The following is a 144,179-nucleotide window of genomic DNA, read 5'->3' as shown; positions in this document are numbered from 1 at the left end:
GAGTGGCCACTGGGGCGCAGGAGCAGGATTTGAAGAAAAATTAAACAAATGCTTACACCTGCATAAGCTTTAAAGATGAAGACATCAAAATTGGCACAGTAATAGATATTAAGGAGAGCTTTATGCATTCCAAATTTGAATTGGATTGGGTCATTTGTTGTTTTTTTAATGATTTTTTTACAATTCCCCCCTTAAACTCATTTCCTGGTATGCAAAGGATCTAGCCACCCGGTAGCAACAACAACAACAGCGACAGCTTAGCACTGTAGGGGATAATTCGAGGGAAACAGGTGTAAGGAAGGGGTAAAATCATACTGGGAATGGCTGTTTTTAATATGTTAAATTATTTTATTGTTATGGTTTTAGGAGCGGAACAGATAAGCGGCCAGCTGCATGGGGGCATTCTGGTACATCCTGGAACTGCTTGGGGCAAGGCCGACCTTGGGTGAAAATTAACATCTCAGGGGAAGGTGTGAAAGATCTTCGAAGGGAGGGGGGAAGGAGCGAGAAAAGTATCTATAAAGAGTATGCTTTTGAAAAGGGTTTTTTTTGTCCTGAGCTGGCTGCCATCATGGCTGGGTGATGTATGAATTGCAACTTAGTTTTTAGTTTGCTTGGTCTGGGTTCTTATATGTATCTGCATGTTTTATCAGTTTTGAAATGCTAATCCTGTATATCCTATCCTTATCCTGAATAAAATTGGGCTTAACCCTCCAAACTGGGAGCTGTGTGCGTTTGTTCTGGGGATCTGTGCAAAATCCAGTGGAAAGGCCAGCTTTGCTGGGGCGTGCTTCCTTTACAACAGGTACGCGGGACGAAGCTCTGAGTAGGACTCTGCTTGTGTTTCTTTAGAACATGATGTAACTTTTGTGGTTTGTTGCCAATTCTATTCAAACTCTGCTGTACAGTGCTCCATATGGCTGGCAATTAAGAGTTTTTATCATTATTAGTAATGTGTCACGAAAAGGCCTTTTTGAAAGAACGCAATCCATGGAATAGACCCATATGCTGATTTACATTGAAATGATTCATCACGGCCTGGTTTCCAATGCATTTCCATAGGTCTACTACACTCCTACATGCTCTCATATGAAAGAAGCTGATGAAGAGAATAAATTGAATAATAAGGTAAAGATGTTATTAACACTAAGATTTTTTTTGTTGCTTTCGGTGAAATAAATCCATTAAATTTTTTACAATTCAGACATTCCTTACAAAAACAACTAAAACATAATTGCTTGAAAAGATGATACTGGTAGAGAGTTCCTAAAGAAGATATGCTATTTTATTTCACATTTAAATCAATTCAGAGTAAAATAGCTATTATTTTTCATGCTCTTTGAATATTTGTGATTTTAGGAAACAGCACAGGTACTTCATTGTACGAAGTACATATCCTAAGATTTCATATAAACTATTATAAGTGCTCATCCTTGCCATGTATTATTTTTACTCTAATCCAGCAAAGATCTTAAGCATGGGCTTAACTGCAGTATGTCCTGAAGGGGTTTTGTGATAGAGGTCATAGTGACCAGCACCTTGAATAACTGAATACTTGTTTCTTAGTTTCAAATGGGATTGTTACATCCATGTGGATGGCAGCAAGCTTGTTGATTTCACTTGGTAGTCCATCTTGTCTGAAAATGCTCACATTCATTGCAGTGGTGAAGCGGCCACTGGATGATCTTTTGGGAAGGAAAAATAGAAAATGTACATCTGAAAGAGGCACTAATCTTTTCCGACCCTTTCTTCACATGCTTGCCAAAATAATTGTGGCAAGTTCTCGGTGGTATGAGGATACCAAGTCATCTTGTCTGCCTCGTGAGGAATCTGTATAACGACCAAGTAGCAACGGTAAGACCAGACCACAGAAAAACGGACTGGTTTAAGATTGGGAAAGGAGTACAGCAGGGTTGTATACTCTCACCTTACCTATTCAACTTGTATGCAGAACACATCATGCGACATGCTGGGCTTGACGAACCCAAGGCTGGAGTTAAAATCGCAGGAAGAAACATTAACAATCTCAGATATGCAGATGACACCACTTTGATGGCTGAAAGCGAGGAGGAGCTGAGGAGCCTTATGACAAAGGTGAAAGAAGAAAGTGCAAAAGCTGGGTTGCAGTTAAACCTCAAAAAAACCCAAGATTATGGCAACCAGCTTGATTGGTAACTGGCAAATAGAGGGAGAAAACGTGGAGGCAGTGACAAACTTTGTATTTCTGGGTGCAAAGATGACTGCAGACGCTGACTGCAGCCAGGAAATCAGAAGACGTTTACTTCTTGGGAGGAGAGCAATGACAAATCTTGATAAAATATTTAAGAGCAGAGACACCACACTGACTCTGCTCAGTCCGCATAGTTAAAGCAATGGTATTCTCCGTAGTAACCTATGGCTGCAAGAGCTGGACCATAAGGAAGGCTGAGCGAAGGAAGATAGATGCTTTTGAACTGTGGTGTTGGGGAAAATTCTGAGAGTGCCTTGGACTGCAAGAAGATCAAACCAGTCCATACTCCAGGAAATAAAGCCAGACTGCCCACTTGAGGGAATGGTATTAAAGGCAAAACTGAAGTACTTTGGCCACATAATGAGAAGACAGGATACCCTGGAGAAGAGGCTGATGCTAGGGAAAATGGAAGGCAAAAGGAAGCGGGCCGACCAAGGGGAAGATGGATGGATGATTTTCTGGAGGTAACAGACTTGACCTTGGGGGAGCTAGGGGTGGCGACGGCCGACAGAAAGCTCTGGCGTGGGCTGGTCCATGAAGTCATGAAGAGTCAGAAGCAACTGAATGAATAAACAACAACAACAAATGCTTTTCTTGCAGACAGGTAGTTTCTCAGCCATAATGAGCTCCCTAAGGAGATTCACCTGGCATCTACACTATTGTAGATACATGTTTTAATCATGTATGCTATGTTTTTAATCAGTTTTTAATGTGTTTTATATTCACTGTTGTTCCCCCACCTCAATCCAAGTGGAGAAGCAGGTAAGAAATGTATTATTATTGTTGTTGTTGTTATTATTATTATTATTATTATTATTATTATTATTATTATTATTATTATTTCAGATGCCAGGTGAAGACCTTTTTATTCTCTCAAGATTTTAACAGTCTATAAATTTAATTTTAACTTCCTGTTCTAAATTTGTATTTTAAATTTGTATTTCTGCACTGCTGCTGATTTTATCCTGGTTGTGCTTTTATATTGTATTTTATATCATGTTTTTATACTGTTTGTTTTATGCTTTGAATGGTTTTAATTTTTGTGAACTGCCCAGGGAGCTTTTGCTATTGGGCGGTACAAAAATATAATAAATAAATAAATAAATAAATATGTAGGGGGAATCTACACCAGCCATTTATTGCAGGATTGTATTGGAGCCATCACTTGCAGGGCACATGATGTTCACCTGCTCCTGCAATGATCTCGGGTACACCTCACAGTTTTCCCAGAATAACCCGGACTGCTTTTGTAGTGGTTTTTCTGGCTGTCTCATGTCCATTCCAAAAAACGTTTGTGTTGTGCCCCCCTTTGCAAGGTCGTTGCTGTGCACCATGAGTTCCGGGCTCAGTGAAAAGCCAATTAGTCCTGAGGGGCATGTGCATGGGTATCGGGGGTACAGTATGTGGGAGTGGACCACCATTTCCGCCACATGTTTTGGATGGGTATCAGCATGTTTTACCGCCAACTGTATGTTTCTTTTAAAAAAAAATACAAACATATCCCTGTGCAGGAGTGCATATGCGACGGATTTCCTATCCCCCCATGTGTTGCTGTGCATCTGTGCTTGTGCGCATCTCTCACAAGTCATTAAAAAAAAACCTGCGCCCCTTAGCCATCTTGCTTGCCCACCCACTTGTACCAAAACACATGCAGAAGTGCAGTAACGGGGCACACATGCTCCTGCAACGGCACTCCAATAATTGAAAGATCAGTTGCGTGATCCTGAAAGATCTGTTGTGTGTGCCCCGTGAGTGGTGATTGCAGAAGTGGGGAACATTTAGAAGCATCCGTCTTCTGTAGTGACAGGGCTGCAGGTGTAGATTAGCCCATAGTCATAGCTCAGTAATGAATCAGAATGGCCAATATTAAAGAGTTTACATGGTTCAGTTATGGCTTTAAAATGGACAGGGTTTTTATCGCTTTTATCCACAGAGGACACTGAAGAGATTATTTGATAGAATCTCACATTGGCTCACTCAACTCAACACAAGTTAGGCTGTTTCATGACTTCTAGGCATCTCTCTTCAGAGTGGTGGTTCATATTAAAATCCAATTTAGCTTGCCAAAGTTTTTCAAGTGGGGGTGAAGATTAATCAGATGAGCAGGTAACCTCCAAATGTACTTCACTAGGAGCAATCAACTCACCTTTCCTCTCTACAACTGCCATTACTACCCCCCTCCATTCCTAGCTCAATACTAGAGGGCTCCTTGAAATGTTTATGACACGAATGGGCATCTTTTTAACCCTGAGGGCCGGATTCTCTTGCAGATTAACTTTTGGGGGCCATATTCCAGCAGTGGGTGGGACCAAAGCCACATAATTGTCCCATTTGGATCAAGTTTCTGGACTGTCTTCATAAGCAGCTCCACATAGAAAGCATAATAATAAGCTAACATGGATATAATTAGGGCATGAATGTCTGTGACAAGATCCAAACTTCTGAGGAAGGGCTATGGTTAGTGAATCAATCAAACTGGTTGAAAGTACTCCTGGTTATTCCCACCACATGAACGTCCAGAAGCAGCACTGGATACAGGAATACTCCCAAGCTGCAAATGTGCTCTTGGAGTAGAACCCCACTGAGAACAGCTTGTCAGTCTCACCCATTCAACCAGCAGTACTTCTATCTTTTCTGGATTTCACTCCAATACTAACACCACACATTGGTCTGTTCAGAGATCCAGAAGCTGTCTTAGAAGGATCTCTAACAATGTTCCTTCAGTCAAGGTCCTGAAGAATATTGTATTAACCAAAATACATTTAAAGCCCTAAACGGCTTGGGACCAGGTTATCTGAAGGAAAGCCTCCTCCCATATGTACCTGCCCGGACCCTAAGGTCATCCTCAGGGGTCCTTCTCCGTGAGTCCCTGCCAAAGGAATTGAGGCAGGTGGCTACCAGGAGGAGGGCCTTCTCTGCTGTGGCACCCCGGCTGTGGAATGAGTTCCCTAAGGAGGTTCACTTGGCACCTACATTATATGCTTTTAGATGCCAGGTGAAGACCTTTTATTCTCCCAGCATTTTAACAGTCTATAAATACATTTTAACTTGGTGTTTTAAATTTGTAATTTTGCGTTGCTGCTGTTTTTATCTGGTTGAGCTTTTATATTTATTTTATATTATGGTTTTATACTGTTGTTTTATACTTTGAATGTTTTTAATTTTTGTGAACCGCCCAGAGAGTTCTGGCTATTGGGCGTTATAGAAATGTAATAAATAAATAAATAAAATTGGAATAGACCCCACCCCCAGTTCACCACTGACCCTACCATGGACAAATGACTTCTACTACCACCACCTACCATCTCTTTAAACACATGCTAGTAGATTCTTGGATGCATAAACCAAGAGCACTTGGGATTTTGAAGAAAGTCAAAGGCATTTTCTCTGGGCCCTCACTGAAAATGATGTTATAGTTCAGTAACTTCAGATCAGATGGCAGAGTTTTACAATGTTTTTTTTTTCTTTTAAAGAAAAGACAAGTGGAGCAGTGCAAAGCAGAATTGTAATATGTTTAAACAGAATAAGAGTTTGTTTCAAGGTGAACTATAAAATAATAAAGAGGCATTAGAAATAAAAAGGAGATAAACGAATTTCTAACAAATCACCTGATCACTTTCAGCTATGAGAATTAAATGCAGAATATCTTTTTTCTATGACTGCTGGACTTGCAGAACTTCAGAACCCATGTTCCAAAGAAGCATACTTCATTGAGGCCAGGAAGCTACGTCCATGTCTGATATGAACCATCAGGAATGACATAACGACTTCTCAGGTCTATTTCCTCAGACAGACAAGCTGAAATTGCCCAAGTAACACATACAAGGCAGTTTTCCCCACAGGCTGAGAAGGCTGACATCCTGAAACTTGCGTGAGTTACTTCTTGTGCAGATTATATTACACGTGGGAACTAGAAGACAAGGAATAATCATTTCTTCTTGTTGAAATGATCTAAGAAGGAATCCTGGATAGTATATAACTTGATTTGACATAATGACCCATTGTCTGCTTAGAAAGGAAGTACAATAAGCGGCCCTTTAAATGCCACACTGCCAACAAGATAGCAGCTTTTTGTGTGTGCAAACAGTTCAGCTGTTTAACCACATGGGCAAGAAGTGATCCTGTGGGTCTTTCCATGGAAACAGCATCTGCCTGCCTGGTGGGATGCCAGTTCCATTGTTGAGACCTATGCCATTAGCCCACGTGGCTGGGCATTGGCACATTATCCCATTTGCATGGGAACTACTCCTGGAAAAGGAGGGTAGCATTTACAGGGGCCTTAAGTGTAGCTCAATCAAAGTCAAGAACATTGTACACATACAGGTACATAAATCTAAATCCATATTTTCATTAGCTCTATCTGATATGCACAGACTTGGGGGACATGACATGCCTCCCTTCCCAGATGGCCATACTTTGGTTCAAGAGAAATAGAAAATTATAATTCAGAATAGGATATCTAATACAACATATTTCCTAGTTCTACACCAAAACAGATTACTGGCTCTGTCAGGCTGACAGCTTATCTCTTGAGTAAAACAAGTCAAATACAACAACAGAATGGCTTTGAGTACAGCCAAACAGCTTCACTGCTAAACAGAGGGACAAATATTAAAATAGCATAACAATATGTCAGTTTTTGCCACACAGGTATATTCAGCCTTGTTTTTGTTGTAGAACTGCCTATATATCGAATATATAGGCTTCGTTGGTTACAGAGGTCAAGGAACAGAGCATAAGGCATTATTTTGTAACCCAATAATCTACCACATGGCTTTGTTTGCTCTCATATCTGCTCTTGATCCTGGGAAATGGGCTATGCAGAGGTGGGTAAGGAGGACAAAGGCAGTGTGCTGGCATAGAAGTATAGATGCCTTTTCCTTTCATGAACACTCAGCCTAGTGAGAAACTGTGTGAATCTCAAAAGTGCACATCCTGCATTTTTAAAGATCAGTCGTTCCCTATCAAGAGTTTTAATACCTGAAGTATTGTCTCCCTTGCGCTGCATCTGATAATCAGACAGCGCAGGTAAGCATGCATAGGATTGCAGCCTCAGTGTATGAGGCGGTTGTCATGATGAGGAACCAAACTGGAGGTGATGAAGCCTGCTGCGTGTGTCATCTCTACAGCTGACCCACAGTCCTATTAGGACAATTCTTTTCTTTTCTTTTCTTTCTTTCTTTTTCTTTTAAAAAGAAAAAGACTTTCAGATTGAAGAGTTCCTTTCCGTTTGAATACCGCAAGGTAAACTCTCAGGGGAATTCTGCTGATTAGGGTTGAACTGAAATAGGACGCCATTTTCACAAAAGCTTTTGCCTGCCATAAATCTCTCCCGCCCCCTCACCATTCCAATAATCACTCTATGGGCATGCAAACAGAGGCACACCTGTTTGCAATGCCTTCACCTTTCTGGCCAAACAGCACTTTGCAAGGAGGGCGGCATCATGCTGCAGCTTGTGTCCCTCAAAGTAGCAGTTTGCAACCATCTTGTCTGCTTAAAGAGGCAACACATCCCTGATGGTGCACAATTGTGCACATTTGGGGGGAAATACGCATGGAAATATGGATGAATTTTCATGCAAAAGGAAAAATACACACCCAAAGATCACAATTTTATTTATTTATTTATTTATTTATTACATTTCTATACTGCCCAATAGCCGGAGCTCTCTGGGCGGTTCACAAAAATTAAAACCATTCATAGTATAAAACAACAGTATAAAACCATAATATAAAATACAATATAAAAGCTCAACAAGATAAAAACAGCAGCAATGCAAAATTACAAATTTAAAACACCATGTTAAAATGTATTTATAGATTGTTAAAATGTTGGGAGAATAAAAAGGTCTTCACCTGGCGTCTAAAAGCATATAATGTAGGTGCCAAGCGAACCTCCTTAGGGAGCTCATTCCACAGCCGGGGTGCCACAGCAGAGAAGGCCCTCCTCCTGGTAGCCACCTGCCTCACTTCCTTTGGCAGGGGCTCATGGAGAAGGACCCCTGAGGATGACCTTAGGGTCCGGGCAGGTACATATGGGAGGAGGCTTTCCTTCAGATAGCCTGGCCCCAAGCCGTTTAGGGCTTTAAATGTTAATACCAGCACTTTGAATCGGGCCCGGACCTGGAGTGGCAGCCAATGAAGCTGGAAAAGGACTGGCATAATGTGATCTCGCCAGCCAGTCCCTGTTAGTAAACGGGCTGCCCTGTTTTGTACCAGCTGAAGCTTCCGGACCGTTTTCAAAGGCAGCCCCACGTATAACGCATTGCAGTAATCCAAACGAGAGGTTATCAGAGCATGGATAACTCATATGGAAGCATGAAGTATTGCCCTCAAAGTAACTTGGTTAAAATTGGGCTCATTCATAACATCACGCTTGCTAGGGCTGTACCGAATGGACAAGGACCATTTCTGAGCCACATCACATATATCCATCTCTGCTTTAAGGAGCTTTTTGAATGTTGGAAGATTCAAGGCTGCCTCCTTTGTCACTCACTGGGCACGAGATAGAACAAGCTTCGAAGTGGAATTTTGAGAAGTTTGATGAACTCAAGTTTCCTTGTACACATATCCTTACCTGTGGTATCCTGAATTTTTAAGAAACAGTTAATTTTGCTTTATTGGCCTTTCTGGGAAGACCATTGAAAAATACTAATCTACCTCTCTTAAAACAATATAAGATGTCTTAATATGAAATGTAAATACCAAATAATTAATGATAAATAATTACGAATGTAATAATGTAAACCATAGACTACCAGGAGCTCCAGGGAGCTGCTTGGGGACCATGTTGCTTTCAGTCATTGGGTCTTCTAGGCCATCCCTGCAAAGATGGAATGCCATACCTGGGATGGCTAACTATCCCTAAATATAGGAAGGCATTCTCCTTAGCAAGGTTCAATGTTCTCCCCTCCAAGCTATTAGAGGGCAGATTCAAGAAAATCCCAAAGAATATTAGATGCTGCCCTTGTAATGATGTCGAGGTGGAGTCCATCTTGCATGTACTATTTTACTGCAGTTACTATCCAGAGGCCAGGAAAGACCTAATATGTCCTATTATACAGCGTTTCCCCGGTTGCTCTCCTGAGTCGTTTATGATTTTTTTTTACTCCAGGGCACCAATAAGCCTATTACTGAGCAAGTGGCCAAATTTTTGAATCTGGCTGTTCTCATTAGAATAGTGGATGTCTGATCATTATTTTAAACCTACTGATTAGCATTTTTACAGATTTTGTATCCTTTCTTTTTGCCATCATGAATTTTTTTATTAACGTCTATGTACTTATATGCTGTAACAGTGGTCTGTTGACTGTAAATAAAGATTGATTGACAGTAGACCTGTGTTACCAAAACCTGATAGGATGAATGGACAGAATCAGTCTCTGCCAAATGTGTCCACCAGGGTTTCTTGTGCAGCATCAAGCTTGACTAGAGGGGTGAGGAGGTAGCCTTGGTCTATAGGAATTCTATTTCTCTGGTCAGACACCCTATCCAACAGCCAGCCAGTTTTGAGTGTCTATACCGAGACAGGGTAGGGATTCTGTTGGTGTACCGCCCAACCCACTATCCAATAGTCTCCTTGCCTGAGCTGCCTGTCGTGGTCTCAAGCGTGATGTTGAGGACCCCAACATTTATGGTCTTAGGGGACTTTAATATTCATGTCAAGGCTACATGGTCAGGAATTGGTCAGGATTTCATAGCTACCTTGTCAACCATAGACCTGTTTCAAGTAATATTTTGCCCAACACATGTAGCAATATCCACTTTGGACCTGTTTTTCTGTGTTGGATTGGGAGAAAATGATCTGCGCCCCCCCCCCCCAGTCCTTTGGTGTGGACAGATCATTATCTGATCAATTTTGACCTTCAAGCCACCTGTAACCAAATTTGATGTTCTGCCTGCAGAGGCTGCTGAACCTGGATGGATTTTTGAGGTCTTTGGGGGGATTTTCCTGCAGGCTTAGCTCCCAAACATCCTTGACCTAATCATAGAACTGTGTCAGCTCCTTGGTATTCTGAGGAGCTGCGGGAAATGAAATGACTGTTTTGACGATTAGAGAACAAATGGTGGAAGACCCAGAATGAATACAATTGAACACAGCTAAGAATCCATTTGCGATCTTATTCTGTGGCAGTGATGGAGGTGAAGAAATCCTACTTCTCTACCACCATTGAATCTTCTCAGTGTCATCCAGTGGAGCTCTTTCATGTGGTTAAAGGCTTCTTGGGTATAGGCCTTGAAACACAACAACTCAAACCCTCAACTGCCCACTGTGAACAATTAGCAGGCTACTGCACTATTGTGAATGGTTAAAATAGCACTACTGCACTGTTGTGAATGGGAAAAACTGACTACACATTGTGAATGGGTAAAGCAGGCTACCGTGCTATTGTGAATAGTTAAAGCATCACTACTGTGAAGTTGTGCTAAGTGGGAAAGGAAGCCTGTGTCCAAAAGCAAAAAGGAGTGAATGGAGAAAAAAATGAGGTATCCACATCCCTTGACCAGGTCACTGTCAGATCGCAGCCAGGTCAAAGAAACACCCCTAGGCATGCCCAGGTTTTAATGCTGGGGGACAGGCACACTGCAGTGGAATCACGCGGTAGCTGCATTTAAGGAAAACAACTCACTAAAATGACTTTGTGAAAATTTGCCTTTTCCAGAGGAAAGTGGTGGGGTTGCTGCAGTTTGGTGACAGAGTCATCTGTCACAAATGATTCTGATAATCGGCCATGTAGATTGGGCCCAGGAGAGAGGGAAAATGATGTTGAAGCAGCAGCAGTTGCCCCCATGGATAGCATGGCAGTGAAGAAGTACAAACATTATTGAGGAAAGGTAAAACCTATTTCGGCTCCCTTAAGAGCACATTGCATGCCGCCAAAATGTTTATTGGCGAACATTCAGCACAGTTATTGTCCCTGACGATACAATTTAGGTCGGTTGGGATCACATTCCTGTTTCCCAGTTCTCTCCCCCCCACACACATATTAGGGAAAATGGGAGAGGATGGGGAGCAAGATGTGCTCCCTATGTGCCCTCCCCTTCTATGAAACTCTGGCGATGACTGAACCCTTGGAAAAATGGGGGTGCCCTCTGTTAAGTTAGATAGCAAGAGAACAGACTATTATCAAGCAATAGCACTTTATTGCTATGTGTGACACGTCTGAAATAAAGTCTATCTACTGTTCTGTATGCCTCTGCAGCAAGAACAGCTACATGATCCCAATAGGTCCAAACCTCTGATCCACAGTGCCCACAGGCATACTTAATACCATCTCCCAGTTTAAGGTTAGTGAATGAAGAAAGGCATGTGAGCCTTTTCACAGCCAGCCCCTTCCCTTGCTTAACGGTCTCGTCTTACATGTTCCTTTTGCCATAGAGATCAACGTCCCAGACCAATGGCACATTTCTTTCCCTGCCCCTTTTCTCCCTCATCATGCTGGGAGAGGCACAGAGTTCTGGGCCTCACTGTCGAACAGGAAACTGACTTGGGTTGGTGATCTCCTGGCAGTTCCTCCCAGCACTGGCCAAGTCCCTGTCTTTACATGGTGGCTGGTGCTACCATAGATGCTGGAGGCTGCACAATGCTATTTGGCCCATTCCAGGGAGAGCGGCCACTCTTCCCAGCTTGGCCCCAGGGCTGCATCCCCACTATTATGCCTGATTTCAGACTGGAAATAACAGTGGAGATGCCACTACTTGCAGTCCAGATGTTCTGCAGTCCTGTGTTAGGACAATCAAGCCATCAGATGACTTAATTTGTGGGCTAGATTAAGGACTTCTCTTAACAAGTAATTTATAGCATGCTTGTGACTGGCCACTCATGGAAGTTTGTGGGTCGATTTCATGATGTTGTCAACAAACAGGACGTCTCCCATGGTTTCCCCTTCTTATTCTGTTTTACAAAAAACAAAAATAGGCTGGAATAAACCCTTACTGATGTGAAATCAGCTGTGTGTAAAGTTGGCATTGCACTATGAACTTGCTAAGGAAAGACTTTCCCTGCTTTCGGACGGAGAGGAGGGTAAAATGCCCCCCTGCAACAAAGGGAGACAGATGTGATTCCCCCACCCCACCCACCCTCTTTAAGTTCAATGGGGCTTACTGCCAAGTATGTGTGTCATGGGCATGTAGAGGATTCTATAAGACCACAAGTACAAGAACTTTCATTATGCTGGATTATCGTTGTGCTAGGTTTAAATCCATTGTGATTCTTCATTTTTAAAAATTCTTCTTTCTGTTAGTTTATGCTAGTAGTTCCCCATTTCTCTACCCAGAAGTAAGTCCCATTGTGTTCAATGAGGCTTAGTCCAAGTAAGCGTGCTGAGATGAAAACAGCAGATGAAAACAAGACTCTCCATCCTTCCTGCTCCTTTGCACGCATGCCAGGGATGGAGGGAGGTGCTCCCTTGACTGCATTTAAAGGATGTCTGCATTTAAAGGAGCCCTGGGAAACAGTAGGATGTTCTGGCTTGTTGGCTCTCTCCTTCCATGTAATGCCGCCCTTATTAATCACACCAAAGAACCAGGAAGCACAACAACCCTGGGTAAACAACACAATTTCCCTTAAATTAGAAATGCTCTAAGTGGCACATAGATGCAGCAAGAATAACATAGACTCACATTTTGAAAACGGTATTGATACATCATTTTTGCCTACATGAATTAAACAGAGGACACCATGTATTAATTGAACTTTTCAGCATGTGACAATGTTCAGGAAAATGTGAAGGTTAAGGTGGGTTTACTTTATCTGCAACACACACACACAGAAAGAAAGAAAGAGAGAGAGAGAGAGAGAGAGAGAGAGAGAGAGAGAGAGAGAGAGAGAGAGAGAGAGAGAGAGAGAGAGAGAGAGGTCAGTGCTTGTGATATCCTGCCATGGGGTCTGGGCAAGATGAAGTTTGTCCCTTTCCAGCCCCATGACTACACTAAGCAAACCTTGTATAGTGAAATATATGAGTTAACAGGCTACACTGCAAAAATCTTTCCCCTGAAATAGTAATCAAGCAGGACTTAAAGCAATTGATGGGTTTACTGCTTATAATACTTCCTTTGGGAGGTTCACATTTTCTTCTCCAATATACATGAACATATATTTTCACTGATATAATACTCTCACCAATGAAGTGCGCTTTCTTTCACACATACAGTAGTAAATGATAATTATATAATAATAGGGTCAAATTAATGGCTTTAATTGTTCTAAGATTTCAAAGGCAGCCAAATTTACTAGGCTGCTTGCATTTTCCTGCATGTACATTTTATTGCTGGATGAGCAAGAAGGAATTTCGTCATCTCAAATTCCAGCTGTTCATACGGTTCAGAGTTGCACTCCCAATGTTGATGACTCCCACTGAGTAACTTTGGCAAAAGAGCCACCACTGGGGCCCCTCTCCACCCTATTGCCGTAGCATATGCCCCACCATCACGTGTGCCCGCCCACCCTTTGCCATCATGGGCCCACCCACCTCACCTCACCTCACCCCACCTCACCCCACTCTTGCTGCTGACTGCCCTCTGGAGAGCTACATCAGCTCAAAAAAAGTAGCTGGTATGGCTCTTCAGAGAGCTGGCCAGGCTCAAATACCATCCTCAGAGCCAGAAATTGTGTGAGGACTGTCCCAGAAGATCACCTGTACTGCTGCGCCTCGGACACCTGAGAGCAATTGCTCATCCTCTGTTTTGCTTGAGGATCCACTGAGGATGCCCTGTTGCTTGGGAGAGCCCCACTAGCAGTGTTTGCCATGGTGGGAGAGCAAGACTAATGAGCTCTCTGGGGCAGCTGCTAGAGTCCCCAAAGGGGCAGCTAGTCCAGAGAGTCCTGACTGCTCTGCTTTATTGCTGAGACAAACGCCACAGTGGGAGAATGGCAGATGGGGCTTTCTGGAACACCCTCTGAAGGCAGTGGTGGTGGGTCCTCCTGGCAGGAGGGGAGGGTGCACATTTCACTGCTCCACCACCTGAGATGGGTGGGCATCGTAGACCTTTCATCGTAGACTGTGCATGGGCATTGGCACGAAGCCTCTTCTCTCTTGTGCTGGAACTCTCTGAGATGGTTGCTCCTCCCTAGCAGTTCCCCCTGCACCCCACTTCCCCTTGAGCAAAGCAGTGTTATAAAGCTCCATCCGACAAGTGTTTTACTGCACGCTCGGGACTGAGCACTCATGGATTGCTCTCATGACGTCGCCTGCCTCTCGCCCATCTTCCACCCCTTCTGGCCTTTGTTGTGCCGCAAAACCCGCCAGAAAAAGTCCGTTTGCTGCTCTATCCTGCCGGACTGAATGGGCCTCGTTACTTCCTGTTTTCAGGAAGCGACTTCAGAGCGACGACAGAGAAGCGACGGGAGCCGCGCATTTGACCTAGATGTAATGGGGCATATATTTTTTACCTGTGGCTGCTAAGGAAGTGTGCAGAGGCCCACAATCAACACCAGCACTTCAGTACATAGAATAGCAGAATTGGAAGGGGCCTACAAGGCCATCTAGTCCAACCCCCTGCTCAATGCAGGAATCCACCCTAAAGCATCCCTGACAGATGGTTGTCCAGCTGCCTCTTGAAGGCCTCTAGTGTGGGAGAGCCCACAACCTCCCTAGGTAACTGATTCCACCGTTGCACTGCTCTAACAGTCAGGAAGTTTTTCCTGATGTCCAGCCGGAATCTGGCTTCCTTTAACTTAAGCCCGTTATTCCGTGTCCTGCACTCTGGGAGGATTGAGAAGAGATCCTGGCCCTCCTCTGTGTGACAACCTTTTAAGTATTTGAAGACTGCTATCATGTCTCCCCTCCATCTTCTCTTCTCCTGGCTAAACATGCCCAGTTCCTTCAGTCTCTCTTCATAGGGCTTTGTTTCTAGACCTCTGATCATCCTGGTTGCCCTCCTCTGAACACGCTCCAGCTTGTCTGCATCCTTCTTGAATTATGGAGCCCAGAACTAGACACAATACTCTAGATGAGGCCTAACCAGGGCCGAATAGAGAGGAACCAGTACCTCACGTGATTTGGAAGCTATACTTCTATTAATGCAGCCCAAAATAGCATTTGCCTTTCTTGCAGCCATATCGCACTGTTGGCTCATATTCAGCTTGTGATCTACAACAATTCCAAGATCTTTCTCGTTTGTAGTATTGCTGAGCCAAGTGTCCCCCATCTTGTAACTGTGCCTTTGGTTTCTATTCCCTAAATGTAGAACTTGGCATTTATCCCTATTAAATTTCATTCTGTTGTTTTCAGCCCAGCACTCCAGCCTATCAAGATCACTTTGAAGTTTGTTTCTGTCTTCCAGGGTATTAGCTATCCCACCCAATTTGGTGTCATCTGCAAATTTGATCAGCGTTCCCTGCACCTCCTCATCCAAATCATTAATAAAAATGTTGAAGAGCACTGGGCCCAGGACTGAGCCCTGCGGCACCCCACTCGTTGCCTCTCCCCAGTTTGAGAAGGTTCCATTGATAAGTACTCTTTGAGTCCGATTCTGTAGCTAACTGTGAATCCACCTAATAGTTGTTCCATCTAGCCCACTTTTAGCTAGTTTGTTAATCAGAATGTCATGTGGTACTTTGTCAAAAGCTTTGCTAAAGTGAAGATATATGACGTCCACAGCGTTCCCACGGTCCACAAGGGAGGTTATCCTATCAAAAAATGAGATCAAATTAGTCTGACAGGATTTGTTCCTGACAAATCCATGTTGGCTTCTAGTAATCACTGCATTGATTTCAAGGTGTTTACAGATTGACTTCTTTATAATCTGCTCCAGAATTTTCCGAGGGATGGATGTCAGACTGACTGGTCTGTAGTTCCCAGGTTCCTCCTTTTTGCCCTTTTTGAAGATAGGGACAACGTTAGCCCTCCTCCAGTCGTCCGGCACCTCACCCGTCTTCCATGATTTTGCAAAGATAATAGACAAAAGTTCTGAGAGTTCTTCTGCTAGCTCCTTCATTACTCTAGGATGCAGTTCATTGGGCCCTGGAGATTTAAAATCATTCAAGGAAATTAGGTGTTCTTTGACCATTTGTTTATCAATCTCAAACTGCAATCCTGCCCCCTCAACTTCTGCTTCACTTTTTCCAGGGGGGTCATAGACCCGCTTTTGGGAGAAGACCGAGGCAAAGTAGAAATTGAGCACTTCAGCCTTTTCTTTGTCGTCTGTTATCAATTTGCCATCCTCATTAAGCAGCTGAACCACCATTTCTTTCCTCTGTCTTTTACTACTCTCGTATCTGAAGAAAGCCTTTTTATTGCTTTTAGCATCCCTCGCTAATCTCAGCTCATTCACAGCTTTAGCCTTCCTGACGCCATTTCGGCACTTCTGAGCCACATGTCTGCACTCTTCTTTTGTAGCCTGGCCTTCCTTCCACTTCCTATATGTATCCTTTTTTGTTTTCAGGTCATCTCTAAGCTTTTTGTGGAGCCACATTGGTTTCCTCTGTTGTCTTCTATCTTTTCTCCTTGTTGGAATTGTTTGTAACTGTGCCTTTAAAATTTCCTTTTTTAAATACTCCCACCCATCCTGCACTCCTTTTCTCATTCGGCTCCCTTGCCATGGGACCTTACTTATTATAGTTCTGAGTTTATTAAAATCAGCTTTCCTAAAATCCAGAGTACGTGTATGGCTACGCTCGACTTTTGTCTCCTTCATAATCAAGAATTCAAGTATGACGTGGTCACTTTCCCCCAGAGTTCCCGTAACTGCCACTTTATCCACTAAGTCATCCCTATTGGTCAATATCAAGTCCAGGATTGCTGATCCTCTAGTTCCTTCCACCACTTTCTGTAGGAGAAAGTTATCACCCATACATGTCAGGAATTTCTTGGAAGGGCCGCTTTTGGCAGTAATGGTCTCCCAACAGATATCAGGGTAATTGAAGTCCCCCATCACTACTACATCACACTTCCTTGAAACCCTGGCAATTTGTTTCTCAAAAGTTTCGTCCTCGTCTTCTCCTTGATTGGGTGGTCGGTAGTAGACTCCGATTATCATATTCTTTTTATTCCTTGTCCCATTTATTTTAATCCAGACGCTCTCGACGGGGCTCCCAGTCTCATCCGCCTGTATTTCTGTGCAGGGATAGGTATTTTTAACATATAGTGCAACTCCACCTCCCTTTCTATTTCTTCTGTTCTTTTTGAACAAGTTATATCCTTCAATTGCTATATTCCAGTCATGGGAGTCATCCCACCAAGTTTCAGTTATACCTATCAAGTCGTATTTGCCTTCATGTAATAAGAGTTCAAGTTCATTCTGTTTGTTTCCCATGCTCTGGGCATTAGTATATAGACATCGAAGACCATGTGTTTTATAGTCTGGCTTTGTTCCTATATTGTTGCAGACACTATTTTGGGACACTATTGGAGCTGTTCTCTGTACTGTGGTGCATTGGCCTTCATCCATTGTTGCCTCGAAATTTACGTCTCCCGCCCCCGTAAGATTCAGTTTAAAGCCCTCCTGATCAAGTTCTTCATGCTGTGGCTGAACTCATTCTTTCCAGCCCTTGTGAGGTGCAACCCATCCCTTGCCAGCAGTCCATGTTCCAAGTAGCGTAGCCCATAGTCCCAGAATCCAAAACTCTCACATCGGCACCACCTTCGTAGCCAGTCGTTCATCCGGAGTATTTTTCTTTCCCTTTCTAATCCTCTTCCAAGAAATATCACAAGAAATATCTGGATCATGTCTGAGACTCTGTTTTGTAAGTCTCTCATTGCACAATGCATAGACACATCCACACACTCCTTCAGTGTAGACCACACTGGCAGCTTTTACAGGAAGGGGCTAACTACTTGGGATGCAGCGTTCAATTGGTGTAATGGTTCTAAGAGCAGGAATTCCATTTTATTCTGCTCATTTGTGTACTAAAACTTTGGTGGAAGCCTTTTCACTGCAAGTGGTCTCAGGAGGATGTGGTTTACAGCAGAGGGAAAGGCTTAGCAGTTCCCAGGCCTGCCATGTCCCCCTATAATTCCCCCCAGCCACACTCCCACCCTCCACCAGCAGACCCACATTTCTACCACAGACACATATGTTCCCAACCCCCCTTCTGTTCCTATCTTTTCCACCTAGTGCACCGCACAGCTTCACTCCTCCCAACCATCTTCTCAAACACAACTGCTGAAGCCTGCCCCACCAGCCCCCTCAAACCAAGCCACGTAGACCTCCCCACCATCTCCCCCACAACTAGCTCTAGTTGCACCTATGTGCACAAAGCTGCTCCACTGAGCCCGGCTGTAATAGAATGGTTTCAGTTCACAGCTACTCACTGTGCAGGACCTGGACATGGCTGCAGGACCATGACGGTTGTTGTTTATTGCATTGATATACCGCTCCATAGCCGAAGCTCTCTGGGCGGTTTACAAAAGTTAAAAACATTAAAAACAAATATACAAAGTTTAAAAACATAAAAAGCATAATAAATAAATAAAAATTAAACTACTATGTAGATTGGACTCCAGGCCCACGAAAGCTTACACCAAGGGTGTCAAACTGCAAGGACAGAATTCAGTATATGGAATTATGTATATGGAGAACCTGATGAAATTCCGTCTTCATCACAACAGTTAAAGGTGCAGGAGCTATACTAGAGTGACCAGATTTAAAAGAGGGCAGGGCACCTGCAGCTTTAACTGTTGTGATGAAGAGGAAATTCCACCAGGTTCCCCATATATACAAATGAAACCGGCTGAAATTCCCTTTTCAATACAACTGTTAAAGATACAGGGGCCCTGTCCTCCTTTTCATATGGTCACCCTACTTTAGGTACTTCAACCTTTCAGAATGGTGAGGGGGGGGGAGAGACGAAAAGCTCAAAAGTGGTGAAAGCACTAAATGTGGGGGGGAGGAAGTGGTCATATTTGGTTGGCAGGCCTGAAGTTTGGCATGATTTTAGCTGTGCCTGTAAAATACCTACAGCCACCACTGTGTTTCCCACAGGAATGGATGAATCTGTCGATTACACTTTCTCCCCAATTTAAATTGTTTAAATCTCAAATTCTTTACATTCCATTTATGAAGAAACATGTGGATTTTGGTAACACCCAGTGCTGGCTAGGGATGATGGGAGTTGTAGTCTATCACACCTGGAGGCACCAGGTTTGGGAGACCTGCTTCAGTGGCGTGAATACAGTTGCGGCCCTCCTTTGAACTCAGGCCACAGCTAGACCTAAGGTTTATCCTGGGATCATCCAGGGTCCGCCTCTGCCTGAGCACTGGATCCCCTGTGTGTCACCTAGAGGAACAGGTTTGACCCCTGGACGATCCTGGGATAAACCTTAGGTCTAGCTATAGCCTCAGTGATGCTGCCCTGCCTTCTTCTGCTTCTTCCTGGGTGCAGATGGGCATTGCTACTTGTGGCGTTACACCCCACAAGTCAATTCCAAATGTATGTCTGCGGTTTGTAAGTCTGTGGTTTTTAGAATGTTGGCCTGAGTGGGCGGAGTTAGAATGTCTTGGGAGGGGGGAGGAGTGATATATAAGGGAATGACTGAGGGGATTGGAGAAAACTTTTCAGGGAGACTTGTTAGGTACTCTTAGAGTCTGTAGTGCTCTCTGTGTTTATGGTACTTAAGTTCTGGGAAATTTGAGAGTCAGTGTAGTGAGTGGTGTCTTTAGAGTGTGGTGTCCATGTAGTGGATGTATATTAATCAATACTGAGAATAAAGAAAGTTCAAGAGTGATTGTGTGAGAAAAAGGAAAGTGCGTATGTGAATGATTGACAGGATTGTATGAAAGGTTTCAAAAAGGTTTTTAAATGTTGTTATTTGAAACAAAGCTTATGAACTTTTAAAAATAAATTTTGATTGTTTTGTTTTTAAACTACCACAAAAAGCCCACATGTCTGTTTGGCATTTATCATCTTAAGTTTACACATATAACACCCACTCTGACAATCATTCACCTAAGCAGATATAACTCACAGCGCATTATTATATATATTAAAAATCCTTCTCCAATTTAAACCCCTTTCTCCACATAGTTTGGAGGAAGGTGGTTTTTATCCCTTGCCTCAGGCGTATTAAGCGGTGGTGCTTGGCTTGAGCAGGGAGTAGCTGCGGCCGGGTCTGTTGTTCAGAGCCTGTGTCGTGGCACTACTTTCTGCCCACAGCTCTCAAAAGGAGCGAGAAAGAAGTGCTGCAAATTAGGAAAGTGGTTTTCCTGGTGACAGACAGTTTTCGAACCCTGGAACAGGAAACCCAGATCCCTGACAGTTCTCCTCTTTCCTGCCCCAGCCCCACCACCTTGCGGCCTCTTCTGCTTTTGCTGCTTTCTTTAAGCCTTCGCTTTCCAGCTCAGCTTGAATAGCTTGTGGTTAAACTCTTAATGCAAGTGTCGCTCTGGAAAACTCTGAGTCAAGAGATGCAATTGTTTTACAACCGAAGCTGGCCTTATCTTCTGATACTCAAATGAGGAAGTGTATTTGTCTCCCTCTGATGAAATATAATATTGATGCTGCCTCCAAGAAATATAGCACAGTGCTGTTGCCTTCCTTCCCGGTTTCGCTCCTTCTGTAAACACATGCAAACATTTAGCTGACACTCTGCAATGATAGCAGCCCATACACTCCACGCTTTACCCTCGCTGCTGTTGTGCAACCATGGGCAATTTATCTCCGTCTCCCCTCTCTTAAAACACTTTTATCAAAATTGGCGGTCAAACAGCACTGAACCATGGTGGCCTCAATCTTAAATGCTGTGGTGCAGATTTTAATTTGGGAAAGATTAATGCACTCTCAAGTGTTAGTGCTACAGCCTTCTGTTATCTACGTTGATGGGTGTCAGCTAATTTCTGCAGAAGGATTGTAAAGCAAACTGTGCATGTTGATGCTGAAGGAGCCAAAGCTGCAGAATGGCCAGATAATAGAGAGGGGAATGGAACCATTTCCTCAAATTTCTTTTAAATTAGAAAATGTTTCCCCTGCCTTTCTCATGCTGAACTACTGAGTCAATTCCATTCAAGCTGATTCTTGAAGATACAGTGAATATTTCATTTAAAGGAGCAGTAAAAGTGTCAAAAGATACTTTATCAAGGTTGCTTTTAGATTGAAGATAACAAACCATCCCATAACAAATATAGGCCACCTTAAGGAGCTTTGCAATTGATAGGGGAGAAGTAAAAGTGTATACAATATCTGCTTCCTACATAACAGTCTCTTTCTAATGATGGCGGTGGTGGAGTGATTAGCACTACGGAATATGCATTATTAATCATGGAAATAGTTATCTCTTAGTAAAATAATGGCAGCAAGCAAATGTATGAATAACTCCTTTTTTGGTTCCATAATTTTCAGAATTCCTTGTTAAATTTTTTCAAAAACAGGGTAAGTAAAATTTCTTCACAGCAGCACGGGAGAGACACCAGAGGGAGACGCACAGCAAGAAGGAAATTCTATTTATATAGGCTAATTTACACAGGAAGAGGGGGGTAGATATACAATTCAGCCCATAAAATGTGCTCTAGTGAAGATTCAGGTCAAAGAGCTAATAGTGGACTCTGTGAAAAAGAGTCACTTTGCCCAATCACATTAAAGTGGCTTGATAAAATCACCTAGACCAGCCAATTATTTTCATTCTTATAATGAACTGTTTTTATAATTAAAAAAAAAGATTTATGAAGATTGTGAAGCAGGAGATGACATAATAGTGGTCCTTTTCAGCTGGTCAGAGGCAGATGAAGTGAAAGCCAGCTTGCAGATAGTTTTTTTTAATTATAAACTCTTTGTGTTGATGGGGATACTGCTATTCATCTAGCCATACCCCATGAGTGTTTTCTACCTGAAGCTTCCATGAAACCTTCCTACAAAAAGTTCCAGTAGGGAAATATTCCACGGTATCCTGGACAGTATCTGCCAGGGTGAGCTGCTCTTATAAACAAGGTTTCCTCCATGCTCTATCCCCACTGGATAGGCAAATGACAACTGCTCCTCCTTTTTTACTTGGCTTCCTTGACAGCAAGGGTGGTCATAGACATTCCTGACCATTGGCCATGCTGGCAGTGGCTTCTGCTAGTCAAAGTCCAAAACATTTGAAAATCAACCTTCTGCCCACCAATGACTTACAGCTTTTGGAAATCAACACATCCTGGGGCTGGTTCTGTCACGTGACACAGTCCTCTTCTGCTCCCATGTCACAATCTGCCTCCACAGAGAGCTTATACATCAAGTAAAACATTTGTCTTTAATCTTTTCTCTGGACCAGTAGTTCTTAAACTGTGGGCTGCAAAATGCCAGTGGCCCACAGCATTCTTTCACGTAGCCGGAAAGGAAAGGAAAGGAAAGGAAAGGAAAGGAAAGGAAAGGAAAGGAAAGGAACCTCTCATGCAAACACTGAGTCTTTACTGACTCTTGGAGGGACGCCAGCTTTCGCTGACATTTTCTTGGTAGGCCTTATAGTGGGGTGGTTTGTCGTTGCCTTCCCCAGCCATTATTACCTTTCCCCCAGCTAACTGGGTACTCATTTTACTGACCTCGGGAGGATGGGAGGCTGAGTCAACCCGAGCCGGCTGCCTGAAACCAGCTTCCGCTGGGATCGAACTCAGGCTGTGGGGAGCGTTTCAGTTGCAGGAACTGCTGCTTTACCGCTCTGCGCCACACGACACCATAATAAAAAAAAAGAGAGAGAGGAAATCGCTGAAAAGCCAAACATTTATTTGGTATTATCTCTGTGGCTTCTTGCAATGCTGAAGAGGCTTCCCTCCAAATGGCCTCCTCCGACATGGCCAGCATAATGCAAGAATCTGCCCTGAACAGCAGTACCTCGACTGATGAATGTCTTGGGGACACAGAGCTTCAGTCAGATACTATCTATTGATACATCCCCTTTCTCTGTACTTTTATTCATTTTCTTACAGCACACATTATAGCTGCATTGGACTGCAAAAGGAATGGAAATGTAAGTTGGAAGACTGTGAAGTGCTCTCGTACATGGTGGTCACAGAGCAAACAAATGCGGTTGACTTCAAACAACAAGAAAAACAGCAGGATACTTTAACTTTAATAATCACAGCTTTAGTTGAACTATATCCAGTTAACCATTTCCCCTACATGATTTGCTTACTAGATCTTTTATCGACTTAGCACACTGCTTCTAATCCTTTCCAATTCATCAATATCTTTTCTGAAATACAGCATGTATGGCACCGTGATTACTACACAAGTCCTGGACACCATCAAATTAAATCTTGAAACCTGGTTTGTTCATACTCTCTAAATGGCATTGTCCTTTTGCCCTTGCAAAGATGTATTTAGAACCATGTATATGTTTCTGAGTGAGAACGAGAGCAAGCGAAAGTGGGCAATATGGAACAAGGGTGGGGAAAATAAATAAATAAATGCACAATTAATATTATCAGGTGCTCATGGGCATCACACTGGGGACCCTTTCATGGGCGACACTGGAGATACTTGTGGATGTTGTGGTGCCTGTAAGCGCCACATTGGGGACCCCTACTCTAGGACGATGTGGTGAGCACGACGGAGACTATGCATGTGAAGTGCTTTGAAAATTACAGAAATAGCTAAGCACTGTACAAATGCTTGCCAATCCACTGAGGAGGAGCACTACTTTCACAGAAGCAGGCTTTCTCCATGCAATGAATACACAAAGGATGGGGGCCTGCCTTGATGAGGAGTTTGCTCCGGGGTGGATCCTCAGTGGCGGCAGGTTATCATCTATATGATGCAGCCACCATCGCAAAGCTATCCAGGGGCAAACCCCCGAAGCTCTGGTTTAAAAAGTCGGGGACTTACCATGACTCTTTCATGCCACAGCGGCGCAGACTCGCATCTCCTGTCTGTTGCCATTCTCTGGCTTTGCACAAGAGGCATGTCCTCCACCAGTGGCGAACCCTGATTGGTCACTGGGCTGGGCAGGAGGAGGGGCTGGTACAGCAAGCTGAACAGCTGCTGGATTGTTTCTGTGCCTCCTCAGACCTTGCGGTGCTTCCTGTAAAAAATAATAAATAATACAAAAGTTTTTAAAAAACTGATCGCAGGTCACCTCGGGACAGTGGGGAAGGGGCGGTCTGTCTCCATGTCTCCCTATAACTACAACACTGTGCAGTTTGAGAGAAAGAAAGAAAAATTGAGCACACTGGTCCTCCTCCCCTCAAAGAGCAGCACAGGCATATAGGGAACGGGAGGGGGGTGGCCCACTTCCGTGAGTCCCTATAATTGCAACACTGCGCAGCTAAAGATTAATTTTTTTAAAAAAAAAAATCAGGAATCTGGTCCTCCTAAAAGAACAGCACAGATGTATATGGGAGGGGAGGGGTGGCGGTCCACCTCCGTGCCTCCCTGTGATGCTGTTAAAGATGAAGGTTGGGGGGGGGGGAATTGAGCAGCCTGGTCCTCCCCCTTGTAAACCCTGCATTAGCTCCTTCGCATGGGGTCCTCACGAAGGAGCACAAATGCGGGGTGTGTATGTTCCAGGTTCACGGTGCCAAGGTGCTGCTGTCAAAACACCCCCTGGGTCTGGAGGGAGAGTGGGGAGCCTGGATTCAGCTCCTCTTTCCCTGAAAACCCTTGATAGTCAGGATGTTAACTAGTTCAAAAGAATTGCATATTCAGCCATGATGGCTGCTCTGTGCAATCCTCTTTGGATAGCGGTAGCGATGTATTATTGTGGCACAGTGATCAATGATCTGCAGGGTGTATCCCCCATTTGGCATTCCACCGTGGGAGGAGGGGCTCCTTAGAAATTATTAGCAATAATAAAGGAAGGAACTAATGTACAATGGGTGGAAATAGAAAGGGAACTGATGGAACTAAAGGAGGAAGAAATACAGCATATATCCCATAATAGAAAATACGTAAAACAACAAATAGAAAGAAAAAGCTGCACCATTTTAGGACTATTAAAAACATGGTATTTTAAAAAAGAGAAATTGATGCTGGGAATTTCACCATTAACTCCAATTTGGGTACATCCGGATTTCAATATAAAAAATAAAGCAGTAGATAAAAACAAATGCAAGGAAACAGGATTGACTCAGATGAAATTTTTTTATGAACAACAACTCCCTATAACATATGAAGTATGGAAGAATCAAGCACAAAATATGAAAATGCCTTGGATAGTATGGGCACAAATCAGTAGATTTATAAGTATGGGAAAGATAATAAGGCAAAGGATAAGGGACTTAATGGAATGGGAAAATTTATAGAGAACTATAAGGTAGGAGATAAAGGGTTAGTAACACAAATATACAAAATATTAATAAAGCAAGAGATTAGGGGAAATGTGACAATAAAACAGACATGGCAAAGGGATATAGAAGAGCAGATAAATGATGAAGAATGGGAGAAAATATCTGAGAGATTCCCCTTTAAAACAACATTAACAAGAATAAAAGAAGGTGCTTTAAAATTAGTCCAGAAGTGGTACTGGACACCTGTGAGGCTGGCAAAAATCAATAAGACTTTGTCATCCTCCTGTTGGAGAGGATGTGAAGATAATGGATCTCAAATTCATATGTGGTGGGAGTGTGGAAAGGTAAAGAAGTTCTGGGCTAGGGTCTTTAGAGAAATAGAAAAAAATTACTGACCAAAAAGTACATAAAATGCCAGAGTTGGCTTTATTGAATATTTTTGTCAAAGAAAATAAAAAGATAAGAGAAAAATGCTAATAGGATATATGCTGACAGCTGCAAGACAGCTAAAAGCAAAAAATTGGAAGACGGCAAGGATGCTGACAGTAGGCATGTGGAAAAGGAAAATTTGGGAAGTAGCAATTAGTGAAAAATTGACACAGAAGTTACGATTTCAAAGAGGAATAAAGCAAAGAGATAATTTTAAGAATGACTGGCAAAAATATAGAGAATATATGAAAAAAGAAAAGAATAGAACAACTTTGGCAGAAGCTTATAGGACTCTCTGGGACGCCTGAAAAAGAAGTAGGGTTATATAAAAACAAAACAAAAAAACCTACACAAAATAAAATGGAAGAGATAAAGAAAAATGATGTATCATCCTAAAAAGAAAAATAGGGGAAATCTATGTGAGACCGGCAGAGGTGGGGGAGGGAACAGAGTAGAGGGATAAAAGGTGAAGCTTGAAAAGGAAGTAATTTTGTCGAAATTTGTGGTTGGAAAAAAAGTTTACTGTATTTTGTGTGGTTGTTTATACACTGGAAACTTAATAAAAATACATATTAAAAAATAAATAAAATGTCAAAAAAAGAAAAAAAGAAAATAGGAAATGTGATCCCTCCTATCCTGATGCATCAGAATTTTCTGAGGGACAAACTGCACCTTATGTTTAATACTAGTGTGAAGTTCCATTTGGTATTTTCTTTGCTTGAAAAGAAGCACGCACGCACGCACACACACACACACACACACACACACACCAATCTGAAGAAGGACTGCAGCATGTGTGGCAGGGAGATTTATTCCTTTACTACCCCACCATGTCCTCTTTGCATATCAGCTAGTAACCCCCCTCCCACTGGTGTGAGTAGGAGGGTGTTGTTGTTTTTAAACTCTTGCTAACTGCCATGCAAGGTGGCAATTTTGTGGGGAGGTGCAGCTGGGGAGGGAGGGAGTTAAACCTCTCCTGTGGGTGCACTGCAGCCCTGATCTGGATCACCACCATTTTCACTAAAGAAAAACCCGTACGGAGTTACACAGTATATATTCATCATGAAGTGAAGTTTGGCCTTTGAATTCTGATCCCTTCCAAGGGCTTAATAAGCTAAGGCTCACATTAATATACACATTTTCTCTAATTTGACATTATAGATTGTAAGTCAATTGTAGGTTAGTTGCAAGGAAACTTAAAGGATTCTCAACAGAACTTCTTTTTGGATTCAATTGATCCAATTTCAAGCTCTAGGTAGACTTTCTCACATGCATAGTCCTGGTACATGGGTTTATTGGAAAGAGCTCCTGCTGACTCAAAGTGTTTGAAAAGTATAAACTATGAAGACTTTTATAAAATAAGGATAGAACATTTAGCTATTATAACTACATACAAGCACTTAAATGATTCTGACATTCATGGATTATTTAATATATATTTTTACACCAATCCATTTCTTCCCATGTTGTAAAACTGTATGCATGACTAGTTGCATCAAAATATGGATGGGATGCACAGCTGAATGTATGTTTACACATACCACTAAATGCAATGGAGTATGGCTAGAGAGTGTTCACAGTCAGATGTGCATTCCATTGCACGTTTGAATATGCAGGGGGTTTATACTCAGTCCTGCTAAGGAGATCTCCAATGGCAAATCTTCAATGCTTCTTTATGGAGCTCCTTAGCTGATAAAGTTCTAGTTGTTAACATCAGCATGAGCTACACCTTGCATTTTTCTGCTTTGTGGTTTAGTGTAAGATTCCCCCCCCCCCCCTTTAACTCTGAATTAATGAAATATTTTTCTATCAAATTTAAGCTATGTATGCAGTTCAAAAGATTACTGGTAATTGTCCTTTAAAGCAATTGAATGTTGGAAATCTATTTGAGCTTACAAAGGATATATTCAAGCAACTGATAATTGCTATTTTTGTAAGTTGTATCTCAATAATGTCTTGTCCATAATAAAACCGTTAACATTTGCATCTATGAGATTGCTAAAGCTGAGCATACATGTTCTTTTAAAATGTCATTCCACAAACTCTTTACATAAAAGTAAAAGGCCCGGTTTTTTATACTGGAATTACCGGGTGTAACATAATTGGGCTCCTTGAAATGAGTTCAGCATCTTTCTGAGAACAAAATCATTGAGCCTACAGACTAAATTTAACAGCCTGGTAGAAATATGCAGGTGAAGGTACAATTAATTTTAATTACTAGACTATACATTGTTAGTTGCACAGCCATGAGTAAAATTAAAGTGGCAATCACAATTAGAAAATTGCAACCTCATTGTGCAACAAATTAGTCACAAATTAAAAGTCCAGGAACTATTATACATCCTCCTTATAGCTTTATGACCATTATTGCCCTGATATGGATTTTATTTCTTTACTGTATTGTCCACCTCTTTACATCTTACCTTTGTTTAAGATCTCTGGCTTCTTCCCAAATCTTGACTATATAAAAGAAGTGATCTTATTGAGAAGGATGCTATTTCTTCTTGCAGTAGTCAGTACTCAATAGTAGAATGTGTGCATGTCGAATGAAAACAACACAGTTAAGTCAGAATAAACAAGTACAGCCTTGGGGGATGTTGAGGCTGAGATACGATTAGACAAGTTGGGGCACTTTGAGCATGGGAGGCTTGCCTATTCCAGGCAGGCTCCCAGAATGGGGCGAAGGGCAGAAGAAGTCCAGAAGTGATTCAGGGAACTTCTAGGTACAAGGATGGGCTGGGAAAGAGAGATGAGATGGCAGTGTCTTATTTTTACCTGCTTGGGGGGGGGGGGCAGAGGCCTCCCTTTCCACGTGACTGCATGCAGTCTTGCTAAAAGTAGGTACAATGGACTGCTCATTCCTTTTCCCCCTCCCACACTCTGGGCAAGCAGCCTTTGCTCTTTTTCTTTGTTGTCAGGATGGGTGCTTAAATGTCCTGGAAAACCTTTGATGGGCCTAAGCAATATCAACTACTGAGGACCACAAAAGGAAGTACTTTGTATAGGAACCTCCCATTGACCAAACAGAAGTAGGTGACTGGTACAAAGGGAGAGAACAGAGATTCACAATTAAATTGCCCACTTACTTTGCTCACACTAGAACATTCAGCACTTAGTTAGCTCTTTTAGGTCTGGCACTGAGAAGGTGATCCCATTACTGGCTAGTTCACTGCATGTGCGTTCCATTGACTGATTCCCATAGCACAGTTTGTGTCCACATGAGCAGTCTCAAATACTCCTGCATGTGAACCCATGTGGAATGAAGTCATTACAGTTATAGTCAGCTGTAACCCTTATGACTGTTATGGGTGGGGAAACTGCTTCCACAATGTGAACTGCTGCTGGGAGTTATCTGTGATTGGCCGGTGCATACTCTGTGTTTGTCCAAGTGAACATATACACAGAGATGATCAGGACTGCTTGTGTGGACATAGGCCGAAAAAAGAAAGAAATGTTGTGAAGAGCCTACGTCAGGTAAATGCAGATGTGAATAATTTTCCCCCTTTTTATCCCTGTATGACACTGTCTGTATCCATGCAATTTTTGTTTTCTGATGCTGAAATGCGCAGAGCAGATGAAATACAGAAACCTTGGGATATGGATCAGTGGCTTTGCATGAATATATGCAGTTAGTCATGAGTGTACATGGCCTCATGACAGTGCAATTAGAGTTGCCATCTTAGCTTTACTCTTTTATCTCTGGACCACCCCTCAAGTGACCTCAACAATTTGGCATTTCTGGAGAATTAATACAGATCAAGATTGATTAGTATATCATAGGTACTCTTATATATCACATATAATGTGCAAATTATTTAGTGCCATCTTAAGTTTATCCCAGATGCATCTCCCATAAACAAAAAAGTACCATGGGGTGTATTTCCAGCTATTTCCAGCTATCTTCCTTAATTCTGGCCTCATCTATACCTGAAGGCCTTCTGGGACTCGAGGAAGTGGGGAGGATCTTGGGCTTTCCAGCTTCCAGGATCATCCCCCAGGGTGCACAGCCCAGTATGACATCCCAGAAGTCAAGAGGGACGTTTCTGGCATGGCATTTTTGGTTTTTTAAGAAGGGAGAGGTTTGCGCAATTGTGCGGGCACGATCCTGCACCAAAGGTAAGTTAAAAAACACACCCTTAAAACTCAGTACCCCAACATACCAAGAGCCATCCTGGGCATGGCAAAAATGCTGCCCCCCTCCCTGAATGGGCATGGCCCCTCCCCACAGCTCCATGACCATTTAAAGAGCCCCGCTACTCATGGGGAGGAGGGAAGACCCAGGATCCTGCGCCACCCGCCCATGGTCCTCGGGGTTGTCCCGGGGCCATGGGAAAAATCAGGATAAGTGGAGTTCCAGTTATCCTAGGACAACTGAGAGGTCATCCCTGGTTGAACCCAGGATCAGCTGTACATCATTTGGATGCACAGCTGACCCCGAGATAAACGGCTGGTGTAGACATGGCCTCTCTCTCATCTGTATAGGAAATTTGCAGATACATGTGTGTGCCCACTGAATTCAACTGAGAACCTAGTTTGCTCTTTAAGTTCTCTTAAAATTCAGTAAATAATGCTTGATTTGACATTATGTTATAGCACTATGGAGTCCGCACTTCAGTGACTTTCTTTCAGTGGTGGTTCATTGTCAGGAAGAAAGCACCAGATGCATGGTGAGTAAGTAGCCGTGGAACGAACCCTTCGTGATGGACCTCAAACAGGGAAGGGGATTTAAACAGTTGAAATTGAACAAAAAGTCCCTTGAAAGCACAGCCTCCCCTCGTGTGTGTGTGTGTGTGTGTGTGTGTGTGTGTGTGTGTGTGTGTGTGTTGGCTGCAAGTGACAGTTGCTTACAGGATGAAATCCCATCTCTATTGACATGCAAGTCCTCTGGGAATTAATGATGTCTAGTGGGGTGTGGCAGGACAGGAGGAAAAAGCATGAAGGCTTGACTACTCTATTCACTTTTAAAGAAAAATTCACCGTGTGGTTTAGATTGTCATGAGATTGAGATGTCTGCTTTTTAAAAGTTGGGGAAACCAAATCAATTAAACTGAAAATACAGAAAAATAATCTGCATTGCAATTTGAAGCTGCTGCTGCGTCTTCATGCTTGCTGCTGCTATTTAGATGGTACTCTATTAAAGAACGGACACAAATAACCTAATCCAGAGCTTCATGTGTATTTATTTATCACATTTCTATACCACCCAATAGCCAAATCTCTGTGGACAATTCACAACGATTAAACACATAAAACAAAACATAGAATCATAGACTCGTAGAATCATAGAATAGTAGAGTTCGAAGGGGCCTATAAAGCCATTGAGTCCAACCCCCTGCTCAATGCAGGAATTCACCTTAAAGCATCCCTGACAGATGTTTGTCCAGCTGCCTCTTGAAGGCCTCTAGTGTGGGAGAGCCCACAACCTCCCTAGGCAACTGATTCTATTGTCATACTGCTCTAACAGTCAGGAAGTTTTTCCTGATGTCCAGCTGGAATCTGGCTTCCTGTAACTTCAGCCCGTTATTCCGTGTCCTGCACTCTGGGAGAAGAGATCCTGGCCCTCCACTGTGTGACAACCTTTCAAGTATTTGAAGAATGCTATCATGTCTCCCCTCAACATTCTCTTCTCCTGGCTAAACATGCCCAATAAAATACAATATAAAAGTTTAAAGTTTTAAAACTACAGTATGGAGCTCCTGAGCATGCAGATCACCCCATTTGCTTAAATGGAAGGGCCAGCTCCCCACATGCAAAGAACTGTATATGGGGGGATGGGGAAGACTGCACAAGACCAAGTTCTGAACATGTACTGGAGCTCCCAGACCTCCCAAGGAACAGAGGAAGCTGCCTTATACCAAGTCAGACCATTGGTCTATCTAGCTCAGCGATGGGCAACTTATGGCCCTCCAGATATTTTTGCCTACAACTTCCATCATCCACAACCAGGACAGCCAATGGTGAAGAATGTTGAGAGTCATAGGCCAAAACATCTGGACGGCCACAAGTTGCCCACCTCTGATCTAGCTCAATATTGTCTACATTGATTGGCAGTGGCTCATTGGGATTTCAGGCAAGAGTTTCTTACCTGGAGAGAACCTGGGACTTCCTGCTTTCAAAGCATATGCTCTACCACTGAGCTATAACCTTCAACAGATGAATGGACTGGGGCATTTGTTTATCTATTCTATTATGCTTTTGCACTATGTATCAATCAATTAATTAATTAATTGATTAAAAATGTTAGCTGGATAAAAAAATCCCATCTTGATTAATCCCCCCAACGTGCAAAGCCCTTGAACTCATTGGAAGGCACATGACTTTCTCCATCTACCCCCCTTCCCTCTCTGTAGTTTGTGTCTTGGCTGGGTCATTCTGACTTGGACGTTCCAGCTGCCCCCTGTACTCAAGGCTTCTATTGTGACAGGAGCGAAGGCTGGGATCAAGGGAAAGGCAGAAAGGGGGTGCTAGTGCTGCTGCTGTGCCTCCACCTAAGCCGCCTGCTCCTGGGGTCACAAGCCCATCTGGCTGGAGGGGAGAGAATCAAGCTCAGGATGGAGGGAAGAAAAGAAGAGGAAGAGTGAAGAGTGAAAAGACCAGCCCTTTACCTTTCTGCTGTTACAGTCACAGCTTCGGCCAGTGAAAAGAAAACCAGGCAAGGAAGAAGATGAAAGGCAATAACTGGTAACCCATCATGGATGATTTAACCCACCGTGGATTATTTTGTAATCTGTTGGGGATTTTTTTTTAACCCACAATAGGTTATTTCCCCAAAATAACCCACTCTGATAACCCACAGTCAGCAGTAAGGGCTATTAAGCCCACCATAGGTTATCGTGTCGTCTGTTGGGCACCATAGGTTAATTTGCTCGCCTATAGAGTCATGCGTGAAGATGGGATCATATAGCTGCTGCCACTCTTTAAACCCTTGAAGGTTTGCAAGATTGGGACCACACTTCATAGGCAGCCATCCCTAGTCGGGAGGCACCCCCATCCACCTTCAAAACCCTGCACAATTTCACCTAAGGGACGGAAGATCCAGAGTGAACCAAATAGGATGTGCTACAAATAAACCTTTGGAAAGCAAGCAAAAATAAAGTAAAACAAAAAACAAAACAAAAATGCAAAAATGCACGTGTGTTTGGCTGGTGGGGGGGAAAGAAGAACAGGGACTGCTGGGGCTTCCCTCTGCAGTCTCTCCCCTCACCTGCTGGGCGTCAGCTGACTGAGTGCTCCACCTCTCCCTAACAGGTACATCTGCAGCCTGCCAGAGGCTGCGCCTCGGCGCGCGCCTCGGCGACGCGCAGAGTGCGGCGCCGCACATAGGAGATACCATACTACTGTACCTGCAAGATCTCCAACCAGCCAACCAGCAGCAAATTGTAAAATACATTTTAATTACTTTTTAATATGTGCCTGGGGAGCTCTGGGGGATACGGGGATGCCCACATAACTGTGGTCACGGGTAGGGGGAGGTATGATGCTAGGGGAGGAACAGGCCAGATGAGGAGAAGAGGGGATAGATTCCTTACAGCTATTCCCTCTTCTGGTTCCTACCCCAACCGGATAGTTCCTGGTGGCCATATCAGCTTGCTCTCGGGTCTGGTGGTGCTGCTGCTGAACGCCAGGTCAGTCCAGAATAAAATCTCCCTCATCCATGATTTGATTGTGGATGAGGGGGCTGACCTGGTATGCATCACTGAGACCTGGGTGGGTGAACTGGGTGGGGTTGCTTTCACCCAGCTCTGCCCTCCTGGGTACTCGGTGCAGCACCAGCACAGACTCGAGGGCCGGGGAGGGGGGGTTGCCGTGGTCTATAGGAATACAATCTCCCTCTCTAGGCTTCCTGTTCAGTCGAGTGCTGGTCTGGAGTGTTTGTACTGTGTGTTGGGTACTCGAGACAGATTAGGGATTCTGCTGGTGTACCGTCCACCCCGCTGCCCAACAGTCTCCCTGCCTGAGCTGACGGAGGTTGTCTCGGACCTGGTGTTGAGGACCCCCAGGATGGTGGTTCTGGGGGATCTCAACTTCCATGCCGAGGCTGCTGTATCCGGAGCGGCTCAGGACTTCATGGCTGCCATGACAACCATGGGGCTGTCTCAACATGTCATCGGCCCAACACATGCAAAGGGACACACACTTGATCTGGTTTTCTCGACTGGACAGGAGGATGGTGATCTGGAAGTGGGGGAACTAACATCTACCCCCTTGTCATGGTCGGATCACTTCCTACTGAGGTTTAGACTCTCGGCGGCCTTTCCCCTCTGCAAGGGTGGGGGGCCTATTAAAATGGTCCACCCCCGGAGGCTAATGGACTCCGATGGATTCCAGAGGGCTCTGGGGGATTTTCCTGCTGATATGGCCGGTGCTCCTGTCGAAGCCCAGGTCGCTCTGTGGAATGCAGAGATGACTCGGGCGGTTGACACGATCGCGCCCAAGCGTCCTCTCCCTCTGAGCAGAGCCCGGTCAGCTCCTTGGTATACATCTGAGCTGAGGGCGATGAAGCAAGAGGGGAGACGGCTAGAACGCAGGTGGAGGAAAACTCGTGCTGGGTCTGATCGAACACGGGCTAGAGCTCACTATCGAGCCTACTCTGTGGCGGTGAGGGTGGCAAAGAGGCAGTTCTTTTCCACCAGCATTGCGTCTTCTCGGTGTCGTCCGGCGGAGCTTTTCCGAGTGGTTCGTGGCCTGTTACACTCTGGGCCAGGGCGTGAGATAGTTGAACCCTCGGTAGCACGCTGTGATGAGTTTGCACGGCACTTTGAAGATAAAGTCGCTCAGATTCGTCATGAATTGGACACCACACTTAATGCAGCACCACTAGTAGAGGCGTTCAGAGCGCCGTCCGGCTCAGTTTTATTGGATGAGTTTCAGTTATTGAGGCCCGAGGATGTGGACAAGGTGCTTGGCCAAGTCCGGTCGACCACCTGTGTGCTTGACCCTTGCCCCTCGTGGCTCATTACATCAAATAAGGAGGGGATCGCCGGCTGGGTCCAGGAGGTTGTAAATGCCTCCTTGAGAGAGGGAGTGGTGCCGGCCTCTTTAAAAGAGGCGGTAATTAGACCACTCCTGAAGAAGCCTAATCTGGACCCGGAAGATGTTAACAACTACAGGCCGGTGGCTAATATCCCTTTCCTGGGCAAGGTGCTTGAGCGGGTGGTTGCAGGACAACTCCAGGCACTCTTGAATGAAACGGATTATCTAGATCCATTTCAATCGGGTTTCAGGCCTGGTTTTGGAACGGAAACTGCCTTGGTCGCCCTGTGGGATGACCTCTGTCAGGAGAGAGACAGGGGGAGTGCGACCCTGTTGGTTCTCCTGGACCTCTCAGCGGCCTTCGATACCATCGACCATGGTATCCTTCTGGATAGGTTGTCTGAACTGGGAGTTGGAGGTACTGCGTTGCAGTGGTTCTGCTCCTACTTGGATGGCCGATTCCAGAAGGTGGTGCTGGGGGATTATTGCTCTGTGCCGTGGCTCCTAAGCCATGGGGTTCCGCAGGGCTCTATTTTATCCCCTATGCTGTTTAACATATACATGAAGCCGCTGGGGGAGGTTATCCGGAGATGTGGACTGAGGTGTCATCAATATGCGGATGACACCCAGCTCTACCTTTCCTTTTCATCAAACCCAGGTGAGGCAGTGACTGTTCTGAACCAGTGCCTGGGCACGGTAATGGACTGGATGAGGGCTAACAAACTGAGACTCAATCCAGACAAGACGGAGGTACTGTTAGCGGGTGGTTCATTTGTCCGGCGAGGTGATGTTTGCCCTGTCCTGGACGGGGTTGCACTCTCCCTAAAGGATCGGGTCCGTAGTTTGGGGGTGCTCTTCGATCCAGAACTGTCACTTGAGGCACAGGTGAACTCAGTGGCAAAGAGCACCTTTTATCAGCTTAGGCTGATATACCAACTGCGCCCTTATCTGGACAGTGATAGCCTAGCTACAGTTATCCATGCTCTGATAACCTCTCGTTTGGATTACTGCAATGCGTTATACGTGGGGCTGCCTTTGAAAACGGTCCGGAAGCTTCAGCTGGTACAAAACAGGGCAGCCCGTTTACTAACAGGGACTGGCTGGCGAGATCACATTATGCCAGTCCTTTTACAACTTCATTGGCTGCCAGTCCAGGTCCGGGCCCGATTCAAAGTGCTGGTATTGACATTTAAAGCCCTAAACAGTTTGGGGCCAGGTTATTTGAAGGAACGCCTCCTCCCATATGTACCTACCCGGACCTTAAGATCATCTACAGGGGCCCTTCTCCGTGAGCCCCTGCCAAAGGAAGTGAGGCAGGTGGCTACTAGGAGGAGGGCTTTCTCCGCTGTGGCACCCCGGTTGTGGAATGAGCTCCCCAGAGAGGTCCGCCTGGCGCCTACACTGTACTCCTTTCGTCGCCAGCTGAAGACCTTTTTATTCACTCAGTATTTTAACACTTAATTTTAACTTAAATTTAAATTATACTGTTTTAACTCTGTATTTTAACCTTATATCAATTTTGCTGCGTGGTTTTATCCTGGTTGTGCTTTTTATATTGTATTTTGTATTTGTATTTTTATCTTGTTGGTTGTTTTATGATGATTTTAATTTTTGTGAACCGCCCAGAGAGCTTCGGCTATTGGGCGGTATAAAAATGTAATAAATAAATAAATAAATAAATAAAAATGTCCCCCATAGCCTAAAGTACAGGTGTGAATTTGCACATGGGCTACTGTGATGTCTAAATGTGAGTCCCCTGCCAACTCCTCCCAAGTATTCCAAAAGACAGAGTCCAACATTTTCCCTTTCTTATTTCCCTGTTTCCTCTTCCTCAGAGCAGCAGGAGGAAAACAGGAAATAATAATATTTGAATATGATGCTTTATTTGAAAACTGCTTCTCAACCTTCTCGAAACTGCTTCTCAACCCTAAACGGTTTGGGGCCAGGTTATTTGAAGGAACGCCTCCTCCCATATGTACCTTAAGATCATCCACAGGGGTCCTTCTCCATGAGCCCCTGCCAAAGGAAGTGAGGCAGGTGGCTAATAGGAGGAGGGCTTTCTCCATTGTGGCACCCCGGCTGTGGAATGAGCTCCCCAGAGAGGTCCGCCTGACACCTACACTGTATTCCTTTCATCGCCAGCTGAAGACCTTTTTATTCTCTCATTATTTTAACAACTAATTTTAACTTACATTTAAATTTAACTGTTTTAATTCTGTATTTTAATCTTATATCAACTTCTGCTACATGGTTTTATTCTGGTTGTGCTTTTTACACTGTATTTGTATTTGTGTTTTTAGATTGTTGGTTGTTTTATTATGTTCTTCATGGTTTTAATTTTTGTGAACCACCCAGAGAGCTTCGGCTATTGGGCGGTATAAAAATGTAATAAATAAATAAATAAAATAAAATAAAATAAAATAAATAAACCTTTTGGCTGAGATTAAGTGTGTAATGTGTAAACTGCCCAGAGAGCTTCGGCTATGGGGTATTATAGAAATGTGATATATATATATATATATATATATATATATATATATATATATATATGATAGTTAAGAAATAGAACCTCCGTGTTCAGACACAGCGTACATCTGAATACCAGATACAATATTAAAATGCTTGGTAGGGTCTAATAACAAGTATACTTGTTCAATATTGTATTATATTTGCTTTTCTCACAGAAAATGGAATAATTTATGGAGATTTAAATTGATGCAAATTCAAGCAGTTAACCCATCAATTAAAATGTAAGATATTCATCAAGTAAATTTCCTTTCCTTTTTTGTTTTCATCAAGTGTCAACCCTAGTTTGTTCGATACCAGATATAAGAGGAAGGTCAATTCAACTGAATCCCCAGAACATTCTTGTACATCATGGCAAATCAGTCTGCAGCAGGAAATATCGCAAAATGACGGGGGGTTGAGGCATGTCTTCAAGGATCGAGAATGATAGAGTAATGGACTTTAAAGAGTGGATCAACACACTTGTGGATCTGTTAGTTTCATAGCTATAAAAATGAACTCAGAGGAGCTAACAGCCCACCAGGGACGGCTCAGCAGTTCCAGTGCAGAGGAAGGCTACGAGGACTCCTAGACCTCAGGTTCCAAACATAAGACCCTTTATGGCAGAGGCAAAAACCTTTGATTACCTGGAATGGCTTTTTAAGTTTAAAGCATTAGAGAAATTTAATACTATAAAGGGAAATGTTTGAAAAGAATTTGAGCTATATATCAGTATCCCATAGTAAAATTACAAATAAATAATTTGCTATCAAATATTTTGAAGTTGTTGAAGGGGACAAGACAAAGTGGCTTCTTTTTAGCTCTTTTAGCTCTGTGCTTACAACCATCAATAAAAATTATTGATAGACTTTTAGTTTGAGGAAGAACAGGTGAAACAGTACTTGTAGAAATGGACTCATTTCAACATACGAATACTCCAATCACTTTTGACATACAGGAATTTATCTTGGTGGTCATACTCAGAACACATATGTGCTGAGAAAGAAAGGGTGCTGCAGCAGCCGGCGTCACCCCTCGTGGGCTCCCATGTGCTGCTCGTGCTAGCCCAGGTGCTGGAGCTGGGCCTGTTTGCCGCTGCCCCAGTCACCTGCCCCCCTCTCCCCCTTCCTCTCCCACTGCCCCAATCATTTGCCCAACCCACAAGCTCCAGGTCCTGTCCTCAGCCCCAAGGTCCAGCCCTAGGTACACCACTGGGTGGCCATTTGGTTTAGCAGAGAAATTGTGGGGCTTTTTCAAATATAAACATTGAAGAGGTAACTGCGCAATTCCCTTAGGTGCTTTTATTTATTTTATTTAAAAAAAAAAAACAACCTCTGACTAGAAGTTGTCAACAATACCCAAATAGTCTAGATGGAAAAGTATATTGCATGGATATCCATGTGGTAATGTCACAATTAACTAATTAGAAGGAACCAGAGCTATAATAATTAATTTTATTGAGAATTGAACAATGTTCATTGATTATTGTAAGAATGGACTATATTCTTCAGCTACTTTGATCCATGTTTTTGATTTATTATGGATTTTCTGTTTTCTGTTCAGATAATCTGTTTGTAATTAACTGATATGAAATAAGTTTATTAGTTTGCATTCTAGGGTTTTTTGTATTATTCCCCCCAGACTTGACTTGTAATTATAGTTTTTCACTTCAAATGCCTTTTAAGTGCCAGCCTGTCATGCATTGACTGCCAAAGCCTGTAAAAACTTTCCAGAGATGCTGTGCCTTTACCTGGGAGCGTTCCCCTTGCAGCTTCAGCCTCTGTAGTTGCCCCTTAATTTTTCTGCTCCTGTTCTCATGGAGGACACTATTCTGAGCCATTGTAATCAAGGGTGTCCTTTCAATAATTCTTTTTGCCAAAGAAAAAAAGAAAAAGAGAAAATCATTAACTAACCACCAATTGAATTTTATGCCTTACATTTTAGGGGAAAATGGTACTTAGGCTTGACTCCTTCGCATATGTACTAGGAAAATGTCTTTATGAAAACAGTAGGACGGACATATTTATGAGTAAACAGGCCTACAGTTGGTCTAGAAGCCTCATCTGGCTGTGCTAATAGTTGATTGCATATATATATTTCTTGAAAAGTAAAGTATTTCCCCAATGATATGGCTTCTAGGTTTAAATACTCTTATTATATTCCTGCCCTCAAAGACTTGAGCATATGCATTTGTCCAGACTGACCAAGAAATGAGCCAGCTGACAAATTTGGAGATGTGGATGTGGGCATTTTAGCATCTCTTGGGAGTAGGTAGCGCTGCTATCTGCAGACAGAATCAATCAGCTTGTACGGTGTGATGGGGGAAAGCATTACATCCATGATAACAAAATGACACTTCAAGGGAAGAGCCTTTCCTTTTCCTGTGCATAGATAAGATGGCTTTTAAAAACTGAGCAGCCACAGAGGAGCTTCAGCCTCACCCAGGAACCATTCCAATCGTCTCGCCTAAAGATGGGGGGAAGATTTGGTGGGGAGGGAGGGAGGCAGGATGCACACTTCTTGTTATCAGAACCTGAGACAGACAATGTTATTACAAGCCAGGCAATAAGAGAATTATGGCTTGATAATAGACTTAAAGGGAACTAAAGGATAAGTCCTTATTTATCGGGGGAAATAACAAGGTATCTAGGGCTATTTTCAGTCGGACCATTTTTCTGTCCCTGACTTGCCTGACATTTGGCATTTTGCAGAAGACCTTATGGAATATAGGGACATAGGAAGTCCCTATGTTATACTGAGTGAGACCATTGGTCCATTTAGCACAGTATTGTCAATGCTGACACTGATTGGCTGGTTTCTTTCTTAGCCTTACCTGGAGATGCAGGGGACTGAACCTTCGCATGCAGTGCAGTTGCTCTGCCACTGAGCGAAGCCTCTGCCCCTCATTTCTGTAATTTTGCCATTCAGTGGTTCTGCCACATCAGTTCTCATCAACAGCTGAATTTTGTTTAGGGATGTTTTGTTTTGTTTGAGGGTTTTGTTCCCAACTGCTTTTAGGGCTTTGCTAGACCTGCCGGGATAAGCCGGCAGGGAGGCAGGGCGGCAGCGCGCTGACGTTAGCGCGCGCCGCCTCAGCTTCCAGACGCCACACGCGCAGGGACGTCGGCATCCCTGCAGCGTCCGCCATTTTTTTTTTTTTTTAGTTTAAAGGGGCCACGTGCGGCCCGAAGACTTCGGACCAGGTAAGTCCGTTTTTTTAAACGGGGGGAAGGATGGCAAGGGGGATGGCAAGGGGGGAGGGCGGGTGAGAGAGAGAGCACCGGGCACCGCCGCCCGAGCAAGCAGGCGAGCGGCGCTTGCCCGGGCAATGCCGCCCCATGCCAGGCCTTGCCCTGGCAGCGCCGCTCGCCTGCTTGCTCGGGCGGCGGTGCGCGGCGCTCTCTCTCTCACCCACCCTTCCCCCTTGCCATCCCCCCTTGCCATCCTTCCCCCTGCCCCTCTCTTCCCCCCCCTGGGCCGACGGGCACAGCGCTCATATGAGTAAGCGAGTAGCCGCAAAAAGCCACGGACCTTCCTAGACGTTTCACAGCTCCGGCCTGAGGCCGGGGCTGCGAAAAAGGCGCGCCTCAGTGCGGCCTGGGCCCGGATTCCCCTGTGCGTCATCTGGACGCACAGCAGGGAAACCGGGTCTCAAAGCGCGCTAAGGCCTCGTCTAGCAAGGCCCAAACTCTTTGCAAACTGTATATACCATGTTAGATTAACAGCAAGTCATGTTGATAGTAAATCTACCAGAACACTATTCAATGTGGTGTATACTGTTGCATTGTCATGCTGACAGAAAGCAGTGGCAGGTGGTGGGAGCAGGCACTGTGGGTGCTGGGTATCTTGTCATGCACTGCTTGAGTCCTTGCCATTCTTCCTCCACTGGCTTTATCCAATGTCCTCAGCCCTCACCAAAATAGTTGGGGTGGGCCCATTATCTAGTAGCTTCCAGCCTCAACAGAGAAGGTAGATTTCCATCTGATACAATGCATAGACTACAAAAATAATAATATTGTTTCCTACTTTAATAAAAAAAATGAGCTTACCATTCATACACTTATTTTTACCATTATGATCTGATTCCATTCCTGATCATAGGTAGCATTGCTAGGAAAGCAAGAATGGATAATTTAACACCTCTGAATTTGTATTATTCTATCAGCTTTAGGCTAGACACTAGGGGTGTGCACGGACCCCCCGCTCCGCTTCACTTGCAGATCCGCCATTTTTCGGAGCGGGTCGCTCCGCCCCGCCCCCGCTCCGCCCACTTCCGCTCCGCTCCGCTCGGAGCTCCGGATCGGATCCGGAGCTCCGTTTTTGCCCCCCCATAGGCTTGCATTGAAAGCTAAAAAAGTAAACAACTTTTTTTCCGTTGAAGTTAGAAACCTCACGTTTGGCACCATGACACCTCATGGGCGTATACACACACACGCCAAGTTTCAAGGCAATCCCATCATCCCCTGATTTTTGGCGAATTTTTGAAAATCGGGCACCCCATTCACACCCCTTGGGATAGCTCCGTCAATTTGCATGTTACAAACCTCAAACTCGGCACCAGGGCAGCTTATCCATGTGTCCACATGCACGCCAAGTTGCAAGCAAATCCCATCATCCCCTGATTTTTGGCGCGGCTCTACCCTCTAACGCACCTCCCATAACCCTAATTCACACCCCTTTAGATAGCTCCGTCAATTTGCACGTTAGAAACCTCAAACTCAGCACCATGATAGCTTATCCACGTGTCCACATGCACGCCAAGTTTCAAGGCAATCCCATCATCCCCTGATTTTTGGGGAATTTATGAAAATCGGGCACCCCATTCACACCCCTTGGGATAGCTCCGTCAATTTGCATGTTAGAAACCTCAAACTCGGCACCAGGAGAGCTTATCCATGTGTCCACATGCACGCCAAGTTGCAAGCAAATCCCATCATCCCCTGATTTTTGGCATGGCTTAACTCACCCCAAATTGTCCCATTCTACAACTACGTCAATTTGCACGTTAGAAACCTCAAACTCAGCACCATGATAGCTTATCCACGTGTCCACATGCACGCCAAGTTTCAAGGCAATCCCATCATCCCCTGATTTTTGGGGAATTTATGAAAATCGGGCACCCCATTCACACCCCTTGGGATAGCTCCGTCAATTTGCATGTTAGAAACCTCAAACTCGGCACCAGGAGAGCTTATCCATGTGTCCACATGCACGCCAAGTTGCAAGCAAATCCCATCATCCCCTGATTTTTGGCGCGGCTTAAACTTTTTAACTCACCCCAAATCAAGTCCCATTCTACAACTACGTCAATTTGCACGTTAGAAACCTATCCTTTGGTCCCATGACAGCTTACCCATGTGTCCCCATGGACACCAAGTTTCAAGGCAATCCCATCATCCCCTGATGTTAGGGGAACTTTTGAAATTTGAACACTCCAGTATGTCAGGGATTTAAAGTTGCAATTGCAGACAGCTCAATGGGGCCAGTTCCAAGGCAATCCCAACATGCCACGAGATAACCCTAAATCTTCTGGCACATTTGAAAAAGGGATTATTGAATTTGATAAAGTCTAAGTGAGCGCAGGAAGGACTTCTCCCCTTAGTCAAAGCAAGACACATACACCATCGCTGCAAGGCGGGAAGGGGAGAATTATTATTATTATTATTATTTATTTATATAGCACCATCAATGGAAAGCAGGCAGGCAGCATGCATTGTAGTGCCGCAAGGATGGCTTGAGCACTAACGCATAGCAAACCAACCCATAAGTGGGCGCAAAGTGAGGCAAAGATGGCTGGTTGTTTCTTTCTAAGCCAGCAGTTACGCCTTGAGGGGCACAGAGGAGGACGATTGGGAGCAAACCAGGCACCAGGCGGGCAGAGAGGCAGGCAGAGTAGGCGAGGAGTCAGTCCTGGCAGATGCCCCACCACAGCAGCACCCCGGGGGAGGCGGGCAGGCAGGCAGGCAGGCTGCGGGCATTTCTGGGGGCACAAGGAAGTGATGGCTGGTTTCTAAGCCAGCATTGCAGTTAGTCACGCATTGCAAACGCAAACCATCCCAGCGAGTCGGTCACCGAGGAGGACAGGCTAGCAGAGGGGCAGGCAGAGTGACATGTCATAGATCTAGTATTGGGGAGGAGTCAGTCCCGGCAGATGCCCCAACACAGTAGCACCCTGGGTGGGCATTGGAAAACGCCATCTTGTGGGTCAATACTTCCCCCACCCCATGTCCTGCAGGGTTGCCTGCCTAACCCTTGTGGGGATGGGAGATGGAGAGCTTAGAGTGGCAGTGCCAGCAGCAGCCTTCGGCTTTCCCCTGGAACCAGTCGCCTTGCCCGCCTCTTTCCCCAGCAAGATCGCCTGGTGCTGCCTATGAAGATGCATCTTCATGCTGCTGGTTCCATAATGCCCTGTCGATGAACCCCTGCTTAGGCTGAGTTTGCAGTGGCGACAGACAGCAAAGCGGGGATCCGCTCCCAACTCAAAGTGGTCCCACACGATGCTTGTCTTTCGTTTCTGTGGTGACACCACCAATTGCCCGCCTGAGCTCTCTGGTGTTGCCACAGAAACAGGGGTGTGGGATGAGACTGGGGAGAGAGCCTCGGCCTGCTGCTGCTCCTCCTCAGCCCCCACATCCTGGAGGCCCACCGCCTCCTCCTCCTCCCCCCCCTCCACTGTGCTGAGGACCTCGTCTAGGTCCATCAGCGGGCTCGTGGGCTGAAAGGAGAATGAAGGAGTTGGGGATACTCCTCCTCCTCTAATGGCACTGCTGCCACGTGCCTCTTGCAAACGGGCACTTTTCCCATTCCCACCCTCAAAAAGAGAACGCCGGGCACAAGTTGCAGAAGAGAGTGGCTCTGCCTGCTGCTTGTCCTGCTTCTGTTTTGGAGCAGTCAGCCAAGGAGTTGCCCGTTTGAGTTTCACAGGAGGAGAGGAAGCCCTGCTGGCAGACTGAGCCTTGCTGCTTTCAGCACGCCTGCTTTCTCTTTTCATGATGACTAACAAAATATTAATACTACTAATACTATGTATAAGGTACTACTAAGAATATGTATAAGAAGAATATAATATGTTTAAATGTAGGGAAATGGGACAAGAACAATAAAATATACTACTACTAATATGTATGAGAATATACTACTAAGAATATCTACAAGAATATAATAATATGTTTTAGAATATTACTAATAAATGTAGGGAAATGGGACAAGAAATGGGACAACCACTACTATAAGAAGAACAAAATATGAATACTACTACTAATATGTATGAGAATGTATACTAATAGACTACTAAGACTATGTCAAAGAATATAATAATAATATGTTTAAGAATAGGGAAATGGTGTGCGTATGCTTTCCCCAAAATGCTCAATCTGTGGCTGCCTGTTGAACTTGACAAAAGCAGCCCACTCCGTCGAAGTTACACAGAGAAGAAAAAGAGAATCCAATTTTTTTGGTATATTTGGTATATAGAAGATAGAAGGAAACACAATCAGGATTTAAGAGAGGGGAGGGGGAAAAAGAACCAACCACTACTATAAGAAGAACAAAATATGAATACTAATATAATATGTATGAGAATATATACTAATGGACTATGTGAAAGAATATAATAAAATATGTTTAAGAATATAAATGTAGGGAAATGGGACAAAAAGTGTGTGTATGCTTTCAAAAGAAAGCTTTCACAAAAGCAGAACAGTCAGGCTTTAATACAGGGAAGGGGGGGGCAACCAACCCAACCACACACTCCAAAATTCAAAAATAAAGTTTATATTAAATCAAAGTAAGGGGAAAACACAGGGCAAACTAAGCTACAAGTCAGAAAGAAGCAAACAAACACACACACGCGCCAAACTAAACCTATATTAAATTAATCTATCTCCAAAGCAGGAGCACTAGCTAAGTAAGTGTTCCCTCCACGAACGCCAACCCACAAAGAGACACAAAACAGAAAGTTCTCAGGGTGGGTCTGCCTTAGTTCCCCCTCCAACGCTGGGATTGGAGGAGGATGCTTTCTGAGGAGATGAATTCTCATCAGGATTGGGAGTTGAATGTGCCTGTCATCGCTTCCAAAAAAATAATAATAATAAAAAAAAAAAACCCAAACCCCGATTTTTTAAAAAATATTGCACGTGAACCACAGCACGCAGAAAGTTGAGAGTGGTCTCAAAATGACCCCCATCCACGACTCTCTGTGCACAAGAATTTTCAGAACGATAGCTTAAACCCCCCCCCAGTTATCCCCGATTCTTTCCCTCAATGCAATCCTATGGGCGAAAAGCCGAAACGCCGTTTGAGCCCTGCGGTTGACCCGATTTTTAAAAAAATATTGCACGTGAACCACAGCACGCAGAAAGTTGAGAGTGGTCTCAAAATGACCCCCATCCACGACTCTCTGTGCACAAGAATTTTCAGAACGATAGCTTAAACCCCCCCCCAGTTATCCCCGATTCTTTCCCTCAATGCAATCCTATGGGCGAAAAGCCGAAACGCAGTTTGAGCCCCGCGGTTGACCCGATTTTTAAAAAAATATTGCACGTGAACCACAGCACGCAGAGAGGTGAGAGTGGTCTCAAAATGACCCCCATCCACGACTCTCTGTGCACAAGAATTTCCAGAACGATAGCTTCAAAAACAACGTAGTTATGCGCGATTATTTGCCGCAATGCAATCCTATGGCGAAATGTTTTCAAGATGGCGACCGGAGCGCTCCGACTGAACTCGGAGCTCCGAAAAATGGTCGCTTCTCTTCGCCTTGCTTCTAGGGGGTCCGCGGTCCGCTCCTACTCCGCCTCTGGGTAAGGCGGAGCAGGCCAATCCGCTACTGCTTCTACGCTCCTAATCGGAGCGGAGCACATCCCTACTAGACACAGCTTTTTTTCAGAGATTTGAAGGAAGATTAGAAGAATGATTTCTGCTCATGGTGTGAACATCCATCCCACTTCTATTTCTTGTAAGGGGTTGGGATTTTTTTAGGTTCTTGTGCTGGTTCAAATACAAATTTGTTTAATGAGAGGTGACAATCCAGTTTGCACATAACAATAGCCCATGGTTTGTTGTTGAGTTAAAACTCTGGTTGTTTCCCAGAGTTCTTGGTTCACCCATCATGTCTTGGGTTGTTTACAAATGTGGAAATGAAGTGGAAGCAGCAAGTGGGTAGGAGGCAATGCGCTTGGTCATTCCTGCATGGCTCCAACCAACTATTGGTTGATTAACCCAGAGTTGGTTGTGATGTGCAAACCAGGCTGGTGGGACAAAAGAAAAACTTGTATGTGTCATGAGCCAAAAAGCCTCTCTCAAGCGACTTTCAACTCCCTGGAAAAATATATTGCCTCCATCTGTCTGCAGTCTCTAAGACACTTCAACCAATATGACACATACTCTAACACTTGCTGATAAAGGACATACTACATCTAACATTCTCCTGATGATCTTTTCTTTTGTGATTGTGATCAGGAGTGATCAGGAGTGGATGAGCAGTGAGTGAGCCTTTTCCTCCCAGCCCTTTTCCTACTCAAAGCCCACCCATGCACCCCGCCACTGCTTTTTTTTCTCGCTGGGGAAAAGATGCAAGTACTTTTATCTTTTCCCTGGTGGAGGAGGTGAAGCAGTGGGGCTGGGCGAAGTTAATAGAAAATGCTGGTGGTAAAATGGTTTAATACCTCCTTCCTGATCACCAGTCCTACACTCCCAATTGTATCCTGCTCAGCTGCTTTTCAGATTAACAGAAGTTGGAAGAATGTTATATGCATCTGTATTTAAAGTGTAGTCTCTCCCTAAGCAGTGTGAGTCTCCAGTTTGCAAATCTAAGCATGTACCCTGGGGCTTGGATCCAGACTTGCTCTTCTATGGATGGAAGGGCTGCTTCTGCTCACACGACGATCTTTGGTTTTTGTTGGCAGAACGCGGGTGGGGGTGGGGCATGGGGATCCTTTTGTTTCTGCTGCTGCTCTTTCTTCCAGGTTCCCTCTTTTTCCTGCTGTCCCTATGCCACCTCTTATGCTATTTTGGAGGATCCCCCAAACCCCCTTCCCCGGGTAGATTTGCAGAGGGCACAGGCAGAAGGAGGAAATAGGGGAAATGGCCTCTTTCCATCCCAAGCACTGGAAGCATCCCCTGAGCAGAGTTCTGCTCACAGGATCTCTGCATCCAAGCCTGCAAAAATGTAAATGGTACAGATCTGATCCTTAGGCCTTAGCTAGACGTAAGGTTCATCCCGGGATCATCCCGGGGTCATCCCTGTTCATGTAAATGACACACAGAATATCCCGGGAGCAGGCAGGGATGACCCCAGGCTGATCCCAGGATAAACCTTAGGTCTAGCTAAGGCCTTGGTTTTCAGGGTGCCTTGTGGAGCTGTAGAGAATGATTTTGACTCATGCTCTTATGTGATAGAAAACACTAAATGGTATCTGATTCCTCTATTTATATCTGAGAAAATATCACCAACAACATTTTCTTACCTTTGTAACCCAAAATATGACTATAATTTACATGCTTTATATCTTAAATTTTGTACATTTACAGAATCATATTTTTAATACTTTTTTTTATACAAAAGATTGATTTTGACAAAACAGCATAAATAAGCCCGAGATGAGGGCTGGAGCAGAAAGCACCTCTCCTGGGCCTTTTGCTGAAATGAAACTGATGCTGGTGCTTTTTCAAGAGCAAAAACATGTGTTTGAGACTCTGAAATGAGTTCTGGAGAGATCATTTCCTTTAAAGTGTTTTCAGTAAAATGCCTTCCCCGCGTTCCCTCCTTCCCTCCGCCTGCCCCCTCCCCCTCCCAATACACACAACTATTTAATTTTGCTCTGGCATGAAATAATAGAGTGCTGTGTATCTATTACAGATGTAAAGAGATTTAGGCTGCCACAGGTTTCAGTAGCACATTCAAAGCTCTAACAAAGCTGGGTATAATAGACTCTCCCTGCCATTATCCATTCAGCAAGTGTAATAAATGACTCGGCCGCAGCCTGCCATATACCACCCGGCCCAGATAACAGTTGAAAGGAGAAAATTAAATTTTGCTTTTGTTGAAACATTATGATTTATGTATTTGTAATATAGGCTGCGGTGGGCAATTGAAAAAAAGAGAGAGATTGCTGAATATACTTCATGGTTAGTGATTGTACCACAGGCTGCTTAAAATGTGTGAATGCAGCTTGTCGATGTTCTTTAATAGTAATAAAATCGTGCACATTTCCATTAACCTCTTCATTTATGCAGATTTTTACTTCAAAGGGAATGTATAGGACGGTGCTGGGGAGGCGTGACCAGTGAACTCCGCGTCCCAAAGCTATCGTAGTGTCATGGTTTATGGACGCAGGGCAAGTGGCACCTCTGTGAGCTGCAATGATGGATGTAGGTCAAAAAACCCTCTGTATATTTTTTAGTATTTTTGTATAATAATGTTCTTTAAATGGGGGCACTTTCCCCCTTGCCACATCCCCAGACCCAGTGACAAGATATTCTTATATCCATGTACTTCTAACATTTTGATCTACAAACAAAATTTCTTCCCCATCCTAGAAATATAAAGTCAGAAACAGGAGTTTCCCACTCTGTAATCTGCAATAATGCAGCAACCATGTCTTAATGCTGTAATCAGGCTTGCAGGTCTTATCGCATTGTAGAATATAATAAACTTAGTTATTCATTCAACACCGCATTTTATCATAGTTTGTCTTTTACATTATTCTCTCTCCTGTCCCTTCATTCACCCCCCACCCCAACCTAGCTTAGCTGTGCCAAGAGTCATCAAGGAAGGGGATCCTTTAGTCATAATGGGCATGCCGGAAAGTACTGTGTGTGTGTGTGTGTGTGTGTGTGTGTACACACACACACACAACTCAGCAAGGAAAATACTGATGGTGGACTTTTTTGTGTTCTGACTTTTGCTAGGAAGCTTTTGATATCAGCCTCTTTATCGCTACGCCTGTAAGTCATTTTTCAAGTAAAAATGCCAGACTTCAGTTCCAGGTTTGTTTCCAGCATAGAGGGCTTGATATTTCCCCAGTAGCCATCTATAACTGTGAGATTACGGCAGCCATTCATAACTCTTGTGAGGAGAAAAGCATAAGGGCCAAACTAAATGTCCAATTGACTTCAATGGAACATTCCCCCCCCCCCATTTCTTCTCCGCTAGGGAATTTCATGAAAAAACGGGGGATTGCGCTCCCCCTCCTGGAACAATGCAGTCCCACTCCAAATCAGGGGGCCCTACGTAAACAAAGCTAGCAAGCTCCACCATGCATGCGAGACAGAATGTTTAGCTTGGCACTAAGAGACATTCATTGCTGGAATGTTTGACTAAACTCATTTGTTCAGTCATGAGTGTGAAGAGAAGAAAAGGCAAATAAGGAGTAGCATCGAACAGTATCCCAGGGCTACCGCTAATGACACTGTGCTCACAGAAACCAGTACTTGCACTTTTCCCCACTGCTTTAGCAAGCACTAATTCAGGAGTGGGCAGCATGTGGCCCGCCACCCCCAGTGGAGGCCCCACCCCCAAATTCGGCAGCAGTAGTGTGTGTGGGAAATCAGTGGGTTTAGCACCACGGAGCACCGAAAATGTCTGATTCAGCTTGTTCTCACTGCCTCTTTATGCCATTTCCCCACAGAGTGGGAGCCAGGGGAGTCGATACGTGTGGGGGGGAGGTTGAAAATGGCCCCCAGGCTCTTCATGAAGTTGACCATCCCCGCGTTAGCTATATTGTACAATTGCTGGTTTGTGGTAGTTCAGTGCCATTAGGAGTAGTGCTGGAGCACAGTTGAAAACTACTTAGGAACTTATAGAGTCATAGAATCATAGAATAGCAGAGTTGGAAGGGGCCTACAAGGCCATCGAGTCCAACCCCCTGCTCAATGCAGGAATCCACCCTAAAGCATCCCTGACAGATGGTTGTCCAGCTGCCTCTTGAAGGCCTCTAGTGTGGGAGAGCCCACAACCTCCCTAGGTAGCTGATTCCACCGTCGCACTGCTCTAACAGTCAGGAAGTTTTTCCTGATGTCCAGCCGGAATCTGGCTTCCTTTAACTTGAGCCCGTTATTCCGTGTCCTGCACTCTGGGAGGATCGAGAAGAGATCCTGGCCCTCCTCTGTGTGACAACCTTTTAAGTATTTGAAGAGTGCTATCCTGTCTCCCCTCAATCTTCTCTTCTCCAGGCTAAACATGTCCAGTTCTTTCAGTCTCTCTTCATAGGGCTTCCTTGACAATGACACGTTGGCCCCACATACCCCCTAAACCCCAAGGTTTTGTTCCTGTGGGGTGATGCTGGTAATCCCCACACAAGGAGGGAGCGGGGGATTTCTGGTGGTCATCTGGGTACTGGAGCTACCCCCACCCCGTCTCCCTCTGCCATGATCCTGGCTTCCAGCGACCAGTCAGTCAGGGAATGCCTCCACAGCAAAGCTGCAGTGAGGTTAAACGGCGGAAGGACCATATTCGCCTGGCTCTAGCCCAAAAAAGTCAGGGTAAGTTCCCAATTTTTTTCATTTGCAGTTTTGTGGGAAAGCCCCGCAGTGGCTGAACGGTGGCTCCTGCATTATATAACTGATGCAGCAGCACCATGCAGCCACCCCAGGGCTTTAAAAGTGTACAGACAGCCCCTTATTAAGTTGAAAATGACAACCACTTTGCTCATTTTCATAAAGAATGTGGGATGTCTTTGAGTTGTGGGTTTCCTACAGTAAAATATTGTCTCTTGGCCAGCCTGACTACACACTCCGTTAGGATGAAGATTTGTGAATTGAAATGAAGATGAGGGACATTTGGCAATTCTCATTTTTAAAATATTAAGTTTTACAAAATGTGTATACATCTTCATATGAATTTTTCTAATATCTGCATTATTGTACAGAATTTGCCTAATATATAGATTTTTTTTGCCAGAGGTTTTTCTTTATATAATTCTTCCTACATCCCCCCACCCGCAACTAGCATACACATTTTTGTACACATTTTCTTTGTTTGGAGAACACTTCCAGAAAATTCTAAGAAGTGTGTGAAGGATAACTGTGTTCTGGTTCACATATTGATTCAAGAAGTGCAATTTTGCTACGTTCTTATCAAAATGCAAACTGAATGAAATTCTTCACCATCCCTGAGCATAGATGACCAGAAGCTGTGCTGCATGCCCAAACAAGACATGTGTACATGATGAAAGCATGGGGGGATACTTGCCTAAGGATGTTGGGTGCTGAGCCCAGGCCTAACTGACTCAAAGACAAGCATGTACTGTATCCAATGGAAAGTTTGGAACTTGATGCATGAACTCTAGCCCTGACCACCATCCTGGCATGTTGGAGGAAAGGATCCTGGTTAGCTGAGTAGCCAAGCATGGTATATCATCCAGCTTAGATCAAGTGTAGCATGGCTACACTTCTATTATATGCTCTGCTACTTGAGTTTTATGCTGCATTTCATTTTCTATTTCTATGGGTACAGTTGTAGTTTAACATTTTTATTGCTTGTTGTAAGCCACCTGGAGAACTTTGATATAAGGCAGCAAATGGCCTTATATCAAATAAGGCTCAGTGCTTGGCCCGTTGTTGTTTTCCTTATACATGTTGCCCTTGGGCAAGCTTATTCAATCTCATGGCCTCCAATATCATCTGTACGCCGATGATACACAACTATATCTGTCATCTCCGGAACTTTCTCCTGATGTTCACGATCGTATCTCGGCATGTCTTTCAGATATCTCAGCTTGGCTGCTTCATCGTCGTTTGAAACTTAATATGGCAAAGACTGAATTGCTTGTTTTTCCTCCTAAACCTTCTCCTCATCTCTCATTCTCTCTTACTGTCAATGATGTTACTCTTACTCCGGTCAAGGAAGCTCGTAGCCTTGGCTTTATATTTGACTCCTCGCTCTCCTTTATTCCTCATATTGAGGCAGTAGCTAAATCTTGTCGTTTCTTCCTGTATAATATTGCCAGGATTCGATCATTTTTGTCTGTCTCTTCTGCCAAGACGCTTGCTCATGCGCTGGTTATTTCACGGTTGGACTACTGCAACCTTCTTCTCTCTGGCCTTCCTTCTTCTCACATCAGTCTATTGGTTTCTGTTCACCACTCTGCCGCAAAGATCATCTTCTTGGCTCGCCGCTCTGACCATGTTACTCCGATTCTGAAATCTCTTCATTGGCTTCCAAATCACTTCAGAATCCAATATAAACTTCACCTGTTAACCTTCAAAGCTTTTCACGGTCTAGCTCCTTCCTATCTCTCCTCTCTCATCTCACACTATTGCCCCGCTCGTGCTCTTCGCTCCTCTGATGCCATGTTTCTCGCCTGCCCAAGGGCCTCTACTTCCCTTGCTCGGCTTCGTCCATTTACTTCCGCTGCCCCTTACGCCTGGAACGCTCTTCCAGAACATTTGAGAACTACAAGTTCAATCGCAGCTTTTAAAGCTCAACTAAAAACTTTCTTTTTCCTAAAGCTTTTAAAACTTGATGTTGTGCGGACTTTATACTGCTAGTTTTACCCTACCCTGTGCCTGCTTACCCTACCCTGTGCCTGTTTGCATTCTCTTCCCCTCCTTATTGTTTTACTATGATTTTATTAGATTGTAAGCCTATGCGGCAGGGCCTTGCTATTTACTGTTTTACTCTGTACAGCACCATGTACATTGATGGTGCTATATAAATAAATAATAATAATAATAATAATAAATGTGTATTGTAAATGAATACATAAATAAAATGCAATGAATCCAATTATATGACAATATACTCCATTACTCAGGCCCACGCCCACAGGACCCTAAGCACAGAAAAGGTCATGCTAAAATGAGAGGACATTGGTGATGTGGCCGTTGGTGAAAGCATGCATCCGACTTCGTAGGATAGCAGAGTTGCTGGTCTCATTCTCACGGAGATGGTAAATCTATGCCTGGGCTTTACCACATTAGGCAGCATGTAGAAGCTTACAGGATTTAATGCTACATGCAAAACAGTGTTCTCACATGGAGAACTAGCATCTCCCTGACATGCTAGTTTTCTACATGCTTGGGATTCCTTTGTTTGGAGGAACAGTCAACCCTGTGAAGCCTCACCTGTAGCCTGAAGTGGTACAAGAGAACAGAATCTTAAATTATTAATTCAACCAAGTTTTAATTGTTCTGAAGGGAAAAAGCTGTAGATACATGTGACCACAGTCATCATCTTAAAAGAGGCATTCTCTTCTGCATGTGCTTTATCTAAAATGCCACCTCCCACTTACATTCATTTAAAAAAGCATTTAACATTTATTTTCATGGATCAAAAGGTTTTTAAAATCAATTAATCTAATCAGTGAATTACCTAGAACATTATAAGCTGTCCTTATTTCTTGTAGCTTTCAAACAACATCAACAAGAACAACCACTACCCTGAAGGGAGAAAACGTCAACAGTCAAAAGGATGCCAAGATTTTATTTCTGTTTTGAACCCTTAGTACCTAAACACCATCCATCCCTCTTTATTCTACTGGGCATGAGGGGCACTGAAACACCAGTGACCACTGTATCCATGACGGGTACAGTGTAAACCTGAATTCTAATGCAACAAGCTCTTGAAAGGTAAATATGGTTTCTTCTGTATCCCCCAGCAAATGAACTTTCAAACCAACCTTTGAGAATTTCTGTAAACTGCCCAGAGAGCCCTGTCTATGGGGGTGGTATATAAGTGTAATAATTAAATAAATAAAATAAAGTGTCAAACCAGAACTTCCATCATCCCCAGCCAGCATGGGCATTGGCCATAGATGTTCTTGTTCAACACATCTCATTGTGTAAAAGGCATTACTCTGAACTTCTCCAACTCAGAAAAGGGCAACTTTGACACATTGAAGGAGCTTGTCTTAGATTATCACACAGATCCGAAAAAGATTGTGGTCCAGCAAGGAACCATTGTGAGGAATAAAAAACAGTGGCTCATCGAGTCAGGTATCCTTAAAAAAACACTCAGAGTGGTGTATGATAAAAGGGTCCTCACTGAGGACTTTAAAACCCTTCCTTGAGGATTTTAATGGATACGAGGTGGCAGCATCCCTTCTCGGCCATTCTGGCAGGACCAAGCAACTGTGGTAAAAGCTATTTTATTAAAAATTTGCTGGACAATGCACACACCCTGCTCTCGGTGATGCCTGAAAATATAGTATGGTGTTATAGCTGTTGGCAACCATTGTACAAAGAACTGCTGTGTAAATATCCTTTTATCAAGTTTGTGGAAGGAATGCCTGAAAAGCTGGATGATGATGAACTTTTGCCTGTCAATAAACCAAATTTGTTAATTATGGATGATCTTACGGACTCTGCTTCTAACAGCCATGAAATTCAGAAAGCCTTTACGCAGTACGTGCACCACAGGAACTTGAGTATTTTTTTCATTACACAGAATATTTTCTGCAAAGGAAAAAGCAACCGCACCATTAGTCTAAATGCAAAATATATGGTGCTGTTCAAAAACCCGAGGGATAAGTTACAGATTGCAACTCTGGCCCGTCAGATGTTCCCGGGAAATACCCACTATTTCATGGAAGCTTTCTACGATGCCACATTTAAACCCTACGGCTATCTGTTGGTGAATTTAAACACCACCACCCCCAAATCTTACCGGTTGAGAACGGGGATTTTCCCACCAGAGTGGCCTGTGGTCTGTACTATGAAAAAAGGTACACCTAGTTACAAAAGGAGTGGCCATTAGTGGTATGCCTTCTGTTACCGGCGATCCATCAAACTGGAAACATGTCTAATCGTGTAAAGAGAAATCTGGCCCTCTTAAAAGTTCTAATTAAGGCCACACCACGCCAGAGGAAAGCTATTGTAACCACCGCTTCAGACGATTTTATAGCGGCCCTCTCTCAAATTGCACTCAATACTTTAAAAGGCAACATACCACTGACTTCTCGCCAGGTTCGTGTCTTAAGAAAAAGACGTCGCTTTATCAAAAGCCTGGGCAACAAAAGAGTCTCTTTAAAAAAGAAGAGACAATTGGTGAAGCAGTCTGGGGGGTTCATTGCACCGCTGTTAAGTTTTGCCATTCCTCTGATAACTGGCCTTTTAAGTAGCCAATAATGGAGTATACCGAGAAGATGTATTTGGTACCCAGCCGTCAGCTGGAACAATTAAAAGGGGGGGGGCCTAAAGAAGAAAACATCAGATCTGCTACAATCTATGCCTTAGATACTGAGATGCAGGGGGTCCTTCAAAGATCTGACTTAACAGAATATGAGAAGGCTAAACGCTACGATGCTCTGCTTCAAAAATATCTAACGCATGTAAGACAAAAAGAGGCAGAGAAAGAAAAACTAAGCCTGTTTCTGACACAACACCAGCAGACCTCTGAAGAAGAACCAGTGGCTGTAAATACTGACACGATGTTTCAAGAAGTCTTGGACAGCATCCCGGCCAGATCTAAGAACAACGCCAGATTGCTATTAAACAAAATGAAGCAAAACAAAAGTGTTTCTTCATGGGATGACAAAGGAACCTTTGTGTACAAAGGGGTTGCTGTAACTGGTTTCAATATGCTGGATTTGATCAGAGGGGTTACCCAAAATCATCCACTGCCACCCAAGCGCGTCCCTAAAGGTTGGGATGTTTTTCTGCAATCCATGGCTGAGCTAAATGTTCCAACATCTGTAGTAGGCAATCCTGCCAACAGAGAAGTTTTAGAACACCTAAAAAGCTCCCCAGGAGCTGTACCCTCATCTATTCGGTCGCCGGCAACTCTTCACAAGGCTTCTGAAAAGAAAAGACAATCTAGTCCTCATACCTGGCTCAAGTTATAACACTGTAATGTTTTTGAAGATGTAAAAATAAATGTTTTAATATGTTAAAACCTATTTACTGTCTGTGTCTGTTTAATGGCTAAGAATAATCACACAAGTAAAAATCTTTTAAACTCAATTTTTATTAGAAAACATAGCTATGAAAAGCAGAACAGGACATACAGCCTTGGGTGGTCTGAAATACGCTTGAACCACAGCCGCGTACATTTTTCTTGTTTTTAATAAATTGTAAAACCATTTGGTCATTCCCTTGTAAATCGTAAGAATACAGTTCTTGGATCTGTTTAAATGTTAGTCCCTTGCATCGTTGCTGTAAGAAGAAGACACAATGATGGCCACGAACAACTGAATCTGGAGCCTGTATTTGTCGGGGCTGAAATGCGATCTCTCATGCATTTTTGGTTAAAAATTTCATGATGGTTTCAGGAAACAGCGGATGGTCTGGCAGGTGTCCGTAGGAATAAAAAAATTCTCCATTCTTGTCTTCTGTCAAGTAGATGGCTAGCTAATGCTCTCCTGGGAGTTTGTGAGGGTGGGTGTTAACCACTAACCAGTGGTTCTCAACCTTCCTAATGCCGCGACCCTTTCATACAGTTCCTCATGTTGTGGTGACCGCCAACCATAAAATTATTTTCGTTCTTCTCTACACGATCCATTGTCATGGGATGATTTGCTAATGAAAATAATACATAACAATAGCTTTAATAATGCAAAAGATGATACATGACATAGTTCAGTCAATACAGTTTCCTTAGACCATCGGAAATATGTGTTTTCCGATGGTCTTAGGCGACCCCTGTGAAAGGGTCATTCAACCCCAAAGGGGTCCCGACCCACAGGTTGAGAACCGCTGCACTAAACACACAGGACGCTGCTGTAACCGCTGTCTAGGTAGCATGTCACTGGGAAACACCCCATAGAAAGCCGTGCTGGTGTAGTGGTTTGAAGATAGGACACAAGTTAACTGTACACTGTCCATGTTACATATAGTCAAACAGGACATTTCTTCTATGGTTTATCTCTATCACATTGTCAAAAACACCATACATGATCATGTTGATTGTGTCAGCTAGGGCTCTACCGAAGCGAAATTCGGCCCTCAGGTTTCCAGTTTTAATTAAACAATAGTGGTCTCCACCTTCTTGGTCAGGTGTCAGATCAAATGCAAAAAGGGTGTAACCTCTAGCATAGTCCTCACGGTCAATTAAAAGAGCCCTATCTTTCATTTGTTTGCCAGCGGCCTGTACGAGGCTCGTGTATTCTCTAACACAGTGCCCCTCTTCGAAGGAGGGCTGGAACAGTTTTGTGGGGATCTGTTCTCCATCCAGGTAAAGGGCAGCAAAATTTGTATAAAAATGTTGAAAATTAAATGGGGTTTTATGATAATCGCCACTGTAAGAATCATTATCCACCATGCCTATAATTACCTGTTTAGGTAATTGCCCCCAAAATAGGTTTTCCTGGTTGGCGATACGACTTCCCCTTGGAACGCTAAACACTTTCATGCTCACACGATCCACAGGATATTTGGCAGTAGCTATCAACAGGGCTTCTGCATGACCCAAACGAACACCAGGTGCAACTCTCACTTTTTTAACAAAAAGCAAGGCTGACAAAATTTGTAGTTTGTAAGGGGTGTTTGCAACGTCTGACATTAAGCAGAATGCATCTTTGCTGTGGGTAAGTTTAATTTTCACATCAACCCCATTTAACAACAGCTTTTCCTGAAAAAACAGGTCGGCGTGGAGGTGTCCCAACAGTTCTATTTTCCGGCTTTGAGCAGTCAGATTTGCTCTTCTAATAAACCCGGTATTGTTGCCATCCAGATCCGCAGATTCAAGTTCCCCCAGTATATCTTTGTAAAAGAGCCCAGCAGAGAATTGTGTTGCTAGGGTATCCTCGCTGTAGTTCAACACAGCTTCAAAATAACCTCTATACGGATATGAATTATTTCATTGGCTTATTAAACGATCACCAAGTGTCACATCCAGCTGACTAAAGAGGGAGGCTATTGGATAATTCACAAGGCCTACCTCTGCAGCTGCAGCAAGGTTGATTCCATCAGGATTGACAATTTTGCAACATACATAGAGCAAGGTGTTATTTAAGTCCATATAATCTTCACCATTTCCGGCAATGAAGAAATCCAGGGGTGCCATGTCTGTAAGGGCTGACAAGGTGGTACCTCAATAAACAAACTTCTCTCAATGCTGGTCTGTGTGGGCCAATGTTGAATAGATCAAATTCAGATTTTTTTATTTATTTATCATATTTATACCCCGCTCCTCAGCCAAAAAAGGCTCTCAGAGCGGATTTAGTGCATTCTTCAGAGCCGCAGTGGATAAAAGCCATGGCGATGGCTTAAAACATATCTCTTTTAGCTGAACTAGACCGCCGCCTCTTTGATGCAGTTTGTTGTTTCTGGCGTTTCTTTCCACGCTGCGCTTTTCTTTTAACGGGTTGGGGCGGACCAACCAAGCTCACCTGTGAGGCTTTTCTTTTTAGAGACCACCTCCTTTTAATGTACATCAACCCTGTCCCATCTTGTGGAGGTGGGGTGTTCATTCTGTTCAAAACCTCTTGTGTAACATAGCCTACCACATCTTTAGCAATATTACGAGCAGCAGTTTTTGCGTGGGGTTTAATGATATCTAGGCCTCTTCTCAAAAGGGGGATTGCTTTTCAGAATAGGCTCCTGAAAATCCCGCCAAGTCCTGCGCCATACATAACCGGAGAACCATGGTATCCAGGCAGTGCATATCCAGCCTGTGCCTTATAATAATTCCTATAAACGGCTGGATCCCCATAGCTTTTCAAAATAGGCATTTTTAAAAGACAAAAGCTCTCCGGGGGCGAAAGTGCAGCTTCACCGTCACCTTACCAAAACGAAATGGTACATTTTTGTTCTGATCGTTCTTTATTTCAATGGTGATAGTGTCAATGTGATCCCTGCATACAGGCAGGTAGTGTGGTTTGTCATAACCAAGGGTTACACATTCATTGTTCTTTCCACGCACGGGTATGCAACGCAATAACGGTACATAATAGTCTCCTACTATCTGGTGCTCCACAATGTCTGTGTACACGTATAAGGTGTTAAAACCCCGGGTAATGTCTGCATGAAAAGGGAATTCTTTGACAGCCACATCAGGACTCAGTCCTAATATTTGGGCCAACTCTGTATCACATTGAAAGGTAAATTTTCCTGCAGGCTGTAGACTAACTTTTCTAGACACAGTGTCGTACTGTAGGGTCACTTTATGACCACCATGTATAAGTTTGCTCATCTTTTCAATCAACTCAGGGATATCAGCATAATAACCATTGCACAGAACTAAATGATACATACGTTCCTTGTCAGAAATTTCAAATCGTCCGAAGGTAGTTAGCGTGTCCCAGCTGTGTGGATACTGTATTTCAACTAATCCCACTTCCCACGATCCTGGGAGATCCAGAGCTCTTGCTAATTGTATAGTGTATGCTGAACTCTTGTTGTTTGGAAAAGCTGAAGCACAGGCGTTGCTGGGCAAGGTAACGTAAAACCCATGATCACCCATACTTCTTCCCTACACTTCTCTACAGGTTCACGAAGAAGCGTTCACCCAACTGTTGAACTTGCTAGGCCAACCTAACCATTTAACTAGGTGTCACTTTCTTTTGCCCCTTCCTTTTGTTGCTAAGATTTCTTCAATCCTGTATGTCCTATCCGCCTTGGCATTCACTTTCTGTAATTCTTCAGGATAGAAGGTTCCCACCACAGCATCTCCTTCATAATCTTTTAACAGGTATACAGGTCTCTTTGCTCTTTCGATGACTTCATCCACTATAAATAACTCTGTGGTAAAATTCTGTTCATAACCCTTAGCTTTTTTTTTTTTTTAATAAATGTTGACTACAATTAATAAAAAACAACAACATACTACATAAATGTTGAATAAATGTTGAATACATAATATCCTAACTATATAACATAATCAAACTTAACATATAAGTGCACCCCCCACCTCGGGATCTCATTCCTGATTCCAAAATCTCATACTTTCTTCTGCTGGTGGTTTCCCACTTCCCTTAAAAAACACAAATATTAGGAACTGTTTCCAAATTCCTTCAAAATCATTTGTTTTAGCTATACCTCTTCTCCATTTAATATTACAAGTCAATTTATCATTAATAGCTATATCCCATACTTCTTTATACCATTCTTCAATACAATAATCCCCTTGAATTTTCCAGTTCCTAGCTATAATCAATCTTGCTGCAGTCAGCAAATTCGTTATCAATTCCTTAATTTCTTTTTTACATTTTAAATCTTCAAATAGTGACGGTAATGCAACTTTTGGTGTTCGTTCTATCTTCATTCCCACTATTTCTTCAATCTCCAAAAACACCATCTTCCACAATTTTTGTACATATTTGCATTCCCACTACATATGTAAATACGTTCCTTTTTCCCCACAACCTCTCCAACAATTTGCTGAATGCTGATTATTTATCTTATTCAATCTAATCGGGGTTAGGTACCACCTCCACATAATTTTGAAATAATTCTCTTTTATTCTCACTGACATATTTCTCAACACTCTTTGTTTCCAAAGTCCCTCCCAGCTCTGTTGTCCTATTTGTACAATCAAATCTGTCTCCCATACCATTTTTCCTGAACTGTCCATCGACCCTTTCTCCAGCAGTATTTTATATATTTCACTCATTAACCCTTTTAACGCTGAACTTCCTCTCTTACATTTTTCTCTTTTAACTATTAGTTCCTCAAACTTCGTCAATTCTCTACCATCTCTATTTTCTCTTACCCACTTTTTAGTCCACTGTTCTAATTGCCTATACTCTAACCAAGTTAATTTTTTATCTTTTAAAACCTCTTCCATGTCTTCTCTTGTATTCATTTCTCTCAGCCAATCCTTTAATCTCATTTAATTTTTCTCTATTAATAATTTACTTAATCTGCCCTTCAGTTCCTCCGGGAAATTCTTTAACATTATTACCGGTGACAAAGGGGAGCTGCTCGGAAGCAGCTCCCCTTTAAATTTACTCCAAATTTCCCAGTGAGACCTCAGGAGCGGATTACCTATACTTTCAGCCCATTTTCTCCCTCCTTCCCTAAATTTTTTTTTTCTAACCTCATCTCTACATTACTTGTAGTTTTATCCTCCATCCAATCTAAATCTCCTACTCCTATAATTGCTTCTACAATATGTCTTAACCTGTTCGCTACATAATATAGGTTTATATTTGGGAGACCCATTCCTCCCTTCTTTTGACTTAAATACCATTTATTCTTATTTACCCTTGCTTTCTTATCCCCATTACAATACTTATTTATAATATTCTGCCAACTTTTTATCTCTAATTCTGAAATTTTTATTGGTAGCATCCTAAACACAAAATTAATTTTAGCTAAAATCTTCATTTTTATTAATGCTATTCTTCCAAACCAGGATAAATTCAATCTCTTATATTTTTCCAATTTTACTAAAACCTCTTTTTTTAAGTTATTTAAATTCTCCTTCTCTAAATTGTCTAAATTTTTTGTAATTTTGATTCCTAGATATCTAATCTGTTCCTTAACTCTCATTTCTATTCCCTTTCATTCCCATTCTTTTTCTTCCTTTTTAGTATAATTAAATAAAATCATCTCTGATTTGGACCAATTTATTCTTAATCCAGTAGCTTCTTCAAATTCTCTCAATTGCTGTTTAATTCTATCTTTCTTATTGGGTTCTTGATGGTTAGTAGGGTATCATCCGCAAACATATTCACTTTTGTTTTTTTTATACCACCAATTCCTTCTATCTCCCCATCATCTCTTATTGCATTCGCCAGTACTTCCATAACCATTACAAACAGGACTGGCAAGAGTGGACATCCTTGTCTTGTTCCTCTGGCTAGTCATATCTTATCGGTGAGTCCATCGTTCACCACCACTACGGCTGTATTTTGAGAGTAAAGCTGTTCTATTATAGCTTTAAACTTGTTTCCAAATCCCATTTTGTTCAAAATAATCTTTAGTGCCTGCCAGCTCACACAATCAAAAGCCTTAAAAATATCCAGTGCCAAAATTCCTGCCTTAATCTTAGATTTTTTTATTACCTGTATTGCATTTAAAACTCTTCTCACTAAATTGTGCATCTGTCTGCCCACCACAAATCCACATTGGTCTTCTCCTATATATTCAGCTATAAAGTTGTTTAACCGTTTCGCCAAAATAGTTGAAATTTTTTTAGCATCTTGATTTATTAATGAAATAGGTCTATATGAATCCGGGACAGTCCAATCTTTATCTGGTTTTGGAATTAATATTATCAATGAATGTTCCCATGATTCTGGTGTCTTCTCTCCTTCTAGTATAGCATTAAAAAGTTTCATTAATTTCGGTACTAAAAACACTTTGAAGACCTTATAATATTCCGATCCTAGACCATCTACTCCCAGTGATTTACCCACTTTCAAATTCTCAATTACCTCTTCAACTTCTCTTTGAGTTATTGCCCTTTCCATTAACTCTTTATGTTCTATTTTTATTCCCTTCTTTATATACTTTTCTATATAATCTTCCAACTTCTTTTTTTGAATATCCTTTCCCTTATACAATTCTTGATAAAATTCTTGAATTTTTTTTATTTTAGCCTTCATTGTATGACAATAATTCCCTTGTTTATCCTTCAATGTTCCTATCCCATTCCTCGCTTTTTCCTTTTGTGTGAGTCTGGCAAGCAGTCTAGAGTTTCTATTGTTATTTTCAAAATACTCTCTTTTCATATAAATTATATTTTTCTGCACTTGCTCTATATTAATATTCTCTAATTCCTTTTTCTTCGCTTGTATTTCTATTAATTTATATTTATTTTTATCCTGCCAATACTCTTTCTCCAATCTCCTAATCTCTGTTTCTAGCTTTTCCTGCTCTGCATACTGTTGTCTTCTTAAATTACAGGTTTCTCTAATACAAATCCCTCTTACTACAGCCTTCATGGTATCCCAAACCACTGACCCAGCCGTTCCACCCTTTTCATTAATTTCCCAAGATTCTGACAGTTCCCTCTGCATTTTTTCTACCACTTTATTGTATTTCAATATTTTTGTGTTCATTTTCCACCTATACGCTTCTTTATAATTCTTCTTAACTGTAAACTCTAAGGTTAACAATGCATGATCTGTTACCTTTATTACCCCCGTTTCCATTTTACAAACTTTAGTTGCAAACTCTTTTGAAACAAATATATAGTCTATCCTAGAGTATGTATGATGAACTGGGGAATAATAAGAAAAGCCAGGGTTCGCCCCATTAAGTAAATGCCAACAATCCACATAATCATTTTCTTTTACCAATTTATTCAATATAGTGATATTATTTTTCTTTTCAGCATTAGTGGGGTTTGACCTGTCCCATCTATTATCCATAACCATATTAAAATCCCCAGCTAAAATAACACACCCCTCCTTAAATTCTTCTATTTCTTTAAATAATTCTATTAAAAACTCTCTGTGTCTCTCATTGGGGGCATAAACATTGACTAATGTATAAGCTTTACCTTCCATTTGATGCTTTATCATAAGGTATCTACCATTGTTATCCTTTTTTGTAGTTTCTAATATAAATCCACTTTTTAAAAAAATCAAAGCAGCCACTCCATTTTTTTTGAAGTCCCCAATGACTTTTCATAATATACTGACCACTTTGTCCTTATCTGATTTATGTCCTCGAACCCCTGATGTGTTTCTTGCAGCATAATAATGTCAGATCCTTCTCTATTTAACATTTGTTCAATTCTCCTCCTTTTCACGACTGTCCCCAAACCTTTAACATTGAGCATTGATACTTTTATTTTCTTATCCATATTCAACCTTTTGGTACTTCTTCCAATCCCTTGTGCTCTGCAACTCAAATTCACACACATAAAAATTCAAAAACCATAAAAATCCCCTCAAACCCCTTCCCCCCTCAATCCCCCCACCCCCCCACCCCCACCTCTTCCCCCCCCCAGATCCCCGTAAGTCTAACACTCTGGCCATTACTACCCTTAAGGGGGGGAGGCAGTGCTCCACCTGGCTGGCAAGATTTCTATATTTTAACCTGTTTATGAACTGTTATCTCTTAACAAATGCATCAATTTATTGCATCCCAGATGCCCCCGCCTCACTACCACTCCCGCCTGCTTCATTCAAACTTGAATGAAGTTTGAATGAAGACTCTTCATTCAAGACTCTTCAGCAGCTCCTTCAGCAGATCCAAGGAGGTTACTCTGTGCTGCCTTGCAGCATGTGTAAATCTTAAAAATACAGGGTAACCCCAAGCATACTGTATTGCATTCTTTGCTAATATTTCTGTTATCGGCTTGACACTGCATCTACAATTAAGTGTCTGCTGGCAAAGATCATTGTATATTTGCACTGATTTGCCTTTATATTGCAGCAGAGGCATAGATCTCAATTTCTTCATAACTTGCTCTTTTTTGTAAAAATTGCCAAATTTCACCAGAATATCTTTATTGGGTCCTTTATAATTTAGTTCTCCCACTCTATGAATCCTGTCCAGATCACAGTCCTCTATTTCCAAATCAGGCATCATTTCTTTGAACCACTGTAAAATTATTTTCCTTAACTCTTCTCCTGGTGTTTGAGTGAGATGCTTAATATGAATAGAAAAACGGCGATTCTGGTCTTCTAATTGGATCAGCCTTAATTCATGGTCCTGGAATTGCACATTGGAACTTTTCAAAAACATCTTGTCTTTTCTCCAGCAAATTTACTCCTGCCTCCAAAATCTTTATACTTTTGTCATTCTGAGCAATCTTATCAGCCAACACATCCATCCGTTTATCTGCCCTCTCCGCATGCTGTTCCAGCTTCTTAAAAATAATTTCATTGTTTTCCGCTATGAAGCTTTTTATTTCAGCCATCGTGGCTGGCTTCTTGCCAGCTTTCTTCGCCATCTTGAATTCTTCCGTCTCTGTTTCTGTCTCTGTCCTGCTCCCACTGTCAGCACTAGCCAGCTCTTCTTCTGAAGACAGCTTTTCTAGGCGGGGGAGATTGTGATTGCTAGGGCGTTTCTGATGCAACCAGGTAACCTTTGCATTTTCCCCCCTGATATTCGACATAGGGCATATATCTATTTCACGTGTCCCGAATAATAATCAAAAACAGTCTCTCATTGCTTGCCCTGATGGCTTTTCTCTCTCTGAACTTCCCAATGATTAGATTTATTAGCAATAGTTCAGTCTACACAGATAAGGAGTGAGCTACACCATAAATCAAGTCAGTGATCACTGGGAAAGCTCCGGCATAACAAGCACTTTAGTTTCGATATCGCTTTCCACTCCGAACGCTGCTTTGCGAGCCCTTAAGCCGTGTTGATTTCCCCACTCCTTATATCATTTCCACTTTCATAAAAGTCAACAACACTGTCAGTACTTATTCATAGTCCTTTTACAAAATGTTCATTAGAGATTTATGCCCTTTTAAGTGAGATAATTGAGTTTTTCGGCTCAGCCATCTTAGAGCCTTATATGAAATCTTACCCTTCCATTGGCCGTCAAGCTCCGCCCCTGTTCATAACCCTTAGCAAAGACCCCCTTGCATTTAGAAATCCGTACATGGTCCCCTTCTTTGAACAAAGGGGTCTCTGCTTTTCTGTTAACGTTGTCTCCATAGACAGTTTTCCAAACTGCAAGTGAGTTAGCCTGATTAACATCCACAGGTCGCACCCTGATAGTTCTGTGAAAGCTGTGGTTATAACATTTTAGGAGGCGTGGCAACACATTGATGTAGTTGAAGGTATTATTCACTGTAAAATACCTCCACATTTTTGTTTTGAAAGTTCTAATAAACCGCTCCACCATGGCCACTTTGACATCATTATTGATGACAAAGTGGTGAACACCATGTTCTTTTAACACCTTGCTTACTGATTGATTTAGAAACTCTTTCCCTCTGTCTGTTTGCATTTTGCCTGGTTTTCTGGCATCTTGACTGAAAAGGTCATTAAAGGCCCTGGACACTTCTTTACTGGTCTTAGTTTTTAAAGCCACAGCCCAAGCATATTAAGACAAAATGTCATTCACTTTTAAAATGTACTTGTAGCCCTTGTTGTATTTAGAAAACTGTTACATATCCACTAAGTCAGCCTGCCACTGTGCATCCACACCAGACACAATCGTTTTGTTTCTTTTAAAATGGACTCTGCCAGGCCTATGCAGCGTGTAAGCGTCCTGGTCTGAAAGCCATGAGATAACCTGTTTTTTAGTCAGCTTTTCACACTGCTTTTTGGCCTCTTGAAATAGAGGAGCCACACCTCCAAAGCTCCCCACCTCTCCAGGTGTATAATATATACTCTTTAGAATTTCTTCATGCTCTGCCATGTTGCTTGTTCAGTAAGATATGGACACACACGTAAAAAGCACAATTTTTTATTGCCATCCACAAATCTTATCACTCAGGAAAGGGGCAAACGCATGAAACACAGAAAATATTTACATTCCGGGAACTCTCAATTTGCAGATTCTTAAAATTGTCAGTCAGCGTATCAACCTGTGAAAAAGCAAAAACCATTAATTAATTGGTACCACTTCTGGGCAATTACCAACACACAAGATATTAAGAAATATCTTACCAGGAGGCTACTCCTGTTCAACTTTTCCCTGTCCCCCTCTTTCAGTGATTGGTAAGTCGTCCAGGACAAGTTTGAGTAGGACCTCTTCATTTTCTCAATAGGCCGATTAGACAGTTTCCTAAGTGCACCCCCATCCACATCCTCGACGATGTTGGTGAACCCCTCAGGGCTCTCTGAAGTATCCATAGCCTCTGGGTCAGGACCTTGTTTGGCATAATCCATTTGGCCGTCATCCCATGATGCAGTTTCAAGGAAAGAAACCTGTCCTGCTGGGTGTCCAGCTAATGGTAAGCTCTCAGTTACCAGTATCATCTGGTCAGTATTCATATTTCTAGGCTGAAGATTCAAGGGTGCCAGTGGATAAAAAAATCCAGAAGGTCCAACGGATAAGGGTATACTCATTGTTGCAGCAGAACTATTATTGATAATATTCTGAGACCGTGGTGTAATTTTTCTGTCTGCTGGTGGATATGAGGAAGACCGAACAATTCCCTTCTGTCTGGGTTGAATTTTCAAGGGCACTGGTGGGAAAGAAAAAACCCCAGGTCCTGGTGTGCTCTCAGTTGCGGCATAACTATTTTTTATAACATGCTGAGAATCTGGTGGAAGTTTCATGCCGACCTGAGGATAGGATGAAGATCACATTACGCCCATCTTTCTGGGGTTAGGCCTCATCGGGGTGCTGGGGGTTTCCATGTTGTCTCCTGCTTAAAATCAGCAACTGTTCCTGATGGCTTGAAAGTCTGAAAAGCACTGCACACCCTGGTGAATCCTTTAGGGGTTCTGAAAACTCTTCCTATTGGCTGAGGGGCAGGCCATGTGATATTCCTTAGCCAACCGCTGAGAGGCTGTGGGGAGACATGCCTGGACATGTTCCACCGGTTGCCTGCAAAAAAGCATCATTTCCGGTCGCCACAGAAAAAACGTCACTTCCGGCCACGTGGCCTTTCTTTTGACAGGTAGTGCCAGCATTTCTGGGCACATGGTGTTTTGTTTTGACAGCTGGTGTCGTCAGTTCTGATCACGTGCTGTTTGTATTGACAGCTGGTGATGTCACTTCCGGTCATGTGCTGTTTGTTTTGACAGCTGGTGATGTCACTTCCGGTCACGTGCTGTTTGTTTTGACAGCTGGTGACATCACTTCCGGTCACGTGCTGTTTATTTTGGTCACGTGACCAAAATAAAGCCACATGGCTCATTTGCATAAATTTGACAGGAAGTAGGGCCCTATACTACTAAGGACAAATGAGAATGAAGAAGACTTCAAAAGACTTTCCCAACTTTATTATTTTTTCAAAGGCAAGGGGAAGCAGCACTGCATTCATTCTTCAGTTCACTGGGCAGGGAAGAACAGGGGAGAAGCCAGCAGAAGGAAGTGTGTGAGTGTGTGTGTGTGTTATTCTCAGATTCAAATCTCTGCAGGTACACATTAGTAAACAGTAGAAAGAAAGAAAGAAAGAAAGAAAGAAAGAAAGAAAGAAAGAAAGAAAAGCCAAACCCTGATCTTGGTCAGTCAAGGGTGAAGTTGACAGGAATGGCTTAACACTTAGCATTCCTTTTGGGTCCCCCCTTTGCTCCAACTTTCTGTTCCTCCTTGCAGTGTTGAAAACCCTTGGAGCAGTACTGCAAGGAGGAGTACTGGATCACCTGGAGTAGTGCTGCAAGTTTAAGACAGACTGAGTCCAAAAATGCAGGGAGGTCACAGTAAAGGGAAAATCCCATCTCAAAAGGGCTTTGTGAAAATGTGGGCTTTATGGCAAGAAAACCTGGGAGTGATACTGATTGAGGGCAATGTCATGTGTCTCACTTGTAGGTGAGGCGCAGTAGATTCCTCGTGTAGATTGGCCCAGTCACTCTTGATTCCATGCCATTTGGGCACAAAAGCACTGAGTTGTCATCATCAACATAGGACCAAGATAATACCCGGCATGAGGTTAATTCAAAACTGCTAAATAAAACAGATTAAAAAGAAAAGAAAAAAAAGGAAGGACTTAAATTTAAGTGCAGAAGTTCAGAATTCTTACTTTAGGAAAGAGAAACCAAATGCTCAGGTATAAGATGGGGGATCTTTGAGTTGTAGTCTGTCACAAGTTTAATATGTGGCTGTGAAAAAGGGAAATGCAATATTAGCTTGCATCAATACAATTTGTGAAACCCTCTTTTAAAGCCATCCAAATTGGTGGCCATCACTATGACTTGCGGTAGCGAATTCCATAGTTTGGCTATGTTGTCTGAAGAAGGCCTTCCTTTTATCTGTCCTGAATCTCCCACACATCAGTTTCATGGGATGACCCCAGATCCAGATATTATGAGAGACAGAGAAAGTCTTCCTATCCAGTTTCTCTGCACCATGCATAATTTTGTACACCCCTATCATGTCTCCCCTTCTTCCCTTTTTTCCAGGCTAAACAATCCCAGCTGTTTTAACTTTTCCACAGTAAGCCTATGTACACCAGTTGCTGGGGACCATGGTGGGAGGATGCTGTTGCACTGGTCGGCCACTGTGTGAATAGAAGCTGGACAAAATGGACCCTTGTAGTGAAGGAGTAGACACACATTGTAAGCCTATGCGGCAGGGTCTTGCTATTTACTGTTTTACTCTGTACAGCACCATGTACATTGATGGTGCTATATAAATAAATAATAATAATAAATAATAATAACACACACACACACACACACACACACTAACAGCAGGCACTGAGGGATGAAATGTAAGATAAAATATTGAAATAGAAAGATAAAGAGATTTTTTTGTATTTTTTATATAGTTTTATGGGGGAGTAGACTGGGTAACAGTAAAACACCACTCAGGGGTGAGGTGCTTTGAAGCAACTTTGATTCAACCACACTCACTGAGACAGAGAGGCTGGGATTTAAAGAAAAGTTGGAAAGATTTTTTTTTCTTAATTTCTTTTTAAATTTTGCAGTGGGGGTAATAGGGTAGAACAAGAACACACACACACACACACACACACACATATTAACGGGTGAGCAATAAAAGCAGACAGACACACGGAAGGCTACATTCCACGTACCCGTTTCCCTCAAATTATCCCCTACCACGGAAAGGTGTCATTGTTGTTGTTGCTAGCAGAATCACACCCCAGGCGGCAGCGCTCCTAAGATCCTTTGCATACCAGGAAAAGGGTTTAAGGGGGGAAATGTAAAAAATCATTAAAAAATCAACGGATGACCCAATCCGATTCAAATTTGGTATATTAAAGCTCTCAATATCTATTACTGTGCCAATTTTGATGTCTTTATCTTTAAAACTTACGCAGATGTAAGCATTTGTTTAATTTGAAGTTTAAACATATCAAATCCTGCTCCTGCGCCCCCAGTGGCCGCTCGGAAAACAACAAATGATTCGCTCCTAAACAGATAGCAAACTAGGTCGATTCTTTTGGCTTTAAAGCACAATTAAAGCAGGATGGATGGGAGTGCTTCACAGTCAAAGCAGATCATTATAAACTGGAAAATTTCAGAGACCTTTGTATGTAATCCGCAGTGATTGCACAGTATAACCCTGGTGTGATGAAGCAAAGAGAGAAAAGCAACCCAGTAAAAAACAAACAAAGGAAGCAGGAGCTCTCTGTCTCTCTCAGCAGCAAGAAATGAAGCAGACAGAGCAAGTGAGGACAGACTGAGAGCTCTCTCTCTCTTTCTCTCTGAATCTCTCCTCCTCCTCCCTTCCCAAACGCTCCACAAGGAATTAATTCCAGGGCAGAGAAAATGGGTACTTAATCGTTTGCAATTCCCTACCTCTAAGCAATACAGGGAGGAGACTGTGGCTATTGGTTAGCCACAGATGTCAATCTCAAAACTCCCTCCCCTTTCACCCCTCAGCGTCTTCCTAATATTGAAGTGTTCACTCAGCCCCCTAACTGCACTGTGAGAATGGAAGTATGTTGAACCCCCCTATTTTTGGTGCAGAGCGCACCTCCCCTAATAACTATAGCTAAGCTATCTTTGTCCAGATAAGGATATAGTTGGTATATCAGCCTAAGGTGATAAAAGGTGTTCCATAACACCAAGTCCACTTGTGCCTTTAGTGACAATACTGGAACCAAGAGCTCCACCAAACTTTGAACATGATCCTTTAGGAGGAGTGCAAGCCCCTCCATAACAAGTTGAACATGATTTACCTGGGTAGATAAACCACCCACTAATAGTATCTCCATCTTGTTGGAACTGGGTCTCATTTATTGGCCCTAATCCAATCCATTACCACGCCAAGCACTGATTCAGAACATCCACTGCGTCACCTGGATTTGATGAAAAAGAAAGACAGATTTGGGGGTCACCCACATATTGATGACACCTCAGCCCATACCTCCAGATAATTTTTCCCAGTGGTTTCATGTAGATATTAGAGCCCTGTGGAACTCCATAAATAGCTACCAAGACATAGAGCAGCAATAATCCCCCAGTACCACCTTCTGGAACCAACCATCCAAGTAGGAGTGGAACAACTGCAATCCAGAAGGATACCATGGTCAATGGTATTGAAACCTGCAAAAAGGTTCAAGAGAAACAACAAGGTTGCACTCCCTCTATGGATGTCTTGTGGACATCTGTGGGATGTCTTGGCAAAAGTCATCCCACAGGGTGACCAAAGAAGTTTCAAATTGAAAATCCAAACTGAAGCCTCATTGAAAAGGGTTTAGATAATCAGTTTCATTTAAGAGTGCCTGAAAATGTCCAGCAACCACCCACTCAAGGACCTTGCCCAGTTTTAGCCTTGAGAAGAGAAGACTGGGGGGCTGCAACCTGTTCTCTGGCATCCAACTGTATGTTACACAATAACAGGCTTAAGTTACAGGTAAGGATATACAGATTTTGTTCTGCCTGTGTTTCACAGAGTGTCAATAGGGATGTCACGGATGCCCAAATGAGTCTGGGAGTTTCTTGGACTCCCGTTCTCTCACCCCTCCCAAACCCAGCTCAGCGCTTTTCCAGACCTGTTCACTCACACCAAGCAGCCACCGATCCTCCAGGCGAACCACCATTTTAATGCAAGATGGGGGCTCTACATTTTCATATATCTAATGTTACACACAATGGCAGCCATAAAGGGACATTTCCACAACATTAGAGGCCTCTAATTTGCAGAAATGGCCCATTATGGCTGCTGTTGTGCAGCAATTAAGAGCCCCCATCTTGCATTAAAATGGCGGCTCACATGGAGGTTCACATGGAGTGACTGTGGGGGTGCTCCTGGGCAGCTCGCTCAGACCTCCAGGGGCTTGCACAGCCTGGCTTGCACAGGCAGGCAGCAGCTCTTCAAGCACCCACCATGCACAGACTCAGGTGAGTCTCTCCATCCCTAATTGTCAGGCATCTTTCGTTCCATCATCCACTCATTACTGGAATTAAAGGTGTTGTGGTTTTTTTTTTAGAGATGTACAAGAATTTCGTTCCTGATTTCAAATGCGTATTTGCACTAATGTGCATTGGCACAAGTGTCTATTAGTGCTAATGTGCATTATTGCTAATGTGAATTAACACAAGCATGCACTTGTGCTAATGCACACTTGTGCATATCCCCCTCCAAGGTAAAAACTGGTCCACCAGTTTGCGGAATCCGTGCAGCTCAGAAAAAGCTGGCCCACTGAGGGATCTGCAGAATGCGTTCATAGAAATCTGAACTCATCTGAATCTTTTGTGGATTTCTCTGACATCCCTGGTTACAGGAAGGCAGATTTTTTCCTAGCAGTCAGAGCGGTTAGACAATGGAACCAACTGCCAAGGGAGTAGAGGGAGGAGTAGAGTGGGGGGGCTGGAGGTATTCAAGCAAAGCTGGAGGTATTCTCTTCCCAAGCTCAGTTGAAACTACTGGGCAGCCATCTGTCAGGGATGCTTTAAACTGGATTACTGCATGGGGCAGGTGTTTGGACTCGATGGCCTAAATGGCCCCTTTCAACTCCATGATTCTGTGATTGTATTACTTTAAAGGTTTGAGACAGCTATTATCATTCTACCTGTAATGCCCTCTGGAAGCAACCATTCTAATTATGTTCTCTCTGTGCCGTTTATTATAACTATGGAGCTTTACGACAGTTATTCACACTCTGGTAACCTCCTGTTTGGATTATTGTAATGCATTATACATGGGTCTGCCTTTGAAAATGGCCCAGAAATTTCAGTTAGTCCAAAATAGAGCAGGCTAGACAGCTAACTGGGACTGGTCGATGCGGTCATATAATGCCAGTATTCAAAGTACTGGTTTAACCTTTACTGTGATATGTGGATGTATATACTTTTAAGAGGCCTGTAGAACAGGGGGCACCTCAGGAGGGATTGCTTTTCCCCTGTGGGTGCAACCAATGTGGATCTAGGGGTTGCAGAGGAGCTGGCATCCCCTGAGGCAGTGGTCTTGCCAGAAGGACCTCAAGGTGAGCTGGAGCTTTCGTCAGATGTAACAGCAGATGGAATCGAACAGACACGGAGTGGGCGAGAAGTGAGACTACCAGCAAAGTTTAAGGACTATGTTATGGGATAGTGGTGAAGAGCTGAGATTGACAAGTTAAGATTTAATTGAACAAAAGTTATTGTTTTTATGGAGAAGGGGGGATGTGATATGTGGATGTATATACCTTTAAGAGGCCTGTAGCTGCTAGTCTCCAGGTCCTCATCGAAGGCCTGGGCGGAGCCTCTGTTTCTGTCAGTTGGTGTTGTGGGCCTTGCTGAGGGAGTTTGGTGTCACTGTTCTAAGAAGTTTTAGTAATAAAAGAATCCAGCAATGAAAAGACTCTGATGTTATTGCCTGGTAGTCTAGAGGCAAGTGGCAGGCTGAGCAGGTAAGCTCACCCGTATGGTCCCTATGCCTGAGGGATACTACATTTACAGTCCTAAATACCTGAAGGGATGTCTCTGCCCATATTTACCTACCTGGACATTAAGATCATTGTCTGAGGCTTTCTTCCGGGTGCCCCTACCAAATGAGGCAAGGCAATTGACTACAAGAGACAGCCTTTTCAGTGGTGGCTCCCCAATTGTGGAATGCTTTTTCCAGAGAGGCTCACATGATGCTTATGTTATAGTTATGGTGCCAGGTGAAGACTTCTTTTTATTCTCCTCGGCATTTTAAGAATTGCTTTTAGTACCTTTAGTCCTCTATTCTGCTGATTTTAATTTCATTTTATGATGTTGTATTCTTTGCTGCTGTTTTTATCTTGGTTTTATTCTGTGTTATTGTTTTTTGTTTTGTTTTAATGTTTGTACTGTACGGTTTTAATGTATTGTACACTGACCAGAGAATGTCACATTTAGGTGGTTTAAAAGTGCAGTGAATAATAAATAAAAAGTTAATTTATCCAAGTTGTCCAACAAAGATGAAAGTCTATAAATCCATATTTCTGCAGTTCCCTATTCTGTGGCTCTGAGGATTTAACGGCTGCAATGGGCCTATATTCTGGAAGGTGTGGTTCATAGTGGCACTTTTAAAATGAGCCCATCTCTTAATCAGTTATTCTGCTAACGCTTCCTGAAAGATATTCTGTGAAGCTATATTCAATCTCCTTATTGACCCTGCCTGGCCCCAAATGCATGCAGACACCGGAGTACTCCTGCTTACATTTAATGCTGAAACATTTGTAAGTACTGTAAATCCTATGATCTATTGGACTAATGAAAAAGAAGGTTTATCATTGCAGTCCAGTATAAATCTGAGGATAACCTTAGTGTGTGGCCAATTTATTCCTTTAACAGGTTTATTCCTTTATCAGGTGTTTGGGGAAGGTTTCAACATAAGTAGAGCAGAGACGTAATTTGCTGCAGGGCAGATTTATTTCTTTCATAAGGTTATTATTTTAACACTCTGATAATCACTAGGAGTATGTTTTACCATTTGGTATTTGTGTGTGCAAGCGCGTGCATGTGTGTTTGTTTATTCATTCAGTGAAAAGGTTCATTTCCTTATCAGCTATTCATTTTAAGGAGTTTTATTGCATATGCAGAGTGTGTCGGGGACTGGAGTGCAGTAATTTTATTAAGAGATTTATTCTGTGTCAAATATTCACTTAGCTGGGTTCACTGTAATGCAATCATGCACTCTCTCCTGGCCAATTTTCTTTCTATCTTATTGCTTGTGATAAACAATGCCTCTCCTGCAGTGTGGCCTGCTGCCTATTCCGCCTCCAGTCAACACAAGAGACCAGCCCCTATCTTTCTCCACCTCCACTTTGCTTCTTGATTAAAATTTCTTGTGCTCTCAAGGGAATACAAACTTGCTTGTCCCTTTTATGTTTGTCTTTTTTTTTTTTTTTGAATACTGTAACAGGAATTCTTTAGTGGGCAAGGGGAAGGAGCCTCATAGGAAGCCCCTGGAGAAGCTCTAAAGAACATCCTCGAATGCCCACAGTGTCAGATCAATGAACAGCTTGGGGACTGGGAGAAGAAAGGCAACTGAGGGAGAACACAACAGGGCCCACTGGCTTGGGCAGCTCTTCGTGGTGCTCCTTGCTGTTTGCTCTTCCTTGCTCCTGGGTGTCTGTTTGATGACTGTAAGAAATGAAGGGGTTAATTGAACTCTAAGCTGCCCTTTGTGTTTTCTGTAGACCCTGCTAGAGGAAGTAGCTGACTCACACATTCCAGAGAGATGTGGAATGGCAGGGAAGGGGGATGGGATTAGGTAAAGGTATCCTGTTTAGCCCACTCCTCTCACACAGGTTGTGTAAATGTATTCCACTCTGTATCCCACTCCTCTCACACAGGTTGTGTAAATGTATTCCACTCCCCTTTTTCTTTGTGCATCCCACCCCCTTCATTCCACTCCCCTTTTTCCATTGTCAGCTGACCCTATGTGAATAAAAGTGGTGTGCAAGCTCCGATCAGGGTCCGACCCTGTTCGAGTCGCACCTCAGTATACTGATACGTGGTGTCCTCTGCAGTGTTTTTCTACGCTCGTCTTTCGTACCTAAGGTCAGGGACAAGAACCTGCCATATTTCTAACAATGACCTAGAAAGGGAATGGATAAAAATCATAGGTGAGCAGTAGAGATCCCATTCCATTTCTTGTATTTTTTAAAAAAGAGATCCTCTTATTAACCCATCCAGTTTCGCTGTCTTTCATTTCATTTGTTTATTTGTGCCCTGCTTTTCCTTCCATAAAGGAAGCCCAGAGGAGCTAGCAACACTAAAAAATGAATGCAATAATACCAAAAGACCACCAACAAAAATGCTACAGAGAAAAAGAGCACCTAAGAAAAAACACCTAAGAAAAGCCAGTGTAAAAAGAGCTAAGAAAAAACAAGTCAATTAACAAACAAGACAAAATCTGTGGGGCTGGTCCAGACCTAGGTGTGTGCAAGTGGCCTGGTGAAAGCTCCCGCTCCCCAAAGCAGTCTCTCCAGCCCCCTACTGAGGAGGGTAAGCTCTACGCAGGCAGAGGCACTTTCCGTGAGTGGAGCCCTTTGCTCAACTCGGTGCCACTTGTACCTACACTCTAGCAGCCGCTGCACTCCGAAAAACGAAACTTGCAAATTCACCACAGATTAATATGGAGGCAGGAAAAGGAGCACCACTTCCATGCCAAAGGCTAGCTGGGACTTTACAGTCACGCTTCCTCCAAGTTTTGTTTTGACATGCAGGTTTGCCAGGGTTGCTTTTATAGGCAGGTTTACTTGAGGTTTTTCTCATAGAAGAAAAACTGAGGAGAGGTGAGAGGAATGACACAATCCTTCTCCACCACCCCTGTTCTCCATGCTATTTTCACACTATTCCAGAGAAATTTGGCATTTCTTAAGTGATGGCTGATGGTTCGTTGATGAAGAGATCCGTAATGATGGGTGAGCTTTTCTGAAAGGGAGCGTGTCCATCACTACTGATCTTCCCTGCAGTGTGCAGGCACTGGAGAGCAGCGTAGAGTTAAGTTTTCACCACGTTCTCACCATTACTGTGTCTCTAAGCTAGGGAAAGCATGACTTGCCAAATTTCTGCTAGGGCTGTATCAAATGGACAAGAACAATTTCAGAACTACTTCACCCACCTTGAACTTGGCTGTTTTGTTTCAGCAATATTTGGGGAAGAGCAAAATTATTCTGTGGGGATGGGATTGGGGAGGGGAAGCGAGTCAGAGAGGCCACCATTTTGCTCTACCTTACCAGGGCACGTATCTTTATGCCAAGGAGGCTCTTAACATCACCAGCTCAGAGCCAGTAGACTTTGAGTTTAATGAGGCTCTTGGACATCATATGTATTTTCCCCCAAAGCCTTCATCTGCCAATGATTCTTTCTTTCTTTCTTTCTTTCTTTCTTTCTTTCTTTCTTTCTTTTTCTTATGATTTTTAGGGTGCCTTTAAGAGTAAAAGCCTCTCAAGGCATACAAGATTAAAAAACAAACAAACAAACATGCAATTACAAGTAGGCAATCAATATAAATATATTTATATATTGATTTATATATATATAAATAGCCAATAGCCAAAGCTTTCTGGGCAGTTCACAAAAATTAACCTACCCATACACTGTGCTCAACATCTAAGGTCCTACTCCGAGGGAAGCTCGGAGGATGGCAGCAAGGGAGAGGGCCTTTTCAGTGGTGGCCCCCCAATTATGGAATGATCTCCCCGATGAGGCTCGCCTGGCACCAACGTTGTTATCTTTTCAGCGCCAGGTCAGGACTTTTCTCTTCTCCCAGGCATTTTAACAGCATTTTAACAGCATTTAACAACATTAAGTTTATTTTTAATGGCCCCCAGAATTGTTGTTTTTAAATGGATACTGTTGTTTTTATACTGTTGTTCTTATGTTTCTGATAGTTTTTAAAATTTTATATACATTTTAATGTTCACTGTTTTTAACTGTTGTAAACCGCCCAGAGAGCTTTGGCTATGGGACGGTATATAAATTTAATAAATAAATAAATAATGCATCGGTGGCAGTGGCAGCCGCTGGATGCAAAGGTGGCGGTGGCGGAGCAGGTAAGTGGGGAAGGGGGAAGGGGAGTTACCTTCTGTGCTGCCGCCACAATATTTGCTTCCAGCAGTTTCCACTGCTGCCGATGCATAAGACAGGAAGTATACTTAATGAGTTTGATGGGTGATTGCCCCCAAAGGAGCCTTCCTCCTGCTGAGAAGGGGTGGATCCAAGGGGGAGATATTGGCTGAATGTGTCTGCTTGGAAGTAAACCATTCTCCTCCATTGCACTTCATCAAGCATGCAAGCAAGGACCAGGGCAGGGAGGAAGCCCCTGGTCATTTGCTACCCCCACATCTACGCTGTGGATGCTCAATTCGACTTGCAGGACTCCGCCCACCCAACCAACCCCAAACTAATGCGGTTCTAGGTGCCATTTGCCTCAGGGTGCAAATGTAGATACTGCTTTGGGATGAGTCAGGAGAGTCAGGAACTATGGCAGGGCTTGGGATGGTGTTGAAGGGGTTCTTTGGGACCTGAGGTGAGGCATCCCAGCAATGGGATTCCTCAGGTTGCCCCAATTCTGAGGGTATGGGGTTTGTTGAGATAGCCCAACACTCTTCCTCTGAAGAAGTCTCTCCTGGTCTTGGGTCAGTCAGGGGCAATGGTGGGCTGACTGAGGGCCAGTAAGCTGAGGCTGAATCCTGACAAGATGGTGACACTGTAGCATCCAACCTTTGGAATTTTCTCCTCTCTGCAGTATGACAGGTGCTAACCCTGATGAAAATATATCTGTTTACGCCAATGTAGATTGCCCAGCAGGCTGCCTTAAAGCTGAGGATATGATTCATCTCTTAGTTGAGTACCCAAGGTATGAAGAGGTTCACTTAGCACCTACATTATATGCTTTTAGACGCCAGGTGAAGACCTTTTTATTCTCCCAACATTTTAACAATCTATAAATACATTTTAACATGGTGTTTTAAATTTGTAATTTTGCATTGCTGCTGTTTTTATCTGGTTGAGCTTTTTTATTGTATTTTATATTATGGTTTTATACTAGGCATGTGCTCCGCTCCGATTAGAAGCACAGAAGCAGGAGCGGATTGGCCTGCTTCGCCTTGCCCAGAGGCAGAGTAGAAGCGGACCGCGGACCCCTAGAAGCAAGGCGAAGAGAAGCGCCCATTTTTTGGAGCTCCTCTTTCAGGCGGACTGCTCCGATCGCCATCTTGAAAACATTTCGCCCATAGGATTGCATTGCGGAAAAGAATCGTGGATAACTGGGTTGTTTTTGAAGCTATCGTTCTGAAAATTCTTGTGCTCAGAGAGTCGTGGATGGGGGTCATTTTGAGCCTACTCTCAACTTTCTGCATCCTGTGGTTCACGTGCAATTTTTTTTAAAAAAAATCGTGTACATTTACAATACAAACGGTAGGGTAAACCGGCTGCGGCGTGGCGGGGTTTATTTGAAGCGATGACAGGCACATTCAACTCCCAATCCTGATTAGAATTGATCACCTCATGAAGCATCCTCCAATCCCAGCGTTTGAGGGGGGGACTAAGCCAGAGTCACCCTCACAGTCAGAGCTCTCAGCGTCTTGTGGGTTTTGGCGTTCGTGGGGATAGGAGGTAGTTTTAGCTGCTGCTGTGTTTGGACTTTGGAGATAGGATTTAGCTTGGCGTGTGTTTGTTTATTTCTGACTTTTTGCTTAGTTTGCTCTGTGTTTTTCCCTTACTTTGATTTAATATAAACTTTATTTTTAAATTTTGGAGTGTGTGTTTGTTTGTTTGGTTGGTTCTCCCCCTTCCCCTCTCTTAAAGCCTGATTGTGTTTGATCTTCCTTGTTCCTTCTATCTATATACAAAAAAAACCAAAAAATACCAAAAAAAAAATATTTTTCTCTATTGCTCTGTGTTACTTGGACTGTGAGTCTGCTGTGCAACAGCCACAGATAGAGCATTTAAATCAAATCCTGTTTGGACAAAGCATACACACACTTCTTGTCCCATTTCCCTACATATAGTATTCTGGAGATTTAGGATTTAGCTTGGCGTGTGTGTGTGTGTGTGTGTGTGTGTTTGTTTGCTTATTTCTGACTTTTTGCTTAGTTTGCTCTGTGTTTTTCCCTTACTTTGATTTAATATAAACTTTATTTTTAAATTTTGGAGTGTGTGTTTGGTTGGTTGGTTGGTTCTCCCCCCCCTCCCCTCTCTTAAAGCCTGATTGTGTTTGATCTTCCTTGTTCCTTCTATCTATATACAAAAAACACCAAAAAATACCAAAAAAAATATATTTTTCTCTATTGCTCTGTGTTACTTGGACTGTGAGTCTGCTGTGCAACAGCCACAGATAGAGCATTTAATCAAATCCTGTTTGGGCAAAGCATACACACACTTCTTGTCCCATTTCCCTACATATAGTATATTCTTATACATATTATTATTAATATTAATATTATATTCTTATACATATTATTATTACTATTAGTATATTCTTATACATATTAGTATTAGTATTAGTATAATCAAAATGAGAAGAGGGAGCAGGCGCATGTCTGTGAAGGGGCATGGTGAAAGCAGTGTTCAAGGCAAGGCTCAGGCTGGCACCAGTAAGCAGGCTGCCTCTCCTGCTGTGAAAATCAAACGCGCAAGTCCTTGGCTGGCTGCTCTGCAACAGAAGCAGGACAAGCAGCAGGCAGAGGCAGTCTCTTCTGCTACTTGTGCCCGGCGTTCTCTTTTTGAGGGTGGGAATGGGAAAAGTGCCCCTTTGCAAGAGGCACGTGGCTGCAGTGCCGTTAGAGGAGGTGGAGGAGTATCCCCAACTCTTTCATTATCGTTTGAGCCCATGAGCCCGCTGCTGGACCTGTCTCCAGACCTCCTAGACGAGCAGGAAGAGGCGGTGGTCCTCCAGGATGTGGGGGCTGAGGAGGAGCAGCAGCAGGCCGAGGCTCTCTCCCCAGTCTCATCCCACACCTCTTCCGCTGCAACCCCTGTTTCTGTGGCAACACCAGAGAGCTCAGGTGGGCAATTGGTGGTGTCACCACGGAAGCGAAAGACAAGTATAGTGTGGGACCACTTTGAGTTGGGAGCGGATCCCTGCTTTGCTGTCTGTTGCCACTGCAAACTCACCCTAAGCAGGGGTTCATCTACAGGGCATTATGGAACCAGCAGCATGAAGATGCATCTTCAGAGGCAGCACCAGGGGATCTTGCTGGGGAAAGAGGTGGGCAAGGCGACTGGTTCCAGGGGACAGCCGAAGGCTGCTGCTGCTGCTGCTGCTGCTGGCACTGCCACTCTAAGCTCTCCATCTCCCATCCCCACAAGGGTTAGGCAGGCAACCCTGCAGGACATGGGGTGGGGGAAGTATGGACCCACAAGATGGCGTTTTCCAACGCCTACCCAGGGTGCTACTGTGGTGGGGCATCTGCCGGGACTGACTCCTCCCCAATACTAGATCTATGACATGTCACTCTGCCTGCCCCTCTGCTAGCCTGTCCTCCTTGGTGACCGACTCGCTGGGATGGTTTGCGTTTGCAATGCGTGACTAACTGCAGTGCTGGCTTAGAAACCAGCCATCCTTGCCTCACTTCCTTGTGCCCCCAGAAATGCCCGCAGCCTGCCTGCCTGCCTGCCTGTCTGCCCGCCTCCCCCGGGGTGCTGCTGTGGTGGGGCATCTGCCAGGACTGACTCCTCGCCTGCTCTGCCTGCCTCTCTGCCCACCTGGTGCCTGGGAGATAGGCTTTGCCGTTCGTGCCCAGCACCCTCCGGCACGCTTGCTCCCAGCCGTTCTCCTCTGTGCCCCTCAATGCGTAACTGCTGGCTTAGAAAGAAACAACCAGCCATCTTTGCCTCACTTGCTCCTTGTGCCCGCTTACGGGTTGGTTTGCTATGCGTTAGTGCTGCCTGCCTGCCTGCCTGCCTGCCTGCCTGCCTTCCCTCCCTTCTCGCCTTCCCTCCCTTCTCCCCTTCCCGCCTTGCAGGGATGGTGTATGTGTCTTGCTTTGACTCAGGGGAGAAGTCCTTCCTGTGCTCACTTAGACTTTATCAAGTTCAAAAATCCATTTTTCAAGTGTGCAGGAAGATTTAGGGTTATCTCATGGCATGTTGGGATTTCCTTTCAACTGGCCCCATTGAGCTGTCTGCATTGCAACTTTAAAATCCCTGACATACTGGAATGTCCGATTTTCAAAACTTCCCCTAACGTCAGGGGATGATGGGATTGGCTTGAAACTTGGCGTCCATGGGGACACATGGGTAATCTGTCATGGGACCAAAGGATAGGTTTCTGACGTGCAAATTGACGTAGTTGTAAAATGGGACAATTTGGGGTGAGTTAAGCCGCGCCAAAAATCAGGGGATGATGGGATTGCCTTGAGTCTGGGCGTCCATGTGGACACATGGATTAGCTTTCATGGTGCTGAGTTTGAGGTTTCTAACATGCAAAATGACAGAGCTATGGAAAGGGGTGTGAATGGGGTGCCCGATTTTCATAAATTCCCCAAAAATCAGGGGCTGATGGGATTGCCTTGAAACTTGGTGTCCATGTGGACACGTGGATAAGCTATCATGATGCTGAGTTTGAGGTTTCTGACGTGCAAATTGACATAGTTGTAGAATGGGACAATTTGGGGTGAGTTAAGCCGCGCCAAAAATCAGGGGATGATGGGATTGCCTTGAGTCTGGGCGTCCATGTGGACACATGGATTAGCTTTCATGGTGCTGAGTTTGAGGTTTCTAACATGCAAAATGACAGAGCTATGGAAAGGGGTGTGAATGGGGTGCCCGATTTTCATAAATTCCCCAAAAATCAGGGGCTGATGGGATTGCCTTGAAACTTGGTGTCCATGTGGACACGTGGATAAGCTATCATGATGCTGAGTTTGAGGTTTCTGACGTGCAAATTGACATAGTTGTAGAATGGGACAATTTGGGGTGAGTTAAGCCGCGCCAAAAATCAGGGGATGATGGGATTGCCTTGAGTCTGGGCGTCCATGTAAACACATGGATTAGCTTTCATGGTGCTGAGTTTGAGGTTTCTAACGTGCAAATTGACAGAGCTATCGAAAGGGGTGTGAATGGGGTGCCCGATTTTCATAAATTCCCCAAAAATCAGGGGCTGATGGGATTGCCTTGAAACTTGGTGTCCATGTGGACACGTGGATAAGCTATCATGATGCTGAGTTTGAGGTTTCTGACGTGCAAATTGACATAGTTGTAGAATGGGACAATTTGGGGTGAGTTAAGCCGCGCCAAAAATCAGGGGATGATGGGATTGCCTTGAGTCTGGGCGTCCATGTAAACACATGGATTAGCTTTCATGGTGCTGAGTTTGAGGTTTCTAACGTGCAAATTGACAGAGCTATCGAAAGGGGTGTGAATGGGGTGCCCGATTTTCAATAATTCCCCAAAAATCAGGGGCTGATGGGATTGCCTTGAAACTTGGCGTCCATGTGGACACATGGATAAGCTATCATGGTGCCAAATGTGAGGTTTCTAACTTGCAAATTGACAGAGTTATCGAAAGGGGTGTGAATTAGGGTTATGGGTGGTGCGTTAGAGGTTAGAGCTGCGCCAAAAATCAGGGGATGATGGGATTGCCTTGAGTCTGGGTGTCCATGTGGATACATGGATTAGCTTTCATGGTGCCGAGTTTGAGGTTTCTAACATGCAAATTGATGGAGCTATGGAAAGGGGTGTGAATGGGGTGCCCAATTTTCATAAATTCTCCAAAAATCAGGGGATGATGGGATTGCCTTGAAACTTGGCGTGCATGTGTATACATCCATGAGGTGTCATGGTGCCAAACGTGAGGTTTCTAACTTTCACAGAAAAAAAGTTGTTTACTTTTTTAGCTTTCAATGCAACCCTATGGGGGGAAGAAACGGAGCTCCGATCCGGATCCGGAGCTCTGAGCTGAGCGGAGCGGACATAGGCGGAGTGGGGGCGGGGCGAAGTGGCCCGATCCGCAAATCGCGGATCTGGAAGTGAAGCGGAGCGGGAAGTCCGTGCACACCCCTATTTTATACTGTTGTTTTATATTATGAATGGTTTTAATTTTTGTGAACCGCCCAGAGAGCTCCAGCTATTGGCCGGTATAGAAATGTAATAAATAAATAAATAAATAAATAAGAGTTGAGGAAACATTAACTTGAGCCTTTAATTTCCATTTTTAACTACATGTCATCTAAAGGTGTAGTTCAAACACTTTTGGTTGGTACAGACTATTATACATCATTTAGAACTGCCAAGTTTGTACACTGGGCAATGGATGTCTGGAAACTATTGATTGACTCAAACGATTAAACTTTAATAACCCAATATTATATGTTGGTTAACATTGTAATTATAACCCGGATGATTGTTATCCTATTAACTCTCTTTTTTGTAGCTCTTTTGCTGGCTAGTGGCAAGCTCGCGGCGGGTATGTTATTGTCTCATCTGTTTGCGAATGGCCCATGCGGCTAATATGCAAGTTTATTGATTGATATATCTGTTTAACCAAGAATTTGATGATTTTAATTAGGGCTGTGCATGGACCCCCCGATCCACTCCAGTTCTCGATCCGCAACTTCTGGATCAGGTCTGCTCCACCCCATGTCGCTCCACCTATGGTCTGCTCCGCTCCTTTGCGGAGCTCTGGATCCGAATCGGAGCTCCGTGGTGGCGCTGGTGGCACCAGGTAAGCCCCCCTCCCTCCTTACCTGGCTCCGTCGCGGTCCGGCGGCAGCTTCAACTGAGGCCGAGGACTCAAACAGGAAGTTTGAATCCAGTTTGAATCCTCGGCCTCAAACCGGTTTGAATCCTTGGCCTTAGTTGAAGCCGCTGCTGGACCACTATGGAGCCAGGTAAGCCACCCTCCCCACCTGCCCTTTACCTGGCTCTGCCACCATTACCACACAGACTGTGGCAGCGCCAGGTAAGCCCCCACTTACCTTTTTTCGGAGCTCCGGATCGAGGCGAAAGATCTGCTTGGTCTCGATCCGCAGCTCCCCTGACCCGATCCGTCTCCGCCTTTGTCGGAGGCAAATCAGGCCACCTCGCTATCGCTTCTCCGATCTGAAGCGAAGCAGAGCACAGCCCTAATTTTAATGTCTAATTTTGTTAGATTTTGGTTTATTGTGGATTTTTATCTCTGTTTTGTTATTTTAATGAATGTTGTAAACCATCCTATAATTTGTTAATGATGGACAGTGTATAAACATGTTAAATAAAATTAATAATAATATAATAAAATGACGTGCAGTTATTTGCATGGAAATTATCAGTAGTGCATCAAAAGATGCATGAAACTTGTTTTATGGGACTTGACAAAGGGGGTTGTGCATTCCCAGCTCCTCTGCTGTATAGGGCTGCTATGCCCTGAGACGCGTTCCAGTGCGTGACTCCACGGCATTACTGTGCTACTACTTTTTTATTAGTATTTAAAGTGCTATATATACGCTCTTCATTTGTCTTCTTATCATGAATTGAGGCTTGACAATCACATTATTGTGACATTATTGTTCATTTCAACCCAGATTAAAAATAGCAGAGTGGGGAAAAATGAAAGACTAACATGAAATATGTCATCAGCTGGAGTTGTTAAAGTGACTTCAGGGTGGGTGGGTGCATAAATGGATTTTAATCTAAATAAATACTCAGATAATTAGGGAGTAAAATGCCTTCATAAAACTGAATGGCAGGTATTTTCTTTGCAGCTTTTCAATTCCAGGAAGTACAATGATGATTTGTAAAATGTGAGTCTTGGTTAGAAATGACATTAAGTGTTTTTTATTTTAATTCAAGTTTTGTATCTGTTCTTAGATGAACATCTGAAAATGAAATTGCCATGAACAATAGCATTTTGTCATATTTTTGTAGCTAGATTTTAATGCCTTCAATTTTTCCATTGACTGCAATTTCATTTTAGCTTATTCTTTTATAAGGTTTAGCGATTGATTGATTTCTCTGTTTCTTCTTTTTTTTCTATTAGCAAAAGCCCAGCTCTTTTAGGCAACCTGCATTGATACTCACCCACAGTACTGTGTAACTTCACATGGAAAAGTAAACATATTCAAGAAAAGAATGTACACTACATTACAGAAATCAAACTCTGGTCTCAGTAGCTAATCATCAAGTTTAGCAATTCCCCCTTATTGGTTATTGCTAGATTAAAAATACATCTCTCTCAAAATCATATTCGCATTGCAGATGCATTACCCAAACCATGCTTTTTAACATATTTTATGTTTCCCTTTTTGCAAAAGAAAATCCAAACATGCATACAGTGTTAGGAGGAAAACACCAAACTAACCAGGGGATGGGAGTCCGGGGAGGAAATAGTGACTAATATTGGGTGTGTGGGTGTGTGAGGGGTGCTACAGAGGGTGGTACAAGAAAATTGTCCTGGGCCTGAGGTGCTGATATGTTGTCTCTTGATATCGAGAACAAACAGTGTTCTTTGCAATGTCTCAGACAGTGTTTCTTTTCATATTTAGTCATATGAACATCTTTTCATATTTAGTCAAAATGGCAGACCAGTGTCTGGCTGCATTTTGTCTTGTATTACTTCCTTCCTGATTACTAGCCAGATGTTTCCTTGATTCATCAATCAGGTTTGAGGCTGGATTTATATTTCTGTGTTAGTAGTCAGAGTATCATGATTATTAGTAATGTACACCTTAGCAGGGCAGCATTATCTGCTCCTAACTCCCAGACTTTAGGTACAAATTCCCACATCAGATGCAGCAGTTAGAAAAAGATGGACATTTCCAACATTATACATCTGGCCATAAAGGTCAACATACTGGGCAGTGCCAGACTACACAATCCAACAGGTGATTCTCAGACACATACCTTTTAATGCCGGCAATGTGATGTCCAATAAACTCACTAAACAAACTTGTGCTGAATCAGCCTTCACGTAGGGCCTTGCTAGACAATGGGGTAGCCCGGTGCGAGCCCCAGGCCGGCCCCTTTGCATCCAGATAACGCACAGGGGATCCTGGGCTCAGGCAGGGGTAACCCTCCCTTGGCCTGGGATAACCAGCACCGGTTGTGGCCCAGTATTTCCTGCAGTCTTTGGCTGAGCCCAAGACCACGGGCGTGTAGGCCGTTCCACCGCTTTTCCAGGCTACCGCATTTGCTTGCGAGTAGCCGAGAAAAGGGGCGTGCAGCACTCCACAGGAGTGCTGCAGCCATCAGGGCAGGGTGGGGATATGGGGGGGGAAATGGAGCTGGGGGGGATGGGGGAATTGGAGATCGCGGGGGGTGGGGGGAATCAGAGATCATGGGCAGGTGGGGGGATCGCAGGCAGGGGGGAAATCGGGGGCAGGGGGAGCGGGGAACCCCTTTTAAAACAAAACGAAACAAAAACCTACCTTTATCGTTGGTGCACTCCTGCGCACAAGGCCCCTTTAAGATACAAAACAAAATGGCCGACATGACGGGGCTTTCCTTTACCCCGTCGACGTGTGGATAGGAGCAGCAGCCCTCTAGCAAGGCCCTTAATGTCTAGTGTGGACAGTTTAACAACTAGTAATGTTGTTTTCCATTTTGACAGTTATAGTAACATGGCCAATTCACCCCCACCCTGAATTGCACTCACCATTTATTCGTGTCAATTTTAAAAGAGAACATTTCCTTGTAGGTTTGGAATGGCTGTCTAGTACGAACAATAACTCCAAGAGTCCAGCTAGAAAAGTACAAGTCACTGGGACCAAATTTGGAGGTTGAGGTGTTTCAACTGGATGAAGTCAGTCATGTCAGGGGTGAGTGGTAGGTGCAGGGGATGATGACTATATATTTCCTGACCATCAGTGAATTCTATATTTTTGTCATCTGGCACAATCAACTGATTTATTTATTATTAAATTTTAATATATTTATTTATTTATTAAATTTATATACCGCCCCATAGCCAAAGCTCTCTGGCCTGATCCTATGCACTTGTACTCAGAAGTAAATCCCACTGAGTTCAATGGGAATTGCTTCCAAGTAAGTGTGCATAGGATTGCAATTTGAATGAAGTCATTTCTCTTTTACAAATGTTAGACTTGTAGGATCTACTTCGTTTTTCACTAGAACCCTGAGGTTCATTTGGCCAGATGCAAAATAGCACTCAAGAAGGTAGGACCACTTGTAGCATCAGAAAGTTCCTCCTAATATTTAGTTGAAATCCCCTTGTTATTTGAACCCGCTGGTTCATGTCCTACTCTCAGGAGCAGCAGGTAACAAATTCACCCCAGCATCTATGTGACAACCCTTCAAATATTTGAAGATGGCTATCACATTGCCTCTTAATAATCTCTTCTCTGGGCTAAATATATCAAACTCCTTCAACCTTCCTCGTCTTCAGGCATCTCACCATTGTTGTTGCTCTCCTTTGGATGCATTTTATTTTGTTGATATCCTTCTTAAACTGTGGTACCCAGAAATGGACATAGTATTCTGCTTTGATAAGATGAGACCTTACCAAAGCACAGTAGAGTAGCAACATTACTGCTCATGATCGGGACACAGTAGGCCTGTTGAAGTAGCCTAGAATTGTATCCACCATTTTAGCCAGCGCATCACACAGCTGACTCATGGTTAGCTTGTGGCCTGCTAAAACCCTTAGATTCTTTTCACATCTACTGCTGGCAAGCTAGGTGTTACCTATCCTATATTTGAGCATCTGATTTTTTTTCCCCTTCCTAACTTTGCATTTATAACTAGGGATGCAAATGAGATCAGCTTTCTGGAATCCAACCTGTAGATTCCACAGTGGAGCAGTTTCCACACACACACACACACACACACCCAAGTCATGTGGATTCAATGGACTTGCAGATGGATTTTTTTTACTGGGATTTGCACAAGTATGAAATGTGCATTAGTGCTAGTGTTCACTTGTGATTATACACATTAGCGCAAGCCTGCATTTGCGCAAATGCAGTTTTAAATGAACAAAATTCTTGTACAAAATATGCAATTCCATCATTGAGTAGATGATAGAACAAAAGATGCTTAAGAATCTACAAAACACAGGCAGAACAAATTTAACAAAATCCCTACATGCCTATTTGTAATGGTTGAAATTTATTTAGTTAATTTTAGCCCAGTTCTCCATTCTGTCAATATCATCATAACTCCATTCTGTCAATATCGTCGTTACTCTATTTCCCAGTTTGTGTCATAAATAAATTTGATGAGCAGTGTTGAAAGATAGCTACGTTGAAAGTAAGAAAAAATCCAAAAAACAAAACAAAAACCCAAACCCCACGTTAGTGTAAAATATTTATTAAGCCAGCCAAAAGATCCCAAAACTGTGCAAGCTGAGATCTCCTACACTACTATTTAAAGCGCTTTAAAGCACTTTGAAAACGTTTTGAAAACAGTATATGGAGTGTGTCCTGGGCTCCAATAGTTGTCAAAACTATTATAAAGCGCTTTAAAGCAGTAGTGTAGATCCTGCCCAAATCTCTTAATCAGGCAAATTGTTACAAAATGAGGTTTTGTGCGGGAATAGGGACTTGATGGTGAGGTCCCAGTCTCTGCATGCCCAGAGTCCCAAGATGAAGTGAGGGAGGAGGCGTCTGCAAGCATTCACATTAGGCTTGCTGCCAGGTCTTTTTTCTTTTTCATACTGGCCTCCTGAGTCATTGCTTCCTATCCGTTTGAACAGAAGTGCAAACATGCAGATTTCAGCCTTTGTAAGAAGTTTGTGAGCTCAGAAGCGCTCATCCCTCCAGCACATCTAGTGGGTTGCCAGTGCCTGCAGTGATACATCTCAGCACGGCAGATTGCTGTGTGAAGGATCAGCAGTCCCTACTTTCCCCAACATTATCATTTGGCTGGTAAACAAAGAATGCAATATGCTTTATCTCATGGAACCTACAAACAGGTGCTTGCAAAAGTGCCAGGCCTTTGCGTCTACAATGGGCTAATGTATCTCTTGTTATGTTAATTGTTTCTATTCATCCTTTGATAAGTCCTTTCAGAGTAAGCTGGGATAATTACATGTAATTTAGCACATGACAAGGAAACAACAACAAAATAGTTCTTAGGTTACAAAGAAAAAGACATGATTAGTATCATTGCATTTTTTAAAGTAGTGAGACAATATAAGGTATACAGCACTATTGTGCAATATAGCAGCTGTTCTAGGGAATTTTGCAGCTAATGCCCTGTCATAGCTATTCATAAGTGGCATTCTGTCTGTAATTCTGTAAAACGCCCAGAATTTCTGTAAACCACCCAGAGAGCCCTGGCTATGGGAGCGGTATATAAGTTTAATAAGTAAATAAATATAAAATAATTTGCTCTGATTCTGCAAAGGATCTATGTGTGGAAACGTAGGCTTGTGTGTCTATAAATGCACATCAGGATGTGTATCCAATCCATATTATCATGATCATGCTGGCTCATTTGCAATGGCTAGATGCAACTTTTAATGCATCCAGAGGATTCACCACCCCATTTGAGGACACAAATTGTTACATATAACTAGTTACACAACCAAAGCTGGATTGGGGCTAAAATGTTCCCTCCCATAGATACCTGTGCGGAACTTCTGTTCATCAGCTGAGGTCCTGTTACATGTCCCACCTCCTAGAGACGGAGCCTTCCATGTAGGAGCACCCCAGCTGTGGAACTCCATTCCCAGGGAGATTATGTTTTCTCTATTGTTAATGGCCTTTATATGGCTGGTAAAACATGCTACTGTTCCACTAAGCTTCTAGTGATTACTACTGCTCTTTCGTTTTAGAAGGTTCCCGTTTTACTGGAATGTATGTATTTTATTGGTTTTATTTCTGTTTTGTTTGAAATTGATGTGTATTTTTTATTATTATTTTATTGTAAATTGCCTGAAGCACTCCTTGAGTGGAGGGATGAATCAGAAATAAAATAAATTAATAAAGTAAAATAAAATAAACTTCAAAAGCGTTTATAATCCTATGGTTCTGCTATACCAATGTAACATAGTTGTAATCCTATAGTTAGGGTGACCATATGAAAAAGAGGACAGGACTCCTGTATCTTTAACAGTTGTATAGAAAGGGGAATTTCAGCAGGTGTCCATGCAGCACCTCGTGAAATTCCCTCTTCACCACAACAGTTAAAGCTGCAGGAGCCCTGCCCTCTTTTGTATTGAGTATAGTTAGAGTAACCAGATATGTGCCTGGAAAGTGTAAATGGTCACCTAGGAAGAGCTAATGGGGACCCTGCAGCAGTGGTCATAGGAAAGGAAAATATAGTGCCAAGTGTTTGACTTGCCAGAACGGGGAAGAGCAACAAAACATATTATGCTTGTTCCCTTGGTGAACTTTCCTCAACCAGATAATCAGCAAGCCCTCTGCTCTGCTGGTGCTGTTACTGAATGCCAGGATAGTTTATAACAAAATTCCCTTCCTCATGAGTTGGTTTTGGATGAGGAGCCTGATGTGGCTTGTATAAGTGAGACTGGGGCCGTAGCTAGACCTAAGGTTTGTCCCAGGATTGTCCTGGGGTCAAACCTGTTCATCTAAGTGCCACACAAGGCATCCAGCACTCAGGAAGGGACGAACCCAGGATGATCCTGGGATAAACCTTAGGTCTAGCTACGGCCTAGGTTGATAATAAGTTTGGGAAGTTGGGGCAACTTTGCCTTCCTGGTACTTGGTTCAACTCCAGAACAAACATGAGGGTCAGGGAGGAGAGGTTTCAATGGGTCTTACTTGGAGTAGATAACTAGGGATGGAAATGCAGCCTGTGCAGGCTTGAAACTTGACCATAAACTTGATCACAATCTGCTACTTTGAGATCCAAACAGGAAGAAAAGGCATGTAGCATAAAATGAGCTATAATAATTAACAGAGTAAACTGAAACTTATTCTAATATATAATATTTTTCTGTATCATCTTGTGTGCTTCCAGAATTAGTCAGGGATTTTTAATCCCAGTAGAACAATTTTTCAAGTCTCCAAATACAGACACAAAACATGAAATGCTTCCTTTTCACAAGGCAGCTTTTATCTCTGGATACTTGGCTATTGAGAAGTTCAAATGAGTATCATCAGAGCATAACTTCTGGAGCTCATTTATTAATTTGAAAAGTGGGTTCAACATAACACTAGCTTTGATTTTATATTGGATGTCAACATCCTGGCTGACACCAGCTTGGTTATCAACTGTATAATATCCAGTCATCCATTACACAAAGCCATGAAATTCATTAAACAAAAAACCTATGGTCTTCAGTTTTGCACAACCTCACAGTTGTCATCAGTTTTCCACAACCCCACGGTCACCTCTGCATATCTTATTCTCCATCCTGTCCTCATAGTTTATCTGCTTTGGGAGAATGAGAATTTCCTTGCACTTTCTGCCTCCTTAGGGATGACGTGGCGTTGAGGCTTTCCAGCACCAGCATCAGCTGCTCTGAAGAGCAAGGGTTATGCGCACATGAGAAGGAGCTGTTTTATAGGCTGTTCCCACATGGTTTACAAGTTCTTACATTGTTGGCACAGGAAGGAGTTTTTGGTGTAATGAGGTATAAATGGAAGGGGCCTCTACGTTACAAACAGTGGGACATCAAATAGAAACTCCACTGATACAACAATTTGCCAGTCTGAGGGCTCATCTACACCAAGCCGGATATTCCACTATGAAAGCAGAATATAAAAGGCAGGAGCCACACCAAGCAGGATATAGCGGTATGAAAGTGGGGATAAACCTTACATCTAGTTAAGGCCCATGCTGAGTGTTTGCAAAAATGAAGTAACCATTGGGGTGAAAATGAAAAGACACAAGGGGCAGGACTGTAGGGAAGTTAATGACTCAGGGCTGTTATCCTGCATCAACCAACTCAGCTTGTTTGTTAATTGACAAACTCAGGCAGGATCTATACTACTGCTTTAAAACAGTTTATTTATTTATTTATTACATTTTTATACCGCCCAATAGCCGAAGCTCTCTGGGCGGTTCACTACCGCCCAGTAGTACTGTTCACTACTTTAGAACAGTAGTGACTAGGGCTGTGCATCACCACCCCCGAACCGCTTTGGATCCTGATCCAGACCTTCTGAATTGGGCCCCAATCAGTTCAGGTCGATCCGAGCCTCCCGTGATCTGCTCCGGAACCAGACCTGGAGTGAGATCTGGAGGGCCGGATCGAGATTCGGCCCCCATTTTGCCCCCCTTCCCCACTTACCTGCCTCCATGGTGGATGGTGGAGGCAGGTAAGTGGGGAAGGGGGGACAAAATGGGGCCCAAACAGGTCCCCCTCCCCCCTTACCTGGCTTCACTGTCTGCTGCTGCACGGACCATGGCGGTGGCGGGCGGTGCAGCCAGGTAAGCCCCCCTCCCCTACTTACCTGCATCTGGAGCTTCAGAACGGTCTGAATTGCTTCGGACCGTTCCGAACCGCTTTGCGCCGATCCGGACCTCCCCTGATCTGCTTCAGAACTGAGCTTCAGAGGTCCAGATCGGCCTGCTCCGCTTCGGATTTGGGGATCCAAAACTGTTGGGGCACAGGACACACTCCCTATCCAGTCTTCAAACAGTTTTCAAAGTGTCATATCCTGCTTGGTGCAGATCTGGCCCAACAGAACTTACAACAATTACACCGTGCACAATTCCTTTCAGAGAGGCTTCTATCTTCAGATTGTAGCTTACGATGCCTATAAAGCTGAACCCTGCAATCTGCTGGCACTCAGGGCTAACGGCAATGAGATTCTAAGCACATTTTTGTTTACAAAGTTAAATTATATGGTAACTTTTCAAAATAAAAGGACTATGTCAGAATCCATACAATACAATATAGCAAGTGGCTTTTTTTGAATATTATCATATTATTTTCCCAGTGAGAATATTCTAATTCTGAATGGCGTATTTCTCATTATGTTTTAGTCTCCATTTTATCCTTCCATTTTGTAAAGCAAAGCTCTTCAGCGTGACTTGCTGGCACACACCCCAACATAATTTCGACTTCTCATGTAAGCTAGGAATCCTTCCTTAAAAGAGAACAACATCTCCCAAATCCATCTATACATTGATATACATATTTCAGTAGATAAAGAACAAGCACTTACATGTACTTTCTTTCCCAGTTACGCTACACCTACTACATAATACCAATATATCTTGCATTTCCTCTCCATTCTTAAAATATACTCTTTCAAATTGCAAACTGCCTATCATTTACTAATCCAGCCATTGTGTAACTAATACAATAAATATGTCTCCTGTAAAATGCAGTGAAGTAATGAGCAATTTAATGAGTTAAGCAAAGAAAGATAGAAAGTGAAAATTAGAAACCATGGAAACTAGCTTACTAATCCCAGCAAAGTGCCAGCAGGCTAATGAAGACAGACGGAGAGTGAAAATGGGAATAGAAAGGGAGAAACAGCGAAGTAAAGGTAGAGCTCTGGGCCATTTAGGGGGTTTGCTGTGTGTAGGAACTTGAGTTCTCCTCTTATTGGTGAATATGTTAGCCAGGAAACCAGTCAGGGAACATGTTTATCACCTTTACTTGTTTCCTGCCCTAACTACCTTTACCTTTACAAGTAACAAAGAACTTCTCCACACAGGGCTTATATCGTGCAATCAAGATTGGTTGCTCACAGAGGTTTGCAGGTCCTTTAAATGACATTGTCAACTTCCAGGGCTCCTTCCATGGTTTATGACCTTTATCCCGCTTTTCGAAAGATTGGAGATAATGTGATAAAAGATGTTAATCTGAACTATCGGCTATGTGAAATGACGGCACTGTGCTATATTCACAGCACCATTTAGTGGCTGTAAAATGAAACATAAAATATATAGAGAACTTGCTGAGAAAGGACCTTTCTCTATTCGAACCGCCTGCCTACCTGTGTAAAGGAAACAATCTTAATCCTGCAAAGAATCCAGAAGCAGAAAGCACCTGGGTTTTCAGCCTCATGTGATGAACTGCTAAAATGAGAAGGCTTGGAATATATTGTAACTAGATTTTCTATACCCCCCCCCCACCAAAGATTCCTTCAGTCCCTTAAGTAGTGAAAGCATTTATAGTTTTAAGGCTTATCATCAAACTGGTATATACTATTTATATTCAGGTATGTGTCTACCCTAAAATCTGACTAGTCTATATTTTCTGGGGAGATGAAAATATGGAGACTCTAGTTTTCAAAGAATCTGGATTCTACATATAAGTATACTCTCTAAGCAAGGTGTAAAGGAGAGAACTTAACATAGCAGATAAACTGGAAGGTGAGGGAGATGAAAGAATTCCTTCAGAGAAGAGAGGGATAAGATTCTCTAGTGTTCAACCAAAGTGGCTTGATTCTTCCTTAGAAAGAATCAAGTTTTGTTTAAACTTTGCTTCAAAGGTTGTTGAGAAACCAATTATTGTTAGATTTTTCAAAGGCCAGTTTCTGTATGTCATTTGGGACATGCCCATTTTGTCGGGGTAATCACTGAACTTAAGCATGCTGTACAAAACAGACTCACAGCAGAGTATACAGCGGCCCTTAACTATGAATACAGCAAAGACTCAAAAATATAAGGCAGAGATTTTTGTTTGTAGTGTACAAAAATAAATACTTTACTGGCACAAAATAATTAGTTATGGCAAGACAATATACAATTCAATACTCACACATGGTCACAAGATATACAGCTTACAACAGTCTTCACAGCAACAAGAGTGATCATTTAATCTGGTTACAGTGATTCCAAACACTCTTTATATACACTTCTCAGTACTAATGATGCAATACATAATTGGCACTAATAGAAAAATTAACACTATTGGCTTTGCTAGACGTGCCGGCTTACGCCGGCAGGGAGGCGGGGCTGAGGCGCGCTAACGTTAGCGCGCCTCCCCCACACTTCCAGACGGCGGAGCCGCAGGGAGGACGGAAGCCCTGCGGCGTCCGCCATTTTTTATTTGGTTTAAAGGGGCCGCAGGTGGCCCGAAGACACCGGGAAGGTAAGGATTTTTTTAAAAAAAAACGGGGGGGGGGAGATGGCAGGGTGGGTGGCAAGGGGGGCGGGTGACAGAGGGAGTGCCGCGCACCGCCGCCGCCGCTCCCAAGCAGGCGAGTAGCACTTGCCCGGGCAATGCCTGGGCATTGCCCGGGCAAGCGCTGCTCGGCTGCTTGCAAGCGGCGGCGGCGTGCGGCGTTCCCTCTGTCACCCGCCCCCCCTTGCCACCCACCCTGCCATCCTCCCCCCTCCCCTCTCTTTCCCCCCCGCCCCCGGGCCGATGGGCACAGCACTCATACGAGCGCTATGCCAGGCCGGTCCGCAGCTTTTCGTGGCTCCTCGCGAGTAAGCGAGGAGCCGCGAAAAGCTGCAGAAGGCCGGAGCTGGGGAAAAAGTGCGCCATAAGCGCATTCGCTTATGGCGCGTTGGAGGAGGCCTCAGCGCGGCCTGCCTCCGGATTCCTGTGTGCGTCATCTGGACGCACAGGAGGGAAACCAGGTCAGAAGGCGTGCTAAGGCCTCGTCTAGGAAGGCCCTATGTCATAGTCCAATTATACAATCAAGCCCATCTACAAAGTTGACCTTTCAGTGATTGTCTTTTGCTGACTCCACACTTTATCCAGGATTTGCAGATCAGTCCAGAAATATGGAAAATGAATTTTTTTTCACATTGCATTGTAGGGTGTGTTTCATTATTAGAAACATGGTGAATAAGGAAGGTATTATTATTATTATTATTATTATTATTATTATTATTATTTATTTATTTATTTATTTATATAGCACCATCAATGTACATGGTGCTGTACAGAGTAAAACAGTAAATAGCAAGACTCTGCCGCATAGGCTTACAATCTAATAAAATCATAGTAAAACAATAAGGAGGGGAAGAGAATGCAAACAGGCACAGGGTAGGGTAAGCAGGCACAGGGTAGGGTAAAACTAACAGTATAGAGTCTGCACAACATCAAGTTTTAAAAGCTTTAGGAAAAAGAAAAGTTTTTAGTTGAGCTTTAAAAGCTGCGATTGAACTTGTAGTTCTCAAATGTTCTGGAAGAGCGTTCCAGGCATAAGGGGCAGCAGAAGAAAATGGACGGAGCCGATCAAGGGAAGTAGAGGCCCTTGGGCAGGCGAGAAACATGGCATCAGAGGAGCAAAGAGCACGAGCGGGGCAATAGTGTGAGATGAGAGAGGAGAGATAGGTATACATTGCAGCCTAGAAACTCTAGTGGGCCATAAAAAGGTCTTGGGGGAAAGCTTCCTGAAATGGAAGAACGTTTCTGGATTTACTTTTCATGTGCAACACTCTTTTGCTAGGTTGGAAATAACCCTATTGTGAACAGGGTAAGCTTTCCACTAACTAGCAAAAGGCTTCCTTTGGATACAAGCTGGAATTTTTTTGTTATGTTATCAAAGGTCCCACAGAGTATGGAGAAACTGTAGACAAGAGGACAGTGGTGAAGTATTCACTCTCCCCCACCCCCACCAGTTCCTACAGAGAAAACCGAGAAGAAGGCTGAGGGCTTGGGAGAGGGGGCCTGCATTCATTTATTACTGGGCATTAATTTGTTCCTCAGCATTAATTATTCTTCTAGGTTGGGCTTGGTACTGAACCCCTGACAAGACAGCAAAACTCTGTACTGTTCAACCCAATTCAGACAATCTTTGGGGGGGGGGGGAGAAAGAAAGAATGAATGAATAACCCCCCACTTGTTGGTCAAAGGGGGATGAATTCCAATCTGCCTGCAAGCTTCAAGATCTTGCACCTTTTCAGGCCATGGGCTCTGTTGAGGCCCTGTGCTGTAACCTGGTTGCAGGTTCCGGTATGGATCAGAACTTGAGCAGTGGTCAGATTAGGCTGGATAAGGTTCCTCAGGGAAACAAAATGGAAGAGATTATCACCGCAAAAAAGGTCTGAGTGATGTTGCGGCTGGAACCCAGACAGGGTTGTCTGTTTCCAGTTGGAGAAGGAAGTGAGGAATAAAGAGACGGACAGCAGAGCTTGGGTTAAACTTAGGCCTCTTTATTTCACATGGGAAGACAAGGCTTCAGCATCTTGGTCCATGCTAGATGACGGGTTTGCCCTGGGTTGGATTCACAGTAGCGGCAAGTCATCTACATGACACAGCCACCATTGTGAAGCCATCCGGGGGCAAAACCTAGAAACTCCGCTCCAAAAAAGTCAGGCACTTACCCCGACTTTTTTGTCTGTGGAGGCATGTCACAGCCGATGGCACCCCCTGATTGGTTGCCATTGTCTGGACAGGGAAGGAGGTGGACCTCCAGCAGCTCAGGAGAGCCACATGGTGAATAAAAAAAAATAAAAATGGGGGAGGAGTGGAACAGGGCCATTCTCCCCCCACCTCGATTTTTAAATTTATTTTTATCTGTATCTGCAAAGCTGCACAGATACAGACAGGGCCAGCGCCAGACTATATTGCGTCCTAGCAGGCGCGTTCTGAAGCCGCCCCCCCACTCGCTCACTCACCGCCCCCTCACTCGCCTGCCCACCCACTCGCTGCTCCGGCTCCCCCCTCATTCACACGCTCCGGCTCCCCCCATCGCTCGCCCGCCACCCCTGCTCGCTCGCTCACTGCTACGGCTCCCCCCTTGCTTGCCCACTCACCTCCCGCTCCCTCCCAGCTTTGAAGCCAGGACACTGGGGTTGGGGGGCAGGGCAGAGGCTTTGAAGCGGCGCGCCTGGAAGTGGCTTCCTGGGTGGGTGACTGTGTGTCTCAGCTTGAAGTGCTAAAACATACACAGTGGAACAGCTTCTCTGTCTCCCATTGCATGATCAAATCAGGGTTTCCTATTGGGCATAAATGAATTTTATATCTGCTGCAGAAATGTTCTCTTAATACAATGCTTTGCAGTAGTGGAGATCACCTATATGTTTTATGAAGCTCTTTGCCTTGGGAAACCCTTTACTAAAACCTCTGGGTGAAGCCATGAGCCCTCCCTCAAAATGAGCCCTGCCATCATTCAAAGGATGATGTACATAGGTGCGCAGAATAATAGCATATTAAGCCTTGACTGCTAAGCTGTCATGACAAGTTAACAGGCCCTTTACTTGTTTTGCTCGAGTTACCGTTGTCACAACATCCTGAAAGGCAGGTTGTGAGCATTGAAGCCAAGTTTGTATGTACCTGGCCATAAAATATCTGCATCAAGAAAAGTCAAAGTCTGTACCTTTGGATAATTTATGAAATGTAAGTAATAATAACTTACATTGTATAACTTCCCTTATTTTGCATAATGAAGTTTGTTTTCTTGTGTTTACTTGTCAAAGCAGGCAGGATAATGAACTGTGCAGGGCAATGAACTTCCACCACCATCCACTACAAATTTAATTTTGCGGATTTTCCCCATGGGGCAAAAAGTCAATTTGGGGGACATAACAAAGCTCCCCCTTGTCTGATCTTCTCCAAATTTTGCATGTAGATAGCTACAGTAATTTGCTAATGGATTAGCTAGGTTTGGTGCATAACAATGTGGAAAGGGATTAGCCCCCCATGCAGGGCTTAATGGATGAAAGTTAGCATTGCCCTTTGAGATATAGGTCTGTGCCAAGTTCTTCTAGTACATAGGCAATGGTATATTTTTTAAAAATTTCATTTTGACCTATAAAGTCTTACATGACTTGAGACCATAATAACTGATGGAATGTCTCACCTAGCATGAAACAGACTGTACACTATGCTCAACATCTAAGGCCCTCTTCCAGGTGCCTCCTCCAATGGAAACTCAGAGGGTAGCAACAGGAGAGAGGGCCTTCTCAGTGGCCACTCCCCAATTATGGAATGATCTCCCTGATGTGGCTCACCTGGCAGCAACATTGTTTTCTTTTCAGTGCCAGGTTAACACACACACACACACACACACACACACACACACACACACCCCTCTTCACTCAGGCATTTGGCAGCACTCAATGAGTTTGAATTAGTCCATGGATTGTCTTGGCTGATGGTTTAACAAATTGTTTTTTGACGTACATTGTCTGTGGTTTTATGTAAAGGCCTTTCTTTTTGTATTTTGTATAATGCATTTAAATGGTTTTTAATTTTTGTAAATGGCCCAGAGAGCTTTGGCTATGGGGCAATATAAAAATGTCATAAATGAATGAATGATTTTTTGGGCGGCTCATGCCTGGGTCTGCATGGTGAGTACTTGAAGGGTTATGCCTGGGGGTGGGGCCAGGGGGTCAGAAGCCAGGTACTCCTGCCTCCACAAACCCCCATGAACTATCACTCCTACAGTGGAGCACCTGCCCCATGCCCCATGCCCCGAGCCACTACCCCATATATCACCACCCTGAGGCCCCACCCCAGACATCACCTCCATCTCAGGCATTGTGCCTCCCCCAGATATTACACCCCCTGAGCCCCCACTGTGCAGACTTCCCCATCCAGAGACCTAGGTATGTACCCCCGCAACTGTCCCTTCAACTTCCCCCTCAGCCTGGAGCCCCCAACCATGTTTCCCCCCAGGCCCCCACCCCCATCATGAGCCCCACCCCGATACCCACCCACAGCATGATCCCTGATCCCAGACACCCATTCCTAGCTTTAGCCCCTCCCCCACCTTGCAGATTCAGGCCTGAGCTCCTCCCCAAACCAGTGTCCCCAGCCTGGAGCCCCCATCTCCAGAGCCCCACTGCTGGCATGAGCCCTTACCCCCAGGCTCCCACCTTCAGCATGAACTATGCCTTGGGGGGGGGAATCTATTGTGATGACAGTATTCTTTTTAGCAAGCCCATTGTGTGTGAGGGTGGGATGGTGCAAACCCCTGCTCTAAATGTGGAGAAATCTTCTCTTACAACTCCTGTGTTGATAAGCACCAAACTCTTCACACCCCTTTGCGGTCTTACATCTGTGTGGCGATACTTTGAGGAGGCAGGAGTGAAGCAGGAGGACGACACCAAGGACACGACTTAAAAACTTTCCTAACAAAGTCTGTGGTATCACTGGAAAACCCACAGTGGTTTGTGAATTTAGGTTGAAGTGAACACACAAAAGCTGGGAAATCATTTTTTTCAGCCGTAACGCCAGCCCTGTTTAGCATTGGGCAAAGGCAACAGCACGACAAAGGCCAGAAGCCTTCTGGGCTGCACACGTGGCTGTTGAACCGTGGGACTCTGAGATGTGTGAGATATTATGCAGGCCAAGTCAGAGTTCCCCCTTCTGCCTGAGTGAAAACAGCTGAGGGAAAGCCAGGAGTACAGAGGTTAATAGTTTGGCCCCAGTAGCTTCCACCCCAAATTCCACTTCCTATTTGTTCCACCCCCACCCACCCCCGTTCTGTGCCACTGTCAGCAGTGAAAGGTGAAAACAACTTGAGCGCTGTTTGGCAGAGAGGAAGTTGAGATGTCATCGGCCATTTCTACACCAGCCTGAAAATCCAGGCAGGTCATGGCTGAGTCTCTGTGCATTCAGATGACGCACAGGGACTCCCGGGATGAAGGAGGGACAAGAACGGGTAACCCCAGGGATAAGTACTCCCTGGGAAAACCTGATTCGTTCTGCGGTCTTGGGATCGTCCCAAGACCAGGGGAGGTGTGGCCACCCATCCCAGCTTCTTTCATGCAAGGAGCAGTAGAGAGAAGGAACTGGGCCGGGAGGAATCGGGGCAGGGGGGAGCGGGGTCGGCACTTTTTTAAAAAAAACTTACATTTAGTTGGAGCACACATGCGCTCATCTTCTTTAAAAATAAATAAATAGTAGGCGCAACACCGTCCTTCCTCCCAGGATGTCGCGCCCACATGTGGACTAAGGGGAGGATCTCATGACCAGGATATCGTGAGATCCTCCCCCCTAGAGAGAGGAAAGGCAGCACCCAGCACAAAAAAGGTTAACAGTTGCCCCCCTTGGGTTACATCAGCACAGCAAGGGCAAGCAGACACCCCACCCACCGCATAGCCTCCACCCCATTTCTACCTGCCTTTAGTAGTGCAGGAATTAATTTGGGGCAGCTCCAGTCATTAGTCACAAATGGGATCAGCTCATTGTGATGTTAATAGCAGCTGAGGATACATCTGTAGTGGAGAGGCATTTTCACTACAATGTATCATCCGATTGTTGGAGCCTCTAAGCTACTGCCCCTGAAATACTATATTGCTGCTAGCAGTTGGCGCAAGATTCAGTTGACCAAGCACTGGCAACACGTGGTTGTATGGCCAGTCCCAGTTAGTAACCTAGGAGCTCTATTTTGCACAAACTGAAGTTTCTGAACCGTCTTCAAAGGTAGCGCCACATACAACACATTGCAGTAATCCAACTGGGAGGTTACCAGAGCATGGATAACTGTCACCACACTTTCTCTGTCCAGATAGGGTCACAGCTGGTAACATAAGCTGATAAAAGGCGCCAGATGAGCCTATTACAGAACTAATACAAATGCTTGCCTGTTTGTTCTTTCCCAGTCACTGTTAAAACAGCAGTGCAGCTATAACTTTACAACATTCTTTCAAGGGGGCCTTCTGCTATTCCAGTGCCTTATGTCATGAAGAAGGCATGTCTGCAAGCCCTTCTCAAAAGTATATTCTATAAATTGGGCTGATTTTGAGAACTCTGTTCTTGCTGGCTGAATATCATTGATTTAGGAGCTTCTGTTAGAATAAGGGTGGGGTCTCCCTTGTCATGGGATAATAGTTACCATACATGACCTTTAGCACACCATCACCTTCCTCGAACTGAGATAATGTTCCATAGCAAATTTATTGTGTCAGGGAAATGATTTGTCAGACAACAGAAGTATCTGATGAGAATAAAAGGAACAAGGTTTGAATGGAGAAGCTGCCCAGTGCAGAAAATATGGCTTTATTTATTCTCTGGAACTCTGTTATAATTCCTTGTTTAGACTGTTTAAAAGTGAACATATCCGAGGATCAAACTCTAATGGCTACTTGTTCCTACATTATGTATGTTATGTTCTGCCTCATAGTTTGTCATTGATGGCATCTGTAGACTGTTAGCCATTTGGAGAATGGTCCTGTTATCTGCTTGGCTCTGACCTACCACTGAACGATGCCAGGTATATTTACAATGCTGCACAAGTTAATACTAAGCAATAACTCATCCATAAAACAAATTCTCTTGGATCAGACAGTTGGCACACGGAAGAGCGTGTTTACATGCATCTCTGGGCTTGTTTAGAGAAAGGGTCCAGAATCTCTCCCCCCCCCCACCCCATGTTATCTGCTTTGAAAATCAGAAAAGGATCAATGGACTTATGTCTACGTTTAAAATGAAATGATCAGCATTGGCCCAGGAAACTCACCCCAGCATTTTATAGGTCTGCTTTAAGGTCAACATCTCAGGGATGGATTTCATCAAGCTACTTCCTGATATCGGTCTCAGTAAAAGAGCAACTGCATTTATAATTGAACTCATCCTAATGGAGAACTCTACCCTGTGGGAGGATCGTCTTTAATTACAACTTCACAGTAATAAGATGAGAAATGAGCAAGCAAAGCAAGGGCTGCTGCAATGAGACATAATGAATCAGTTCGCTCAGGAAGCATGTTTGTGCCAGATCCATCATGGCAGCCTGCTGCTATCGTTCTTGCTTCAATAAGGAAATCTTATGAACAAATTTTAATTACATCTGATTAGATGGAAGTCAATGTGCCATTATAAACTAAGTAAATCCAGCCTGTATCCTTTCTTTTCATGCATTCCCTAATTGTTCATATTGCATTTCACAATTACCTGCAAGTTTGGAGTTCAAGAGACCAATTACCTACATTTTAACTAATTCAGGAGTTTATTAAATATATTTACATAAATGTTCATATTGTGAAAATTTCAATATAGGTGTTTTTACTGATACTGAAGGTTTCAGTAAAAGATTCAGTAAATGAAAAGCCATCTTTAAACTATTTGTTTCATTCAAACATGCATGAGTGATTAAAGTTCGCCTTCACCAATTAAAATTGGCCCCCAAAGTCTTTAATTGATAAATCCAATAGTTAAATTTATTGAAGGTCGCAGCATTAGCTCAGCACACCTTAAAGTGGCTGCAGGCATATTCTACGGAGGTGACCGGAGCAAGCCAATATTTCAGTGGCTGCAGCAAAATTCCCTTTTGGCTGAATGTACCTCTGCAGCCATCTTTAAGAAACCTTGTGCTGGTATATGCATAAATAAGCCCCTTAAATCATAGAAGGCCATCATCTTCTCCTCACCACTTTATTATTAGGTAGCAATGAAATGCTTCATTAGAAATAGCCAAATCAGCATTGAAATTCACTGTTACAAATACATTTGGTGTGACAACCTATGGAAGAAATACTTGTTGGGGCATTTTGCTGGGTTAAACATGAGAATTGTGACTTTTATTTATTGATTGAATTTTTATACCACCCAATAGCTGAAGCTCCCTGGGCAGTTCACAAAAATTAAAACCATTCAAAGTATAAAACAAACAGTATAAAACATGATATAAAATACAATATAAAAACACAACCAGGATAAAATCAGCAGCAGTGCAGAAATACAAATTTAAAACAGCAAAGTTAAAATTGCATTTATAGACTGTTAAAATGCTGAGAAAATAAAAAGGTCATAGAATCATAGAACCATAGAATAGCAGAGTTGGAAGGGGCCTACAAGGCCATCAAGTCCAACCCCCTGCTCAATGCAGGAATCCACCCTAAAGCATCCCTGACAGATGGTTGTCCAGCTGCCTCTTGAAGGCCTCTAGTGTGGGAGAGCCCACAACCCCCCTAGGTAACTGGTTCCATTGTCGTACTGCTCTAACAGTCAGGAAGTTTTTCCTGATGTCCAGCTGGAATCTGGCTTCCTTTAACTTGAGCCCGTTATTCCGTGTCCTGCACTCTGGGAGGATCGAGAAGAGATCCTGGCCCTCCTCTGTGTGACAACCTTTTAAGTAGTTGAAGTATCCTTAAGTATTTAAGTATTCTTCCCTCCTTTGGGGTTATTATCTACTGAAAGAAGCCATGGTGGCAGCAAAGGCAGAGTGCCTAGCCTAAAGATTCTGCTCTTTAATGCCATGTCAATTGTTGAGAAAACATCACTCATCCAGGATCTAACTCCGAATCAGCATGCTGACCTGGCATGTAACATGGAGACTTAGCTTAGGGAAGAGAGTGGAGTGTGCCTCACCCAGTTCTGCCTTCCAGGTGGTACAGCAGGCTAGGCTCTTATGAAAACTGCCAATGAGCGGAAGAAAAAAAAAGTTTCCCTATGGAGCCGCCGCGTGCCACCAGGCTTCAAGAAAAGGCCTCTCCCGATTCCTCCCTCTCTCTGGCTCCCCTTTAGCTCTGGGCAGCCGCTTCCTGGCCAGGAAGGGGCGTCCAGTGGAGAAGCAAGTGAGCCCCCTAGCGGCAGCCAGGCAAGAGAGGGACCAGGACCAGCTACTGGAGCTGGAAGGACGTGATGGCATCACTGGGAGGGCGGAGCCAGCAGGCCCCAGAGATTGGCGTCGCCTGGAGAACTACTACTCCCAGCATGCTCCCTGACAGTCCTACTTCCTCTCCTCAGGTCTCAGACTTCCGGGAACGCAGAGATTTCACCGACTGTAATTTAATCGATAAAAAAAAAAGTTATTTTTTATCAATTTCAAAAGAGCTGGACAAATTGGCCAGATTGGAGGATGGAATCTGGCTGGCAACATTGCACCAGCCAAGAGAAGGCCCCAATCGCTGCATGGGAGGGGCTCGGAGGCTGCAAATTTCCCAGACATTTTATGAATTAATGGGATTTCCCCCTGGATCTGGTTTGGGCCCCCTTTTTCCTGACCTGTCCGGTGAAAACCGGACACTTGGTCACCTTACTCAATAGTTGTACCATGTGGCCAAGTATTTTCTCCATGGGCCTAGTAAAAACCTCCCACCTAAATGAAAGGTCTTGTCTGTTTTGAAAAACTGATGGTTTTTAAAACATTTTAATCACTCTTTGCCTAAACTCTTTATAATTTCTGGCTGATTGGTTTGTATTTCTAGCCAAGCATGGCAATATGGCATGCATGCATATTAATTATACATGAGTGATACATGCCCTTTAGACATGGCTCCCTGCCCTTGACTAGTGTCAGTTCTTCCCTTCACTCAGGACACCAGAAGCCTAACTCACATTGGCTCTCATGAGTTAGGAAAAGGAAGGAACCTCTCGTGCAAGCACTGAGTCATTACTGACTCTTGGAGGGACGCCAGCTTTCGCTGATGTTTTCTTGGCAGGCCTTATAGCGGGGTGGTTTGCCATTGCCTTCCCCGGCCATTATTACCTTTCCCTCAGCTAGCTGGGTACTCATTTTACCGACCTTGGGAGGATGGAAGTCTGAGTCGACCCAAGCCAGCTGCCTGAAACCAGCTTCCACAGGGATCGAACTCAGGCCGTGGGGAGAGTTTCAGCTGCAGAAACTGCTGCTTTACCGCTCTGCGCCACACGAGGCTCATGAGTTAGGGAACCTGTAAATCCTATCAGCACCTCTGGATCTCTCTGGTCCTGGGATCAAAATGTCAACAATTATTATGGTGTTTGTCGCTCCATCCAGTCAAAGGCCACACCCTGTTGGGTTATCATGAAACTCTCTCTCCCTCTCTCCCTCCCTCCCTGGTCTTGAAGAAAGCCTGGACTGGCAGCTCTCTCTTGAGTAGAATTTTTATTAGCTATTCTTCATCTCCCATTTGGAGAAACAACCTAACAATTACACGTTGATCCGGCTTGTTAGGTATGAGCTTCTGCCTTTAATAGCAGCTGTCTCCCTCCTCCCCATCATACATTAGTATGATAAAACAAGTTGTATATGGCTCTTTTTTTCATATGGTGAGAAAAATTCCAGATAGGTTGGAATCTCCACAATTAGGGTTATTCAGTACAGCATTTCTCATATCAACACAGATATTTAGGGAAAACCTGTATGAATTTTGTATTATTGTTAACTCTATTAGGGTCTGTCTTAATTAATGGAAATGTTCAGTTTTCATTATAAGTGCAATATATTTTCTGCCCGAGTCCTTGAATTTGAGGTGAGGCAGGCTGATTTGGTCCACCTTGGCCCGAATCTGAGGCAGTAACGGGTCAGCCTGAGTTGGTACTGAATTCAGATTGGTACTGAATTCTCAGGAGTCATGGACTCCTGCATTGGATTCCTACATTGAGCAGGGGGTTGGACTCAATGGCCTTATAGGCCCCTGCCAACTCTACTATTCTATGATTCTATGATTCTATGACAAACCCTAGCCCCCTACCCTCCTTTCCATGCAATGGCCAGGCTGGAATCTCCCAAGCATTTCTCCTCCTGCTGGTTATCTTGAATAGTTACTCCTAACCTGCTCCCATTTCCTCATAACCCAGAACACATCTTATAAAGCCCGCAATAGCAATATTAACACCACCTCTTAAAATTACAGCTTCTAAAAGGCCCTGAAGGCTCCCCATAGAAACCACACACACAAAGTGGGACACCCTTGGCCTCCAGGCGTCCCAAATGGTGTCTTTGGTAGCTCTCGTACAGCTCCTGGGTCCCAGCAGTGGTCCAGTGGGGCTGAGACTGTTGGGAAAAGGCTGAGTCTCTGCTGGGAGAGACCAAATGACAGGAAAAAACAGGGTTCAGGATTTTTGCTAACAAATCCGGGAAAGGGGGAAATTGTGAAATTTGAAGAAAAAATTAGATTTTTTCCACCCTCCCCACCCAAAGGGCCTATGAAGTTACAGTCATGGCAGCTCTCAATTTTTCCTATATTTATGGTTGCAAACTACAGTGGCCATAAATAGGAATGGTCCTTTATGGCTGCCATAGTTTTCAACCATAGCTATAGTAAAAAATAGAGGTGCCATGACCTTAACTTCATAGGACTGAGGAAACAGGGCTACCGCTGTACCTAAATGCACGCAAGCTCACTCCCCCCCAACCTCATTGTAAGGGCAGGGGGCGAGTGGGTGGGTTCTTCTTGGGGTGGGGAGAAGAGGACGCCGACGCCCGATGCATTTTGAGACTGGGCTGGCCTGACTGAGTTGGACTGAGCAAAAAGAGTAGGAGAGGAGTCTCAGGAACAAGGAAAATGATAGGAAAGAGAACCGGGCCAAGGGAGTGTGGGTGGGTGGAGAGAGAGGAAGAAAGAAAGCACAAGTTTGGAATTTGGGGGGATGTAACCAAAGTTCAGTCAAGATTCTGGGCTCTGTATCTTCTAAAATAAGTACTTATAACTTTGTTTGGCTCTTTGGGGAAGATAATCGGAAGAACTCTCAGAACCTTTGTCTATTATCTTTTCAAAATCATGGAAGACGGGTGAGGTGCCGGACGACTGGAGGAGGGCTAACGTTGTCCCTATCTTCAAAAAGGGCAAAAAGGAGGAACCTGGGAACTACAGACCAGTCAGTCTGACATCCATCCCTGGGAAAATTCTGAAGCAGATTATAAAGAAGTCAATCTGTAAACACCTTGAAATCAATGCAGTGATTACTAGAAGCCAACATGGATTTGTCAGGAACAAGTCCTGTCAGACTAATTTGATCTCATTTTTTGATAGGATAACCTCCCTTGTGGACTGTGGGAATGCTGTGGATGTCATATATCTTGACTTCAGCAAAGCTTTTGACAAAGTACCACATGACATTCTGATTAACAAACTAGCTAAAAGTGGGCTAGATGGAACAACTATTAGGTGGATCCACAGTTGGCTACAGAATCGGACTCAAAGAGTACTTATCAATGGAACCTTCTCAAACTGGGGAGAGGCAACGAGTGGGGTGCCGCAGGGCTCAGTCCTGGGCCCAGTGCTCTTCAACATTTTTATTAATGATTTGGACGAGGAGGTGCAGGGAACGCTGATCAAATTTGCAGATGACACAAAATTGGGTGGGATAGCTAATACCCTGGAAGACAGAAACAAACTTCAAAGTGATCTTGATAGGCTGGAGTGCTGGGCTGAAAACAACAGAATGAAATTTAATAGGGATAAATGCCAAGTTCTACATTTAGGGAATAGAAACCAAAGGCACAGTTACAAGATGGGGGACACTTGGCTCAGCAATACTACAAACGAGAAAGATCTTGGAATTGTTGTAGATCACAAGCTGAATATGAGCCAACAGTGCAATATGGCTGCAAGAAAGGCAAATGCTATTTTGGGCTGCATTAATAGAAGTATAGCTTCCAAATCACGTGAGGTACTGGTTCCTCTCTATTCAGCCCTGGTTAGGCCTCATCTAGAGTATTGCGTCCAGTTCTGGGCTCCACAATTCAAGAAGGACGCAGACAAGCTGGAGCGTGTTCAGAAGAGGGCAACCAGGATGATCAGAGGTCTAGAAACAAAGCCCTATGAAGAGAGACTGAAAGAACTGGGCATGTTTAGCCTGGAGAAGAGAAGATTGAGGGGAGACATGATAGCACTCTTCAAATACTTAAAAGGTTGTCACACAGAGGAGGGCCAGGATCTCTTCTCGATCCTCCCAGAGTGCAGGACACGGAATAACGGGCTGAAGTTAAAGGAAGCCAGATTCCAGCTGGACATCAGGAAAAACTTCCTGACTGTTAGAGCAGTGCGACGGTGGAATTAGGGTGACCATATGAAAAGGAGGACAGGGCTCTTGTATCTTTAACAGTAATGTAGAAAAGGGAATTTCAGCAGGTGTCAGTTGAAGGGGGTGAAATTCCCTCTTCACCACAACAGTTAAAGCTACACTAGCTATACTAGAGTGACCAGATACAAAAGAGGGCAGGGCTTCTGCAGCTTTAACTGTTGTGATGAAAAGGAAATTTCACCCTCTTCAATCGACACCTGCTGAAATTCCCTTTTCTACGTTACTGTTAAAGATACAGGAGCCCTGTCCTCCTTTTCATATGGTCACCCTAGGTGGAATCAGCTACCTAGGGAGGTTGTGGGCTCTCCCACACTAGAGGCCTTCAAGAGGCAGCTGGACAACTATCTGTCAGGGATGCTTTAGGGTGGATTCCTGCATTGAGCAGGGGGTTGGACTCGATGGCCTTGTAGGCCCCTTCCAACTCTGCTATTCTATGATTCTATGATTTGGTTTTGTTGCCCAAGCACTGGCTTTAGAAAATTTGCGAGTAAGGGGCACACCTGTTTTTGGGAACAGAAGGAAAAGGAAAACACTTGGGAAAAGAAGTTTAGTTCCTAATTGGAAGTGTAGAGGAATTAAAAACCTTTACTTCCCATTAAATACTGTGGGCACAATACTGTTGAAATTAAGCATTTTTATATCCTATTGATTCAAACGTTTAACAGTACCATCCTGTGTATGTTTACTTAGAACTAAGTCCCACCTATGTTCAGTGAGACTTCCTCCCAGGAAAGTTTAATTGTGTTGCAGCCCAACTGTCCTGTTGAAATGTTACCCTCTGCCAACTCACTTTTAGCCTCACATGTCAGGAACCTTCTGTCTGGAATGGGAGTCATTAATATTCTTTTGCAAATGGAAACTGAGGATGAGTGGTGATAACAATAAGTGGCAGCAATCCTATGTACACATAATTGGAACCCTTGGAGTAAATCTCATTGAATTCTGTGGGACTTAATTCAGAGTAAACATGCATGGCCTGGGCTGTACAACATCACTCCAGGTGCCACAGTATCTCACTGGCAAGGCTCCCATTAAGGTATTTCCATTGGAGTTCTAATGAAAATTCTGACTGGCAAAATAGCTCAACCAATGCCAATATGAGCGAGGTTTCCTAAAACCTTTGCTGGGTCATCGATCCCTGTCCCTCCTGGCTTATAAAAGCAAGCCGAGGGGGTCTGACTGAGTGGGTCTAGGGGGTGATAAATGCTTCTCTCCGGGACAGGGTGGTCCCTGCTGTCCTTAAGGAGGCAGTAGTGCGACCACTCCTGAAGAAGCCCACCCTGGACCCGATGGTATTAGGCAACTACCGCCCAGTTGCTAACACTCCTTTTTTAGGGAAGGTACTTGAGAGGGTTGTGGCGGAGCAACTGCAGGCACTCTTGGAGGATACTGATTATCTAGATCCATTCCAGTTACGGGACTGAATCAGCCTTGGTCGCCCCGATGGATGACCTTTATCGAGAGAGGGACAGGGGGAATGCAACCCTGTTAATCCTGCTCGATCTCTCGGCGGCTTTTGATACCATTGACCATGGTATCCTCCTGGATCGACTCTGTGGGATGGTCATCGGAGGCACTGTTTTACAGTGGTTCCGGTCCTACCTACGGGGTTGTTTTCAGAGAGTAGCATTGGGTGACCAGTCCTCGGCCTCCTGGCAATTGAGCTATGGAGTGCCGCAGGGCACCATCTTGTCCCCAATGTTATTTAACATCTATATGAAGCTGTTGGGAGCGGTCATTAGGGGATTTGGAGCTAAATGCCATCAATACGCTGATGACACGCAGCTCTATCTCCCTGTGACAACTGAATCAGGTGAGGCTGTGCAAGTCCTGGACCAGTGCCTAGACTCAGTAATGGGCTGGATGAGGGCCAATAAACTGAGACTAAATCCTGGCAAGACGGAAGCCCTGTGGGTGAGTGGTTCCCGAATCTGGGAGACAGGCTCATTGCCTGTTCTGGATGGGGTTGCTCTGCCTCTGAAAGAACAGGTTCGTAGTTTGGGGGTACTCTTAGACCCGTTTCTGTTGTTGGAGGCTCAAGTAGCCGCCACGGCTCGGAGTGCCTTTTACCATCTTCGGTTGGTTCGCCAACTACAGCCTCTCCTGGACAGGGATAGCTTGACCACGGTGGTACAGGCATTGGTAACCTCAAGATTGGATTACTGCAATGCACTCTATGTGGGGCTGCCCTTGAAGCTGCTCCGGAAGCTGGAGCTAGTGCAGAATGCTGCAGCTCGGCTGTTGTCTGGAGCTGCCCCTTTCCAGCATGGAACTCCTCTGCTGAGGGAACTGCACTGGCTGCCTATTCGCTACCGGGCCAGGTTTAAGGTTCTTGTACTTGTGTACAAAGCCCTAAACAACTTGGGACCAGGATACCTGAGAGAGCGCCTTCTCCCTTACCAACCTGCCCGGTCACTGAGGTCATCCGAGGGCCTGCTCCTGGTGGTTCCACCTAGATCCATCCTCTGATTGGAATCCACCAGGGGAAGAGCCTTCAGCGTGGTGGCGCCCCTCCTGTGGAATTCCCTGCCTCTGGAGGTCAGGCAGGCGCCAACCTTGTACTCCTTTCGGCGCCTCCTGAAAACGTCTTTATTCCAAGAAGACTTTCTTTACCATGCAGCCTTGGATTTCTGTGTTGTTGTTGTTTTGCTTCTTTTTAAATTTTGTTTTAACTGTTTTATTTTCATTTTACCTTGTACACCGCTCCGAAATTTTTTCAATGAGGAGCGGTATATAAATATTCTAAATAAATAAATAAATAAATAAATACTTGGGATCAGGAATTTTGAATCATGAAAGAAATTCTTTCCCAACATAGATAGTTGTTTTTAGTCATCCTCTGTGGTACGTGGTTTGGCTCGCTTGCTTGAGTTATTTGTGTCTACTTGCTCCATAGTGCAAAGGAAGAAATGGGTCTCTAGCTGGTGCTAGAAGACAGTAATTCATTTTTTTAATAATGCATTTTGATCCATAGACCTTCTTCTCCAATATGCTTTGATATAATTGGCATTATGTGTATTTTGTAACAATTGCTGGTAATTGTTCATCCTTCTTACATTTTTTGACAGAATTATTGTTGTTGTTGTTGCTATTATTGTTACTATCTCTTTCTTGCTCATGGTGGTTTTTCTAGATGAACATGATGGGTTTTGCCAAGTCATTCTGTCTTTTGGTAGGCCTAATTTCTGAAGGTTTTCTGTAAAAAAGATAAAAATAATGTGATGCTGGTGACTGATGTGACTAACGGAATAATTTCAACTTTTTCCTGTTGCCATAGTTCTTTGACTTCCATAGCCTTTTTTTCTTCTCTTTTCCTCTTCCTTTTCTGCAACATTTTTGTCAATAGGTATTGCTATGTCAATGAGGTATGCGTGTTTTTCTTTTTTTGTCTATAAGTGTTATGTCTGGTTGGTTGTAAAGTATGAATTGTCTTGTCACTGTGAATTATCCTGTCCCAACGTGTTTTATGACCTGCATTTTCCAAGGTTGTTTTTGGTGAGTACGTATAGTATGGTGTAGGTTGTTTGATGAGGTTTAATTTAATGGCCAGTTGTTAGTGAATTATTGTTCTGTCCCATCAAGATAATATATAAGTGCATAGTGTGGCTTGACTTGACTTGTTTGAGTGTGTCTGGATCTCCTAGGCTCTGAAAGCATCTTTCTAGCAAGCACCTGCTGGTTGCATGATCACCGAGGCCAGGTTTGGTGAGTGCATTGTTGTCCTTGACAGGAGGGGCTTGCACTTGCTAGTGCAAAGTGAACAGATGTGAAGAGGCTGCAATCCTATATTCATTTATCTGGGAGTAAGCTTTATTGAAATCAGTGTGACTTATTTCTGAGGTTTCTTTGGGCAGTTTTCTTTGGGTCCCTGATTGGGATTTCATTTCTCTGCACACTGAGACAGTGTAAATACAGGAGATATTTGAATAAAAGGAGGGAAAGATCCTTGTCTAGCATTGTGATAATGGGCATCCATTCTGTCCTTTCTTTGTATTGCTACTGACCATGGTCTTGTTTATATGGATAATTAACCAAAGGTATAATGACAATATTTTAGCTTAGTTTCTAATTGATAAACCAGAAGTTGAAACAAACTAAGTGGTGCTAGTGAGAAGTGACTGCAATGAGCCTTTAGTCCACTTTGTTCCATGGCTAATGTATGCATGGTAATAGTAGTTTATACCCTTTCTGAATGCTTGGTTGCTTGGTTGTTCTAGATTTTTCTGCACTTGTTAACAGTTCGATTTGTTCAGTGGTAGCAGTATGCTGAATATGTAAGTATGGATACGAGAAAGGTGATGGGGAAAGAGTGTTAAATGTTAGGACAGGTGAGACTAAGGTCATCCAATGAAGGATTTGCAGTCAGAAAAGATATTTCACAGAAAGCTATAAAAGTAGGAGTGAGTGAAGTTAATTTCAGATACATTGAATGTCTCACTTGTTCTTTATTCCAGTGATTAACATCAAGATTTTATGTGGAACAGGTTTGTCTTAATTGTGTGCTGTAAAATCGGACAGGTGACCAAGGCCATGTTTGGGTGGGCATGCCCCCTTGGGGCTGGACATGTTTGGGGAGGCCACCCCTTTGGGGTCGAACCCTGTTGTCCTCCTTTTTGGTTTCCAAAATATTGTTACCCTATTATAGGAAGCAGAAACTTCCTGAGCAGCCAGATCTCCTACCACAGGGCCTCTACTCAAGACGAAGGTTCCTCAATCAGGTAAACAAGCAAGATGGTAAATACTAACTCACTCTCAGTCCCAGGGCAGCTGGTCTTCCGTCTTCCCCTCTCACTACTGGACTGTTGCTATTGTTGCTGCTGTCAGTAGTGGCTGCTGCTGTTGCTGCAATACATCCTTTTATTGATTTCTTTTTAAATTACATTTTTATTGAAATAGTTCTAAAAATTTACAATGTACAACAAAAGTCACATTGAACAAGGAAAAATAAATAAATGGCAAGAATAAAATCAGGGGATACAGATTACAAACTCCGTCGAAGATATACATCTACAGAAAATTAATAAAATATTGTGGCATAATAAACGTGGGCAGCTTATATGACTGTCAAACTATAGTGGAAAGACATACATTTTGACACCATTGATTTCTATGAAGTTGTTATAATACTTCTCATTTTAATTTCTTTGCTTTTCCCATTAATCCCTAACATGGATTTTTCCCTTTTAACTGTCATTTTCATTGAGCTAACAGCCATTTTCTTTTAGTCACAACTAGGGATGTTGGAGAAATCTGCAACCAATTCAAATAAGTTTGGGTTTCTCTTAGTCTGACCTGCGGACTCCATGAGTCACACAAATTCCGAGGACTTGGTGTACCAATGTTTCACCTTTGGGGAAGATTTGCACTTATGCAGATTAGTGCTAATGTGCATTTGCGCAAGTGCACATCAGTGCTAATGTGAATTAATGCAAAGTTTAAGCAACAACAGTTAAGCAACAACAACAATCCACCAATGAGAGGATGATATAATTAAAGTTGCCTGACAATCTGCAAAACTCAGATGGAACAAGTTTAACAAAACCTATACATCCCTAGTCAAACCCTATCAATGTGATGTGAAGTGAGATTTTAAATATTATTTTGCACTTACATTAAAATGCATTTGCTCTTTTGGTGGCCAGATGCCAGCCCTATGCAGGTGTGCACCTGCTTGTTTGTAGGGCTAACTGTGGGTGTGCAAGTGAACCCTGCCCCCAGCATCCCCACATCCCTGTCCTCTGTTTAGACCATTGCTCAGTCCCGTTCAGCTGAATGCAGTCACAGAGCTCTCTATACAGACCTTTGCCCTCAATGCTCGGAGGTCTACCAGAAGCCAGGCATGCAGGGACACTGGTGCTGGGGCTTCTGTGCAATGCCCACATGGGGCTATTTTGTTTTTGAAAGATCCTATAGAGCTCTTCAGTCTGTCTGGGCTTTTATCATCCAGGATATTTTGATGATCAGCTAAAAAGTTTGGCTATCACACAGCTCAACCCTGATTCCATTTAGAAATGTTAAATAACATTAGTCTAAATAATCCCCATACCTACTGCCAAGTCCTGGATTTCAGCCCTGGGCCTATAGTGCATCTCTGAGGGCATCTCTGAGGGCATTCACAAGCTCTGTTTCATTTGGCCTTAGAACAACCTTGTAAGACATGCCATTATTTCCATTTTAGAGATGAAAAGTATTGACAGTGACTTGTTCAAAACTGTTCATGAAATCCAAAGTGGAACTAGAATGTGTAATCTGGACAAACGTTTCACTTTATCCTTGGACCCGCACTTTCTTTCCTCGTACCTTAGAACCTGAAAAGTGTAATTAATATAGTCAAAATTCAATTGCTAGATTTAGGTAGGAATCAGGTTACACACGACACTAAAAAGAGACAATTCAAGGTCATTGGAACTCTTTCAATAGGTTCAAAGGCCAATTCTAGTCTTTCATCCTGAAACCTTTAAATTAAGAATGGACAGTTCCTTTCTAAAGGAGAAGCTTTCCTCCACCAGACGTGACAGGGTGCTCAATACAGGTATTTCTAATTGGATTTATATATCTTTTAACAGAGGAAACTTAATTAGAACCCATGAAAGACTCGATGATGCCCCCTGCCTCTGGATCCTCCCCTGTATTTACCCAGTAGTCTAAGATGTGAAAAACATAACATCTCTGGGGGGAATATAAGATTTTAGTGCATTAAAACAACAACAACAACAACAACAACAACAACAACTTTCCTCCCCCATCCTGCAGTATTGGTAAAATTTGAAATATTTGCAGTATTTATTTAATTATTGCCACTAAATCTGGTTGTCATTTCTAGCTTCGTACAAAGAAACTCATGACTGTATAGAGGCAGCAGAAAAAATAATACATTCAAGGGAATTTACCAAATATTGTTATAGTATTACTAGTCTTCATTTTAATAGAATACACAAACATACAGTAAGCGTTGTCCAGACTAGCCCTATAGCATAAAAGAATTGTGTTTTACAGTGCAATTGTATTCAGAAGCAAATCCCATTGAATTGGGTGGGGATTACTCCCAAACAGGTGTGCTTATGAATGCTGCCTCATAATAGTTACACGGGGTAAGAATAAATTTCCTTGTCTCATCATTATTTGTGGATGTAGTATAGTACACATCTCACTGAAGTCAATGGCAAATATTCTATTTACTATGGAGAGAATTAGGGCTGAGGGACGGAGGTTAAATGTCCTTTTATTTATTTATTTTATTTATATCCTGCCTAGGGGCGTGTAGATCTTTCCATTTCAGTTTTTTTGCAGTCAAAAATTTGTACAAATCTGTACATTTGTGGTGGAACTCATTTGTGATGACTTCTACAAAATAAAACAAAATGTGTTCAACAACATGCACATATTTGAAAAATACACAGAGAAAAATGTGTACATTTCCAAAATGTACACCCACCCACTTTAATAAATGGGTGCATGTGTACAAAAATGTGTGTGTTTAAAAATATGCACAAAAGTTAACATAGTAGTGCATACATTACAAAAAAAAATATCATATGAATTTCTGTGTGGAATTTTAAAAAATTGCCAGCTTGCTGTGGGAAAAGGATGGAATGAGCTTGACCTCCAAAAGCTGACTATCTCGGAGGGACCAAAACGGACTGATGCATGCATCCGTACTTCTCCACACACATTTTTCTTGTATTCTGGGTATTTTACTAATTTCTGATAATGGGGGCTAATATTTAAATAGTTATATTAGCTATATTAGCAAACAGTATAAAGGACTGGAAAAGGATAACAATATTTTATTCTGAGTTGTGAAAGTAAACACTTCATGGGACAGCTTCAATTTTGGGTCATGAAAAGAAAACCCAATCCAACCCCCCAGTAAGAGTTTTTTGGACCCTTATATCATGAATTACAAATTGGACAGAAAGAATATTAGTCTAATATTTCTTGTGCTGATGCAAGGGGGTGTTCAGTTTATATGTAGTTTTAATATTGAAACCTACTGAAATGTTGCAGCAAACACTTGCTGGCATTTGACCTTTTCTGCTGATTAAAGTGGCTGAGCTGGGCTTAACTGGAGTCAGGGAGAATCGAGGCATATTGAGTTTGGTGGGGCAATATAATAATATCAATTAAAATGACAGTGACAATTGCTTTACTTGTACAGCCCTTTAATGGAGGCTGTAAGACACCAGACAGGCCTGGTGGTATTTTTTGTGCCTCGTTTCTTTCCTGGGCTCCATATTCTCAGAGAAAGGGACATGGTCTCCTGCCAGTAGATGCAGGCTATTTAAATGCTCCATTGGAGAGGGATTAAAGTTTATGCAAGGTCACTGGGGATGTGATAATTATAATCACAGGTTTTTGGCTCCACAATGACAGCCATTTGTTATTTTCGCTCGAGTAATTCCGCAGCTTGGAGCTGTTGACAAGCATGCACTGATTTACTGCCCTCCCAAACCCCCCCACTCCCCCCCACCCCAGTCCCAAGGCAGCAAGCGCTCTGAAGTCTGACATCCCAGTGTGGCTCCTGCTGATTTCAGTATCTTTTCTGTTTGTGAGCATCAATAGCGGCTGAAAATTGTAGAAAAATATTGTGTTAGTTTATAATGGGATCTGAGTGAAAGGGTGAACAAAATGGGAATGGTGAAGGGTTGTTGTTTTTTAAATTCCTATGTTGCTCCCTCACCCCACCCCAAGAGCTACTCTTCCTCCATGGAGCGTCATTTATGTAAGGGTTTTTAAATAAGCTGTTGATGTGATTTTCACTTCAAGATCATTTCAGTATTTTTAAAAAACAGGGAGGAAGGTTGAAGCTGACAGATGTGAAAAGAGGATAGCCCCAAACAATGCTTCTTTCCAGCTCTTGGACTGCTCCATCTCTCCTTCCTCCCTTGACCTGTCTTATAATTAATTTGCTACCTTATTTTCATCTTGTTTCTCCAATCAGGCAACAAAACCCACTTAGAATTTGCACCCTTGGTGATCGGAAGCCCCCTCGGAGACTCCAATCATCCTGTGCAAGGAAGGAGGAGAGGCGGAGGCAATTGCCCCCTCATCATCATCCTGGCCTTGCATTTTTCACACCTTTTTGGCCCATCTAGTAACAGCCCTTCGGAGGAGGAGGAGGAGGGAAGGAGGCTGAAGAGGAGGCCTCATGATAGATCGTATCCTGGCTCTTGTGGTCTCTTCCCCTCCCTGCTCGCCAGAATGCCCCCCTTTCCCCCCTGTCCAAGGTTGATTTTCTGACCTCAAAGGACAGCAGGAAAGATTCTTTCTGTGCTGGCAGTGAAGGGGTGGAGGAGGCAGGTCGTATCTCCAATTCCCCTTCGGATGCCAGAGCTCTATCTCCAGTCCTGGAGTGAGGGGATTCCCAGTATCCTGTAGCCCCTCAGACAATGTTTAGGGGCCATGGGATTGCTCTCTTAAGCACAAATACTTGTAGTTTATAGATGTATATATGCATATAATTATATTCTGCATACATCATATCCATGATAACATAGGTGTTACTTTTTTTGAGAATTCTGTCCATCTCAGTGCTTTAAGAACCATTACTTTTGCTTGTTTTACGATCTAATAATATCTACAGATATATTTAAAGTGGGATTTCTATGAGCAAAACATTGGAAAATAGCTTTGCAAGCCACACACTTTGGCTTGGGGCCCAAAGTGAAGGGAAGATTCCGAAACTGGACATTTCATTCCTTCAGAAACCAGAGGCTTCATTGATTAGCATGGGAATCCACAAACAGCTATAAATCCTTGGCTGTTTGATAGAATGGGATGGACTTTACAGGCATACTAGACTACAGGCATAAGGAAGTGAAACCCGCCAAATTTGACACAAAACACACAGGATTTTTTGTTTTGTACCTTTACAGGGTTTTTTTTTTAAGAAGAACTGCAGATAGCTTTTTAATTTCTTGACAGAACAGTAACTTGCAGGTGAATAATTGCCCTTTATGAGTGGATCAGGGCTGCCTAATTGCAGGTGAACAGCCACAGGGGATTTTGTGCAAGAGCAGCCATTACTGTTTTGGGGGTTCCAGAGAAGGAACTCCCCATGCTTATTCCCCTATGTTCCTTGAAGGCAATTGTTATTAAAATGACATATAGTATAGAGTTGGCACTATCTAAGAAACTTATGAAAGTTCAGATGGATTGGTGCAGTATTTTTGTGGAAAGGGAGTATTCAAATTTGTGAGGGAGAGGAGTGATTCACTTCCCTGTACCTTCTTTGGGCAATTTGTCTGAAAATAGAGTATCTCATAGAGGTATACCTAGGCAAGAAACCTGGAAAATCTTCTTATATAACAATAACAACAACAACAACAACAACAACATATTTATTTGTTACCCACCTCTCTCTCCAGAGTAAGGCTTATTACGCAAGATCTACATGACCGACTGCTCATTTTTGCGTTAAACTGAAGCTTGAGAAGTGTAGACATGCAGAAAATTGGGATTTTTTTTAAAAAAAGTTCAAAGCTTGAGCTTAAATAGCAATTAAATTCCTCTGTGGCAAACAGGCAGGGCAGCCCATTTTCCAGTGGGATGATGGGCAACCCTGCTTGGCCAATCACTGTGTTAGGCCCTCTGAAGAGTTTCTGGGGATGGACTCAGAGGAGGAGGAAGCGGAACCTTTGCAGACAGAGGCTGGGGTACGGTCCAGAGGAGCGCTCCTGGGAGAATGCAGGGGACGTGCATGCTCCCATCCTCACCCAGGCCTTTCACAGGCAGTATCCTGCAAAGCCTGGTCCTCCTGGTGTGGCAGGAGGAGACTCTGGGGGGGGGTGTAGTGTTAGACCCTCTGAAGAGTTTCTGGGGATGGACTCAGAGGAGGAGGAAGCGGAACCTTTGCAGACAGAGGCTGGTGTCTCGGCTGCTGAACTGGTGCCAGCTGGGAGTGGGGCCAACTCAGAGAATGAACTGGAAGCAGAGCCAAGTACCAGCGTGCCTGTGATTAAACCAGCAGGGAGTTTGGCCAATTCAGAGGACACAGAGGGAGAAGCAACAAACTTACCTGCACAGTTGTTTAGGCAGCATAGGGCGGAAAAGGAAGCCCGGCTCAGGTCTCTGAGTATTTATGCTAGACGCCAGCTCAATAGGGAACACCTGTAGCTGCCAGGGAGGGGTATTTAGAGAGCTGGGAAGCAACAGGAACTTTGCCAGAGATTAACTGAGCATCCCGGCGAAAGCTCTTGATTCCTGTTTCGGATCTTGGTGACCTTCTATCCTGGTTGAATTTCAGATTGGCTTGGAATTTGTGACCTGCTCCTATCCCTGGACTTCTGGACTGTTTCTTGGACTCTCTCTACCTCTCGTAAGCCTTTGACTTTTGGAACGGAACTGGACTCTGCCTCAAGTTTAAACGTCTTGTACTCTAACATTAAAGAGTTAACTGTGTTATTTCATAGCACAGATAAAGACAAACTCCACTGTTTGTTTGCTGGGTTTGTGGCTGAATTCTTGGGGTTTGTCTGGGCATGCTGCCCACATCTGTATCTCCGTCTAATTAGCTGGTCTATTGGCAGCTTTCCTGGACAGATTAATCTCTGGCCAAACAGACCGGCAGTTGGACATGGAGGGATTCTTAGAACAACAAAAACAGTTAGCAGATCAGGTGGCACACCTGATGCAATTTGTTATGACGCTCCACACCCAAGTTACTCAAGGAGCCAGCATGCCTCCTCCTCCTCCTCCTCCACGAAAGAATAAATGTTTTGCTGCATTACCAGAGAAATTTGCTGGAGACAGGGGGATGTTGGACAGTTTCATTGCCAATTGCAAAATGCATTTTAAGATCAGGCCGGAGGATTTTGTGAATGATTCACTAAAGGTAGCTTTTATGGTTTCCTTATTGTCTGTGTCTGCTAGCAAATGGGTGATGCCATATTTGAATCAGGATAGCCCCCTTCTGGACAATTTCATAGAGGAGATGACGGCTACCTGGGGAGATCCCATCAAGGCTGAGACAGCGGAGCAGCGCGAGACCTGCGTCAGGGGAAGGGATCTGTGGCAGAGTACGCCACTAATTTTCAGCTCATAGCTCAGGACTTCCATTGGAATGACAGTGTGCTCCAGTCACAATTCTGCTATGGACTGTCAGATGGGGTGTTGGATGAATTGGCCCGGTCGGCACCTCCGGCATCGCTCGCCCTACTCATCGAACAGGCGACCAGGATGGACGCTCGGCTGACTGCACGTCATCAGGCTCGGAGAGGAGTGTCTCTGGGGAGTGGGGAACCTGTTCCAGTAGCAACATCAGCATCTTCAGCAGGTTTTTCTCCTGGCACAGGGGAGGAGCCCATGCAGCTTGGAGGCGCCCAGGCCTGCCTTTCAACGACAGAGAAGCAATGCAGGAGAGCGGCTGGTTTGTGTTTGTACTGTGGACTTGGGGGGCATTTTGCTCGTTCTTGCCCGGCCAAGGGACGAGAGGCTCCCCCGTCGGAAAATGGGTCATCCCAGGCGTAGAAGGGTTCGCTAGTCTGGGAAAATGTGGGGCAGGTGCTTCCTCACCTCCACCTGGACCCCATAAGGACCCCCTGCTGGTGCCTGCCACACTTGGGGTGGATCATGCCCAGGTGTTTTTCATGGGAGCTATGATTGATTCTGGGGCTTCTAGCAACTTTATGGACTCAGATTTTGCTTGCCAGCAGCAGATTTCATTACAACCATTGGCGGAGCCAAGGCCAGTGGAAACTATTGATGGGCGGCTTTTGAAGTCCGGTCCAGTGACGCACCAGACGGTGTTACTTACGCTGGAGATCCAAGGGCATGTGGAACAGTTGCAGTTCTATGTGGCAGCAGTTCCACACTTTCCAGTAGTTTTGGGAATGCTGTGGTTGACCCAGCATGATCCGCATATTTCTTAGGGGCGGCAGGAAGTGCTTTTTGCTTCCCCATATTGCCAAGATCACTGCTGGCCGGAGCGGGTGCCAGCTGCTGTGGTCAAAGACTCCGCAACAGACTGTATAACCCTCCCGGCAAAATACAGTGATTTCGTGGACGTGTTTGATCAGAAGGAAGCCGATAGACTCCCACCACATAGGGTGTATGACTGTGCTATTGATTTAGTACCTGGGGCCTCTATACCGGTGGGGCGTCTCTATTCTCCCTCTGAGCCGGAATTGGCAGTACTGCGGGACTTTTTAGATAAGAATCTACGGAAAGGCTTTATTTGACCTTCCAAGTCTCCGGCGGGCACCCCGGGTTTTTTTTGTCCGTAAAAAGTGCGGGGAGCTGCGCTTATGTAATGACTATAGAGCTCTAAATCGCATCACGATTCGTAACCGGTATCCCTTACCTCTGATCCCAGAACTGTTAGAGCACTTGCAGCGGGCGAAGTATTTCACCAAGTTGGATCTCAGGGGGGCGTACAATTTGGTGCGGGTAAGGGAGGGGGACGAATGGAAGACTGCCTTTCTGACCAGATATGGTCACTATGAGTATACTGTCATGTCCTTCGGGCTTTGTAATGCTCCCGCTGTTTTTCAGCATTTTGTTAATGATGTTTTCAAAGATTATTTGGACAGATTTGTTATTATTTATTTGGATGATTTTCTTATTTATTCCCCGAATCAGACGGCACATGACGCTCATGTCTGGGCAGTCCTGCAGAGGCTATGTGAGCACAGGCTTTATGCCAAGTTGGACAAGTGTGCCTTTGACTTGCAAGAGGTGGACTTTTTGGGATATCGTATTTCTACCAAGGGAGTGGAAATGGATCAGTCCAATTTAGAGGTGGTCCTTTCTTGGCAACCTCCTCGGAATCGGAAGGAGGTGCAGCGTTTTTTGGGCTTTGCAAATTTTTACAGGCACTTCATTCCAGAGTTTGTGGCCCTGGCGGCACCCATCACGCAGCTATTGAGGGGCAAGGTCCTGTTCCATTGGACTTCCATGGCACAGCTGGCATTTGTGCAGTTGAAGGAGCGGTTTACAGCTGCCCCAATCCTGCAACATCCAGATCCTCGCACGCTGTTTGTGGTGGAGATGGACGCCTCAGACATCGCGGTCAGGGCCGTGTTACTGCAAGCAGGCAACATGGACTCATCATTGTTGCCATGTGCTTTTTTCTCCAGACAGCTTACAGCTCCAGAGCGAAATTACACGATTTGGGAGAAGGAGCTTCTGGCTGTGAAGGCTGCTTTCGAGGTCTGGCAGCATTTGTTGGAGGGAGCAGCACATCCGGTAGAGGTACGCACTGACCACCATAATCTGGAGTACCTGCAGACGGCACAGAAGTTGACTCAACGGCAGAAGCAGTGGTCGTTGTTTTTTGGTCAGTTCAATTTTAAGTTGAAATATATACCTCGCATCCAGAACCGGCAGGTGGACGCTCTCTCTCATAAGCCGGAATATGTCGCAGAGCCGGAGGGGGAGATGTGGTCCACGATCCTCCACCCAGAACATTTTGCAGCTGCCTCGTTGCCCCCAACATTGTTGGATCAGATTTGTGTGCTGCCGGGCCGGGACGCTTTTGTACCTGACCACGTGAAGGAGGAGGCTCCAATGCCATTTACCATGCGGGAGGGGCTCTTATATCATTGGGGTCGGCTGTACATACCAGCTGGTTCCTGTCGGGACACAGTGCTACGGTTGTGCCATGATAGTCAGCCGGCAGGACATTTCGGTTTATACAAGACTCTGCATTTGCTCACCAGGGAGTTCTGGTGGCCCCGGGTTCGTGCTGATGTTGCGCACTATGTTCAGAGCTGTCCAGTGTGCCGGCGGGCGAAGGTTGCAAGGGGAAAGCCAGTGGGTTTGTTGCATCCCTTAGCCACTCCTGCGGGGCCCTGGTGTGTGATATCCACGGATTTCATTACTGATCTGCCATTATCTGCGGGGCATATGTCAATTTTTGTGGTTGTTGATCTTTTCTCAAAGATGGACCATTTCATTCCATGTGCGGGCTTGCCTACGGCAAAGGAGAACGCTCGCTTATTTGTCCATCAGGTCTTCTGGTTGCATGGGCTTCCAGAGGGGATTGTTTCAGATCGTGGTGCGCAGTTTACAGCACGTTTTTGGAGGTCGTTGTTGCAAGTTTTGGACATTACGGCACACATGTCGTCGGCATACCAGCCGCAGATGGATGGTCAGACAGAACGCACCAATGGTACTTTGGAGCAATACCTACGGTGTTATACTAATTATCAACAAGATGATTGGTCCGAGTTGCTCCCTTTGGCAGAGTTTGTGTACAACAACTCGGTGCATGCCTCAACACAACAGACTCCATTTTTTGCAACAGGGGATTTTATCCACGGTGGTTTCCAGCGGTTCTGCCCTCCACGGCAGTCCCCGCAGTGGATCAGTGATTGCGGGAGTTGCAGGCCACGCAGTCCCTGTTGCAGGAGCAATTGCAGGTGGCCAAGGAAGCTTACAAATTGGGGGCGGATCGAAAGAGACAAGAGGGGCCAGCTCTAAAGGTCGGTGATCAGGTGTAGCTGCCCACCCGGCATCTTCCTCTTCAACGACCATGTCAAAAATTGGACGCCTGTTTTATTGGTCCATATCCAGTCACGGCGCAGGTCAATCCTGTGGCATTTCAGTTGCAGCTGCCTCAAACATTAAGAATCCACCCTGTGTTTCATTGCTTGTTGTTGGTTCCAGCTACAGAAGTGTGACCCGACACTAGTGCGACTGCTCCTCCTGTTCCAGTCATGGTGGATGGTGAAGAGGAGTTTGAGGTAGCGCAGGTGTTGGATTCCCGTCAACATCAGGGTCGGCTCCAGTATTTAATTGACTGGCTGGGGTATGGTCCAGAGGAGCGCTCCTGGGAGAATGCAGGGGACGTGCATGCTCCCATCCTCACCCAGGCCTTTCACAGGCAGTATCCTGCAAAGCCTGGTCCTCCTGGTGTGGCAGGAGGAGACTCTGGGGGGGTGTAGTGTTAGGCCCTCTGAAGAGTTTCTGGGGATGGACTCAGAGGAGGAGGAAGCGGAACCTTTGCAGACAGAGGCTGGTGTCTCGGCTGCTGAACTGGTGCCAGCTGGGAGTGGGGCCAACTCAGAGAATGAACTGGAAGCAGAGCCAAGTACCAGTGTGCCTGTGATTAAACCAGCAGGGAGTTTGGCCAATTCAGAGGACACAGAGGGAGAAGCAACAAACTTACCTGCACAGTTGTTTAGGCAGCATAGGGCGGAAAAGGAAGCCTGGCTCAGGTCTCTGAGTATTTATGCTAGATGCCAGCTCAATAGGGAAACACCTGTAGCTGCCAGGGAGGGGTATTTAGAGAGCTGGGAAGCAACAGGAACTTTGCCAGAGATTAACTGAGCATCCTGGCGAAAGCTCTTGATTCCTGTTTCAGATCTTGGTGACCTTCTATCCTGGTTGAACTTTGGACTGGCTTGGAATTCCTATCCCTGGACTTCTGGACTGTTTCTTGGACTCTCTCTACCTCTCGTAAGCCTTTGACTTTTGGAACGGAAGTGGACTCTGCCTCATGTTTAAACGTCTTGTACTCTAACATTAAAGAGTTAACTGTGTTATTTCATAGCACAGATAAAGACAATCCACTGTTTGTTTGCTGAGCTTGTGGCCGAATTCTTGGGGTTTGTCTGGGAACGCTGCCCACATTTGTATCTCCGTCTAATTAGCTGGTCTATTGGCAGCTTTCCCGGACACACTGTGGCATGAAGGTGGGCCCAAGGCACAGCCAGTGGGAAGGAGAAGAGGATGGAGGGAGCCAATTGGGACAAGGGGGTGGGTCCACACCATGACACATGCAAATTTCAGAGAGGGGTTCACTATGCATGGGCCACATTTATATTATTCATGAGCCCCTCTGTGGTGAGGGGACTGAGGGGCAAAAAAGCAAGAAAATAGTAGGACTACTAGCATCAATGGCAACATGAGCTTTACACTAGTATCAGAAGCATAGGTGGAGGGGTTGGGGAGTTAAGATGAATGAAAAACAATTTTGATTGTATTTCAGTTCATCTGATTTCCCCCTCTCCCTTTTTATTTTAGTTTGCTTTTTTAGTTTGTTATCAGAGCATACATGGAAGATTTGTAGAAAAGAGTTTTGCACTTTTAAAAATGGTTTATTATTTTGCATGTAGCAATCAAATTTAATTTAATTTAATTTAATTTAATTAATCTAATTTAAATCAGACATTTAAATTAGAGTGCCAGGGCTTACTAGTGTGACTGCTTCATTGAAATGAACCAACATATAGTTGTGTATGTTATGTTTTATTAGAGCGGGCAACAAATAGTGGTTCGGTTCATACAACACTAATCCATGAGTTGTTGTGATGTGTGAACCCAGCCATACTAAGGCCACAGCTAGACCTAAGGTTTATCCTGGGATCATCCAGGGTTTGCCCCTGCCTGAGCACTGGATCCCCTGTGTGTCACCTAGATGAACAGGTTTGACCCCTGGACGATCCAGGAATAAACCTTAGGTCTAGCTATGGCCTAACAAACCATGGTTTGTTAACAGCAAATAACCCAGAAAGGGAACCCAATGTACGACCTGGTGTGCGATTGAAAAATTCATGAAACTGATCCCATAATTGTTTCATGAAATGCCCTCCACAACTGTGCTTCACCTATACATTTTACTGATTCAATAACACATTTGTTTGTGAGTGAGTCCTATTAAACTTAATGGGGTTTAGTTCTGATTAGACATGCATGAGATTGCATTGGGGGGGACGAGCTTCTGACTTTGCTTTGGGAACAGGCTTGGACAGGTTGAATATACCTGAAGCCACATTCTCAGCTCTATTGATCATATAAGCCAATTCCCCTGGCACCAGCTGCTTTCCTCTGCCCCTCCCCCCAGTTTGGCTTGTGCAAACAGCTTAAATGAACAGAATTGTTCACCAGGAGCAGAAGCCATCATTATACTTGCTTCTGTTGAATCCATATATGGAGGTTTCCTCTGAGGAGCTTTTGTATCTCTCCAGTGATTCAGATGATCAGTTCACTCCTAGTCCTATCATGGACTGCTATGAGCAGGCAGTGGCAAGGTGTGGTGGGGGTGACAACACCTGACCTGGGTGTGTTAAACAGCTCTCAGAGTGAGCAGGAAAGAGAGAAAGCAAAGTGGAAGCAAAACTAATGCACAGAGGAGGTGTGGATCAGTCTGTATGGTTTTATAAAAGAGAATAGAGACATTGAGAAATTATACATATACAAATAAGTGGATTTAATCATATGACAAAAGCATGCCACCAACACCTGAACATTAAGTGTAAATCAGAATTTAATCTGTCATTTGTACTACTGGCATAACAAAGGAAATAGAACATGGAGAAACAGGATTACTCCTTCCTAGGAATGATGTACTTTTTAAAAAATGTGATGAATATATTTTAATTATGTTTTTAAGGTCAACTGAAACAAAATGTCCTACTTGATTTTGCTTACTATTTTAGAAGAAGCACAGGCATAGAAAAGGACACAAAAATCTAAACCAGCTTTCTAAATAGTCTGCTGTAGGCAATTTGCCCTCTGTTTACAAGACATTTTTTAATGCAGCTGAAAGTAGTTGTTCTTTGACTAACAGTTGTCCTTAAAAACAACCACCACAAACAAACAAACAAACATACAGTCAGAAATGCAAAACTGTTAATTGTGACCAGGCCAATGTATTAATGATCAAGCCTTTACCTTAGTGTTGCATTTATCACATACATGTGATTGTAAATGACAGTATGAGACCCAAGATGTGCTAGACGCAACGGGGAAAGAGTTTAGAACGGAGGAATATGGCACTCCAGCAGTGTCAAGGTCTTTCAGGTCAGATCCCCAGGAGCTGATGTAGTTGTGAGCTGAGGGTGATTCAAAGGTTAAGTCTTCTACCAAAGGGCTAGTCTGGTCAGACACATAATTGGAATAACAAAGTCAATATGTGTTACTATGCTGGGACATAATCTTCATTTGATCTCTCACATGGCAGATTAATTAAGTGTTATCAATTAATGGCCTGGTAAAAGTGAGCACCCTGTTAGCCAGTTTTCCAAATAGTGTCAAACATATCCAAAGCTCGTGTGTGTGTGTGTGTGTGTGTGTGTGTGCGTGTGTGTGTGTAAGAGAGAGAGAAAAGTTGTTGCTTTCTAGGAAATAAAGGAAAATACTAGCACTGCTGATAATAAGCAAGCATTTATTATTCTATAATAATCAACTTTATTTACACATATGCTGGATAGGCACTTTTATCTGAAAACCAGAAAGCATTAATTAATTAAGCCTCACAAAAGGAAGCTGGGGAAAATTCATGATTCCTATGGAGAGGAACTAGAAGTCTCCAGATACAGATTCAGGAAGCAATAAACTCTTCCAGCTTAATTATTTTACATTGCAATCCTATATATGTCTACTCAAAAGTAAGTCCCACTGAGTACCATGAGGAGGTATATAGGGATGCATCCTGAACTGATTACACAAATTAGATATGCCCAGATTGCATATTTATTTATTTATTTATTTATTACATTTTTATACTGCCCAATAGCTGAAGCTCTCTGGGTGGTTCACATATGAGAGGAAGTACATTACATTCCAAATGAAGCAGCATTTGTTTCATAATTAATGAAAAGCTGAAGTGAATGTAATGCATTCATGTCATGAGCCTGGCATCATAATCTGGACAAGGACACAGAGGAACCAGTGGCACCAATGGAGGGGTTACTATTGTGGAAGGTCCCCAAGCCCCAAAAGTTAGAGACCTGCAAGCCTGAGATCCTGGAGGCTGGACCAACACAGGCAACTCCTTGGCCCAGCGCCAGCAATGGACCAGCACACCCACCTCCAAGCGTGGCTCCAACCTTCCCATTCTAAGCAGTTGAAACGCCTCTTCTAAAGCTTGGTTACTGGCAGTAAGAGCTTCAAGCTAAAACATAATGATGTGCTCCTCCAAGAGCAATACATTCTATCATGCCAGTGCCCCAACTCAGGCAGTGCACTTGGCACAGGTAAGAACGGGAGAGGTGAAGGACTGTCAGGCACCAGGACAGAGGCCTTCACCTGAAGGTTTCCACTTTGCAAGGAAGGGGCTGAGGTCTCATCTAAACCCAGCAGGATATTGCACTGTGAAAGTGGGATATAAAAGGCAGGAGCCACACTACTGCTTTATAGTGGTACTGAAGTGCGCTGACAACTGTTGGGGCCCATTGACACATACCATAAACCGCTTTCATACTGCTATCTCCTGCATGGTGTGGCTCCTGCCTTTTATATACCACTTTCATACTGCTTTCATAGCGCAATACCCTGATTGGTGTAGTCTGAGAGGGGGCTCTGGATGTCAAGGCATAAGAAGGCTTCAGTCCGGTCTCAGACCTTTTGGGAGCTCTCTTTGGTGCTGTGATATCTGGACTGCCTTATTCCTTAGGACCATGTGCTATTCCTTAGGACCAGAACATGACAATGATGTAACGTGCCATGAATAACAAAAGTCAGATGAATGGGTATGAATGAGGTCATTTTTGTTATCCCTTTTGTTTCCATTTATCACACATTTGGGGAGAGGGGGCTTGCCTTTCCCTGGTGGCAGCAGCTGATTTTCCCAGGATGCCCCCCCCCCCGATGTTCTATCGTTTGGGACATTCTGGGAACATAAACTGGTGTCTGCCAGGAGGCGGTCACCAAAATCAGCCCCGTTTCTTAAATTGACACCACCAGGAGGTGGGAAAGAAAAATGAATGTATTTGAAACAAATGAACAACAAAATGAATATGAGTTAGCAAAACATTTTTAAAAAATCTCTTTGGAGAGACATTTCAACAATTTAGAATGTGGGGAAAACTGTGCGGAAGCTGGGAAACCACCTGTCAGTGACAGGGGGGAAAGGCTAGGGGGTTTTATAGTCCTCTGGAGAACCCTGGAGGACTGAATTGCAACTTGAGGTGGGTCGGACTTGCCCTCCCTGGCCTGAAATGTCTGAGAGGCATCAAAGTCTTGTTCTGTGTTGTGATTAATGCAGATATACAGGACTGAAGGAGAGGCACTCTGTATATGTTTAGGGGCATTAATCATGAGGATCCCATAGCATCCTATTTCTACAGTGCCTCCAGCGATACCCCCTACTCCTTCCTTTTCATATTTACCTCAGAGTAAGTCCTACTGAACTCAGAGGGATTTACTTCTGAGTGACACATTTAGAATTGTGCTGTAACTCTGTTTTTAAGGTGGCACAAGACACAGAACCTTCCTAGGATAAAGGGGAAAGAGGAGAACTATCAGGGAAGGGAATAACAGAGCTCAGGAACACCCCCCCAAGATAAAGCAATGGTGTGTGGGTGTGGGGGTGTGGGTGGGTGGGGGTGTGAGAGAGAGGGAGGGAGGGAGGGAGGGAGGGAGGGAGAGAATGGAAAAGAAGTGGGACCACCAGCCAGACTTCACGGGAGGACCAGCAGCACATTTCTAGCTCTGGACGGGGCAGCGCTGCTTTGCATCAGACTTGCACTTTGCACCCCCCTCCCTATGCCCATTTCTTTACCTGGGAGTATATCCAGCATGGAGTTTCTGGGGATGTGCCTTCACCTCTTCTCTGGCACCTTCGTGAGGCTCCTGATGATGAGGGAGGCGAGAGACGGGGCAGTGAAGAGGGAAAGGGCAGCAGCTCCTCTTCGTTTCATTGGCCCCAGAGCACCTGAGGAACAGGGGGCAGGCGATGGCGGCAGCTTGAGTGCAGGCAAGTCCTGCAGCAGAGCAGAGACCGTGTTCAGCTGCGTATCCCTGCTGGTCCCATCCCCCTGCTGCTGGTGGCAGCATGGCTGCATAGACAGGGAGCTGGGATGTGAGTGGTGGCAAGTGGGAGCAGCGGCAGCAGCTGGCCACCATCCCAGCAAGGTGAAGGGGTGCAGCAAAGCAAAGGGGCGCAGCACACCCGGCAGACATAGTGTGCCCGGCAAACGTGGCACAACCAGCTCGAGCAGAGCGAAGGCACAGCTGCCACTCCCTGGCTTTCGCACCTCTCTATCTCACGAGACTGCTGGGATGAGGTTTCTGACGTCTCGTGTGAGTCACTACATCCAAGAAGTCTCACAAAATGGGGGGCTTCCAGGAAAGCCACTGAGTGACGTGTCTGCCCAGCGCTGCATCCTGCTGTCTCCTGAGCCAGCTCAGCAGGCAGCTGGCCAGAGTACTAGGAAGACGCATCATTCAGTGGCTTCCGGGAGAAGCGGGGAAGCCAGCAAGTGAGCGGTGGCTTCCCTGCCTCTCCTGGAAGTCTCACACAATGGGGGACACCTGGCAGTGTCTGCCTGGAGCTGCATCCTGCTGACTCTTGAGCTAGCTATGGAGCTATGCTATGGAGCGCTATGAAGACACATTGCAAGGTGGCTTCTGGGAGAGGCAGGAGAGCCAGTGAGCAAGCAACAGCTTCCCAGCCTCTCCTGGAAGTCTCGACGAGATGGGGGACTTCTAGGAGCAACAAGTTGCTTGGAGCTGTGTCCCACTTACGCCTGAGCCGGCTCAGGAGGCAGCAGGTCAGAGTGCTAAGGAGATGCTTCGCTCTGTGGCTTTCAGGAGAGGCGGGGAAGCCAGCCAGTGAGCGGTGGCTTCCCCACCTCTCCCGGAAATGTTGCGTCTCACAAGACTTCTGGGATGAGGTTTCTGATGTCTCACAAGATGTCAGACACTTTATAACAGAAGTGTCACAAGATGCCAGATTTCTGGCGCAGCTGGGACATCGGGATTTCCCCGGACATTTTCTAAAAATATATTTTTTAAAAACAACCACGGATTTACCAGGACTGAGCAAAACTACAGACAAATCAGGGGGAAAGTGGGCATATGGTCACACTAAGTTAAATCATTTGTAGCTGCCCCCCCCCTTGAACTGATTGGGGCATCCTTGTTAAGTATCTCCAACCCAAATTGGGCAAATAGCAGTTCATTTGAAGTACAGCAGTTATCATGGGACCAGATAATAGTGCTGCCCTCACCTAGCCCATGGCATAGAGGTGAGCAAGTCCCCCTACCAGCTCACCAGCATCCCACCCTCACCTCCACATTGGGGAACTTTATTAAGGAAATCATGGCATCGCCATCATTCCCGCCTGCACAATGGGATAGATATACAATATGCAGTCTATACAATATAGTCTGTGGAAGGAAGGCGTTCTAGAAAATAAACCAGTGTCACATTTTTTGTTTTTGAAGATTCAGAACTACCAACCGAACACAATTTGGGACTAAATGTACAGGCTGAACACACCTATGTATTTGTTAACAAGTTTGCTCTACTTTGCTCACTAAATGATCCTGAGCTGCTCTTCCTACATCATCCTGTTCTTTCTTTTTATTGTTGTTGTTGACTAAATTCTGTCTAGCAGTTCCTGATATGTGAATAACTTCCCTAAGCCCTGAGCAATGTATGCTGTTAGCTATAATTTTTAAAATGTTGTTTGATAGGGCACTTTATAATAAAATTGCTGCTAAAAATGCATTTTCAAGTCACAACAATCATATTTTTTAAACCAAACAATCTTTTGTGGTGGTATTTTGTCTCAGTGATTGAGCAGCGATGTTTATTTCATCTATTTTGTTTTATGCAGGTTAGCATAAGCAAAAGAAGCTGGGTCTTGAAAGCCTCACTTTTTAAAAAGAGATTCTGACATGTGATTTACTGGTGTTATCTGATGAATTTCAAAGCAAATATATATCTTTTCTCTTTTCTACAATGTTTGGTGTAACAGCTATGAATATCCATGTATTTCCAAGTCGATAAGATGAAAAATGTAGGGTTTCTAGAGACTTCATTTGTTACTAAGCATAATAGGGTAATACCTTTTCTGCAGCACGTCCTTCCTGTATTGCAACTTTTGTCATTTATCTTGGGTGTGTGTGTGTGTGTGCTCCTTTGCCCCTATTTTTGTTGTTATTGTTGATGTTTATTTCTGTAGCAGAAAAAGATGTTGCTGTTGGCAAGTGGAATGGAATATTTAGTGTCAGCGGGCCATTTTGGTGAAAAATATGAGGTCAAAATGAGAAAGAAATAAGTTTCAATGTTGTTATTAAAATTCATCATGGGTAATTTTCTCTCCCATAGATGAGTTCATTGTGTGATGGTACATAATGAAAATGAGAGGCCATGGGGTTAAAAAAAATAAAGACCACACAAATATGAAATTATGAATATCAACCTGGTGTTTTAAAGGACAGTAGCTAGATTCAGGGGAAGAGAAGAAAACCTGGCTGTAAGAAATGTGCAGTGCAATCCTATGAATGATCAGTTCAATGGGTCTTACTCCCAGGTACATATGTAAAGGATGATAGACTAAGGATTAGAGTAGTGATTCACAAATAATAGATTTGGGTTAAGCAGTTGACCTTGGGAGGTTGTGAGTTGGGTCACCACGCAACTAGTCATGTGTACTAGAGATATTTTCCATACCGAAGAAGAGCATGACCTCACATTTACCAGAGTGATCCAGCCCTGAATCAGCACACTTCTTAAAATGTGTTTTATATTCACTGTTGTTCCCTGCCTCGATCTAAGTGGAGAGGAGGGTAAGAAATAAATTATTATTATTTCTTAGTATTATTATTTATCAGGAAATGATTAATTTATTTCAACTCAGACTACAGATGTAAAATTTCTGGAAATTTTGAAGCCATGTAAAAAAACCTGGGTTTTTTCGTTTTTTTTCTGGAATAAATGAAAATTTTTGGAAAAATTGAAATAATGTAATATTAGCACTTTTTACAGATTGAAAGTCACTTTGTTACTTTAGTAACATAAAACGTAATTATGTCCAAGTTGGTTTGGCATGAAATTATTACATTTGGTACCTTAAAAGTACAGTGTATTCAAACAATTATTAAAAATTTAATTTACTATTTTACTTTTTTTGGGTAACAAATGGAGCTACAAGCTCCTGAACTGTTAGGAACACCTGAACCTCTTTGGTTTTGCCAGTTTATGAGGAGCAGGCAAAAAAATTAATTAAAAAAACAACAACAGAAGAAACTACCAACATTAGTAACAAAGAAAATTAATTTATGTTTCTACTAGTCCTCCAGTGTCAAGACATAAAGCACCGATTCCCATAAAAAGAACAGAGAAAAAAGGGGGAACCAAGATTCAATGAACATGCATGAAATTTAATCAGACTCATTTTCTGACCTACAGCTATCACCATCAGTTTCAGTCTCTGCTTCCATGACAGTGCTGCCCCCTAGAGGCAGAAATGCATCTTGCTCTTGCATTTGAGAGTTGTAGTCTCAGTAGTCTTAGATATGAGTCTTAGATATGTAGTCTTAGATATGAGCTCACTAATATTCCTAATGAATATGCAGTGGAAGTGAAGAATAGATTTAAGGGACTAGATTTAGTAGATAAGGTCCCGGAAGAACTATGGACAGAAGTTTGCAACATTGTCCAAGAGGTGGCAACAAAAAACGTCCCAAAGAAAAAGAAAACCAAGAAGGCAAGATGGCTGTCTGCTGAGACACTGGAAGTAGCCCAAGAAAGAAGGAAAGCAAAAGGCAACAGTGACAGGGGGAGATATGCCCAATTAAATGCAAAATTCCAGAGGTTAGCCAGAAGAGATAAGGAATTATTTTTAAACAAGCAATGTGCGGAAGTGGAAGAAGACAATAGAATAGGAAGGACAAGAGACCTCTTCCAGAAAATTAGAAACATCGGAGGTAAATTCCAGGCAAAAATGGGTATGATCAAAAACAAAGATGGCAAGGACCTAACAGAAACAGAAGAGATCAAGAAAAGGTGGCAAGAATATACAGAAGATCTGTATAGGAAGGATAATAATATCAGGTATAGCTCAGACGGTGTGGTCAGTGAGTTAGAGCCAGACATCCTGAAGAGTGAGGTTGAATGGGCCTTAAGAAGCCTTGCTAATAACAAGGCAGCAGGAGACGACGGTATCCCAGCTGAACTGTTTAAAATATTGCAAGATGATGCTGTCAAGGTGATGCATGCCATATGCCAGCAAATTTGGAAAACACAAGAATGGCCATCAGACTGGAAAAAATCAACTTATATCCCCATACCAAAAAAGGGAAACACTAAAGAATGTTCAAACTATCAGACAGTGGCACTTATTTCACATGCCAGCAAGGTAATGCTCAAGATCCTGCAAGGTAGACTCCAGCAATTCATGGAGCGAGAATTGCCAGATGTACAAGCTGCGTTTAGAAAAGGCAGAAGAACTAGAGACCAAATTGCCAATATCCGCTGGATAATGGAGAAAGCCAGGGAGTTCCAGAAAAACATCTATTTCTGTTTTATTGACTATTCTAAAACCTTTGACTGTGTGGATCATAACAAACTGTGGCAAGTTCTTGGTGGTATGGGGATACCAAATCATCTTGTCTGCCTCGTGAGGAATCTGTATAACGAACAAGTAGCAACGGTAAGAACAGACCATGGAAAAACGGACTGGTTTAAGATTGGGAAAGGAGTACAGCAGGGCTGTATACTCTCACCTTACCTATTCAACTTGTATGCAGAACACATCATGTGACGTGCTGGGCTTGACGAATCCAAGGCTGGAGTTAAAATCGCAGGAAGAAACATTAACAACCTCAGATATGCAGATGACACCACTTTGATGGCTGAAAGCGAGGAGGAGCTGAGGAGCCTTATGACAAAGGTGAAAGAAGAAAGTGCAAAAGCTGGGTTGCAGTTAAACCTCAAAAAAACCAAGATTATGGCAACCAGCTTGATTGGTAACTGGCAAATAGAGGGAGAAAACGTGGAGGCAGTGACAGACTTTGTATTTCTGGGTGCAAAGATGACTGCAGACGCTGACTGCAGCCAGGAAATCAGAAGACGTTTACTTCTTGGGAGGAGAGCAATGACAAATCTTGATAAAATAGTTAAGAGCAGAGACACCACACTGACAACAAAGGTCCGCATAGTTAAAGCAATGGTATTCCCCGTAGTAACCTATGGCTGCGAGAGCTGGACCATAAGGAAGGCTGAGCGAAGGAAGATAGATGCTTTTAAACTGTGGTGTTGGAGGAAAATTCTGAGAGTGCCTTGGGCTGCAAGAAGATCAAACCAGTCCATACTCCAGGAAATAAAGCCAGACTGCTCACTTGAGGGAATGGTATTAAAGGCAAAACTGAAGTACTTTGGCCACATAATGAGAAGACAGGATACCCTGGAGAAGAGGCTGATGCTAGGGAAAGTGGAAGGCAAAAGGAAGAGGGGCCGACCAAGGCCAAGATGGATGGATGACATTCTGGAGGTGACAGACTTGACCTTGGGGGAGCTAGGGGTGGCAACGGCCGACAGAAAGCTCTGGCGTGGGCTGGTCCATGAAGTCATGAAGAGTCAGAAGCAACTGAATGAATAAACAACAACAAAGTCTCAGTTTGCAACCTAGAGAGCTTCGGCTATTGGGCGGTATAAAAATGTAATAAATAAATAAATAGGACTTACTTGTCCTTGGTGCACAGACATTGTAATAATCTGATACTGTACAGTTTTTAGAAATCATTTTGAGAAGTAAATATCTGAACACTTTGTCTTAAACATTTTATTCATCATGCTAAAATAAAACATCCTGTCATTATTTCTAGTTTTTCAGGGAAAAACCAAAAGAGGCTTTGGAAAAAAAACGGGGGGGAGATGTTTTTTCCTGAATTTTTCCAGTTCTTTTCTGGGCCTTCACATCTCTAACTCAGACTGATGATGATGTGAGATTGACATGTTGGGTGGGAGACATGGAAACAGGTTGCTCTGAAAACATCAGAAATGCTTTTGATAACTCAGCTAGTGGAAGCCAAATATTTCCTTGTTCCCTCCCTCCCAGGAGTTTTGGGGGCTGTTCCATTTTGTCCTTACATTGAGGCGGCTGAGAGAGAGAGCAACTTGTTCAAGGCCATAGAGAACATCAAGGCTGAGCAGGGATTCTAACTTGTGTGTACCAAAATGGATCTCATTTAATCCTGCTATACGTGGGGTTTTTTTAAATTAGTGTAATGAGAGAAACCATTCAGTTTGTTTCACATTCAGTTTAAATACAAAGGAGTCCTTTAATTTTTTTAAAAAAATTGTTGCTTTAAAGGAGGAGATAAGTGGTTCCTTTAATTGTGTCCCATTGATTTGGTTTTACTTTGCTTTGCTTTTGTGAAATAAGCCTTGTTTGCTGTAATGAAACTTTTGTTTTCCTTGGCCCTTCCATATTATCTTCTTTAAAAAATTCACCATTTATGAGTCTGAGCTGAACAAAAACCTTTCCTTAAAAATGAGAAGAGCACAATACCCTCCATTTCTGAAATCATTAGAATTGACTTTTAGACAATCAATGTGCTAAATGATGTAATTATCCAGTGGTCTTTTCCCCATTTAAACCAGTTAAAAAGTTAAAGGTTTGTTTTAGATCAATTCTGACCACTTTGTGTGCAAATTACACAAGTGCCTTTTCCTTAACTTTTCTCACAAATCCAATTCAATATGGGCATATCCATTTAATATGCTTCTCTGATCATCAGCAATTCTCTATTTGAATACTCTATTTGTCTAAGCCTAAAACATGTGCAGCTATTACTTTTTGTTATGAATGAAATCTTGGTGCCTTAAAGGTTCAATGGGGACAAATAACAGGCACTCCATAACTATTCTTGTTCCAATGAACAAAAAAATCACAGGCATTTTATGAGCACTTCTTTCTGCCACTCTTAGTGGCTTCTAAGCAGTTATTTTCCACCTTTCCTCTTTTATGTTATGAGGATTGGTGTGGATTCACACAACTTTTCCCACAGCTCTATATGACATGCACACCAACTGGTGCCAGATAGATATGTGCATTCTAGTGTTTTGAAATCCCTACAATGGAGATTTTTTTCTGAACATATGGATTCATTTCAAAGTATCAGGTTGTTTGTCATTGTTTATTCATTCAGTCGCTTCTGACTCTTCGTGACTTTATGGACCAGCCCATGCCAGAGCTTTCTGTCGGCCGTCGCCACCCCTAGCTCCTCCAAGGTCGAGTCCGTTGTACCTTCATGTACAACCTGAATGAACATTCAGTTTGTACACTCATAGAAAAGGATCGTTGCATAAATGCACTCACACCAGAATGTGTTGCTGAGTATTACTTCAGAACAGGGCACAATGGTGATCCCCAAAGCTCAAGTATCTGATGACCACTTTCTCCATTAGGATCATCATCAGAGGCCCTTGGGTGTCCCAGCATCCCCAGAAATAAGCCTAGGTTGGACCATGAAGACGGCCTCTGTGCCCTTTCTGTAATGGCTTTCTGTAGGAGGTGCAAAACCTTCCTTTTTAGGGAGGCTTTGGGGCTATAAATGGTTGCTCCCTTTTTGAAGTGATTTTAATTGCTGTGGCTAAATCATTTGTTATGGTTATTTAGAATCTTTTGTCTCTGTTATTTTACTGTTTTATGACTGCTTTATAATTGTTGCTGGATGCTTTTTAAAAACAAGCTCTTATTTTAACTGATGTCTTTAGCCACTTGTTTGGGAAAGGCAGGTTATAAATGTTTTAAATAAATAAATAACCATATAAGACTGGGTGATGGAACTACTAATTGGCAAGATGATCTAGATCTAAATAAATGATCCAGATCTTCGATGAGCCTGTATCATGTACCCTTGAGCTATGCAAAAAAACAAAGCAATTAAGAATACTTCAAACCCATGTGATATAAAATGAACTAGCTATATATTTGTGTTTTAGCCTCTGTTGCAATTTGGGCAAGATATAATGATTCAAGATAATGAAGAGGCAACATTTTGTATGTTTGGGGACTTGTTTTGTTCGGGAATTGGAAGATGGCACATGACACACATGCTGTCAGAGTTCTTTTAAGCAATGAGCCCAGTACCTCTTTACCCTTCATGACCTTTTGAAGCTTATCTCCAATTTATATCATGACCTGACTTCAACAAGGATTAAATTGAATTTGTTTTATTTTTTAACTCATCAACCTGTAATCCATCTCAGGATTGTGGAAACCAAACTATTACTAGGGTAAAAAATAGAATGCAAGCCCTCCCCATTTTCTATTCTTTTGAGCTTCAGTCAAGATACAGTAACTAGAGAATGTTATTTCCTGGTATTCCATCTTCCCACAAAATAACAGAGTTAACTAGTAGCAGAGGCACCTATTCCTTAATTTTTTGCCTTTATTGTTATTATGAACAAAATATTGACTGTTATTGATTTCAAGGAGCTCTGAAAGGTACAACTAGTCTCTGCTGAAATCTGTCCTCCAATTTTCCAAAAGCTTTCTTTCCCTGCTTCTGTTTTTCTGCCTTAGAATTTCTTTTACTGCTGTATTTTAGCTTTACGTATCATTTAGGGTGACCATATTTTAGAAACCAAAAAGGAGGACAACATGGCCACACCCAAGGAGGCGTGCTCACCAACATGTCCAGCCCCCAACATAGCCTTGGTCACAGGTCTGATTTCACACCACACAATTAAGACAAACCTGTTCTACATAACATCTTAATGTTAAAATCACTGGAATAAAGAACAAAGACATTGAATGTATCTGAAATTAACTTCACTCATTTCTATTTTGGTAGGCCTAATTTCTGAAGGTTTTCTGTAAAAAATAATAATGATGTGATGCTGGTGACTGATGTGACTAATGGAATAATTGTAACTTTTTTCCTGTTGCCATAGTTCTTGAACTTCCATAGCTAGTGGGTGTATATTTTTCTCTCTGGTCCTCTTCCTTTTCTGCAACATTTTTGTCATTAGGTATTTCTATGTCAATGAGGTAGGTGTGTTTTTCTTTGTTCTTTTTTACTGTTATGTCTGGTTGAAGTTGAAACAAGCTAAGAGGTGCTAGTGAGAAGTGACTGCAATGAGCTTTTAATCCGTTTTGTTCCATGGCTAATGTATGCATGGTAATAGTAGTTTATACTCTTTCTGAATGCTTGGTTGCTTGTTTGTTGTACTAGATTTTTCTGAACTTATCAATAGTGTCATTTGTTCAGCGGTAGCAATATGCTGAATGTGTGTGTATGGATATGAGAAAGGTGATGGGGAAAGAGTGTTAAATGTTAGGAAAGGTTAGACTATGGTCATCCAGTGAAGGATTTGCAGTCAGAAAAGATATTTAAGGGAAGTGGAGACTGTATCACACAGAGTACAGCAAAAGCTTCAAAGTACAGCAAAAGCTAGAAAAACAGGAATGTCTCACTTGTTCTTTATTCCAGTGATTTTAACATTAAGACATTATGTAGAACAGGCTTGTCTTAATTGTGTGCTGTGAAATCAGACATGTGACCAAGGCCATGTTCGGGAGGGTATGTTTGAGTGGGAACACCCCCTTGGGGGCTGGGCATGTTGGTGGGCATGTCCCCTTGGGAGCGGCCATGTTTCCTCCTTTTTGGTTTCCAAAATATGGTCACCCTAAAAATGGCACCAAGCCAAGTGGAGTGATATGGGATCAGGTATTATCAATTATTTAAAGAACAGTACTCATGAGATCAAATGACAGAAATGTTTTAAGTTAAATTAGATATAGTGTTTTTGTCTTTTGGATTTGTATGTATTTAGTTTTTCTTTTTACAGTCTATATGTACATGGATTATTACAAAATGACATGTTTTTCAATCATCGCCCCAAACATTAATTCTTGGATTGAGCTCCACTACATATACCTACTTTATATTCTCATTTTCATTCCCATCTCACCTCTGGTGAGGTAGGTATTTTTTTTAGTTTTATAGAAGTATGCAGTTTAGGGTACCATGTTGAGCCCTGTAGGCAGGCATGTTTCATTTATGCACTGCCTTCTTTTGGTATTTTTGCTGTTTTAAGTTTGAATGACCCTTGACTGACACCTGAACTTAGAAGCACAAGGATGGGGTTGCTGTGTAGATTCTGTCTATTGCAGAAGGGTCATAATGGTGTAAACACAATTAGCAATGCATGCTACTAAACAAGGAGCAATACCTTGCATAGGCTGCCAGCTGAAATGTTTTCGTCTCACCATTCCACAAACAAATGTGTTTTCTTTGCTATTCACACATTTTCCTTCCTCTTCTCAGCAAGGAACTCTTTAGTTATAGAACAGGCAATGCTCCTCAAAACACCTCTCTGTGCCTCTATCCACGTGGGTGCAGTGCCCCATGCATGGAGTTCACAGTTTATACCAGTGCTCTGATCACAGGCCCCTCCCATAGAACATGGTCTCCTTTTAAAATGAAGCTTTTGTGTGGATGTGAAGGAGGGAAGAAGGGAATAGGAAATCTTAAATTTGATACCATGTACTTACATGTTGGTCTAAAATACATTAACAAAATATGGATGTCTCAGAAAACAGTGCTTCGTCTGGACAATATAATTATGCTACATGCTGGGGAGGGGGGTAATACTACAGCAAACTATTTTTATTTTTTTTACATATGTGCTTAAATATGCAACAGATCTTGCTTTTGTCAGTTTCCAGTCCCTCCACACCTTTTTAATAGATATATTAATTAAATTTCTTTCCTTTAATGAGCTACATACTTTACACTTTGGGGGTCATGAAAGTAAGTTTTAAAATCAATTATACAATTACATATGTAGTAATAAGAGAGCACAGAATTAATTGTCTGTGGGGCAGACTGTAACCTTCTCATAATGCAGGTTTCATTAGAGTAAGGTCTATTATTACAGGGAATCATGGAAATAATAGGGGTGGGTGTATTCAGCAAGAAATAACAAATGAGGGCCATTTTGAGATAAGGGAAGCTGTTTGCTGCTTTGAGTGTGATAGCAGCAGGCCCCGTACTGTATGTAAATAGATAGGGTCAACTTTCTCTGGTGTGCGTAGAACACACAGTACAAGAATTAATTTTCATCCTATTCTGGAGAGTGACAAGAGGAGGGTTTCTAATTATGCCCCAAGGCTGGATATGACGAACCTCTGCAACACAGCCAAATGTAAAAAGAAATTTTAAAAAATGTACAAGACATTCTCAGTACATATAGGTGAGCTGAACTTGTGAAATGGCTCACATTATTTCTTGCTCCTGAGTGTGAATTTGTGAGTGCACACACAAAGACCCCATCCCCTGCCTCCCGCCACACATTGCATGATGATTTTGGCAGGACTTTGCCTCAGGTACTGTGGCTAATGTTCCAATTTTCATGAACTGTTTATTTGGTCCTCTGTTTTTACACATTGTCTCTTCTTTATATTTGCATCCAATACAAAGTCTTGTTTTCTCTTGCTTTAAAAGGGTTTCCCCACCACCACCCCGTACTGTATGATTCTCTTACTCACCTGTCTACCACCAGGCCTGTGCTGTGGGAAGTGAAGGCATTACACCTCCACCTATCTATCCAAGAGGCCTGGGCCTCAGGTTGTAGGAAACTAATAGGCTAGGGTGACCCTATGAAAAGGAGGACAGGGCTCCTGTATCTTTAATAGTTGCATAGAAAAGGGAATTTCAGCAGGTATTATTTGTAGATATGGAGAACCTGATGAAATTCCGTCTTCATCACAGCAGTTAAAGCTGTAGGAGCTATACTAGAGTGACCAGATTTAAAAAAGGGCAGGGCACCTACAGATTTAACTGTTGTGATGAAGAGGAAATTTCCCCAGATTCCCCATATATGCAAATGACATCTGCTGAAATTCCCTTTTCAATACAACTGTTAAAGATACTGGAGCCCTGTCCTCCTTTTCATATGGTCACCCTATAATAGGCCCTGCTTCCCTCCAGACCATTGGCACAGCTAGCCACTGGCACCCTAACCTGACTCTCTACCTCCTCATGGGGTGTGTGCTCTTTCAGCAGGTTCTAGCAATGGCTGACTCAAGGGCACTAAGTAGCTCTTAACTTCATAGATGGCTCCTTTGTGGCAAATTAAGTTATTCCTATCACTCAGAAACAGGCTCTGATGCTGGTGAAAGCCATTGATGGGTGTTGATTGGAGTCAGGCCCTTTGATACATCACACCAGCAGTTCATGGATTGAATGCTGACTGGGTTCAGATGACATGCCATGGCTCGTTGTGGGTTATTTAACCCACCACATGTCACAACACCCACGGGGACCAGGTTGTATAGGCATCCCCCACTCAGAGATTGCCGTGTCATACAAACCCAGCAAGTGTGGGTTATGTGAGGGTTAAATAATCCTCTCATAACCCTAAAACAGATCTTGGGTTATGCGAGGGTGGTTTAAACTCACATAACTCATGCTTGCTAGATTCACACAACATGACAACAGCTGAGTGGCAGTTGCGTAATCAAAATGGCAGCTGCACATGTCCTGCATGCATTGCAGTCTCACCATGAGTTAAATAACCCACAGAGAGCTGTTGTGACATGAGAACAGCCCCATTCTGTGACCACATTTACCGTTTTATTATTAACCTGATTACACCTTCTCCTGTTGTGAAAACCCTGACTAGCACCTCACCCATCTTTTCCGTAATGACTGTATGCTACATGGGGTAGGGTGGGGAATCACTTTTGACCTGATAGGTGAAATTTCAGGAACATGGGATTCTCCCCCAACAGTAAAGGAAATGAAGGATTTGCAATAAGTTCTTGAGTTTGCCACTACTGCTGTAGATTGATACTCCAAAGTTCATCCTTGGTGATGCCCTTGTCAGACTTTTTAAAAAAGCAGATTTGCATCCAGTGGATGCCTGTAACCCGGAAGTCATTCAGTCAGATGAAACATTCATCATGGTGACTGTCCTGGGGTATCCCAATCCTCAACTACCATTCTTTACTCAAGTGCAGGCTTCCAATGTGGCACTGGAGACAGTACAGCAGCACTGTTCCAGTTGCGAAAGGACATAGTTTTCATAGAAACTGGACTTTGCAAAACAAACTACACCATACATACAATAGAACGGCACAGACTAAAAGCAGGCTTCAAGATTTGGCAATATAATCTAGAAAAGCCACAGTATCCCAGCACTGTCCATACTGATTATCAGAACCTGGAACATCTCCAGTCTGACAAGAAACTGAGTCAGGGGCAGATATGATGGTCCTTTTCTTTGTCCAGTTTATCATATAGATAACCTATACACCAGGCACCCAAAACCATTAGACTAATGACCTTTCAAGGAAACTGGAAAAACTACAGAACCAGGAGGAAACCCTGCCCCCAACCTGCTCATAGCAGCTGTAAAAGGTTGCTGGAGCCAGGCAAGGCTCAGTCCTACTGAAGGTCATTGACAAGCAACTATGGAACAACCTTTATGGTCTAACTCACCTCCAAGAAATCCAAAAAAGTGATTTTATTGTAGAAGGACTTCGTCATCTAAATTCCTGTTTG

Source organism: Elgaria multicarinata, chromosome 5, assembly GCF_023053635.1.
Source record: "Elgaria multicarinata webbii isolate HBS135686 ecotype San Diego chromosome 5, rElgMul1.1.pri, whole genome shotgun sequence".
NCBI classification, from domain to species: domain Eukaryota; kingdom Metazoa; phylum Chordata; class Lepidosauria; order Squamata; family Anguidae; genus Elgaria; species Elgaria multicarinata.
Note: the sequence above shows the minus strand (reverse complement) of the source record.